This window comes from Tinamus guttatus, unplaced genomic scaffold, assembly GCF_059628265.1.
Source record: "Tinamus guttatus ecotype Peru unplaced genomic scaffold, ASM5962826v1 Tinamus_guttatus_pri_ptg000241l, whole genome shotgun sequence".
NCBI classification, from domain to species: domain Eukaryota; kingdom Metazoa; phylum Chordata; class Aves; order Tinamiformes; family Tinamidae; genus Tinamus; species Tinamus guttatus.
This window is the reverse complement of record NW_028288775.1, coordinates 566,457-708,365: the sequence shown is the minus strand read 5'-3', so window position 1 is coordinate 708,365 and position 141,909 is coordinate 566,457. Positions and strand designations below refer to the sequence as shown.

Below are 141,909 nucleotides of genomic sequence, written 5' to 3'. Positions count from 1 at the left end.
ACACCCAAAAATGAATCTTGGATTGTTCAGATCTGACTTCTGGTACGGTTTGAAGAGAAAGGACTCTGTACAAAAGTTTGGGTTCAGCGTCAGGCATTTAATGGGAATTGATGCTAATGCTGAAGACTCTGATATTAAAGAGCAGGCAGTGCCGAGTGCACAAAATATTCTCAAGGGAACAAGAATGGAAAACAAAAGGTGTCTCTATGGCCAGACACACAGAATGAGAAACTGAGACTCCTGGATGGACACAGTCATAGGCCCCCTTGACAAGCAGACAGCTTCAGTATTTCCTATGGTCCTTCCTTATGTGTTGTTGAGACTCAGGCTTAAAATTCTGGTACAAGCAGTAAGACAATCAAGTTTCAGCTTCTCTTTTAATATCAGAGAGAGTAAGATTAGCAAAAGCTTCCTCAAATAATGAGCTGTGGTATTTTCTCCATGAATCTCTGAGCATTTTGGTGACACATTCACAACAATGACACCAGAAACACATAACCTCTGTGTGGTGTACATAAGGATGTCTAATCCAAACACATTTGCTGGTCTAAGCTATCTCTTTTTCAAAGGAACCCCAGCTTCAATATATCTCTCAGCGTTAAATAACTGGTATTTGCTTGGTGTTTATAGAGTTTTCAGATCCAACAATCGCTTGACTTAGTATTGGCCTCTGACACTGACCTCAAGTAATTTAACCACTTCTTACACAAGAGCCATTATCTGAGCCATACAGAGCAGCACAGTAACATATTTCCCAGGGATGCTGTTCATGCTCAGAAAACGATGTTGCACTGTGCACCCTCTGACCCATGCAGGCTTTTACCACACACACAGGAGCAGCCACCCCAGCAAAGGGCAGGAGCGCTTGATCAAGCCAAGATGTCCTATGCACATAGAGTCTTTTTCCCTGGTAAATTGTTGTAGCCCATATAACAGAATAGTAATACTATTACTCAACAGATAGAGTTAGGCAGTGTCCACTGCAGAGAAAAAAAAATGTAGCTAAAGAAAATGCTGTTATCTAGTACAATATCCTGGTACTGGTCAGCACTTCAATCTATTTTTTTCAGGAAGAGCATCCCATGATGGAGAACCTCTCACCTTATCAGCAGAGGACAGCAGCCTCTACACTTGAAGGTCTCCAAGTAACCAGCCAGGCTGGGAATAATTTAAAGAGATGAGAGCTAATTAGTTCAAGGTAAACCAAGAAGGGATCCATTTAGCTTGAGTACTAAAAGCCAATTAATCCTAGAGCACAGCTAAATGGCTTTATGAAAGCTAAGAAAAGATGGCACCTGAGAGCACTTCCAACACACAAGCCTTAATCATTAAACCAAAGACTTCAGCCTACCCTTGCCCAGAAAACATAGTTCTAGGGGTGGCGCAGGAGTTTGGGAGGGCTTCAGGGGATTTTTTTTTTTTTTTTTTTTTTTTGAGAAATAATTTCTGCAAAGGCTTGCTACACGCGGGCTTTACTGTGGGGTAAAGTGCATCACCATGAAGCAGGATTTTGAGAGAACTGTTGTCAGTAGCAGGCTGATCTTCCCTGCAGAGTCAAGTTGTCCTCTCTGCAGATGAGGGTTGCTCCTAGGCCATCCAGACACCTTGGGATCAGCATCAGCCCAGCCCTCTTGACAGCTGCCACCTTCTTCCCTGACAGCAAGAACCTGTCACGCCCGGAGTTAAGAAACTGTCGCTTTTTCTTCCCATGGGTTGCACATGGAAAACATCTGAGAACTCTGCTTGTGGTCTCAGAACATATCTGAAGCATTAAGAAAAGTGTTTCTGGATGTTCAAAGTGATTACATCTGATAGTTTACATAACATTCATGTGAAAATGGAAGGCCCCTGAGGGCAGGCAAAGCCAAGGCTGCGAGCAAGAAATGCTCATCTGTGGGCTGGTGCATCGCTCCATCGCTGCTAGTGCTTGAGCCCAGCTGAACTTGTCCGTGCCTTGCTGCTGAGCAGGCTGTCCATGGAAATTGACAGGAATCCTCACAGTTCAAGAATACATATGAATTCCCTTCTACAACGCAAACACTGTGGAATAGGACAGATAGAGCAGGAGACGATGTTTGACTAAATGTGTAGCAAATTATGTCCAATCCAAAAAACAGCCGCAGAAGAGGCGGTATGTAATTTCAGAAGGGGTGAAATGGCATCATGTGAACACATCAGCTCAGCCACTTAGAGCCTCACCGTAAATACTTGGGGGAAGTTACCAGGCCAGAAGCTGATGCTCTGCCTGAATGTGAATTGCATCCCCGGTGCGTTGGGAATTGGATGTTGTATAATTCATGAGAATAGCCACACAGGGTCACACCAAAGGCTTGCATAGCTCAGCATCCTATCTCCGAGTGTGAACAGTGAAAGATGTGTAGGGAAAGCAGTAGGACACAGGGCAAGCGTAGCATGCTCCTTCCTCTGCTGCATCCTCCATATACCGATATCCACAATCTTAGGGATTGCTGGAGGGGCTTAATGGCCCACGAGAGACCTTTCTTCCACCATTCAGCCTAATTGCTTCTTCAGCCCAGGTTTACTTGAGATATCCAAAATATCCTGTGGCAAGGAGTTGCATGGTTTAATTATGCATGCTTGCAGATGTTCTGCCTTTCATTTGCTGTGATTAATAATATTCAGCGATGTCCACTAATTGCTGTGCTATAAGAAGGAGTGAATAATCCTTCCTTGCTCCCCTTTGCAATTTTCACTTGCTCTTGTGCATTGCTCTATATTATTTGGAGAAAATTAAGTCACAAATTGACTTGTCTCAAATATTAAGGTGAAAGGAGATCGCATGCATTTGTTAACTCCCAGCCATATCTTTACAGCAGGCTTGTTCTGAATTCCAGGTGCAAGCAATGATCTCTGTTCAGTGTTCAGACTTTGAATACAAATTACAGCGTGAACCCGCCTCCGCCATTATTATCCATTGTGCTCCTGGAATTTAGAAACTCTTTGTATCTTTTCTGGTTACTATGGCCATTCCCAAAGTCTGCTATTTCTATATTTTGTAAGAGATCTGAAAATATAAGGCTGTTCTTTGGGTTCACTTCAAAGGTATATGGCAATTCAGTGAAAATCTGTCAACATTCAGATACAGGTGAGGGAAGTGTTAGCAGACTCACAATGTGAACACAACAACAACAACAAAAAGAAAAAAATAAATGCAACAGAAAAAAAATATATAATCTCATCCTCATTTTCGCCTTGTCTCCACAAGGAATCTTTTGGAAAATGTCCCCCTGCAACTGCTCCAAACCTTCTCTGGTTTCTCCATTTCTTGCTTGACCAAAATCTCTTCCATATTTTAGTCTCATTTAACCCCTCTCCTGTTAATGCCCCGGATACATCCTTCTGCCTGCTTGCCCTGAGCAACAGTCATCCTTCTTTCTTGAGAGAAAGCCTGGTTTATACATCAACTCTCCACACTCGTGCCAGATACAAGCCCTTGCTCCTTGCTTTCCAAGGTCCCAGCTTCCCACTGCAGTGGCACGACTGGTGCCGCTGGCGAGGACAGTGACCCGGGACCGCAAACAACTCCATGTGCCTTGACAGCACGTCTAGAGCATCCCTGGACTCAGCAGGGGAAAAGGAGCTGGTGCTGCTCCCTGGGGCTAGGCATTTGTAAGCTCTCATTTTAAATGCCATTTTTGCAGACAGAACATGGCAAACAGAGCTTTGAGTTGAGTCATTCTGCGCAAACTGAATGAAATTTTCCTGATGCGGCTCTGTGCAATCAATAAGGGCTGCAGCATCCCAGGAGGGAGGAGTGTGAGCCCTTTTCTCCCGGGCAGCAGCGTTTCCAGCCCCACTGTGAGCGTAGCCTTCCCTTTTCCTTCCCAAACACAACCCCAAGCTCAGAGTGCCTGCTCATATCCAAAGCTGCTAATGAAATGCTCGTGCACTTGGCTCCATCCCGGGTTTTTTTTTAAGCCTCTCCAAGCATGTGACTGCCAACACCACAGCAAGCATCTAACAAGCTGCACCGGCTCTGTCCTCATTAGCCCAAACAAGAGCGGAGAAGCAGCAGATGCCTGTGGAGCAGGCCCTTCACAGCGACTCCAGCTTAATTTGAGCTTGGATGAGGAAGCCTTGGCCTGGCGGCCAGCCCTGTGTACTGATGGGCACTGTAGGGGAGCAGCGCATGAGCCCTCAGGCACCTTACGTTGTGTATTACTGCAGCGTCCTTAGATATACAGTTTTGGAACACGCCAAAAAGCCCAGGGAAGTTGGACCAGAAGTTCTAGGTCAAGCCTATACTGAACAACGTAGTCATTTAAAATCCCGGTCCAGCTTGTGTTGGGAAGCACGTTTACTGAAGGTATGTTTACAGTTCCTGTGACCATCGTGTTCCTCCAGTGCACATTCTCCTTGCAGCCTTGCAGTACTGTTGCCACCTCTTGTAGACAAGGAGCAGAGCTGCAAGGAGAGATGCAGAGACTCAGTCAGGGTCAGAGTAGGCTGCTGTGATGGAGGTGGCTAAGCAGGAGCAGTATGAGAAAGGCAGGTCCTAACTAAACTGGAGAGACTCCTATGACAGTGGAGTTGCAACTATTCATCCCATGTCTAAAACTAATCACCATATCAAGATTATTTGCCTGATCCCTTCTTTTTTTCTTAATACTGGCAATGATGCAGCTTGAAAACAGAATTGCTCTGTCCTTAAGCATTCTGCAGTCCTTTCAGATATGCTACACTACTGCTATTTTCCTTGGGGATTCTCGACTTCAGATTATTATTCCTTATACTTTCTTCTCTCTTTCCCCTTCTCAATTTGACAGCCATTTTTGTCCCACTCTACCCACCTCTGAGCAGCCAACGGGTCTCCCGTGAATTACACTGCCAGAGTCAATCAATTGGGGTTTAGGAACACGTTTCTGCCTAAATCTAGCCACAACTGCCTCTCTTTATTACAAGAAAATCCAAATAGTGCCCAGATACAAGCCACAAGACTGAAACAGCTTCTACTTTTTTTGGAAGTAGCCAAAGATGGTATGGCAAAAAATTCACATGCAAAAGGAAGAAAGGATCTGAAAATGAAGTGGTCCAGAGGGGAGAAGAATGAGAAAGCGCCTCAGTAGAGTTGCGGGGAAGATTGCTGTCCCTCTGTAAAATGGCTGATTAAAACCTTATGATTTAAATTAGTTAATTGGTGAAGGTATAGCTTTGGTTCAGTCCTTCTGCACAGGACACAAAGCATCCATCCGGACTCTGTAGTTCCTTGACACGCTCTGTAAAACAGCTATTTGGCAAATGTCCCTAAACACACATTTAGCAAATAGAGAGGGAAGCGTCAGAGTTGAGGGCCACAGTATCTCTCTGTTTCAGCCTGCAGGATGACCTGAGCACAAGGTCTTAGCACTATTTCAGTTTGGGGCTGCTCAGGCCTCTGAAGAACTTCTATCAGGGTGATTCATTTGTAGGGAGTTTATCAATTTACTAAGAGACTTGCATAACTTCCAAGGCTTTGATAAGAGTATGTTACCTAGAAATAATTCCTTATACTGTAGCAGTAAAAGTAGTCATTATTATAGTCTGTGGTCTTAGTCAACCATGCAATGTCTCTATGTATCTTAACTAAGATAATACATGGAGGTGAAATGAGAAAAACGTGAAGTAGCCTTGCCTGGATAAAGCCAGTCTTACTGAAATATCTTTTTTTCTTTGGCCTGTGTTACCTTGGACATCATGTATATCTCTAGTATGTCTGTATAAGGCCTAAAGTTTTCATACTTGGTCTAGGCAATAAACATAGTAATTTAATACTGATCGTAAATGACCAGCTTCCTTCCTGTAAGAGGTCTTTGCTCTCCTCGTCTCTTACACTTGCCATGTTCACATTAATCATAAACAAGTTCCTTCTGGGGAGTTGCTGAAACCTATTTCCTTTGACTAGAGACTCGAGTCCATAATTCACCTCTGTTACTGCTGGCCTTGAATTCAGAACATACTTTTCCAGAATATCTCATGTCAGTTGCCAGTTAGATCATCGGTCTCACTTATCTTAGACAGATGTAGATTTTACTACATTTACTACGAATGTTTACTATATTTAGGGGAAAAAAAAAGAACAACAAACACCATAAACAGCTGCCGAGAGAGGGAATCTCTTACACTGCAAATGGTAAAATATGGCTAGCTGGGCAAGAAGTTGCATTCTTATAGAGTGAAAATATCCCTGCTGAGAAGACACAAATCCTTAAGAGTTTGATGGTCACTACACTTCTCCTTCATGACTAGTATGTGTGTGGAGCCCCTTTTGCTTGGAAAAAAAACATCTGCTCACCTTGACACCTTGCAACCTTATGCAAGGGCTCTCATGGGTTGCTCCTCTTCTTCCCCAGGAAGACGAGCTTCTGTGTCACACACCTCCCTTTAATCTCTCCACCCATAAACTGACAAAAAAAATAGAGCATGAAATCTCCTGCACGCCTAATAGTCCCGGATTCCTCCCCTAAGCATCACTCCACAGTACTTACTGCACTTTCATTTCCTCCTTTTTTCCTGCTATCCTGATTTAAAATATACGACCCGAGCATGTTTGCTTTGAAGCTTTAGCTAATGGCTTCAACAAGAGCAGGACCCGGCCCATTGCTATTCTCTCCTTTAGAGAGCCCTGCTTTTAGGAACCACCACCACGTACCATGACACTAAAAACAGTGTGACACTGTGGGCGTGCGGGAGATGCTTGTAACGCTCCGTGCCCTCTTCCTCTTCCTCACCCTGGGTGCCTGTGAGGAGCAAGGGCAGAGGAATTCACAAACATCGCCAAAGGGCTGGGAGGATCCCTGGAGAGAATATTCAACCAGACAACTCCAAGATAAAAATTCATGCCCAGCTGGTAGCATGCTATGGCCACAGGGAATCTTTTACTGTCCCAGGAATATTCCCGTTGTTTTCAAAAATTCTCCCAATCTTCCTTTATTCTAAATCAAAATCAAAAGTCAAAATCATGAATTTTTTTTTTTGCTTGAAAAATACATTCTAATCACATCAATGTAATTTTTTAATTACTTTTCCTATAAATTAAAATTCTATGGAAAAAAAATCAAAACATAGAAATTCCCATCCTTCTTCAGCTCTGCTTGGACTGAAAATGTAGCAGAACTGATTTGTTTCAAGACAGAAGGCATTTTCTGGGTGAAAAAAAAAAAAACTAAGAAACATTTCTCAGCTGCTGAGGAGTAAGGCTGAGAGCTTTCTAAGATCCTCTTTTGCTCTCCCTGCTCCTTGCCCAGGCATCCAGCCCTCTTTTCTGGAGCTTGGCACTGCTGTCCTTATTGTGAGCACATCACCTAACGGGGCTGCGCTGTCACCCACAAGCCAGCACTGTGCTTATAGAGCCGGGTGAGGGAGCTGCTTTGGAGCATACCTGCATACGGGAGGGCTGATTTACCAAGCCCTGGGCTCACGTTTGGACTGCAGCCCTTCATGCCTGGAGATTAGTAGCTGAGGTGGCTGTAACAACCTAAAGGGGAGCTCTGCACCTGCAGAGTTGCATCCTGCAGAAAAGTTGTCTGCTTTTCCCTACCCAGGGAATCTTGCTTGGGCTTTCAGGAGGTGATGGAGGTATAAATGGGTTTGCAAATTCCCCCTTCTTTCCCGATGCTAGGGAGCATCTACTGGTCTACAAGCACACGTGGCATTATCCATAAATTGCCCTGGCAAAAATAATCAAAAAGTGAGGAGTTGACCAGAGCTGGTTATCAGGATGCGATATGATTAAATTAGAATTACTTATTTAGTGAAATTGTAATGATCAGTGTTACATTATCTCTCCAGATGACAGCGCTATTAGTTTCAGGCTGCCTGAGGCCATGAAGTAGGGAAGAGGAGCTGTTAAATAGAAGGCATGTAGATGCCACATGTAACATTAATTGCCTCTCCCTGTTCGTTCTCCCCTGTGCCCCTGGCCCCCCTCAGTCTTTTGCTTGTTTGACCTCTAGCATGTATTAAAAAACTTGTGGCAATAAAAGGCCACTGCACTCACTTATTCCTCACTGTGACCAATATTAATCGGAATTTAATTTCAGCTGCTGCAACGCAGTGTGAAATACAAGCACTTTTCTCCAAACACCTCTCATTTTTCTCTCTCCCAGCCTCCCAGATTTCATTAACATTGTCAAACTGAACTTTATCTTGTGCTGTTCAGGTCAGTTATACTCAATGTTTGTCAACTAAGCAAAAAATCCCCAAATAAAAATGGAATAAGAAATGAAAAGTATAAAGACATGAGAAGTTGGCCTTGGGGTGCTGCAATGGCAGAGGGAGGGATTCAAATCAGCAGTATACACAAGAACAAATGTATACACATCTCAATTATATTCAAATTCAATTATCAGAAGCTTTACACTGTTACCAGAAAAAGTACCTACCAATTTTAGTATGTCTCATTGCCATTCTTTTTTCTTTTTATTGTTTCATAACATTCTTTAAAAGTCAAAAAAACAGCTCTAATTTGAAGTTCAGTGTCAATTGTATGAATATCTAGTAATTTTGCAATCCATCCAGAGCTGTTTAGGAATAACAAAATATTGTTTATACTGTCACATTTAAGATAGAAACAGACATAATAAATTCCACATGTATGAAATAACTAGAGATAATCAGAACTTACTCAGCCCAAACAGGAACTTTCAGCAAGGATGGCTCAGGCTGAGTCCCAGGAGGCTGGGTGTTTGCAGCACCTCACAGCCACTCATGGCTCTTCAGCTCATCCTAGCCACGTCTCTCCAACAGGCACCTCAGCACAGGACCTTTATGAGGTGGAAGGGACCTTTCCACGCAGGTCTCTCACCTTGGTTCTCCCCTGGCACTTTCAGCTTGCTCCAAACTCTAGATCAACCCATGTTTACCATTCCTCCAGGCAGCCCTGGCTCCATGTTCAATAGCCATGCTTTTCACAAGTCCTCGATCTCTGCAATTACGCAGTTGCACTCTTACCCCAAATTCCCTTTGAAAATAAGCAATCTCTACTCCTCCACACAAGTGTGATGTGGTGCTTTCTCCAGGCAATGAGTCACAGTCATTCAACCCATGCCCAGCACTTGCTTTCAGAGATAGCTGTGAGCCTGACCACAGATGAGCATGATCTGAGGATTAAAGCACCCTTCAAGTCTGACCTGGGGAAAAAAAAGAAAAGAAAATAGCAGTTTTATTAGCTGATCTGACCTTTGCATGTATATGAGTCAGACTTGTAACTTCAGTGTTAATTTATTTTTTTACTGCTTTTAATTCCTGTTACTCCTATAAACTCTGAAAGGAGCAGCTTCAATTTTATTTCCCCTCTATATGGCCAGGGAAATAATCTACTGTGTTCCCAAATACTTATGCCTGTGCAAGTTCACTTGAGGCAAAGATGCCATGCAGAGTCCAAGCCGAAAAATACTGGTGCCTATTTTTTTCCAGAGGTATATGTATTTGTGGGGATGGCCTGGGATATCTGCCCAGTTTGAGGGGTATCACTGAGAAAGAAAACATCGCACTGTGCTAGTACAGGGTTGGAGACTGAGCGGCCATCCCTGTGCCCAAAAAAAGCGTATATGGGGAACAGAGACTCAAAGAGAGATAAAGTGACTTTCTCAAAACCATCAGAATAAATCATGAAGTAACCAAGAGCTGAGTCCAATCCTCCCAAGCCCCAGTCTAACGACAACCTCATGGCCACCCTCTGTGTTAGCCGCCTTCCCCGACGTGTGCTGCTAGGAAGTGCTGGGGTAGTAAAGCCACTACAATCACAGGCTGGAAAGCACCACAGGCAGCAAATGTCACCGACCTCGCTGCTCCTTCATAGGAGCTCTAATGAGGCTGTGCTCAAAGGCAGTCTTTGGGTTTCACTGTTCATGCAGTGCTCATGGAGGCAGCACCTGCTCCATGTCAGACCCAGTTTGAAAGCAGCTCTGTCTCCCAGATCCCAGTCGCTGCAACAGATGATACAGAGAAAAGCTGAGGCTGAAGCCATGTGTTGCTGTGATTGTGTAAAAAGGACAAAATGAAAAGGAGGCATCGGATCTGGCGTAAGCATCAGCATAAATAAGCATGTTTGCAACCAAAATATTTATTCCTTTGGGTACCCAGATGCTTCCCCTTTTGGGCCTGAGCTCTCTCCGGGCTGTTGCTTACAGTTCTAGAGGACTTTTATTCAATCCCACAAGTCATTTTCTTGAGCTGCTTGTGTATCTCTCTCTAGAAAGAGATGCATTAGAGGTGGTGAAAGAAATCAGTCACAAATATATAATTTGCCAGTCAAACACTTATTTAGGATGCAGGAGAAGCAGCAAATGAAGGAAGAGCAGAAGCAAAGTCTCTCCTACAGGGCACAGTTCATCCTCTGTGGCAGGTCAGCTTCTCCCTGCTCACCCGGACAGCCTCAGACCACTCTCTCTCAGAGGGTCCAAGCCCAAGTATTTCAGAGGAACTACATGGTTGTAGGGATATTCCAAACCTTGCAGCAGGTTTCCTCTCAATCTCTAATAGTAAAGATCAGCTCAGAGCCTGAAATCATGAGGTTTGGTAATTTCCTAAAAGATGTATTAGCCATAACTATTAAAACACTGAATATACTTTGTAACCACACAGACTTCCAATCCTGTTTCTCATCTTGCCAAATGCTAAAGACTAATAATAAATGACAATAAGATCTGGAGTTAAGTTACATGTTCTGCAAAATTCATTTCTTTTGACCAGTTCATATTTATTACTTTGTTATTATACTGAACATTCTCTTCTCCTGGAATAAGGAGGGTGTATGTAAGAGAGGACCTGGTAAACCCATTAACTGAAAAAACAGGTCTTACAAAATTTGAAAATAAAGAAGAAGAAGGCTTACAAAATCTGCTAACACTTTTAGAAGATTTTGTTTTGTCTTCAGTAAAATATGGGAAAGGGCAAGAAGAATCCGGACTTCTCAGCAGTAGTGGAAACCCAGAAGCACCACTGTGGTATGAAAACTGCTGGTTTGCAATTACTCTTGTATTCTCCTGTCATTCACCAACCTCTACTGCACCATATGCCAGTTGCAGAGCTCCTGGGGGTACAGGGTGGCTCGTTTCTGTCAGCATGGGGTGGAAATGACTAGACTGGGGGCACACTGTGCTCCCTGCATGCCATCTATTGATAAGGCCCTCTTCCTAAATTAGACCACATAGCTTAGCTCCTGGGTACTCTAGGACCAATAAAGCTGTAGATTTGCACTAGAAATGGCTTCCTCTGGCTGTTGTTTACAGAAGCTCTTAACAAAACCCTTATATAAAGCAGTAAGTGTCTCTGCACTCGTCCCATTGATTTCAATGACACTACTAAAGTAGCAACTCAGTGTGAACAAGAGTATTCATCTGGTCCTCAGAGATGTAGCTGGGTTAGCTGAAGGATCTGTCAGGCATTCCCCAAGCAGTCTGTGCTCGTAGAGGTAGAGGCCAGCGCAAAATTAGGCCGAGGTGGATGCTGATAGAGCACCAACCTGAGCAATAGATAAAGACTCTGCTACAGTTCAGGAGTGGTTCCCCAGTGTAATTAGGAAGTGCACTGTTATGCAATTAAGAAAATTAATTAAAAGTAAATGTTTAGCAAATCCAGGTTGAAGGTGTGCTGCAGTAGAGTCTTGTCTAACTCTGCGATGCTTTTAAGATCTGCTGGTGGTATAATTGGTTTTATAATGTCTGGATGATCTGTATTCCCACATGTCTGTATTGACCACTCCAGTGGCACGTGTCATAATTTACTCCATCTGTCAGAATACTCCATCCTACCAAAACGGACATCAACCAAACGTGCTGTTCAGCCCTTGCTTCATGCAGTGAACCCCTGTGGCCTGATCAGGTTCATTCCCATTCCAGCTAAACACATCCTCAAACAGGTTTCTGTTCTGCTTCATTCTCCTCCATCCATCCATGCGATCATGAGCTCAGGGACGGAAACATTTCCTAACCAAGTATCCTCAAGCTTATTATCACTGTATTGGCAACTACCTGGAGACTTCAATGTACTTCAAACACAAGCGGTGCCACCACGGTGCTTGGAAGGGAGCTGGACACTCTTGGTAAGCTTTAGGTGTGCCCTAAGGTACCTCTAGGACTGGGTACCTCAGAGGCCTTCTGGCTGGAGAAACACCAGTACCTGGAGCCTGGGCAGGCTTGAGACCAAGTAAAGCGCCCAATTTTGTCAAAAGTTCCAAAACCTCCAGCTCACGGGCAAGAGGCAGCGAACATGGACACATCTGAGCACTGCAGCTTGGGGCCAGGGCTTAAATCGCAGCAGAAGCAGTTCAAGGGACTTCCCTAGTGATGCCCAGGGAGCCATTGGCCAAGGGAGAACCAAGCTCGGGTTCCTAATGAAGAAGGTCTAAATTGCAAGCATTACCAGTCTACATAAAAACATACAAAAAAAAATCTTACCCTAAAACAAAGATATGTTCAAATTAAACTATCATGAAGAAAGTTGGCACTCCACTGGAAGTAACTTCATCTTTCTTATTATTAAGCTGACAACTGCTGCGTCAGATAGCTCCTTCTCACAGGATTTTGGCTGAGGTATTTTACAAATTAGAGGTCAGACTGGTACTTTATCATTTTCTCATTTTCTTTTAATCTCCTTTCTTCTGTTTAATTAATTCCATGCTGATTCTTTCCACAAAGGAACACATTTTCCGAGCCTCCTGTTACAGTTATCATTTCCTCCACAAGGTTTTCCCAGCGGGAAGAGGATACGTAATGCCCAGTGCAGCATCCCCTGTGCACAAGGAGCCCTGGAGTACAGTCTGGACAGCAAATAACGCCCTGGGGATAAATCCCCAGTGAAGGAAGAGTTCCTGCTGCCCTCTAGTGAGCTAGGTCAAGCTAGTACATTTAAACTACAAACTCAAATTGTCAGGTGGCTTGAGGACCATGCTGAGATGCATGCCAACTAGCTTGAACTTCAGGCATCACTGAGTTTTTTGTTTTGTTTTGTTTTTGTTTTTGTCTTTTTAATGTACAAATAGGGAACTGAGTTAGAAAAAATACCTGAATCAGCCCTTAGCTAACAACATAGTTCTTATTCATTTAGAAGTGAGTGGACAGACAAACAAAAAACAGCTTTTTTACAGAGTTTTCCAAATAAGAGAGAACTGTGGGAAAGCCTTTCTTTTTTTTGAGTCAGCCCAGTGCATTATAAAGGAACTGTGGGTACCTTCTTCCCAGATAGCACCAAGAAGAAAGAGTTTTCTCCAGTTCCTTACACCGTTCAGCTCCCCACTGCTGAAAGCGGATTCACTCAGCTTCCTCCTGGCTGCTATCCCGGCCTTTGCTCAGGTGTTTCTTCAGTCCATCACCCAGAGCTGTTCCCACAGATTATTTTCGTCTTCACAATCTGTCTTTTGCAGATACATCATCCCCTATCCCCAGGGCCAGCAGAGCCTTTCCGCCCACGCAGGCAGGTGACTTGGCACTGATGGGGCCAACATTTTGGGTGAGAAGTGTCAAAAAAATCCAAAAGCTGAGGAAGGAGCTAATGAGTGGCCAATAGCAACAACTGAAGTAATTTGCCATATTAAAGAAAGAGAGGATTTTATGGCATATGTGCCAGTTACGCAGGGAGAGAGACAGACACCATGGCAACAAGCTTGTCAGGCAGCAGCAGGGCACTACTTTAAGATTAAATATCACCAGGGACATCATTAGTGGAGGAGAAACATCAAAATCTTTGGAATTTGGGTTTGTTTCCCGCCCGAATCTCACTTTGGTAAATTTAGACTGGGATAAAAACAGCAGACTGGGAATCTGGATGCATCCCAAATAGGACAGAAAGGAAAATGTGCTCACAGTATCTCAGCAGCTCTAGGCAGGTCAGGTTGTCGAATCCATATGGAAATGAAGACTCAAGATCTCGAGTTGAATCAGGTTCAGCAGGACCGTGTGGATTAAAAGGATGAAATGACGTTTGAGAATGACTGCACCTTCTATGCTTACCCGAAAGCCATGAATGTGCTCATTAGCCTGCGGGGATGAAAAAGGCGAGATCCCCATGTAAATCTCCTATTCTGGGAGGATGAACAGCTGACACATAATTGCACGTACTAGGTTTGACTCTTTTTATACTCTGAGCTCTTAGGCAGAATCCCAAATCATAGCGATTGTCTTGTACTTCATGCAGACGTTCCCTCTGGTGCGAAGCTGTGGCAGATGCTGATGTGGTAGGATTTATACCCCCGGGAAGTTCCTGTATAAGCAGCTGCAAGGCAATTAGGCCACCAGAAGGCTGAAAGTCTGAATCTGGACTAATACAAATCACATTTTATAAGTGCAACATGCAGAGTTGAGGTTTTCTGTGTACCCAGCTGCAGCGCAAACACAAGCATTTCTCCAGTGAGCAAAAGGAGAGAAGGGGAAGACTTGAAGAGCCCCCACAGAGCTTCCAAGGAGGCCTCTTTGACCCCAGCTTACTTGCAAAGTGCTGAAAGGGTCACATGGCTGGGATTTTTTAGTAGTGATGAACACATCAGAAATTCATGAGCCCTTGTGCTTCGCCTGCATTAAAGTTCCCCATGACTAAGCTACTCCAAGGAGAGCAGGCAGCACTTGGCAGCTCTGAAAATGAAGTGTGGTGAAGCAGTATGAGAGCATGGAGAGCCCAGACGCCAAGCGCTCGCTCGGCTCACCGTGCCACGCTGCTGCTGTCCGAGTTGCATCTAAGTCCCACTGGGCTAACCGGGGAAACTGATGGGCATAGACATTTGTTTGAGATTGTAACACAAGGAAGGAGAATAAGGAGACCTTAATCGTCTTTTTGCAGATGCATTGAGCGAAAAGAAGGCATGCATTCAGGCCTATGAAAAGGCTCATTCTTCAGCAGTTACTGGAGACCTGACAGCCAAGTGCTGTACTCAGAGAACAAGCACGAGAGGAAGCAGCTCCTTCGGAGCTGCCTGCTTCCCAAAGATAAAGCAAGGAGGAGTGCAGCTCTCTGCCCAGCCTGTACAGCATGCTGAGAGTCATTGAGATAACTATGAAGCACATTGTAATGGAGGTATCCCACTTAATGCAAGGGGACAAGAACTTGGGGCATGCAATGGATTCCTGTGTATATTTGTTTCTTCCCAATCCTGTTAAGAGAAGCCTCTCTGTGACCATGATTGGAATAAACTGATGAGTAGCTGCATGTGAGCAGAAAGCTAATCCAAACCTACAGGCACTTGGCTCACCTCACTGCATGGTTAGTGAGGAGATGTGGTGCATACTCAAGATCCAGAGCAGAGACATGTTCCTCTTACTGAGCAGACAGAGTATTTGCTAGAAAAGCACAACAGTTCTTGAGACCTAAACTTGCCCCAAGTAACTCTCTCTTCCACGCAGGTGGAGGTGTGCAGATCTGTGATGTTGGTTAGCAGGCTATCTACTGTGAGAAACTGGTGATAACATAAGACACTGTATACATGATGCACACACAGAGATAGTGGGGAAGAGTTTGCAGTTGCTCTCACCAGTTGCTTTTACCCTGCAACCTGAACGAAAAGGTGTTTATTTCTCTCTTACTAGAAGAGGATTTCTAAATGGTGTAGTGAATACCATCCATTAGAAAGATAATGTAAAGCACTGAAACAGGACATAGATCCCTTTTAGTCAGACAGCTATATCCAACATCAGTAAAATGCTAGGAGGTGCCAAACTAAAACCTGGAGGCTGTCATGAGGCATTCTGTGTTCAGAGATGAGGAGCAACCAACATTTTCTTGCCTCCTTAAGAAAAAAGCTCTGGAGAAAGTCAGCAAGGAAGAAAGCTTCTCTTAAACAGAGCTCTGAGGACACAGGGAGGTAGAGCCATGGCCCCACTCTTCAAAGGTGCAGCACTTTGTCTGCACTCCTTTAGCTCCCACGTAGAAATGCCAGAGATGTCACCTCACCACGTCATTACAGTACTATAAGATACAGAAAGGTTTTCTAAGCACTAAAGAGGCTGCTAGATTACGTAGCCTGAGACAAATATAGTTATTCTTTATAATACTATGCAAAAGAGATGTTTTTAAAGGACAAAGGTTTCACAAGATATTAGGGAAAGACAGTGCTTTTAGCCAATGACTATTGGCTTCCGTTTCTTTTTTAGATCATGGTCCACCTTAGCACATCCATCACACACAAATTCCAAGACTTCTACAACTGCACTTTATATTCCTGCCCTTTGTGATCTTCTGGAACTTCAATCCTTTGTCTCCCAAAAGTCCAGACCCGACCCCATCCTCAGGCACTCAAATATGCACAACAGGTATTCAAAGGAGAACATCTCAGCTGAAGGAAGAGCAGCACCATGGCTATAGTCTCCCATCCCTGTTCCTCTGCTTGGAAGAGAGAGCCAAGCCTGACAGGCAGGTGCCTTCATGTTTGCCTGCTTCCCTGTCCAGCCTTGGGGCCATGTCCGTGCCTGATTCCTGCATGTTCTCAGGAGCTTGGCTTGTCCCTCAGAGCTCCTTCACCCCAGCTTCTGTCTACACTTGGCAGAGCCAAAGCAGGCACCTGACAAGGAAGGGAAGTAGCCAGAACAGCAAAACAGAAGATAGATTTGGGTTTGCTTGATTTATTTCTGACTTTTTTATTTCATTTGAGGATCTATGTATCTTCTAATTGACAGGAGATCATTTCATTTTCTAAAATAACTTGCCACTAATTAAAAAAGATCTTTTTTCTCTTCGTGCTGTGTCAGGTAGAAGCCAAAGAAGCCATGGTTGTAAGAGCTGCAGATGTCTCTGCTGAATTCATCCACAATGGTTCAAACCAGTGTGCAGCACAGCCACTATGGGAGAAAGAGAACAAGGCTTCAGATAATCTGGAAGGTCCAGGGCATGGAGACACTATCATGGCTTTCTATAATGGGCTCTGAGAGGAAACGCTGTGAAAGACTGGAAATGTATTTTTGTGCTTTATGTCCATACACTTTTTTTTTTTTCTCTAATCTATCCACACTGAAATTTGGGGGAAATTCATTGCTGGGAGGGGTTAAGACATCATGTATGGGATTTCTCTCAAGGAAGGACAAAGTTCTCCAGGGCAAGTTGCAAGTTCTTTTAAAATTCTAGGGACAGATGATGCAAAGTACGCAGATGTAATTGGATCTAAATAACTCTGACTGAAGGGCATAGGCCTTCCTGGCCATCCTCTCCTCTTTAGAACCAGTCTTTAGCTGAGAGGGCTAATTACATGGACCTCTTGGGGTCCCTTCCAGCTCTGTTTCCTGTGATGTATTCGTATTCTGCAAAGAAGATTGAAGTTGATTGCATTTATTACAGCTTCAGCAGGAGAAATTTGCATTAACAACAATTAAAAAAAGAGCTGACATCTTAAAAGATATCTGCAGACAGGAACAGTTTTCTACTGTCTGGTTTCAAATGCAATGACAACTGCCCCCTGAAAGTAGGCGGCGAAATACATCATGAAACCATTTCCTCCAACAACTTCAGGTGTTTTGAACATATCTTTACATTTTTTGCTCATATAAAGGAAGTGTTTGGTCTACTAATTTGGACAGGTCTTCTGAGCTGACGGGCTTTTTGCATAAGTAAACTTTCCCTTTGAATCAGTATTTAATTTAGTGCTTACAATAGTTATTTAAAAGAAATGGATTTTAGTGGTGCCCGTTGTTACAGCTTAGCCACATGGTACCTTAATTAGACTAGTCTCACCTCAGGCAAAGAAAGCTGGATGACTCCACTCTTGTCTTTGTCCAGGAGCTGGAACACTTCTGAAAAATCAAAGAGGGAAAAATGGATGTAAATCACAGGATTTGTCATGTAAAGAATCACTGTCTGACAAAAGGTAGAAGTCTGGCCTTTTGCCATGACCTACTGCAAACCCACTGAGAACATTAGAGCTGTTCTTTCCTCTCACATGTGCTTTCAAAGCCACTCCACGGGGCCGAATAGTTAGATCTACAGCAGCAAACTGGGAGGTTGGCAGGAGAACAACTATAAAATCTAACACGCTCATATCTGACATGATCTGGGGGGCACATGAAAATCAGCTCCGAGTCAACACTGTAGATGATAAATGGTACCATTTAGAGGAGATGGGACAACCAGGGGTCAGTACGCTGAACATAAACTGGTAGATTATTAAAACACACCACCACGGCCGTCCGGACAGGATGGCACTTGCCATTTTTTTGCTGCTTTTAGAAAAAGGTACATTTTTGCTGGCTCCCTCACATTGACATGCCTTTGCTACAAGCAGAGTTAAAAGACACTGAACACTTAATAAAAACTCAAAGTTATCAAGAAACCTCCTTGGCGGGTGAAGGCAGGCACTTACTGAACAGGGTCTCCAGGCGGATCATGCAGGCCACAAAGCCATCAAAATCGATGGTCAGCTTGCTGCAGGCATAGCGGAGGGCGATGCTCTGCTGCACTTGATTGCTGAGAGTGAAACCTGAAGGCATGGGAAGCACATAAATCACTGCCACAGCAGGGTAATATGCCACCTTTGAAGCGACGTGTCTGTGGACTCCTGCAGCTGCAGGCAGACCTGGATGAAGGACGGCGTCCATTCATCCCAGAAGGTCTGCAGGGCCCCTTCAAAGCCCACGCACTATGGAGAAGGCAGGCGGAAAGCTCTCCCACGGCGTTTTGCCAAGCTGCAGATTGAACGTTGTTTCAGAGAATCACCAGTCCTCTGTTCCCCAAATAGACCCCAAATTAAGGACTCTATGGGACCCAGCTGGATAGCAGTGATGACAGCAGAGCAGCTTGCGCACACACAGCATGTTGGGCTTTATTCAGGCCCGTGTTAGTGCTATTTCTGCCCCTGGATCGTTCATGTAGGACTCCACTGGGCACAAAACACATAAAAGTGCAGTGCTTTTCTACATACTCCTGAGCTGGCAAACACTGCTGCAGAAGTGAGCAGCTCAGACGAGAGACAACATGGCCAGGCACCTTGCTTAGCACCATCCTGAGTGCAAAGGAAGGGGGTGGAAGGAAAGGAGGGGAGAGGAGGCTTTGAGCATAGCATCGAGGATTAGGAAATCATGAGGCTCAAACCCCAGCAAGCTTTAACCAGATGGACAAGCATTGGCCACAGTGTAGATAAAAAAAAATCTTAGTAGCTGAGACTGCAGAGGCAAGGATGGGGTTCAATGTATCTAACAGCCAAAGGATGTGGCAGCACACCAGGAAGCCAGAGTGACACTGGCAACGCTGTGACCCAGGAGAAAGACACAGAGCAGTTAACAAGCTCCTCTGGCCTCTCAGGGCCTGTTTTCACTGAGGGCTCACCACAGCCAGAAAGTGTCCCCAAGCTGCATACCCACCTGCCTCGACAAGGGCTTTCCGCATCTCGTGAGAGTCCATGGTCCCAGAGTAGTCACTGTCCACCTTCTTGTAGATGGCCTGCGGCAGAGGGGCGAGAGAGAGTGGGGGGCTGCTTTCAAAAGTGAGCCTGGGTTGTGCGAGCCCAGGCGGGCTGCCTTGGGCAACCACAGCCCTGAAGACATGCTAACAGGGGCCAGCAACCACAAGGAGGTATGAGGGCCCTCACAGGGTCTACCCTTGGTCTGTTGGTCCACCCTGGCGCCCATGCCCTGCCATACCCGTACCCAATCTAGACAGATCATGCCTGCCCCCACATCACCACTTTTTGTGGACACAGGCCCTGCTTTCAGACCGGCTTGGGATAGTCTCTGCCCCTCTCAGCTGAAGCTTCTACCCTTTGAAATGTTAATGAGGAGGGAAACATTTCAAGTAGCTGCTGGCAAGCAAGGCAGGCAGGGAAGCGCCTTCCCAGGGCTGGCAACCTGCGGCCTCCACGGTGCGTGGTGGCAGACAGAGCGCTGAGGAAAATACCCTGTCATTTGGCAAACGATGCCACAGACAAAGTCCATTTTTCAATATCTCAGACATGATGACAGATGTTTTCTACTGCCAGCAGGTTCATTAACCAGTGCTGAAAAATACATAGGCCTAGTGCTCAGGCTGGAGTTGGCACTCGGGCTTGCTCTGCTGACATAAGACTCCCTTTAGACTGCTCGATTATGGGTGGACTTCTTGGGATATTAAATCCTTCGACAGAGAAATAATTGTAGCATTTCTACAAGATTTTACAAATACAAAGCCAGTCCTTTGGTAGATCCTAAAAATATATGGTTCTTGTGTTTCCTTCGGCAGCCAACTAGCCAACTTTAGTGCCAGAGCATGTCCCAGGGATCCTAGTGCTTCGAAGCTTTTGCAAATTATGGAGCATGGTGGTGAAATGGTAGAGTATGGAAGTGAAAGAGGCTCTGCTTCTGCCCTTTCAAACGCAAGGTGTTGCTGAGCTCAACCTCCAGCTGAGAGAAGGGAGGCTCTTGTGTGAGATTCAGAGCTGGGAGGGAAGAGGAGACAGTCAGAAATACCATATTACCAAATACTTCTGAATCTTCATCCAAAGCGTCTTGAATTCCACAAGTCCCAAGGAGCCCGTCCCATTTGTCTGGCATTGTTAAGGCAGGGCTTGAAAATCAGGATCCCGCTCTCGTTATCCAAACCAGAGGGCAGATAGTTCCGACAACAACAAATTGCTCATCACAGTGTAATCTTTATGTTATATTAGCTCTCCTTGGCAATGTATCTCCATCTCCTGCAGACAGGCCCATATTTTTATATTTGCTCAGGGAAAGGCCTGCCAAAAATCTCGGGGCTATCTGCACTCTCAAGGAATGATTTACGGGGTGGCTAAATACCCAAGCCTGATTAGATCCTCTCACTCTTTGTACAGCTAATATGGCACTGAAGCCCTTCAGGGAACATGCCCCTCTCTTCCCCTTTGAACGCGGCACTGTGCGAGGAGAAACCAGTTTGAGAGGTGGGAGCTGAAGCTGTGCTTAAAACCAGGCTCTGCCAAGGATGCTGATGGATCCCGGAGCTGATGGAGCTCGCCCGGCTCGATTTTACACCTTCAGGCAATAGAGACATGTGTCGAGGCCACGAAAATGTCAACCCAGCCTTATCTTGTCAGAAAGGCATCCAATCCAGAAACAGCAACAGTGACAAGCTGACATTTAAAGGATACATCTAAAAGGCTGATCATCTCCCTGCAAGTGTTAATGTTGAATCCATCGCTTCTAACGTCCCTTCCTGCACACAAAGGAAGCAAAAAATCCAAGTCAGAAGTGCTTCTAGACCAGTGTTTCTCTGCATGCTGCCCCAGAGGTGCCGCCACGTTCGCATCTCACTAGCTGGGTAAATGGTCTGGAGCTTCCTGCACTGCTTCCTCCTGGCTGTCTCTCTCAGTGTATTAACAGACACTAAAATGGCTATTTTAGTGCAGGGGCCAGGGGTTGCTCTCATTTTAGGGGGTGGCAAGCCTCTACTTGCTCACAGAAATCTTGCAGCAATAATAACCCTCCTTTCCCCGGAGACGGGGCTGGATTTGGCAGGGAAAGTGCCTGGTGGCATTTCTTCCCCCTATATGAGGGGTTCGGCCTGGCCCAGCCAGTGGCACATGGGGCAACTCACGCTTTGCCAAGACCCGGTTCAGGATGGTTTGAAGCTCATTTGCAGTCACCTCGCAGTCCTGGGCAGAAAACACAGCACGTTAATGGGACAAGTGGTTGAAGCAAACTGTGTCCATTCTGTCAGACCTCTGGAGACTATTTCACCTCCAACCCCCTTCTAAATCCTTAATTTTTTTCTAACACTTCTCATTTTCCAAAAGACAACCCATGGAGGAAATCCTCAGAAATCTGGAGTACTTCCTAGTCTGTCGAAAGGGAAATAAACTGTTTGTTAGCTGCCCTGGTGAAATGACCCAGCAAGCATTAACTTTATTACCAGGATTGCCTGGATCGATTCAGCTTCTCATTTTTTTTCCACAGCTAAAGGATCACATTAAAGATCTTCCAGGCTTATGGAAACTACAGACAAACAGTACAGAAACTCCCCTCTCCTGAGACAGAGAAGTCTTTCTAACTATAAAGATGTTTTCTTTCCTCAGTGCCTGCGGCCACCTATTTGTCAGAAACAAATGTGATAACAGAGCTGCAGGCTTTGGGAGATACAGACCTCTGTCAAACACAATAAATAGAGAAATTTCACCCAACAGTTTTCTAACTCCATGAAGGAAGGAATTGCCCAAATAGCCAATTGTCAGAATTACGCACTAACTCCACAGATAATTTATTTCACCATGGAATAATATTTTCACAGTCATGACTCCTATCATCCGTATTTTCAGAGTTATTCTGAGCTTTGCATTACCGAGTGGACAAATAACATTCTGCACCAATAAGAAGAGCACTGTGGTAGAGATGTGCTGCTGTACTAGAAATCGCACTGAAGCTGTGAGCTCATGGAAGGGGAGACCTGCCTGGGTTTTGAAGACCACACAGTAAAAGGGATTGGTAGGGCAAATACTTGCATCCTCATAACAGCTCTTTCATATAATATTATATATTTATGTAACATTTATATATTTATATAATATTTGTATCATCATAAAGCTCTTTACTTTCAGAGCTTTTCCTTTCATTTCAATTCACTCACCTCTCCTGAAAGCTTGTGAAACAGAGTCTTGAACTCATCGTCTATATCTTTGTCATCGACATGAGGCTGGAGGAAAGAGGTAATCAAGGACGTGATTTATGACATGCTACTAGCAGTGAGATATGGGTGCCATAAAGCAACTTTAAGGGGGACTATTTATAGCAGTGGAGAATATCCACTTGCACTGCAGCAGTGGCAAAACAAGCGCTCCTTAAATCAAGACTTGTCAAGAGGTGTCTTCATTTGGGACTAACTAGTTTCCAGGATTAAAAAAGTTTTGAAAAAGTTTTCTGACATTATCAAAATTGCTGTAGCTGGCTCGTGGGAATGCAGGGGAGCCTTAGCTTTCTGGTTCCTGGGAATGAATCACCTTTTGTGATTTCTCTCCGGCTTCAGGAAGACTATTTGTATCTGTAAGACCGATCTGTCCCCTCACCCCCTTCCTTACCTATTTTACACAAAAGTACAATTCAATGTGTTCCTATCTAGTCTAGCAGGGTGCAGCTTTTGCACCTCCTGGGTAGTTACATGAAAATACATTAAAACTAAGCCAGGGAGATGTGCAAAGAACCTCCTCAACCAAAAGAGGGTTTTTTGTTTCTTTTTTTCCTGAACCCAAGCATATGGTGGAAGGAAGTAGCACAGTACTCAAGAGAACAGTGAAAATCTTACATCATTTTCACCATATTTTGAAAGAAAGGTATATTAGAAAAAAAAAGAGTCTGCACAGTTGTTTACCTCGTATGGGTTTGCAGCCACCACATCACCAATCACCCTAAGAAAGAAAAACAAATAAAGCACAATGGCAAATAGTGACTACCATCAGATTATAAAATAATTTACAACACAACAATACAAAACCTTGCCAAATGCACAAAAGAATGCTCTAGTTTCCTTGCATTCTATGCTCCCATTTCACCCTCCTGTGCCACCTCATTTTAAGATATTTTATTTGGGAAATCCAGCTTTATTGTTCTTGTCTACATACAGCTTTTTCATTCACTGGCTACTGCTGATGAAACACCCCTTTTTAAAGCTCTCTCTTTATCAGTGTGAAGTAGTGCCAAGTCCTTCCCCATGCCCTTTAACTGGGGCAAGTTCTACTTCATAGCCCTAAGAGGCTCAGATTAGGACATTGCTGCTGCCAGAGGCCATCTGATGAGCCGAGACTGGTTATTATGGAGGTGTGTGCCATGTAGGGTAGACTGTGTAATAAAATAGGTTATAGAATTGGGTCTGTTTGGCTGATTAATTGCTGGTTAAGGACTGTGTAGAGCCCAGGACATGAGTCTCTGGCACAGAGGGCAACATCTTCCTTCGTGTCTCACCAGCAGAAGAAGAAGTTTTAGAGAAGACACTTACTGAGTTTTAGCTTGTTTCTCAGAAAAGACTCGAAGGCAGAACTCCCCATTTTTGTAAGGCTCAAAAGTGGAGGGCACAATGAGGTACTCGCCCCGGGGCAGCTTCATGCGGCTGGACACTTCACGCAGGTTGATGTAGGTGCCAGACCGGGCTACCGGTTGGTTTCTTGCAAAGAAATCGCGGTTCAGATGAATATCCGTGTTATTTTCCAGCTGTGGATAATATATTTTTGTTAGAAATCATTTGACAAGTAAGCAGGTAAGTCAGACAGTCTACTTCAATTTCATTGTTCCTTTTCAAGGAATTTTTCTTAGCATTAAAAAATGAGCCTGTGAGTGATGGCATAAAAGATAACCACCAGGATTCTGTCATGGGAAACACTCACATGAATAATTAGAAGGAGAAAGTGTCTTGTTCTATAAAGATTATCTTTTCACAGGCCTCCTCACAGACTGTGGTATAAAAATAATTTAAAACATCATAATGTGCATTCAAATTTGGTCAAATTAATATTTGCTATGCAAGTTGTCCCATTTGTGAGCATTTTTCCCTTTTATAGCCTGTTCATGAAAAAAAAAAGATTTTACAAATACATTTCTTTAAAGCAATTTGTGGTCTGTGATAGAACTCCTAATTGCAGAGGAATCAGGCTCTCTGATTTCTTTAAACAGACGGAGAAGAATAGCAAATAGGACAAAATACTAGCACGAGGGTAGGATTTTCCAGGCCAGACTAGAGGACATAGCCAACTTTTATTCATAATATTAAACATACGTATATAGCCCTTTGGATTAAAGAGTAAATAATACTCAACTTTCCCCTAATATCCATATATCATTAAACAAGTGTATATATATCATTAAACAAGTGTATATCATTAAACTGTGTAGCTTGTAAAGCCCTGGTGTAACAAGGAACAGTGCTGTAAGAACAACACTCTGCTTTTGAACCTCACATTCCTGACTTTTGTTCCACAGGGATGTCTTTCAAAAAGTGTAATTCAATGATCCACAAAAAGAGTTGTCTGCTTGACACTCCAACTTCAACTATTCTGTGATTCTGTGATTCTGTGACACGGACTGGGGAACATGACGTGTCGATAAAATTTCTGCCTGTCTAAGATCAGAGCATATAAAGGTGTTATCAAACAGCTTATGCTAATTCAGTGTTTTTCTCATAAACTGAAAAACAACATGAGTTTTTATCTTTTTTTTCTTGTTTTGAAGACAAGATTGGATTTGGGATTTTTTCAACACCCCCGCCATTTCTTTCCACTTAAGTTTCAGCTAAGTGGGACTGCAAAGATTAAGAAGTCAGATTGTACATCTTTTTCAATGCATAAAGCTCATTTTCCCTTTGCATCTGCAAGGCTGTTAAAGGAGCAAAATTAATTGGCTCGTGACCACACATTCATTTACTGAGGGAGAAGGAGCTCAGGAAAAAATTGGCAGCACAGAATGCTGGGCTTAAGTAAACGAGTAGAGGCGATTTCTACTGCCAGACAGCCCTGGGGTCTCTTTCTTCAGGAGTGAAAAGTCTCTTTACCTTGATATCAACATCTCTGAGGATTAGGGAAGGTTAAGCTGGGTTTGTTCATTAACTGCAGCCCCAGTTCAGAACAATAAAAGGAATGGATCCCCAGAGTCCGGTATTTCTTCTTAAAAAAATAGCTAGATTTTTTTTTCTTTTTGGAGTGCATAGATTCTGTTCTGCCTTTGTCTTTAATAAATAGACAATTTCTGACATCCACTATACAAAATCAAATTTCAACAAGTATAAATGAGATCAAGATGGGGACTCAGATCTCTGTAATAAAAGCCAGTGCCCGCATCCCTTGGAACTGGTTATTGAAAAATTGAGACTTTTGTGTGGTAATAAAGAACAAAGCTCCCCAGAAGAACTGTCCCTAGCAAGGAAGAAGTCCTGCTGGTAGTTTAAATCTTCAGTGTGACAGGAGGTGTCCACTGGACACTCGAAGTTCTCGGCAGAGATTACGTACCTCCAAAGGAATCTGAAAGGAAAAGAAAGAGCTGATGTTAAAGGGCTGCCACACACATTCTGCAGCCATTGGAGAAAAAACATCAAGTGAAGCCTCATCCAGACACTTATTTTTAATTCCCCTTTACAACCCCATCTTGTAGTGTGCAGCTTCATATGCAGTTCTAACTTGTGCTAGAACTGTTTCAAAGGAAAGCCAGGATCTTCAGCCAGAGGAACCTATATGACCCTTAATCTGCATTCTCCAGATATGTGAATTATATTGTTGTCTGGAAATATTTGGATGAGTGTGAAACTCAACGATCATTTAGCCCCACGTTGCAAAATTGACCTCAGAATTTTTCAGGGCAGACCTAAAATCTGCATGTCTACTGTTACGGAAACGCTGATAAAAATATAAAGATACTGTCACTGGCCATTAGCCTGAGGATGAGTAGACTGTTGTAAGGTGAATATAATGAGTAATAAATTTCAAGATTTAGTACTAGCTAAATCTGCTAGACAGCTGTGTTATTTGGTACCTCCAAATACAGGGCTTTTTGAAATGCAGTTGTCTTGGAAGCAGAAACACCACCAAGAGCAGGAGGGATGATGATCATCATGCTTCTGGAAATGTCACTTGTACAACACCTCAGGACTACGTGAAATGGCCCCGGGGACCTCAGGCCTTTCTCCTTATATCCAGCAGTCCGGAAGTCAGGAGCTCAGGGGTAGGCCCTCCAGAAGGATTTACACTAGGATATTCTGGCTACTTGACTTTTAAAAGCTGCACAAAACAGGTGGGCTTGAGCACACAACTTTTTGCTCTCTCTTACATAGAGATCTCCTTTAGATCACCACCTGTGTTGTCCTAACTGGGCTTTCTCAGTCACAGCATGAGGAGCAATAATGTAAATCTTCAGCATTGAGTGACCCTAGGAACTTGGACCATGGCTGGATGTCCATGCTGGGTGGTTTTGCATCCACTGCTTTCATTTACATTTCTGAGATTCACTAAATCTCCCTAATAAGGAAGAGATCACAGAGGAGGCAGAGCTGAATTATACCTGAAGCAGAAAGGGTCTGCTAACTTCTCTGCAGTGCTACTTGAGTGATGGGAGCAGTGGGCCGTCTTTCATGTGCAAATTCCTGGATGCAAACAGGTCAGAGTGCTTGGTACCATGCAGGCAGCAAAGCAGAAATGCATGTGGAAAACCTCTCTGCGCATGCAGACACTTTGGCACTAGGGAAAATGATGGTTCTGGACCATCCCACACAAGATATATTAACAAAATTCAGCCATTGCCATCTGCTCCCATCTGTGCCAGTTAATGATCTCCATCCACAGGCATCTACACATCATTTAATTGCTTTTTTTCCAGGTATGATGCAGTGATCAAAAAAAATGTTTGGCAATTCTCATATTTGATTCTCTCCCATCACAAAAGTTAGAGATGTCTCTGTACAATTTTTCCTTACATTATATTTACAAAGACAGAAGCAACACTGGGAAAAAAAATAAAAACCAACCCTCCTGGGTCCTAGACCAGAACAATAGCATGGCAGACAATGAATCAAAACAATTTTCAAATGCAAAGAAAAATAAAATGCAAGCCACTAGTGAGTACTATTGATAGGCTGTAATCAGAGCCATTTATCTGGGACTATCAGGCATCCTGAGCATGTCTTCATTCACACACTGAAAGAAGAGGCTCTCAGTAAGGCTGTTACAGACTAACTGCTCATGGTTTTATACCTAGCACCTGCTAACGTGGGACAAAAACTGAACTTAAATTTGTCTCAAACTTCCTGTACTATGCAGGTCAGGAAAAAAAAAAAAAAAAAAAAAGAAATAGAGGAAGATTTGAATCATCCTGTAAAATCCTGTTGTTCTTGAAGAGTAGTGGTGAGGGTCAAGGCATTACACAGTACTAATTTCTGCCCCAGGGGAACAGACAGTGAATAAAACCTTTGAGGAAGGAACAAGCTATACCTGATAGAGTGAATAGCCAATACTAAGCAGAGCTTCCCCCATTTTCTTCTGCCTCCTGCGGTTCTTCTGCATCAAGCCCACCAGCACAGTACAGCACGGTTCATTCAAGCTCCCTTCGTGGTCATCATCTGGTTCATCCAAACGGATTTTAAACTGCGGGTTGGTCCAGTATGTTGCTAGAAATCCCCGAGGCAAAAGAAAAAAGGAGGAGATTTTGCTCGCATTGTAGCCAAGATGGTTGCCACTCAAATCACAGAGAATATATCTTTGAAAGAACCTGAAGTCTGCCCATATGCTTCCATTTTTTATTACATTACATGTCTCTCTGTTTTCACAGCTATGTCGCATATCAAGTGGAGCCACAGCAAATCAAAACACCCAGATATTTTCCAGGCAGTGACAATAGACAGGGAGGAGCTGATGCCATTAATTCATTCCATTAATTATGCTCTTGGCTGAGGCTGCTGATGGTACAGGAGGAGTTAATTTGTTCATTTTCTTTGTTATTTCCCCCAGTGGCCACTTAGCTGAGTCTCTACCTGGGTAGTTTTGGCAGCCCCCAGCAGTGGAGCCCCGTCTCCACTGTCCATTAAAGAGGGTCAGGTCCCACTTATGAACTGTGTTTCTGGTCAGGGTGTCAGGAGTCAGGTTGCAGATCTCAAGCCGGGTGAACTGCCTTTGGAAATCTGAAAACGACATCCTGGCACACAAAAACACCAGGTGAGTTCATGAGCCCACCACAGTCACAGCAAATGGATCCTTTTCCCAGCAGGGCAGCGGATCTCAGCATCACACCCCTGCCCGAAGGCCCACTTAAAGGAACATGGAAATTCAGAACTGGCTTTTGGAAAATCCCATTTCCCACAGCCCAGAAGACCTCTGGAAAGAAATAATTTTAAATCCTCATTTTGGTCTTTTTTTTTCCTCTAAATGCTCTAATAAATAGTTGGTTATTTTTCCCACCCCCAGTGCATCTGCACGAGGACAGGCAGACGGTGCTGTGAGCATGAGGCGCCTTCTCAGCTTTGCACTGCCTTACATGCCCTGCAGTTACTTGCACTGAAGGATCCCAGGTGTTTATCCTTTAATCCAGTCTAGGATGGAGTTTGATGTGGGCTCAGTATTGATCTGTGTGATCAGCTAATGGGGATGGGCTTTCCATTAGCTCTGGGTAAACAGACTCTTCCCAAGCAGATAATCTAGACTTTTTCATCAGCACATAGCATTTAGGAGGAAAAAAAAAAGCCTCAAAATATGGACCATCTGAGGTTCATTCTTGCCACCTCATTAATTTTATTGCCATCTGGTCTCTATATTTTGGATAAGCACTAAGTTATGCAAGCTCTAATGAAGGGTAATATTTGCATGGGGAGGGAGATAAACAAGAGGCTAACAACTCAAACATGTCACGGGCACATTGTAACCCCTTTGTTACTGGGCGATTGTCCCCACCGAAATGAAAGGGCTGCTGAAAAAGCATATGTGCACACGAAACATCCAAAAGATTAAGCTAACTGAATTATTCTTACCAAAACTCCCCATCATCTACTTTCTTATCCAAAGCCTGTTTTTGCTGGCGATCAATGTAATTCCATTCAGGAGCACTGCAGACAAAAGGCAAAAGCAACCTGTTCAGTTGTAGCATTTAATTTCACAACAAGAGTAAAGAGTTAGGGTCTTTCTCGGGTTATGGCTGACAAAGGCATATGTATTTCTGCAAAAAATTGCTACTCTGTCCCACAGTGGCAGTGCACCCAGCAACCGGAGTGTGCACAGCTGGGATCGCCCTTCACTTGGGCATTTACAATGAATAAGCCTTAAACTGGATCATTCCTTTAAGGTACCAGAATGCAAAAATATCACAGAACTGTCTGGCTTCGGCCGTACGCAGGCAGCGGGTCCTGCAGAGCGTCTCAATGGCAAGACCTGCTGGAAGGCCTGGTGTTCTCCTTGGGGAACTCACACAGGCTCCACTGCTTGCATCACCCAAGAGCAAGGGAAAATGTGGAATTAGGAAATATGCTGCCAAAAATGGTATTGCTTCTCTGCTGTTCTGGTGTTACTGCGTGACAAGCTGGACTCTGATTTGATCTGCTCCCATGTAGCTGGAAAAGTCTGTATCTGCTCCCACAGGGCTGTCCCCTGCTCAAACAGGTGCAGCGAGATCAGGATGTGGTGTGTACATGTGCCTGAGCATGTTATTTCTTGGGATGAGCAAAGCAGCTCTGGTAAAGATAGTAATAATCCTTTTTTTTTTTCTGTATTTTCTATCCTTGAATACTATACAATATCAGCATCAGCAATGCAGTCAATTGGAACAGGAAACAGATATTAAAACACTGTCTGAAAATAAAATATATGTCCATGCCACTCTAAACATAAAAATAAGAGATGTTTTCACCGGCATTCTCATGAGACTCCAGTCCAGTTTAAGATGAAACAGTTCCAGAACAGATCCCCAAGTTTTGGGATCTTTACCTGATTTGACCTTTAGCAGAACTGACCTTTTCAAGATTCTCCTGCAGAAATCAAAAGCACATCTGATGTAGAGCTGCAGAAAAGGCAAAATGGGTTCACTCTGCTCTGTTAGCTCCTAGGAATGGAGCTGGTCTGCACATTCTACTGAAGTCTTGGCAACATCACCTTGCAAAATGGCCTGAGTGCCATGGTGTTGAATGGTGTTGTTGCAATTAAAATGTAGACTGTTTTCTCTTAGAAGAAAGCTCCATCTGCAGCAGGCAAGAACGTCCACTGAGCAAAACAGATCAATATCTAGCCTTACTAATGAAGTAATAGTGTTTTATTCCAGGTGATTTAGTATCTCTCCTGAATGCGCTCTGTGATGTGATTAACCGCATACTCTGAATTTAATTTTTAGAAGATATCAAAATAGAGTGAAGAAAGAGAGAGAGAGAGGTATATAACAACCTACTTATCACTCCAAGCTCCAGTCCATTCCACTTTACCCCAGGGGTTTCTAATCCTGACTAGTTTCTCTGGCCGTCCTCGGTAATTTACCTAAAGGAGCCACAACAAACAGAGCCTGAGCACCTCCATTTTCCAATCATCACGTAGCAATTGCTTTTCAAACAGTTTAAATATGATTTGTACTTGAGTGATGTGGTCCGTTATAATTTGCAAGAGTTAAAAGACACCTAGAGGTCTTCCAGCCTTATTTTACATTCTCCTGTGCCATGGAGCGAGCTGTTAGCTGCATCACTCATGATTTCATATAATGATAGCAACCTGCAAGGAAAAACAGCAGCTACAAAATAGCAGAGCGTCTATATCTTCAAAAGCAGGAGGCACCTCACAGCACAGAAAGGTTGGAAAGAGGTTTTTTTTGGCATGAGCATCTGAAACCATTCCAGTTTTGGGGAAGCAGGAATATTGTAGAAGGGAGTTCAGTAACGAGGCTTGGGCGCCTTTCCCGTTGATACCAGCTGGCAAAGGTCATGCTCTCATCTCCCCAGCTCCACAATTTTGTGGTGGAGGAGCTGCCCCCTCTCCTGCTCCTCCTTCCCTTCCCTTCCCTTCCCTTCCCTTCCCTTCCCTTCCCTTCCCTTCCCTTCCCTTCCCTTCCCTTCCCTTCCCTTCCCTTCCCTTCCCTTCCCTTCCCCTGAGGCAATAACAGTGAGGGCCACAGTCCCTTGGTACAACACAGGCTACAGGCTGCACACTGTCCTCCACAGCACTACCAGAAGTATCCCGAGCCTTCAGCCTGGCCAAGTCTTAGGGTCTCTTTTCTTTTTTTGCTTGCATACTTTAACAATATTTTCATTTGCTCAGCCCCACACAGACCCTGGGAAGGTAAAGACACTGCAGTGCTGCAGTCCCAAGATGTTGACTAGTGTAAAGCTTCAATCCAGGCTGGATGAGCCGGATAATGAGCAGGTACCTGGGAGAGGCTGGCTTACCTCTTCTGCTCCAGTGACAGAGTAAGCATGTCCCTTTACCAGCTTCAGGCTCGTAATCGCTTCTGTTTCAGCTGCACTAGTTATCTGGAGTAATAAAAGTAGGCACATTTATTGCTATGCAATGTACACAAGCACACAGCTTGCATGTATCAATTAGCACAGGTGAAGATACCCAAAGTGGTAATCCACAATGAGTGTCAGTATTCCTGATGCCAAGTATATCAAAGAGAAGTGAAAAGTTCACACCTACAGAGTTTCATATCCCCATACATGCAACCCCAAGCACAGCCAAGATTCAAGAAAGTACTATGAAATCTAGATCTAAATACAGACTCGCATTGCAGGTAACAGATCCAGTCACCTCCTGTAAAGACACATCCATGTAAACTCAGCTCCAGAGTGCCTTGTTTTGCATTCAGTGTGTCCAAATGAGAACTGTGGTAACCCTCCATGCCATGAACCAGGACTTGAAACAAGATTATGAAACAGGATGTGGAAGGTGTGGAGTTTTCAAAGCATGTGCAAACATCTTCTGTAACCCCAGAGACTTTGCATTACAGGTGTATTTAAATTTTAGGATTAAAAAGCAAAGCTAGAATCAGTCTACAGGCTACTAGGAAGTATCTCAGAACATTTGTCCCAGGCAGTGTCTGGAGCTGAAGTTATACAGATTTTGAAAGAGTAAAGATACTCAGGGAATGAGACCGAAAAGCAGAGCTGAGGAAGCCAGTCCCCACTTCATGGCTTTAAGTGCTATCATGGACTCTCTTGAGGTACAACAAGAAGTTATGAACCTAGTCCAAATGTTTTATCACAAAATCAATAACAGTCTCTCACTGATTGCAGTTCACTTTTACTTCAGACCTTACAAGCAATGACTAACACAAATCTGAGTTTTCATTACAATATGGACCAGGGCTCTGAGAAGAGGGGATGGGAATAAAACAGCGGCAGCTCTTACATCAATGGAGCAGCCCAGCAGCGACCCAGCTCGCAGAGCCTTCTGGATGATTTTGTACAGGTTTGGAGGAGCCTTCCTCAGCTCATAGGACTCAGCAATGCCTCCAGTAAAATCCTCAAATGCTTCTATAGTGGAGCCTCCCGTGAGAGCTTCATAAGAGCCATTCAACCTATGAAGAGACAGCAGAGCAGTATAAAGGGTAATCTCCACTCACAAGCATTGGCACTGAAGAAAGAAGGGTTTGCAATTCAGCATCCTTTGGGCCTTCTGATCATCTGCATGACTTGGGGCACCAGAAGTAAAGAAACTTGGAACAGAAGGTTGGTAGTGCCTGTTACAGACATAGGGTAAACTAAAGATGGGCGGAAGAGAGACTGGTTTGGGTGAAGTACACCATGCTTCACATCGTGCTTGATCAGTCAGGTGTCCCCCAACCAGGAACGCTGCCTCTCAGGAGGCTGCTTACTTGGCGTAGGCCTTCTCCAGAAGGGCGCTCCAGAACTCGCTGCCCTCCGCCGAGTGCACGAAGAGCAGCTCGCCATTCTTGGTGGGCAGCCGGTCGTCAACCACAACGTCCACCCACTCCCCGTACTGCCAGAACTGAAGGAAAGAAGAGAGAAGTCCCTGATCCGGGCTGGTATGTCTATAATGGCTCCATAGCACCACCTTCCTGCCCCTGTTTAACACGGATTCATGTGCTGCTCTTTCTGTCTTGAGGCTTCTCACTGTCATCCACAAGCGCCTGTCATCTCTTAGACAAGGCACTATGCACTGTCCATGTTGGGCAACTACTTCCTTGTAATAAAATGAAGATCTCCCCCTTTCTATCCTTGTGAGACACCAAGGGACTAAAGACCAAAAAGCTGCTTTCAGCTAAACATGGGCATATTCTCTTTTATTCACAATCTGCTAATCACACAGGTACCTGGAAATGAAAGATCCCAGCGTAGTCCTCCTGGAAGCTCTGCGCCTTGGGAACAACACGGTACAGAACATCTGGGTTCAGCGTGAGAGACGCAATAGCAGCAAGCAGCCAGCAGTCACCTGAAACACACAAGGTCCAAAACACAATGGTTCATTAATGGGGTTTTGTCAAGCTGATCGTTATATCACACCCCTAGAATAAAATGCCAATATTACGCGCTTTTGCCACATGTAGCATTGGTTCGGCACTTCATTTTTGCTGTGTTTTTTTTGTCTCTTCAGCTCATTTTCTAACCACTCAGAGCTCAGATACCCCAAAGTCTCTGAAGATGATAATAGTGATAAATTTTATAGTTTAATTTGGTACTCTTTCCAAAGCTTTACTGTTTTGTTTGCTTTTCTCAATGAAGCTGTGAAAGCAGGATCCTCCTCTAAATGCTGTGCAAACAGGATTTTTGCATTCTTTGTAATGCCTTCAGGAAAAAAAGGGCGTAGCCAGAGAGAAGGGATTTGAGGTACATTGTGTTACAAACCCTGGCTGAACAGTACTAAGCTAATGACTTGTGGTTCCTTCACCAGCCCTGAGCTGCCACAACCAGGAGAGGCTGGGGTTTAGGGGATGTCCAGCAAAGGCCAGGAGACCTGAGTTTTCAGCAATGGGATTTTTATTTCTAGAGAAATAAAAATTTTTTGGAGAATGTTTGCATGACAGCAGGAAGATTTGGGTGGCTAGTGCCTTCTTTGAAGGTCTGAGCTTGGACCAAAGCTTGCAGCTAATATTACCTATTTCCCTCAGAGTCTGGTCCACTGGGAAGTCTGAAAGCAGGCGAGTGTTCTCTGGCCTGCAGGGTATCCTGGAAAGCACGGGCATGCATGGCTCTAGCTGGCGGCTGAGCTCCCTGTCTGGTGTGGACTGGAGGTTTGTGGGGCTTTTGTACCCTAAGTTGATACCCAGTGAAACTCGGTAATTCCTGGATTTTTACAGTATCTCAATATTTACATGCTGCAAGCACAAAGATGGAGCTGCTTCTGCACTTCTGTGGTTCTGTGATGCTTTCTTAGGTGTGCAGAAAGTTTGGGAAAATGGAGCCACTCTGAAGGTACTAACACTTTCTTGGTTCCATGTCTAGATTTAGTTTCTCTGTGCAGCTGCACGTTCTGCAGAATGCCTCAGCAAATCAACTCTTCCTTGGGTGGAAATAAGCTAGTGGAGAAACCAGTGAAAGAGTTCAAACTGTAGGATGGCTCAATACCTCAGAGCAGGAGTTATCGCTTTATATTAACTTAGGCCTTATGTTGCAATGCCCCAGTGCATATAGTTTGTGGTGCTAGGGAATAATTTGTATTACCAGGGATCTTACCCAGTGCTATGTGCTTTCTGTTCTGGGTATCTCTCCTGTTGGGAGATACCCAGATGCCTTATAAGAGCTGGACCAGGAACAACTGTTCCCAGTTAGAAGAGATTTGAGGAAGACCCGGAAAGTAGAGCCCTGAGCTTGATGGACTGTAACTCTTGTGTGTTGGGAACTGTTTGCTTTGGAATAGTATCCAAGGAATCAGTCCTGTGTGAGCCAGTCACTTGAGGTGGCTGTTGGGACATGGCTGTAAAAGCGTGACCTGATGTGGGAATGAGACCAGCTCATCCAGGCGATACCAGTGTGAAGGGAAGGCAGGGTGCTGCCATGGGAAGTGCTGCCAAGGCTCCCACGGGATTGCTCTGCACCTCTGGGGTAGCTGCGTTTGGGAACTCAGACTAAAAGGGGTTGGAAAATGGCTAGATTATCTGTTTCCCCCACCATTTGTGTTTCTTCTGAAATGAGATTAGAAACGCTCATCTCGTCCTATACACGTGAAGCTTGAAGAGGAAGTGTGAGGCGGGTCAAATGCGACTTGGGAGAGAAGCTGTTTGAGCCAAGAGCTCTTATGTGAAAGCTAAGATCAACTTGCTGAGGAGGAAATGAATTAAAATAAATGGCTCATTAAAAGTTTCAACTGCAAATAGCGAAAGTTGCTGCTTTGCAACTATCTGTGGAAGAGGGACTAGAGGCCTAGGCCTCTGGAGCAAATAGGAGCAAAACCTTCTCAAGCTCACCTTGAACTTAATTAAAGTGCTCACACTTGCAGGGAGACAGCTGTGTAAAATAAGCAAAATTGGGAGAGTACGTGGGGGTCAAAAGGTTTTAAGCACCTCTTCCCTTATCAAAATGTACCTGCAGGAAAACACAATACTGAAAGCCCTGAGACCTACTTTGCAGGCATTTCTCTGTGGCTTTCCTCAGTGTGTGCACATGCCTTGTGTTATTAGCACTGCTGTTCCCCCGTGGAGAGGCAGAACAGCGGGGCCAGGTCTGGGGAAGAGCTCTCTGGAGGAGGCAGGTGAAGAGTCTTATAAAGGTGGAATTGAAACCCCTATTTCTGCAGCTATCCCCAGATTCTTGGCTGTGCTGGCTTTTCCTGGCCTGCCAGGAGATTCAGAAGGCTGTTTCAGAGTCCTTGCTGTGTCCCTCTGTGCCCTGGGGGGGGTGGTGTCCATAGGAGTGACAAAGTGCTGCACAAGATGACGCATCTGGAAGGGCTTCCCCCTCCTCAGCTCAGGCATGTACAGCCAGCGAAAGGAAAGGAGTGTTTGTTGCACAGCTGCACCAAGGATTCAGTGAAATGGGAGGGTTTCCTTAAATATACTGTTTATTTCCTTGACTCGGAACAAAGCCATTTCGGACTCTCATCCCCATAGGATGCCAAATGCGGTGTGAAATCCTTTGCAACTGCCTACAGCATCAATGATCTTTTTAACATTTGGGTGAATGAGTGACATTGGTACAGACGCTTCTGCCTCCCACAAACATCCAATGCAATTTAACCTTCTGTGGAAGCATCTGGGGCAAGTCTGCCTGGAGTATTCATGGAAAGAACTCTATTGAAAGAATTGCAGTGCTGAATTTTGTCTTAAAAATTGCTTTTCTTGAGCAATGCAAAGTCTCATCTCTTAAACCTTACATGGGAGCCTAGTATCTTTGTATAAGCTATTGGCTGAACAAGTATTAACCAAGTCTTCAGAAATGAATGAGTTGGGAATTGGCTGTTGCACATTAACAAGGATGCAGGAATTTATCCGTACCAAGGAGCTTTCAGGATAAGATCTAAATTATGCTGCCTGCCTCTTACCTTGTACCCTGAAATGGGATGTTAGGCTAAAAGGAGGGCCTTTCTTCAACCTACCAGAGTAACAAATAGCTTGTTAGGAAAAAAAAAAAAAAAAGTGCAAGCTGACAGTGCACATCCATTTTCTTAAAAGTTCAACACCATGTTGCCAGTAGCAGCTTTCAGAGTTTTATATATTTGTGCCTGCCTATGGTGCAAAGGCATATGCTTCCTACCCCCGGTAAGGCAGCCTATGTGGGACCACTAAAACTTGTTGCGTTTCAGCTGCACGTTGCAAGTCACTTTTCCTTATGTGAGGAAACTGTTAGATTGCCTTCCTAAAAAGTGCATCTGGAATTTTTGGAGGAAGGGAAAATGAATTAAATATTTATTTAGAATGTATTTCCAACACAGTTATAGACAAACAAAATGGCAGCAACAAAAAGCACTTCTGTGTGCTTAAGTTCTTTAATTTTAAAAAATAAAGAAGTCTTCTCAGCATTAGCCCTACAAGGCTATGTCACATAAGCTGCTTTCTATTGAGTCTCACATTTCACCAACAGAATTTTGAGACAACTGCCAATTGCAACATTTGCTGCTGAATGTGCTAAAAAGGAGCCAGCTTGATTCTTGGACTGAAAGTCATTTGTAATGCTCATAAGATTCCTTTTTTATTATTATTATTTTTTAATTTGAATGAAAAATTCTGACCTTGAGTTTGTGACAGCAACATGAACCTCACTGTGCATATATAAGTTTTAAGAATTACTTTGACTATTCGTACGCTGCAAATCAACTCGCCACCCGCTCACGGGGAGCTGCCCTGCTCTTTCCTGCACCGAGACGTTTACCCCAGCACTCTGCACACACAGAGGCCCTCAAGTCTGTCTCAGAACTGCTAAAAATTTAGGGTTGCTTCCCAACCTCCGCGATGTTCTTGCGGCTGTCCCCCAAGTGAGACCTTCATCCTGTACGAGGATCCCCTGCTCCAGCCCAACGGGACCCTCCTGGCTTCCTGCTGGCCACCTGGCCCTGGGGGGACCTTCTGCCCTGTCAAAAAGAAAGTGCTTCGCAGCTGGGGTGGACCTGGAAAGCTGCATTACACTGGGAAGGTTTGGGTGTGTTTTCTTTTCCTTCAATTTCAAAGTGTGCCACTTGCTGCTTAAGACCTACAAGCAACTCTGGGGTTAACTTACTCCACTAGCTGTGAGGAAACTTCATAAGTCACCTTTAATAACTAAGAAAGACTATGCGGCTGTGTTTCAAGCTGTTACTAGGCTATCAAAAAGGTATAGTTCAAAGAGCGTTTAAAATATTTCAGGTCTTTCAAGTTCCCATCAAACTTCCCAAGCTGATACTCATCTGGCTTATGCTGTTGTCAAAGAAATAAGTTTAATGGAGTGAGACTAACTCTGGGTTTTCTTGTTCCTTTTGTTCATGTAAACCCAGACCTGCAGTGTTATTCTTAAAAGAAAAGAAACATGTCAGAAAAGATTATTAAAAATGGATTTTTATTTCCCTAAAGGACTTGTTAATAGGTCACATGCATGGTTTGTGCAAATATGTAACCAGAGTCTGTTCAATAGAAATGTTTTACATGAGGGCTTTAATAACAAGTACTTTGATGCTCAAGGTATTGGATCAAATACCAAAAAAGCATAGTGCACCTCAGTGATGTTAAGCAAATACCTAAGTAAAAGGCTAGTCCTGTGCCCATATCCTGAGGTTTGTTTTTGTAAAGGGCCAATGTGCGTAGAAGTGGTTGTAAACAGCCCTTCAGAAACAAAACTGGATTGTCTTTGCTCTCTTATTCTTTGCCCTCCTAGGAACCTGATTTTTTCCCCCCTGCGGTTATAGAGAATAGCAAGCTCTTCACAAAAGCAGAATCAGAAATTGGGGGCCTTTCTTGTGAGTTTGGGGGTAGCTTTCTGGAGCAGCATGTGGGGCTTCATCCCACACAGGATGCTGAGCTGGGAAGCCCCCGGAGCCGGCACCGAGCTGCCTGGAGCCAGTCCTGCTCCTACCACTCTTTGATAGATTTGGGCACTGCTCAATACTGAAAGCCTGTTGAGCTCCACAAAGGACAGGAGTCCTTAGAGACATTCAAGAGGTGACAGAAATAATAAGGAGCTCGAGGTGTGTGCAGTCATTTTCTAGGCTTCTAGGTGAAGCACTGACCTCTTCTAATCCAAGATATATATTCCTCAGTGCTTTAGCTTGCAAGCTCTTAAGGAAAATGAGGCTTTACTGCAGGATTTTTATTTTTTAATGCTATTATAATACATCTTAAATCGGAGGTGACAAGAAATGTCGCTTTTATTACTTGTCAGAACAATTCTCCTAAAATACAGTAAGTGATTCCCCATACTCCACCCTGGCAACCACTGGATAAATATCCTTGAGCCAAGTGTATGTTTGGGCATCTTATATTTTTAGCACTAGGAACATAAGCATATACACTGGGTTTTAGGGGTTTTTTTGATTGCTTTAGTGGTGCCATGTTTACAGGAGCAGCACTGATGGCTCAGACACGGGGACACTGAGGTGAGGAGCACCACAGGCAGCAGCACACGAACAGGAAGGGCTGTTCTCTGCGTTTCATCCATCAAACTCTCATGACCCGCATCTCCACGCTTCCGCCTCAGAATGGCAGCAGGAGCGACTGCTGCTGCCGCTATCTCCTGCAGCTGGGTTTTATCAGCAGGGCAGCTGGGAGAGGCTGCGATCCCAGCCTCAAAGTCCTTAGCCTGCCCATAGGGGAGCTGAGAGGATGTGGTGCATGAGGGATTTTTAAATTTAGCTTTGGAATTTTCTTCTTCCCAATAAAGTTCAGAATTTGCCTACTCACCCAGGGCTCCTTGGCAGATGTCTGTGCGAGTAGCTCCTCCAACAATAAACTGAGGGTTGGCGCATAGCTCCTGAAAAGGCACGTTTGGAAAGTACAGGTCATTCTTTCCGGTAAGAAAAAATCTTGTTCGTTGTTTCAGTGTGAAGTTCAAAAAATAGTAAACATTTCCAATATTTCTTAAAAATGTGTACTTCCTCCTTTCTCTGACTACAACAATGTGGCAGCGCTAAAGGGAAAACAGTACATCCTGAGGGGCAGTGAGCCAAATCCTGGAGCGCTTTCTACCTGGGACAAAGAAGACTGGAGGAGGGTGCCAAGGGAAGCCAGGGGAGCATGGAGGGTCACAGGCAACCCGTATCCCAGGGAGGGGCAAAACAAGGAAGGAGGAATGAAGCACGGCCAGAGCCAAGTGTCTGGGAGATGAAAGATCAGAGAAACAACGAGGCCTCTACCTTTTACAAAAGAACCTCAGCATCTAATCTTTTCTGATGGACACGGCTATTTCAAGGGGATATTATGTATAGGATATATGCAACTGAGTCCAGATGGATGCCCTTTAATTGCTAGAGGCAGCTTTAAGCAATATAAGGGGTTTTCTCTAAGCACTAGCTGGGTTTCCAGGGATGCACTCACCCGGCAGGGACACGGTGTGAGGACAAGGCTGTGTCTGACCATCGGCAGCTGCCGGGGGAGCCCCATTCAGACACCCTTGGGGTTTTGCACATAACCGTTCCAGAAGCAGATGCTCTTGAGCTCCATGGAGCTGGGCTGGGAAACTTAGGACAGAGAGGAGGGAAGTGGCTTCTCATGGAGCAATAGAGAGGCCTAAAAAGAGGCAAGGAAGAGCATGAAGGAATAGCAGGGAAGAGCATGAAGGAATAGCAGACGCTCAGGATCGGAAATTGGCATGCAAACAGGGCAAAGGCAGAGGGCTCTTACCGTGGGTCTCCTCCAGGTGATGCCCTGCGTGCTGGGGGAGTAGGGCCCCAGGTCGGCATAGCCCAGCGCTGAGGGGCAGGCAGGGAACTCGTCGTCCTTGAAGAGCGCGCCGGCCCGCAGGCACTGCTGCCGCAGGGCCTCATAGTCCTGGCGCAGGTAGCGGGCGGCGTTGGCGCGGGAGCCCAGCCCGCCCGCTGCCGCCCGCTCCTTGCACAGCCGTGCCGCGGCACCGGACATGTTGCCGTCCTCGCTGGCACCTTGTGACGGGGCCAATACGGGCAGGCTGGGGTAACCTGCAGGGAGGAGGCACCTAGCGGCTCCCCCGCTATTTGCTTAAAGACCTGTGAGCTCCCTGCCCCTTCTCAAAACACCATCTCCACAGGGAGCACAAGGAAAGGCCGTGCTGCTGCCACTCCTGTTTGTGCAGTGACAGCCCATCCCGTCTCCAGTGAGCCCGGCCTGCAGAGTGGCCCTGCAGAGCCCCATGACACGCAATGCCTCCCGCCACAGGCCCAGCACAACCTGCCAGCTGAGCACGGAGTGGGGCAAAGGCCGGGAAGTGCAGGAACGAGCTGCTAGTTTAAATGGTCTTTAAACTACGTATGTCTTTGGAACACCTCAGGTTGCCCTGTCTCCTCACCTGGGAGGAATCTCCTCACCATGTTTCTGCCCACGGCAAAAACCACATCGCTTCCCCCGTCCATAAGAACAGGATCTTATCTCAGGCAGTGGAAATTTACCCATAGTATCTGGGGGCTTTTGGTGGCGCTTCCTACAAATAAAATGTGTACAGAGGGGAAAAAAAGAGACCTTGGGTGTAGCAATCTTTCTGGATCCCAAAACATGTGGTTCCCGCTCTTGTGATTCACTTTGTCCACACATGTAGGTAGAGGTTCCGGGGAAGGCGGCAGTGGGTATGTCCAGAGCCACAGCTTCCCATGGAGGCGGAGGGTTTCCCCGGCAAAGCCCCCATACCTCCGCACTCGGGGCTTCGGGAGCGAGTGGCACCGCTGCTCCTTCGAGCTCAGCACACTCAGACAGGAGCTGTGGGGAGGAGGGAGAGCAAGCACGGGGTGGGAAACTCCTTGAGATAACAAGGCCAAACAGAGGCTCGCCAGCTTGCCTGCCTGCAAATATTTGGAGAGCACAAATAGAAAAGTGGTATCCGCTCCGGCACAGGGAGGGGTTGCCGTTGTGTGGCCTGTCCCACATCTCCTCGTGTTTGGGAAGTGTATGCGGGCCGCGGTGGTCTCTGATGGAGAGGTTGACATGGTGACCACCCAACCAGCGTGCCAGCCTCCAGCTCCAGCTCCTGCTGCTGGTGTCAGGCCCGGCCCGAGGCAGCAGGAGCAGCTTTTCGTGTAGAAAATGATACACAAGCCCCATCTAGAGGTTGTAGAGCAGAGGGAGAGATGGCAGTTGTGGGGCTGACGGCAATAAGCGCTCGGGTGATGGTGGTGGGAAGCAGGGCTGGGGTTTTCCCGACTGCCTCGCCCTCGCACAAAACTACTGCTGAAAGTGGCCCGAGCACGCAGGGAAAAGCCACCGGGAAAGCTCCCGAAATGGCTCGGGTTTCCTCTGCTTCAGAGAACAGCGTGTTTTTGTCCATCTCTTCCCGCTTTCCTTTTCCCAGCTCCCGTGTCTGAAGATGATGAGGGAGGGAAAAGAGAGGAAGGGGGAAGTGCGGAACCTGGATGTCGTGTGTGTGGTTATTCTTTCACTGGACCACGTTTTCCACCCGGATGCAGGGAAGGGGAGGGTAGGTGCCGCATGCTGGTGGAGTCCCTCTGGAGGAGCCCCCCCGAGACGGGTGCTGGTCACACCTTAGGCTGATTCCCGCCCCACGCACCCCCCTGCTCTGACTCTCCTCTAGGAGCTACTGGGCTACCAGGGCAGCAGCCATGGTCCCGTGTAGTCTCAGCTGTTTCCCCGTATTTTGGAAATCCTACTTGGAAATCTGTCTACCATTCAGGGAGTATAATGCAATAAGCGAGACAATGGGTTGCTGTCCTCTGCTCCAGGCAGCGCAGCAGTCCAGGTGGGGACTCGGGTGCTTGGGGCCCCTGTGATTATTATTATTATTGTTACTGTTATTAGTGGGGTAGGGGCCCCTGTGATTATTATTATTATTGTTACTGTTATTAGTGGGGTAGGGGACTCTCAGCGCAGAGATCGACACCGCGTGAGGCCGGTGCAGCTGAGCACGCACAGCACTCGTGACACCTCGGGGGGGGGGGGGGGGGCGGAGAGCGGCGAACGGGGCGTGTCCACTAATGGAGAGAGGGGGCGCGGCCTAGGCGGAGAGGGGCGGGGCCACGGTGATATAGGCGGGGCCGCGTAGAGATGGGTGTGGTCATGTCTATTGGGGCGGGGCCGAAGCCGGCGGGGCGGGGCCGAAGTCGGCGGGGCGGGGCCGAAGCCATCGGGGCGGGGCGGGGTGGGGCGGGGATGGCGGCGGGCGGCGGCCATGGCGGGGATGGCGGCGGCCGTGGCGAAGCAGCGGGCGGTGGCGGCGGGCGCGGGGTCGCACGGCCGCGCCGCTCCCTTCTTGGGCCAGGACTTCGCGGCGCTGCGGCGGGAGTGCGTGCGCTCCGGGCGCCTCTTCGAGGATTCCTGCTTCCCGGCCACCGCCGCCGCGCTCGGCTTCAGGGAGCTGGCACCGGGCTCTGCCAAGGCGCGCGGCGTCGTGTGGCGCCGGCCCACGGTGGGGACCCCCCGGCCTGCGGCTCTGCTGGGGACGCGGTGTCGGTTGCGGATGATGCCTGGCTGTGCCTAGCAGGCAGCTTGCGTCGTGTCGCGTCGTTTAATGGCAGCTCGCGTTGTGTTGCAGTGTTCAATGGGCATCTTGCATCACGTTGTGTTGCTCATGCTGCGCCGTGTTGTGTCCTTTCACAGGCAGCTTGTGTCGTGTCGCGCTGCGCTGCGTCATGTCACTCAATGGGTGCCATCACATCGCACCGTTCAATGAGTGGCGTCGCGTTGCATCGTGCTGCTCAACGGGTGATGTCGCATCATGCTGATTAATGGCTGTCGTGCTGCCTCCTGTCGTACCGTTTACCGGGCAGCTCGCATTGCCTTGTGTCGTGACGTCTAACACATGGCTCGTGTCGCCGCAGGGTGTCACACGGTTTAATGGGTGGCACGTGTCGCTGCGCGGTGTCACACCGTTTAACGGGTAGCTTGAGTTGCGACGCGGTGTCACACTAACAGGTAGCTCGTGGCACCACGCAGTGTCACGCGGTCTAATGGGCAACTTGTGTCGTGTCACTTGCAGGAGCTGTGTGCCCGGCCCCAGTTCATAGCCGGCGGAGCCACCCGCACCGACATCTGCCAAGGAGCCCTAGGTAAGCGGCATTCCCGGGACGGCGCGGTGCCTTGTGTGTGTTGCGTGGCTGCTTCTTTCTTTTTCTGGCCATCGGAGCAGCCAGGATCTCCAGGAGGGGTGAGCGCTGGTCACTCCTAGGAGCCAGGAGGCGGCTGCTCCCGGTGAGGGCGGCGAGAAGGGACTCGCTGCTCTGGTTCTGGGTGCGTTTTGCTCCCCAGGCATTTCCTTGCCTAGCCGGAGCTCAAGGCTGGTGCCTGGGTGCTCGTCTTGGCCCGCGTCGGCTGGCAAAGAGGAGCTGTGGGAATGCGCGAGAGGAGAGAAGCTGAGGCGGAAGCAGCGAGTCTGGTAGCTGTTACGTGACCATGTGCAGAGAGAGCTTTCAGGATTGTAGTTTAGACTGACTGTGCAACCGAGGAAAGTATCTCAGTCTCTGGGCAGGGAAACATGACTAATATAGGCTGGGTTTTTTCCACTGTTATGCTTTCTCAGTGGAATTGGCAAAAAATCTGTGGATCTCTGTTTTCTGTCAGTGCAATAGTAGTGATATTGCTGCTTATTAGTTTCTAGTGTTGTTTCTGCTATTTGCATTTTGTTGTACAAAAATAAAGCAGTCAGGAAAGCTCATTTCAGAAGTTTTGTACTTACAACAGTTCTCTCAATAGTCTTCCTGGCTGGTACTTCAATAATAAGATGCAATCAGTGTAAAAAGAGCCCTGAAAATCAAAATACCTTAGACAATAAATTTACCTTTCCTTGTGCCCCAGTATCATCTGTGATGTGGAGAGGGCCCCATCATGTATGTTGTGAAGTCCTCAGCGCATTGTCTGCATTCTCCCTTCAGAAGAAGGAGCTATGAGTTTGCTGCTAGCTGGGTCAGCCTCCTTCCATGCTCTCTCTCTGCCCAATATCTTGTCCCCAGGGACAAATGCTTTGGCATAATGCATGTTCCAGCACTTAATGCTGGCTACCTTTCCTCTCATTCTTGTTGTGAAACTTTGCAGCTAAAAGAGTTGTTCAATTTGAAACTGCAGTCTGTTGTAATTTCAGTCATTTTAACAGCTAGCACCCACAGAGATGTGGGTTTCTGCAGGCAGTTAGTTGCCTTTTGCCTTCACTAGGCTTCCAGTTTTTCTATCCTCACTGTGATTAAAGATTTGCAGCTTAACTTTCAAGCTGTGGAGTTGATGTTGCTGATGTCAAACTTAGTCTTGAATTGAGGAAATCATTTCTTTTCTGAGAGATGTTTGGACCAGAGTGTGGATACTTTCGTGAGGCTGTATGCCTCGTGGTGAAATTATTCCACCAAAGGATATGAATGAGCTCGCTGCTTGTTTTCTTTTTACCTCCTGAAACAATGTTTGAATAGGAAGCTGTCAGTGTTTTCCTCTGCTTCACTGTTTTAGATAGAATGAGCTATGACTGTGACTGGCCACACTATCTTCCTGTGAACCTGGGCAGGGTTGTGGTGTTCTGTCAGTTGCCAGTTCAACCGTTGATTAAAATTCGATGCTGTTGATCTTTTACCCAGTGCATTTGGATTGCTAAGTGCCCATATCGAATCTGTCCCTTTTTCACCAAGTGACCCCTGCTGTACAGATGCAGTTTGTTGCCGCTGCTTAGTTTGACACCAGCATTGGAACTGAGACATTTGTTTAAGCTTTATTTACTTGAATTTTGTGTGCAGACACCAATGCCCTGTAACACTCTTGGAGGGTCGCACTGCGAGATGCCAGGTGCTCTTGGAAGGCTCTACTTCTTTTTATGTTACTTTTGTCCATAGGAAGCTTTTAGAGCCTCCTTACAGCTTCAATCAACAGGCTGGTGTCCCTGTGGAGTTTAGTGGCTATTGCTAGGCCAGTAAGAACATCCACAGGGATCAGCATCCCGACGCATGTGTTCCTGTTGCTGCAGAGGACGAAGGTCTCAGCGTGGCACGTGCCGTTGGACAGCTTCACCCGTCAATGAGCTGTAGTCCCAATCTTTTTAGCATCAGATCTTTGGCTTTTGGGCCAGAGGCAGCCCAAGTGTGAAGCCCAAGAGGCCCTTTGGTTATCGGCATGGGATAGCGGTTCGTTAGGTTCTCCAAGCTCCGAAGTTCTTCCCTTTGGGCTCTGGATAACCTGTGATTCTGTTTTTGTTTGCTTTATAGAAGAGACTTAAAAACCAATATTTGACATTGGGTTTGCAGTATCAGATCTGGAGCTAATTATGGTTCTTGGCTAAGACTGGCTGCAGATAGGATGTAGTGACTCACTGCAGCAGCAGAGAGGAGCCATCGCCGCTGCAGAAAGGAAACATATTCACCCTTAACCACATTCTTTGGAGGGGAGGTCACCATGGTATCACAACACTGGGGCGTACACAGTGCCCTATCTCTCATCTGCTGTTCAGACATAGGTGTCTCCTTACATCAAGATATATGGAACAAAATAATAGATTTCAGCAGCATGAATTTAGAAAATTAGATACGTGCTTTTCCCATGCTGGGGACTGCGGGGCTACAGGTGGGTTGCCACAGCCTCCTGTTTCTAATCAGGTAATTTCCCAGAGTTCTCAGTTATGATATAAATACATTCAGTTATTCAGTTAGTTATTAAGCTATAGCAGTGTTTTAAAATACTGATGTGTCCTCTGATTGGTTGAAGGTTTTATTTTTTTTTCTTTGAACTTACACTCTTATGGGGGCTGTGTAGTGACTGGAGGAGCAGCCTGGCAGTTCCGCACGTCCAGGTGCTTCATGGAGAAGCTCTGTCTCTCTTAGCTCTCCAAGGATGGTCGATTTTAAGCCAAACTCTTTATGGCTATTTAGGCATGCCTTGCAATTACTTTTTTTTGATATTCTTATTCCCAGCTGAAGACTAAGTAAACGGTGAATAAAATAAGAAGATAACGGCACCCAGGAAGCATGATAGAAAAGAGAAAGAAAGAAAAAAAAAACCCTACTTCCTATTAATATAAATAAACTCGCAGCCTGCTGTTACCCACTTTCCTAATAACTTTGTTCTGCTTGTTTTATTGTACATCTGCAAAAACTCCTCATGATTAACCTCGCCTTGCTAACAGTCCTGCCAGCCTTTGGGGAAACTCTAGTTACTTCCTTCTCTATTAAAGATTATTTGGATTATATTAAAGATTATTAAAGATTATTGGCCTGACTCTGCTCAGGCCTTCCTAGTGCAGCCTACACTGCAGGTAGCATCACAAGACCTGTTCTCATCCAGGCTTTGAATTATTATGTCTACTGCTAGTGATGATTCTTTTAAAGAGAGGGTCGATACCCTGACTGTTGCTACGCCTTTGAACATGGCAAGCAGCGGGTGGTCGGTCCCTGATGCATCTGCCTTTCAGCCTCAACAACTCCTGCCCCAGAGTTGTCCGAGTTAAGGTCTGAGTCTGACACCAGTTTCTCCTTAGAAACCAGCAGAATGTTCAGCAGACAGTTTTTACAGCCAAGCAAGCTGTTCCTTTCTCTTCATCCTGCCTTAGCGGGGTAGCCAGAAAGTAAAGAAAATCCTGGATTCCCCATGAGGACTTTGAGGTCCTTGGAGGGGAGTTTCACCTCCCTGAGCTTCCAGAGACACAGTGTAGCAATGAGGGGTCTGTGCCCTGCACCTGGATGTCTGGCCAGCCTCATGACTGGTGCTTCCTGAGCTCCTGTACTCGTGTTGTAATGGTCATTTATCCTGTCTGTGCTGCTGCTCCTTTACAGAATAGAAATGCCAATATTTCTTCAAAAGAGGAGCAGGAGAACTGCTCTCTGAGCCACCTGGACCTTTCCTTTGCTGTTAATGGTATATTAGCCCATAATCTTTGTCATGTTTCCAGAATCTTCTGGCCCTTTCTCAGCAAGCACAATTCCCGTGCTGGGCAGTGTCCCTGAATGCATCTGAGGCTACACACCTTCCAGAGGGGGGTCTCAATGCTATGAAGGAAACTCCAGTAGGAGTTGATGTTTTACAGAGTGAGATGACCCTACTATGTTGCAGAGGAGGCAGGGGAAACAGTCTCATTGTATTGTAATCTGTTGGAGCAGAATGACATGGTGACTTCGTTGTTGGGGGGAAAAAAATAATAAATGAGGAAAAAAAAAAGTTTTCCTATTGGAATACCTTCTCTGATGCAACGATTTCTCCATCACAATGCAAACAGTCAGATGTAGGGATGAAGGGAGGGCTTGTTTCTTCCCCCCTAGGTTATGGAATAGTAAAAGCATCTTAGGTATGAAAGAATATTGTGAAATTCCCCATCTTCTGCCTTTCTTGAGGTGTGCAAAGGACCACAGTACAAATGTCATCCCATGAGCTGTGAAAAGGATGGAGAACCTGGAGGGAGCTTCAAGTTGCTTACGTTCTTCCCAATGTTGACTGTGACGAGCACCCCAAGCTTAAACCCAGTACCACGAGAGCAGCACCAGAGTTCATGCTCCCTGAGACTTTCTTACCGCCACCCCCTTGAAACCAAACTTTTCCTTTGCGAGGTTTCAACCCTTCTTCTAAGGGAGGCAGTGACTATACAGGGCCCATGGTTTTGCTGGCCTCTGGCTGCTTCCTGTTTCTTGAAACACACACTGCAGGATTATTCTGGAGGATCAGCCCTATGCAAGACAGGAAAAAGCTGACATATAAATTCCTGCCTTTACAGGGCAAGGCAGAGGTAATGGTAATGAGATTCGAAGCACAGTGTCTTGCTATGGGTTGGGGGAGTCTGGGGATCAGCTCTAATCTCTAATTACCTTGCTTATGTGCTACAGGAGGTACGTGCCTGAGCAGAAAGCTAATTGTGCTGTTAAAATAACAGTAGTTTCTTTAAATAATTGCGAAAAATGGAGGTAATGTTTATGTAGTTGCAGTCTCATTTCCCTCTGCTTTATAAGAGATGGTGTGGAAAAATACTACCCTAACAGCTCATACTGTGGTGGTGTGAGACACACAGACTTGGTGGATGTTGGCTCAGCCCCACCAAGGGTGGAGAGGTGTGTGGGACAGGGGAACAGTGCCTGCCTTGAGACCTGTCCTTGCTCTGGTGGCTACTGCCAGATCCTGGATGTTTGACTGAATTAGGAGGCCTCCAGCTAGTGCCTTCCAAAAAATAATATAAACGGAGCTCTTATTTGGTAGGAGTTTTGCGAGAAAACTTTGAGAGCTAGTCCCTAGGTCAAATCTCTGCACTGCAAGTCAATAAGCATTTATGAAACATGAAGGAAGGAAACGAAAACATGCTCTGCGTGTCAAAATATTGGTTTTGTGAGAGGAAACTGCACATGAGTTCCTGCATGTGTCCATAGGTCCTGCTCTTTGCCTTTTTCCCCCATGCTGTTTCCTAACCTGTAGATACTGAATTGAATTTTAAATTTTATTTCAGATAGCCCAAGCATGGGTGATAACTGTACTGACAGGTCATAGAAAGCCCATTTCTCCCTCCCTTTTTGGCCAAATAGTTGTGTACATGCACTTGATCTGTCTTAGAGGGGAAACTAATGGGAGGGATCATCTTCTGAAATAGCTGTTATTGCTCACTTCTCAGAAATGAATCATCACCTTGGAAGTTCTGATGATCAATATGCAAGTAATAATGCATAATCCCCATGCTCTCCAAAACCAATAGTGTTTTCTGGTGTGCATCTTTTCTACAGGAGACTGTTGGCTCTTGGCAGCGATTGCATCTCTCACTCTCAATGAAGAAATTCTTGCCCGCGTCGTTCCCAAAGATCAGAGCTTCCAGGATAATTATGCGGGCATCTTCCACTTCCAGGTATGTGGAAGACTGGCTCTTGCCGTTACCCTGAATGTTGTTAGCCAGGAATCTGTGTCTGGTAGGTTGGACCTACATGGGTGGCATGTTTTGCGGGAAATCAAAGAGCTAGCTGGCATAAAATGGAGTACAAGGAGGTGGATGGTGGTGAAAGGAAGAATGCCTGCTAACAAAAGTACCAGGAGCAGGGACTTTCTTTGTGATCCTTCCTCCATTGGCAGATCCAACTGGGATCCTAACACGGATTCCTGTATAGTGCAGGCTAGGCTGCTTGCCAGTAGGCTTGTTTTTCTTGTAAGAAATCAGTATTAGCAGATGATATCCCTGTGACCTGAGTACATGGCATGGGGTGATCATGAGGTGTTCGTGTTCTCCTTGCAGTTCTGGCAGTACGGGGAGTGGGTGGACGTTGTGGTTGACGACCGGCTGCCCACCAAGAATGGCGAGCTGCTCTTCGTGCACTCGGCGGAGGGCAGCGAGTTCTGGAGCGCCCTTCTGGAGAAGGCCTATGCCAAGTAGGTAGAAGAGAGGGCTGGCTTCTTCCCTATTCCATCTCCTCATGCTTGTGCTTCCCACAGTGTCTGCAGCTAGAGGACAGGACATCAGGGAAACTGATGGTTGTGTGTGTGTGTGTGTGTGTGTGTGTGTCCTTTCGTGCAGGCTGAATGGCTCCTATGAGGCCCTTTCTGGGGGCACCACAACTGAAGGCTTTGAGGACTTCACTGGTGGGATTGCAGAATGGTATGAGCTGCAGAAGGCACCACCCAACCTCTTCAAAATCATTCAGAAGGCTCTTCAAAAAGGCTCTCTCCTCGGCTGCTCTATTGACGTGAGTTAGTCTGGCCTGTTGCTAGACGCTGTGACCTTGCGGTCAGGTACACCTGGGCAGGGAGAGGGACATGCTGCTTTGCTCAGGTGCTTTATAGTACACAGGATTTTCCCCATCTAACTCTGGTGAAGATCAGGCCTCTGCTCTGCCTCTTGCCTGGAAAATTTGACCTAGGAGAGTAACAGAGGCACGTGCTCCTTTGGGGGTTATGTCCAAGAACAGGCTGAATCCCCCCCAGCTTCATCAGTCGACCTATAAACACCTTTTTTACACCTGAAGTTTTTGCTATTTCGTAAGTTTGTGGTAAAAAATTGTGCAAGGAATTCACTAGGGATCCTGATCTACATCTTTGCTCTAAGTGAAGCCTGTAGCTTGGCAGTATGGTGTTACAGGCTACCCGTTTTTGGCAAGCAAGCTGCTGCTAATGGCTTTTGTTGTGATACTCTCCGCACTCCCAAAAGAGATTAGATCTTAGTTACGCTTAAAGGGAAGGTAAACATTTTACGAGAATTCCATCCACAATACACACCCAAATATTTCCTCCCATTTTTAAAGTCAAATCCGTGTTGCAAGAGAAGGAAGCTTCACATCAGGAAAAGTATTTTGAGGAGGGCGGAATTCGTCTCAGCTCCTGATTGTGTGTGGCGTGTGGCGTTTTCTAGGCCTGCTTCTCTATTTGGAATCACTTAGGTGCCCTCCACAGCTGCGTGGGGAGCCAGCGCGTGCGTCGCCCTGCGAAGCGCCTGGGCTTGTGGGTGGCCACACGCACTGAGGTCTCTCTTGGCACTTCCAGATTTCCAGTGCGGCCGAGACGGAGGCCGTCACTTCCCAGAAGCTGGTGAAGGGACATGCGTACTCGGTGACAGGAGCAGAAGAGGTGAGTGCTGCATTGAGAGGGGAAAACGCAGCAGGCCCAGTGGTGGGGGACGGCCATGGCGTCTCCCTCAGAGCCGCCCTCTGCTCTCCAGCCTTGTCTGTCTTAAAGAATCAGAATTTCTGTTCCCTCCTGCCTGAAGCAGTAGTGTATGGTTCTCAGTGCCCACTTTGGGTGAACATGAATGTCACTTGTGCCCTCTGCTGGCATTGTACCCCTAGACATGCTTGCGGGTTCTGCCTTTTTAGTGGTTGATTTTGCATGGGCTGTTTGAGGGTTTGGGCACCTTGGTGGGGTTTTGCGTGGGGGGTATGTGGTGCCAGTGGGGTCGGCCTTTCTGTGCTGGGGCCTTCACGGTGACCTCTGTGTCTGGTCTTGAGGTGCAGGCGCTGCTTGTGCCCCAGGGACGCCTTCGATATTGGCGTGGCTGCTATTTCCGAGGGGTTGTTTTTTGGGTGGTGTTTTTGCTGGGGGGGCATCCTTGTATTTGCTATTTTGGATGGATTTTTTGCATGGGTGTTTTTTTTTTTTTTTTTTTTAAACAAGACATGGACAGGCATGGAAGCCTAGCCTGTGTCTAGGTTTTCTTTCCTCGTTTTGGTCCAGATGAGCAAGTGAGGATTTGTATTTGTGTATGGCCTCATGTGTAGCCCTCAAAGGTTGACTCTGCTGTGTGCTCCACCTCCTGTGAGAAAGGTGGAAGGAAGCCCAGCACTGAGCCCCTGGGTAACTCTGCACCCACTTCTCACCCATCAGGTGAACTTCAGAGGCAGCCTGCAAAAGCTCATCAGAATCCGAAATCCTTGGGGTGAAGTGGAATGGACTGGAAAATGGAATGACAAGTGAGTGGATGGCTTGTGTGTGGCCAGCAGGTACACACCGCGAGGTGCAGTTGTGTTCCTGCCGTGCTCCATCTGCTCCTGGCCTCAAATTTCCCTTCACGTCACATCTGGGTATGCTCTGTCTGCGCTGCTCGTGCGGTGCTGCTCAGAGCTGTTCAAGAGGGCCAGGCACACCAGTGCCATCTCCCATGTAGGCTTCCCGGTACCCTGTGTCCCTCATGCAGAAACCTGCCCCTGTGTCAGATGCGATGATTTGGCTGCTGGTTGCTACAAGCCTCTGTGTAGTCTCTGCCTCTTTAACACCTGGGTTTAGTGGTGAACACTTGTTTTCTGAAAGGACATTCAAGCTCTATTTCTGTTTTTACACAGAAAACTAGAGTTTTTTCACTTCTGAGCTAGGCAGTATTTTCACCAGGCCGTCCTTTTTCCAAAGTAAAGCCTCATCACATGCAAGTCATCAGCATTCCCCTTCTGATCCTGATCTTGGGTATTTAAAACACAGGGCATCAAATATTCCCTATACCTTAGTGATGCTTTGATTTGAAAACTGTGGAGCTGCTATCAGCTAGATATCGTGGAACACTGCAGTCACGTACAGCAGCAAAAAAACAAAATCCTGGTGCCAAAACAGCTCCGTTAGGATTCGCCTTCTGCTGCTGCCTGGTTAATGTGGGTTTGTCTTTCAGCTGCCCAAACTGGAACAGTGTTGACCCGGTGGTGCGGGAGCAGCTGACTAGGAGACACGAAGATGGCGAATTTTGGTAGGTAGCACTGGGTTTCCACCTGATCTTGAAGGAACTGGCCTTTCCTCAGCTTTTTTTTTTTTTTTTCACATGAAGTACCTTCTCCCACCAGACTCTTAAAGATAAAAGAGCTAATTTGCCAAAAATCCCTAAACCCACACAGTGAAAGAGAGGAAGAGAGAAAAGGTGGTTTTATGAAAGGACTGTGGCATTGCTTCCCACAGGATGGCTTTCAATGACTTTCTGAGACATTACTCCCGCCTTGAGATCTGCAATTTGACTCCAGACACCCTGACAAGTGACAAGTACAAGAAGTGGAGTCTGCTGAAGCTGGATGGGAACTGGAGGCGAGGAGCCACTGCAGGGGGTTGCAGGAATTACCCAAGTAAGAACACACTGCTGCTGCAGTCCTTGTGGAAGCCTTTATTCCAGTTGGACTACCTTAGAAATGTGGGGTTACACATTTGCACCCAGAATCTCTTTGGTCAGGGTTGCCTGACCTGGGGAGCCCTGTCCCTTCCACAGTATCAGCACAAACTTCCTATCCTTGGCACTCACTTATTTGGAGTGCCCTATCCAGGAGGATATTCACCTGGGATATCTGGGGCTGATGTCCAGAAATACAAGTGTTTTGTAAATGTTGCTCCCTGATAGAGGATTTAGCTGTAGCTGGCAAGACGGAGGCTGGACACGGTGTTAGTTTTTCCTTCCCGTGTGCCAGTTTGGAAGTCAGAGCTGCATCTGTCCTAGCGGATGGATTTACATGTCGGGGGGACGTTTGCTCTCAAAGAAGGCTCTGGTCAATTTGTGCAAATCCACTTCTTTCCCCAGACACTTTCTGGATGAATCCGCAGTACTTAATCAAGCTGGAAGAAGAAGATGGGGATCCTGATGATCCTGAGAAGGGCTGCACTTTCCTTATCGGCCTGATTCAGAAACACCGCAGGAAGCAGAGGAAGATGGGAGAGGACATGCACACTATTGGCTTTGCGATTTATGAGGCAAGTAAGGCAGTACCCAAGGGGGAAAGGAAAGGAAAGCCCACCCTGAAAACGGGGCAGTGCAGTTCGTAGCTGCTTCCTTGCTTGGCAGCCTAGCAGGAGAAGAAGCCTGGAGGCCTTGAGAGAGGTGTCCTTGTGGTGCTCTGCACAGTCCTCTGCAAGAGCAGACTTTCCACTAAAATTCGGCAGGGTTGAGCTGGCCACACACTGCAGGAAGAGTTTGGAAATGTTTGGAAAAATGTCCTCCACCAAGAGAGTAGTCAAGCACAAGAACGGGTGCCCGGGGAGCTTAGGAAATGCTGTTCTTGCAGTTGCTCAGTGCTAGACTGGTGAAGGTCTTGAGCAATCTGATCTGATACTGGCTTTGCTCTGAGTTGGTGGTTGGGACAGGTGACCTGTAGTGGTGCCTTCATATTGCTCAGTGCTTCTACATGCAGGAGCAGGAGAAGTGTTTACAAAAACTAAGTGCAGAAACTCAGTCTGAGCTTAACTTACAGTGCTGTATTAAAAAGAGGCAAAACAAGAGCAGCTGCGGTCAGGATCTGACCCAGGACACGATGCTGTCTGGGATAGTTGTGCTAGCGTGGAAAGCAACCCAGCAGCAGGACCAGCCAAAGCATCTGTAACACTCATTCTGCTGCACTGAGGGTCAGAGATGTGTCTGTGGTAACTCTTCAGTCAAAACATTTAGAGGTTTGTTGTTCAGAGCTGCCAAGCAGAGACGCTGGACTCAGCTGCTATTGGAAACAGGAATATTTTGTCCCCTCTATGCCCTCAGCTGCCATTCAGAACAGCAATGTTTTGTCCCCTTTATGCCCTCAAAGCATGCGGGTGGGCCCTGTAAAGAGCAATGAAAAGAAATAGCCCTAGAACAACTAACAAATAATTTATCCCTTTCTCCTTGCAGGTGCCTCCAGAGGTATGTGGTGTGAATTGGTGTTCAAGGTGCAGAGCTGGGGATAAGTGGCTTGAGGGAAGAATCTATTGAGAGGATGCTCCTTCACTGACTGCACAGAGTCTAAAGTTAGAGTCTGCTTCTATCTGGAAGTGGGTCTGGGCTCCTGTTTGATTTTCAGAGCATCTGGGTAAGATGTAAGGGTAGGAGCTGTCTGTACTGCAGGAATTTGCCAAAGCTGCTGTGTCGCTGGTGCTCTACCAGCCCAGAACTGCACCTGCTTCCACAGAGCATGGCTGCTTTTTTTTCAGGTTTGCATAAAGTTCATGTTTGACACACAACTATATTCCACATAAGGGTTTAGTTTCCTTTCCTTCCTTATGTGTCTTTTTTTTTTCTCCCTGTTTCTACCTGCAGCCAGTTACTAGCAGGCACTAGGGATCAGAGAGGTGTGTAGGGCACGGTGAGATGTGCAAGCAGCACAAGGCAGCTGCAGCACCTTGGAGCTGTTGCTTCTCAGAGGAACAAAAGAGGTTGAGCAAAATGCCAGGTAACATCCTGATGTGGCTGCCCGTACCTGAGAGGATGCCCCCAGAAGGACCAGGCCCCCTTGCAGCAACTGTGCTGCAGTTCCACAGCAACACACAGCTCCAGGATGCTCAAAGCATCACACAGCATAAGTTGCTGTAATGTAAAACCCGTTTTTTTTTTTTTTTTTTTAACCAGATAGAAATTCGTATAATCTCTGTTAATTAAGTTTCTTAGGCACTTTTTGAATGGTTTAGCAGTATTCTGACCGCTGGTCAACTCTTACCCTAGTGATCCAAAAAGCTGGTTTATATAAAAAAGAAACTCAAAAACAGTCCCTTGACTGTTTTCCACTGAAAGTGGAATTCTTTATCACACTGTCGCAATAGGTCTGACAAGTTTTGCATTCTTAAAAGCTTGGGAAGGCTACAAGGGGTAATTTCTGGACAGAGCATGTTGCTTCTAGAGCTAAGATATCTGACCTTGATAAACCCTGTGCAAAAGATGTTATACTCCAAATATGCTTTTATGAAGTGTAATACTTGTTTTACTCTTAAAGGACTCCAGAACTGAACTCGCTCAAGGCAGTCTGCTTTCATTGGCAGAGCTGAGCTGAACGCCCTGGTGCTACCAGCTATTGAGAGTAGAGAAATACAATAAATATTGGAAAACTTTAGCTTTAAACCTAAGAGTTTTTAAAGAAACATGGTTGGTGATAAGTTTGCCTTCACAAACTGATGATCTGTAAAGCTGTAAAGCTACTGTGACATGACAGCCTTTGCCCTCTTTTTCCTTTCCAAACTAATGTCTTTCTTTCCAGACTTAAGTAGTGATAATTCCTATTACATTCACAGTTCCTCAATGCAAATACATGCTAATTGTGGGGCTTTTCTGTTTCTCTGCTTTCCATAAGTTTTCCGGGCAGACAAACGTTCATCTGAGCAAAAACTTCTTCCTGACCAACAAAGCGAGGGAGAGGTCCAACACCTTCATCAACCTCCGGGAAGTGCTGAACCGCTTCAAGCTTCCCGCGGGAGAGTACATCATTGTGCCCTCCACCTTTGAACCCGACAAGAACGGGGATTTCTGCCTCCGAGTCTTCTCTGAAAAAAATGCAGATTCCAAGTAGGTGGCTGTTGGGTAACTGCAGCGTTGTATGTGTGTGCAGTCTGTATGCAGCCTATACAGTGTGTTTTGGTTGACAGCCAGCAGAGAAAAGGGGCTGATCGGTGTGTTCACAGACACCCTTTGATCCGGAATCTGGGCTCTGCTGCCCTGGGATGGCTGGAGAGGGTCGTCTTCTCCTAGCAGAGGGATGAAACCTGGACTCTGCACAAGGCACCGGGTGCCAGAAGGGACCTCTCCCTGTGAGCAACAGTCTGAACCTGTTGGCACCTCAAGGGAAGGGGTTGTGTTAGTTCTGGTTTGTCCCTGGACAGCCTGGCCTTACTATGTCCTGTCCCAGTGTTAAGCACCCTTTGAATTGACTGTAGCCTGAGAGAAGCCCACAGGACCTGCCCAAAGGGGAGAAATGTCCTTGGCTCTAGTGACTGTGCCTTGGATGAACAGAAGGATTGAGAGCTTGTGAGGATATTTTGTGTTTAATTCCACTTTTTTGCCTCAGTGCCTGTCTGGAAGCAGAAGCAATAGAGAAACTGTTTCCCTGTGTGCAACAGAAGAAAGTTTGAGTGAACACAGCAAGAAGGAATGTTTTATTTTATTCTCATCCCTGGCTGGGCAGGCAGCCCAGTAGCTGCGCTGTAACCACAGCACAGCAAGCCCCACAGGATGGCAGTAGAGGAGATGCTAAATGTATGTGTTTTCTGATGTCTGTGAACACATTAATCAGTTCATATGATCTCACCCTTTTGAAATCATGCTGAAAAAGTTAAAGGTACTTGTTCAGCTAAATAATACCTTTGATAAAATCAGGAAGGGTTTTAATGGAACTGGATAAAAACATGCTGTTACCCATGAAGCCATGAGGAAAGTTCAGATGCGTCGTAGCTTAAAGATCAGTCAGGCTGGGCTCTTAGGAAGGGGTCTTCCCCTTGGATCTGCCAAATCCATACCCTAATTCTAAGCAAACACAAGCCTTTCTGCTCAGCAGTAATCCTCCCTAACACATTTTCTTTGGTGGTGAGAAGAGCGGGTCCATGGCTGAGCAAAGGCGCGCTGCGTTTTTGCTGAGCCTGTAGCCATCCCTATGCTCCCCCTGCAGCAGGTGACAAGCAGCAGCGTGACACGCTCCTCCCTGGGGTCTGTGCACAGGCCTGAGGACGTGGGCGCCAGGCTGGGCGTCCTGTTTGAGTCGCCTGCACAGAGTGTGGGTGCCTGGGAACGCCACGGCTGCAGCCAGCGCGGGGTGCCCGGCAGGACCTGCGCTTGAATCCTCCAGCAGCCTCGAGGCTCTGAATGCTCATCACTGTTACCAGAATTTAAAGTGTTCCTCCTTAACTGTAACTTTAAGCAAGGGCATCAGAAAAGTGACTTTTTCTGTGGTTTTAACATCAGTCTATTTTTTTTTTCCTAGGGTTATAGATGATGAAATTGAAGCCACTTTTGAAGAGGTATATCTTAAGTTAAATATTGTAAAATGAGATAATTTTGTTGTAGATACATGGGGTTGGATTAGCCTGTGCCCAGTACAGTACAGCGGAGTGGTATTTTTCTATAAACATTATCAAGAACCTTGGAAACAGCTCTTTGGATATCCCCACTTGAATGTGCAGCAAAGACCATGGCAACATGACAAGCAATATTGCTGCAGGTGAGCTTAGGCTTTTCAGGTACGAGGTTGGTCACTGGCTGCAGAGTAACTGAAGCCAAAGGAAATTCCCTTTGCTCCCCAGCCAGAGATTCCAGCATCCTGTGGGCTTAGGAATCTCTGTAGCCGTGTATGTTTGCATGCAGTGTTGCCTGCATGAGTAAGTGGTAGCTCGCCGTGTGTTTAGTCTTGTCAAAGTTGAGAATCTCACCTCCTAGTGCACTGTGTTATAATGTCTATCACTTTGTGTGGTATTTGCAAGGTGAGAACTTACATTTTGCTTGTTTTTCCGAGTGCAGGCAGCTGGTTCAGCAGTAGTAGCAGGAGTGAAGTTCGAGGCTTGGTTGTTTGTATTTTTTGGGAGGCATAAAATAAAGACTTAATTTGATAATTGATTTTTCTTTTTTTTTTCTTTAAAGTAAAAGCCATTAGAAAAAAAGAACTGATTTCTGCAGTGTTTGTAGCACCAGCATTTTGAGGAGTCCTGAAAATAAAGCTGATTATAATCAAAGCAAAATTCCTGTGTACCTTCAAGTTTGCAGTTTAAATTGCATTGTTTTAGTAGAGGCAAGGATATGCATTAGATACATCTCTGACTGGAAAATTCCAGCTTTCAGTATCTTGCATTTCTCTTTTGTAGACGGAAATCAGTGAAGATGACATTGAGCCCAGTTTTAAGAAACTCTTTGGGCAGCTAGCAGGAAGCGTGAGTATTCTCTGTTCTATCTTGCTCCCTTTCGCAGGGCACAGTTTGATTCCTGGGTGAATCAAACATATGTATGTGACAGCGCGCACGGCAGCTGTGCAGTTACCCACCTACTCCTAGTACAGACTTCTTGGCGCCCCTGGCAAGCAATCTCCAGCCCCTCTGAGCTGCAGAGCTGGCTCTGGTCCCTGCAGGGGGGTCTTGCAGGCAGCACGGTCAGTGTGTGCACACGGAGGCACGCGGTGCCTCTCGGAGCCAGCATGCGGCGGGGTCCCTCTCCCCCCGGGCTTGGCCACATCCAGACTATGCAGTGACTCCCCCGGGAGACCTGGCAGGGAGGCAGGACTGGCAGAGTGCAGCGCCTGCACCATGTGGCATGTGACACTGCATGGCAGCAACTCCCAGGGGATGCTCAGACGTGGCAAACTCACTTGGAGGTATCTAGAGGCTGCTCAGGAAATGGTGTCTGCATCCCCACTTACCAAACTTTGCTTTTATTTTCCCCTTTTCCCCAGGATGCGGAGATCTCCGCCTTCGAACTGCGCAGTATCTTGAATAAAATCATGGCCAAACGTAAGTACCTTCCCAGCTGTGCTTCACTGGCTGCTGGCGAGTTACAGGGTGGACACCAGAGCACCGAGAGCACGGAGCTGTGCGGGGCCGCATCACTGGCCTCTGCTGCAGACCTGCCGCTCGTCCTCTCTGCACTGCCAGGGCCTCTGCCCCGCTCCTCGGAGGCTGCAGAAATGCAGAACCCTGAGTTGAAGGGAGGTTTTGCAGGATGTCCCTCTCATGTGAAACAAGAACCACCTGCGGGTTTTGCTCTTGTGTCCTCCCACCTGAAGCTCTCTGTTGCTTCCAACTCCTGACCGCAGCACTGGGGGGTAAACACCACCGCCCTTCCCAGGCAGATGAGAAGGACCAGAGGTGGTATCTTGCCTCAGCAGGGGCCACTGCGCAACGTAGACTTGTTTCCTCTTCTGGCATTTGAGGGAAACTGTAGGATTTTCTACGAGCAGTTGTACGTGTGCCCATCCCCACCGTGCGCAGGTCTCTTGTATCAGGTACTTGCTGCTTGCAAAGGCTCTAGATGACACAAGCAGCTCCCATCCCCTGCTGCTTACTCCACTGTGACAGAGGTAGAGCAGAAGGCCTGTTCTCCATTGTCATTGAGTGAATAGCAGGGGTATTGCAAACAAGATTTTACCTTATGTAATAGCAAAAAACACCCCAAAATGAAATTATTTTGCTAGCTGTAAAGTCACTGAAGATGCAGAAACAAATGAGGGCTGTGCGTGCGCGCTGCAGTTGCAGAGTTCCCAGGCTCCTTGAGCAGGTGCTGTGCTCCAGCACCCAGCAGCAACCGTGCCTGTGCTCTCCCTTCACAGGCCAGGATATTAAATCGGACGGCTTCAGTATTGAGACGTGCAAAATCATGGTTGATCTGCTGGACGTATCCTTCATGGCTGCCCCGAGGCAGCGCTCTCCTCCCGCGCTGCAGCGGCCGAGCTGCTGCCTTTCTAGCGGCAGCCCTGACATGGGCTGCGAGGGGACTCTGAAGGAGAAGAGGCCGGATTCTCCGTGCGCGGAAACAGCAGCTCTCGCTATTGCTGCTGCCTGGGACCGTCTCAGAAGTCCCTCCTCAGAGGGGATCAGCTGCTTTGAAGTCCTGCGCGCTGCTCCACTTTGGTTTAGCTGGTGACAGTGAGGGTGGTGCTGGGGAAAGGCAGCAGACAGCCCTGGCGGAGGGACTTTGAACACGCACATCTGGGTGCTCCTGCCCGCTTTGCTCTTTTCTTTTTTCTCCTGTTCTGCAATGGTTAGTTTTGGAAAGGACCTTTTAAAGCCATAGGGACTTTGAAAATACGGCAGACAAGCAGCAGGAAGTGAGGCCTCGTGCTGGGCTTTTTGGAGCTGCTGCTCTGAAGAATAAGGGCAAAAGCGTAGGATGAGCCATTCCAGTCTGAGAATAGTTGTGCTCAGTTTGTCCAAGAAGTGGGAGTAAAATTGCATAGTCAGAAAAAGGAGAAACTACCACAACAAGATGAATTTCTGCTATAATTTGCTGTAAAATGGGGCAGCGGCTAGGAACCTACCAGCAGTTATGGGGAGAGAGGCAATGACAGGGTTCTTCTGTTGCTTCAAAAACTTAAAATTGGGTAATTAAATAGCAGGCCTGCTTACGGCTGGGGCCTGTTTAGCCCATGGCTCCTGTAACTGCCTTGAGCCACTATGCAGAACAAAATGGCATCATCTCTGCTCTTCTGTGCATGCAGGAAAAGGGCAAAGAAAAGCCACAGAGAAGCAGAAAATTTGGAGAAATCATTGGTGCTTAAATGAATCAGTCAGCTACATCTTCTAGTACAGTCGTGTGCTCAACAGGATGGGGTGGTGAGAAACAGGCTTCACTGACAACTTGCATCCTTTTCTTTAATTGCAATTTTTTAAGTCAATGTTGCCCCTCTATGCAAACCTGGCAGTGGAGGTGGGTGGGGGAGAACACCCTCCCTTCCTTCCAAAGAGATTACCTTGACTTCCCCAAGAACGACGGGAGCGGGAAGCTGGGGCTGAAGGAATTCCACACCCTCTGGACAAAGATTCAGAAATACCAGGTGAGGCACAACCTTTTTGAGAGAAAATAAGACTGTAAAAGTGGTTGTGGACTGATTTGCTTCATACAATATACAGATGCTAGAGAGTATAGGTCTCAGTGTCTGTATGCAGCACCTTCCTAAATGGTCACTGCAAACGTATCTTTTATTCTGAGGGAGAAAAGGGCCTGTATCCAATCTGGTTGCTTCATTAAAAGAATTGAGTGTTTCTAAACCTGCTTTTAGATATTGGGGATCTAAATTTTAAATTTAGATCTCAGGGACGTATATGTGCGGGCCTCCTGCCAAGTGTTTTGAGCACTAGTAAGCAAAACTCAGGCTGTGATTTAAAATATTGGATTTCTGACTGAAGCCAAAACTCAGCTGAAACTGGTTGAGGCTCTGCATTATTGACTGCTTCGATTTGTTTTTTGTGTTCTGCAGAAAATTTACAGAGAAATTGATGTGGATCGATCCGGTACCATGAACTCATATGAGATGAGGAGAGCACTGGAAACAGCAGGTTTTCATCTTATTCTCTTTTTATGATTTCATCTGTTTCAGGCTAGCTGACAGATTTAGGCTTTTTTGTGTGTGTGTGGATTTGGTGTTTTTTGTATATTTGTTTGAATCCTTGGTATTTTATTCTAGGGTTCAAACTGAGCTGCCAGTTGCATCAAGTGATCGTGGCTCGCTTTGCTGACGAAGAGCTCATCATTGACTTTGATAACTTTGTCCGGTGTCTGATTCGGCTCGAAACGTTGTTCAGTGAGTACCCACTTCATCCCGAAACACACACTGTTTTCAAATCCAGGCTCATTTCTGTAGGAAACTTCATACTGCTACCAAAGTCAGCTCAAAACCGAGGTATAAATCCCGCAGCCTGCTTGCACCCTGCTTCTAAAATCAGCTCTGACTGCTGGAGTGAAGCCAGAGGCTTTCATGCCAACAACTGTTGAGCTAAAAAAGAACTTTTTTTCTTTTCCAAAGGGTTTAAGAAATACTTTCAATATTGTAGATGGGCCCATTAAAGAACACGAATTCCCTTTGTAAAGTAGTTCTTGTACATTAGCACAGTTAAAACGTTTCTCCTAGATGTGGATCTATATACTTTTTCCCAGTGTTTCCAGTTGTCCCATTCAGGCTTTGGTTGTAGACCATTTTCATAAACTTAGAATCTGGGAGTAAATTCTCTTTTGATCTGAAGCACAAGAGCCTATCTTTCTAATTGGGTCCTGCACTCATCCTCATCTGTGTTTTGTCTCATACTACAGAAATGTTCAGAAAACTGGATACGGAGAAAACTGGAGAAATAGAATTGAACCTTGTTACTGTAAGTGGATTTAGAGCTAAATGCCTGTCTCTGAGTGGGGTGGGAGCAACAGCAGGGACTGTCCTACCACAGGCTGATTCCTTAGGGCTGGCTGTCCATGAGCTCACACAGGGTGGGGCCTTTAATTACCCTGGGTATTACATGCAGCTTGAAGAAAGGTCACCCCTTTCTTAAAAAACAAAACACAAAACCAAACCTACATCAAATCTCACTCTCTAACAAGCTAGGTAAATTACTTTAACCAAAAGCCTCTCATCAGTTGCTTGTAGTGCTCTGGCTTAAAACCTGTGCAGGCCTCTTGTCCACTTCTTCAGTCAGAAGAGAGAAATTTCAGGGAGAAATGTCTATTTGGTATCCACTCAAAAGGTCACCAAGTGTGCCCCCTGGCAACAACTATGCTAAAAGGGAACCAATAAAGTGAAAAAAAACACATGTAGGTTATCTGTTGCATAAATGTAAGTTATTTCCTTCAGGACATAATAGCTCATTCCAAAGTTCACAAAGTGCATTTGTGGCCTTAATTTAAATGAGGTATAAGTTTAAATAGTTCAGGAAATATCATCCAAAATTACTTTTTCTAATAATACTTAAGACTTTCCTCCTCATGCTAGAAATAGGAATGTACATAGTTGCAACAGGTATTTTTGCTAAACTTAACCTTGACTCATGTTTTCTTTTTTTGGTGTCTTTCTATCACATACAGTGGCTATGCTTTACTGTCATTTGAAGCACTGACAGCAGCTGAGGACATCTCAAAGATCACAGTCCCATGAGGAAAATCATGCAACATATCAGGGAAAAATAGTGGATATGCCTTAAATTATGAACAGGAACTTCTCACAGTTAAGGAAGCAGAGTTCCAGTTCAGCAATTGAAGAAACTGCAGCCTCATTTTAGAGCTGGGACAGTCTTTATCTACTATTATAGGTCATCTGTCCCAAAACTTTAACTTAGTAACTTTTGAAACGTAACTCAATGTAACTTTCGAAAATACTGCTTTGCTAATATCTTTGTATTTATTACATGGTATTTGACTTCCGGAAAAAAAAAAAAAAAAGAATACTTATAAAGTGAGAGTGCAGGTCATTAAGTGCTTTGTGAATAAGAGCGCTGGCGCCTGTTCTCCTTGGTTGTCTGTATCTGCCGCTGGAAGAAGAAGGAGGCTGCATACCTTGTACTACAGGTGCTTAGGGTAGACATGCATCTCCGGTGGTTGCAGTCAAGTCCTACTTCAGGTCAAATATTCCTCAAAATATTTGAGTAGAAAATACTGGTGTGACTAAAATGAAGTCTTTTTCTCCTGCCCCTTGAGGTCTTCACAGCAGGAGCCTCTCTTGGCATCCTGTGCTCTCCAACACCTTCTTAAATTCCTGCACCCTGTTTATGTTCATTTGAAATATAAGTAATTACTTCCACTGTTGTTTTCTCATATGGTACAAACTTTCCTAAGTTGGTAAAGTTATAACTCCTACCTTCTTTGAGGTAGATCCTTGCAGTATATACACAGAAGTTCAGTTTCCAGGAAAAGTTTTTTTTAAGGAGAAAACAGCACCTGGATCCAAAATCATGAGGCAGTAGCAGATGCTCCGGCTGGATGTTGGTTACTGAAGCAGCCTGATACTTCCAAAGGCTAGAGACAATGAATTTTTCCAAGACTGCTGATTGATAGTGTATACCCTGTATTGTATGTATTAAAATTACAAGGCTGTTAACAGAGATTCCTCACTACAGCTCAGTCCTGACCACTTGAGGAATTGCATCCTCTTTCCTACTAGCATTTTTCTGTATTTATGGGTGCATTTTCAGAAAACAGGAACTAGCAGCCTGAAGGTGAGGTGAACAGCTTTACAAAAATTCCCCTCAATGAAAGATTTGATCATGTAAAGTAACACTCCTGGGCCAATGATTACTCCTGAGCAGATGGATACAAAGGATAGGTCTGTAAGAAAGGTTTTATTTCAAAAATACTTGTACCAAGTCTTTCTTCTTACATGTGTTCCCCAGCTTCTAAGGTTAACAAAAGATACATGCAGCTAACAGATAAGGGCTAAGTTTTAAATGCAAAGAGTCAAGCCTGAGCTGGAACCACTCCTCCACCCTCAATACAGCAAGTAACAGACTGTTACTCTAGCAGAACTGTACCTGTGTTGATGACACTGTCAGGTGCTCTAGCATTAAAAAGCTTGGCAGCACCCAGGAGTTAAGGCTCATGAGGAGAAAAAGAGTTTAATGGTATCACAGTCAAATAGAAACAAGGTGTCAGGACTACAGAGAGTTTCTACACTTAGTTTTCGAAGTACAAAAGACAATAAATACAGAAGGCTCTTTGTAAAAAGAGGAGTCTAAAACTACATTGTCTGGAATATAGCACATAATATTTTGAATACATGAAATTCCTAAGATGCTACAGCATTTTAAAAGTTATTGCTCAATACACTGGTCACATGGTTCTTACTGCTTGGATGCACTTCAACGTGGCTACTTCAACTAGTGTTCTGTTCACAGCACAAGCATTTGGGTGCTGCACACGTACTTTAGATGACTTTAGTTTCTCCCATCTGGAAAAAGCCTCAGAAAAAATGTGGACAAAGCCAGTCGTCTGTTTCATGCTGCCTCCTTCACTGGGAACTTGAAAGCGTCCTTGTATTTATTGTGGAAAGATGTCATTTTTCCCCAGCATGTCAGAAAAATCAGAGTGGGTAGTTGAACATTAGTCTTGCTTAGACCAAACGTAGCAGTTTCATTTGCTTGTAGCCACTATTTCATCTTGGAAAATGCCCTTTTCCATTTGCTAATGCATCAATCCTTCATTTGTTTTCAAAGCACATTCTTCATAGCTTTCAAATTACATTGTCATTGAAATAAGTCTCATGATACTGGAACCAACACAATTTTTTTTTTTTAAAGTCATTCATGATTAGTACTTCAAGAGTCTGGCTTCTGTACTAATTTAGGCCAAGCTTCTTTGTCTAGGTTTAATCCTTGGATACAGCTGAGGGTAAAACAGAAGAGAAATTAAAATTTTAGTGCCTCAGAGCACTAACAGAAGTAGGTGGAGCATTCTTTGGGCAAGCTTAGAAGGTACTGACTGTGCAAGTACAAAAGCACAATTCTGGCAAAAGGAAGGCACTGAAAAGCAAGTAACAGAGAAACTTCAACACGGTCCATGTGGGTGGGCTAGGGAAGGTCGGTGGTTTCATAAGTCAAGAGACTTGACATTCAACGAACTTTTCCCCCCCATTTACAAAAGGAAATAGGGAGGAGCTAAACTTTATTTTGCTTTCTGTAATGCTTAACAGCCATTACATAGCTACAGCTTTGGGCAAACTGGGAAGGTTGAGCTGCCTAAGGACCACGATGCTACAGGAGCTGTGTATAGTGAGTGGAGGGCTTGTAAATTCACGTAGGTAACTCAGTGGCCTTAAAGACACCCTTAAAGACATTCTTTATTCCAACAGGCACTAGAGACTTCCCCCTCCTACTCAGTTATTGATTAGGAGAAGATGAGAGGACTTCACCCCCAAGACCTGGCCTGGCCTGCGGCACCACCAGCAGGGATGCCAACCCAGTAGCGCTTCGGTATTTGGGCAATATCATTGCATTGTAAGAAGTCAGTGGTTGGGCAATATTATTGCTTTTGCTTCCAGAGCTCCTGCACAGGTCAGGAAGTGGGTGACCAGTGAGACTGGCAGAGAGAGAGATCATCTTATTCCCTTAGTTTTACTCATTGCACCTAACTGCAAAAGAATAGAGAAGCTGTGACAGAAATACAGCTCTATATAAGATCATATGAAGCTACCAAACATTCTTCTCTGGGCTGAACATCTTGGCCTGGATTTCAGCTGCCACATTACAAGTCTAGTAGGTACCTTCAAGAATAAGCAGAGGGCTTAGGCAGCAGCCAGCAGGTCACGCTGGGCATGGGAAACTCTCCCTGGGGACCTGCGGGAAGCGCGTGGGCTGGGCAGGATGAGCCGCCAGCCCCATGCAGACAACAAGGCCCTGGCTGGGCCCAGGTGGGCAGCGCTGCCACATGGGCTCCACTGAGGAACGATGCATTTGGAGAGCACATCTGAAAACTTATTTTGCACTAGAGGTAGTTGCTCTGGAAGTCTAACCAGTTAGGAATAAGGTTCATTGGTATGAGGAAGAAGATTTATCTGCTTTCAAGCTTCACACCTCAATCAGCTGGAATTCGAGGGAGTTAGGAGGTTCTGCCTATGCTAAGGATTATCTCCTGCAGAAGGATATGTACTTCCTATATCCATATCCCATATCCATATATTTTGCTACTGGATATGTAGCAAAAAGCTTAATGGAGCTCTTACACATGTATCCACCTGCTGCGGTTTTCTAGCAACTCGGTCATAAGGAGAAATATGGGGAGGTAATTGAAAATACCTCCCAATATCCAGACACATGTGTGTGGGGTTTTTTTTTTTTTTTTTTGAAAAAAATAAAGGTATTACAAAGAGGGGAAGGAAGGGAGAGGCCACTAACTTCAAAGCTTTTGACATATAGAAAAATATATTACTATTTAAAGAGCACAAGACTAAGCATTGTCAAATTTCTGTGAGATTTGGCAATCTGAGCTCTTTTTCCATACTAGAAAAAGAGAACTGTGGAATTTTTGCAGTGTACTTGGCTTAAATTTCTATGTGAAACCAGCTCAGCACATAAGGTACACTACATTCCCCCCAAACAGGCAGAGAGGGACTATTAATACAGTCTGCACCAAGTATCCAAATGGAAGTAGTCAGCCACTCTGCTCAAGGCACGCAGCTCCCTGCCTGAATAAATGCAGGGCTTTAACTGCAACTACTGGACTTTGGAAACAGCCCCTAGCCTAGATGCATGAATCGAATCCTGCCAACTCTCCAGGCAGTGTCTTTGTGACCGTGGAGGAAGCACTCACCCCCAGCAGGTTGCGGGGCACGTAGCCCTCCTTGTCGTTCAGCCGTGCCCACCACCACTCAATTTCGTCTCCGTCCTCCCGGCGCAGGATCGTCATACAGTCCCCCTCCTTCATGGAGAGCTCATCGTCATTCTGGGCCTCATAATCCCACAGACAATAAATCACTCCTTTGTTCATTATGCCCATTTTCTCCTGGACTCCTGCAACATTAGAAAAAAAAAATCACAAAGCAGCTCAGTACAAAAACTGGATTCTGATCTCAGGCCACTGGAAAGAGGGGTACACTCTTACCAGACAGCAGCCAGGAAAAATACCTCAATTTCTATCACACCTTGCTATCAGTCTACTGAAAGTCATTCCTGGGAAAGTCATGAGGTACTTAGTCCTTGCACACCCAGAGTTCTTCCTTACCCTATATTCTTGAAACACGGTGTAAGCAGCAATCAATAAAAGGGGTCAGATTTTTAGGCCAGTGTTCAGGCTCCCTGCACATAAGTGCTGAGCAAGACATACTGGTTTGTGTTCTGAGCTCCCCAGGAATCTCTGTCTGCCAAAAGGAGATGGCAGCGCCTGCCTGTGTTGATCACCACCCTGCTGCTTGGTGAGAAAAGTCACTGATCCGCTCGGGCTCATCCTCTCCCCCCAGCACCTCCAGACTCCTTACAGGCATCATTTAAAACCTGCTCGTTGTTAGAATCTGAATAAACATCTGTAGCTAAAGAGGAAATATTCCCTCAGTACATACTTCTCAGCACATCAAAAAGGGCATTTTAATCAACTGCTATACAAACTTTCTTAGTTAATTACTCCATTTTAGATTAGTGAACCTTACTGTTTTTTGTTTGCTTTTTTTTCCTGTCTTCAGGAGGAAAGGGTATGTTGCACATCATATTACAAAACCTGTCATTTCCCTCCCCATCTTCTATTACAGCTAAGAATCCTATACAAGAGTTCATGTCTGCCAGGGGACATAGTTGTTCAAAGAAAGTTCTTCATTTCTGCATTGTAGCTCCTCAAAAATTGAGTTGCTTCCATGGCGTGCTTCAGTTCTTGAAGAAGCTTTCCTCATCCCCCTGCCAATTTGGTATAATTAAAAGTTTAGCAGAGGCTGGGGCTCTGCACACATGTAAAGGAAACTGGCACTGGCTATCAATACTGAGAGAAAGAGATCTACAGAGCAGATGAATAAAAAGAGAAATAATTAAAAAAAAAAAGGTTTTGAACCAGGGTAATGTCTTTAAGAGCCTGGTTATACTATTAAGTTCATTAAATCTTGAAAAGTGTAAGATGACATGGTTGCAACATAAGAGTGCTATTTCAATGTTAGGCGACTAATGGAGTACTTTAAACACACTTGCATTTCTTAGTGCTTTTCAGTATTGTTCATTCTTCACAACAAAGACAAATTAGGCAAATCAGTAATACTTCAAATGCTTCCCAGGCTGCACACCCAGGTTTTTCATCTCACAGGCAACAGGCCAGGTTTTAATGCAACATCTGCTCTAAATAGAGATACCCACACCCCAAACTTCCCTTACAGCAGGAAGGGCTCCACAGTGGGTGGATTTCTCACCATAACTGCAGAGAGCCAGAAACAGCCCCAGCAGTAAGATTCAGCTAATGGAACAATATGAGAATTCAGTAGCCAAGCAGCCCAAATATCAAGAGTTTTCAACACAGAAAGGATGGCAAGCCAGAGCCTTACAATCCTTTTGAGACCTACTGAAGAGACCTACTAAAAAGTGTGTCATAACAATTTTTGACATAATAGTCACATACATATCTATATAAGCATATAATGTATTTCTATATTTAAATGGAAATGAAGATTTGACTATTCAGTGAGATAAAAAAAATACCCCACAGACAAAAAGAATGTGTTTCTTCAGACTGTGCCCAGTTAAGTCATGGGTCTCCTTCCCATAGCAGGCTGCTTATATGAATTTAAGAATTCGACAAATTTCTGGAAAAAAAATTCTCAAGACCCATTAAACAGGTTTTCTTCAGCTCTGACTCATAACATGCTTAAAACCAAACAAGAAGATAACCGATTAAACAGTACTATTTTTAACTTAGTCCTATATCTTCCTTGGACATTTGCTGTTGATGACCACCATACCATGAGAGCCTGGATACAAAATTGACTGGAACTTCACTTACCCCCAGGCTCAGGTGCTAGTCAGAGAGCCTCCCTCCTTTCCTAAGGAAACCTGTGTGTTGGCACCAAGGGGTACACAGCCTGTCCAGCTGTCTGCAGGAAGGCTGCATTGAAACATACTGGCTGAGCAGCTTACCAGAACTCATGCTCCCACCAAACCAAAAAAGCTGCATTTTTCACTCTTACTACTCCAGCCTCTTACAGATAAATGAAAGCCCAACTGACAGGTGCCTATGCAGCAAGGCCTACATAAAAACCATAGAAAAATATTCTAATATCCTCCCTGATTTAATTGTCATCATACCCTGGAGGGAGTTCAGTCTATTAAAATAAGGAGATTCCTTGTAGCCTTACTATATGAATAAATTAAATGGGGGATTTCTTAATAAATGTCAGAAAATAAAAATGACAAAGTCCAATTCAATGCTTACAAACCCCTGGCAAGGCAGAAACTTGGAAATACCTTTCCTCGTTCTAAAAATTCATCTTAGGAAGTATTCCTCCATCTGAAGACATGAAGTAGTGTGTGTGTGAACTGCCTACTGAGCAATCCATGCCACCTTGGTGCATCAAGTAACACTCACCTGGGAAGATCTGCCTAATCATCGTCTCACACCAATGCACTCCCTGACGCAAGTGCTCAGTTCATTCGAGGGTTTTAATGCAGAGGAAAATTGCATTACTCAAATCACCTCTACAGGCTCAGCAGTTCCAGATGGACCTCACTCTCACAGTAAGCCGCCTTAAAACCCTCTCTCTCCAAAGAGGAGCTTGAGACACGGGCAAAAGTCCGTGCAAACAACCACTCCCCATGCAACACCACCCTGAAAAGTCCCAGGTAAGGGACTGTTCACCCACCGTAGAGGAACTGGGAGCACTGTGTGTAGCCCTCCTCCATTTCTTCGCACTTGTCTGCGGCCGTCTGCATGTCGCTGTAGGTCATGGCGAACACGGCTGCGCCCGACTCCACCAGGAACTTGCACACCTGCACGTTATTGCAGGACGCTGCGCAGTGCAAGGGCGTCCTACAGGACGAGGAGAAAGGCAAGACCAAAGGCTGATGGCTGGCAGCCCAGCTCGTGGGCTCCTCGAGGCCTCCAGCAGGCAGCGGGGCAGCGCTGGCAGCCTCCTGCCCGCAGCAGGTAACCCAGCCTGCCAAGAACAACTGGCTTTCACAGTCAGCCAGAGGCTCCTGGAGCTGCCAGAGCCCTGCAGCTGGGTTTCCATATGGACTTCTAGTCATGCTACCCTTTTCTGATCCATGGAAAATTTAAGAACATTCACCATTGAGCTTTGAGATGTGATCTGGGAACGAGCACAGGCACCTACAGCTGTGGGACGACAAGCATCTTTACTCACAGCCTTGGGCACTTTTGTGGCAGGCAGAAAGACACAGCTCTCCCATAGCCCCTCAGTCAGTAAGCAATCCTTACAGACCCAAGAATTTGTAACCCAGCACCACTTCTGGCTTGGGAGTGTGGGTCAGGGAAGTGCTACTTAATTATCTGAGTACTAGACCCAAAAACAAGAAGAATTTGCAGAGCTGGAAACTGCTCAGAGTATGTGCAAGGCTGCACGCTAGCAGCATGCGGGGAATTCCAGAAAGCAATTCATCATGTATAGATTGCCTTATACTTGCCTAATATCTCAAAGAAACAGATTTACCAACAGCCGTCTCCAGCCCATCAGGCTGGAAATGAACAGTTAGTTTTGCCCTGTTTCATCCAAATACAAAACACTAGTATAGATCTGCCTATTTTCTCCTCTAGGCATTCTCATGTCACCCCACTGAGACCTGCTGCTGCGCTACTGTGGAAAAGTCATCAGCAGCCCTGCTGGTGCAAGCACAACTCTAAAGGCCTTTCTTTTTCTCCCCTCCCTACAAAGGAGTCTCCTCATGCTGCAGAAGTCAAATCCACCTCCCCAGGAGCCAAGAGCTTCACAGAGCCTTCTGTTTTTGTCTTCTGACAGGCAAGAAGCTGGAGAGGGCAGCCCAGCACCACTGCTGCTGAGGTGGCTGCAGCCCCCAGGCTGCAGCTCTCTCAGGGGGGACACTCACAGGTTCCTAAAGGAAGCCTTACCATCCATCACTATCTGCAGCATTCACGTTCACACCAAACTGCACCAGGAACTTGACAATCTCCGTGTGCCCAGCACACACGGCGTTGTGCAGCGCCGTGATCCCTTCGTCATTGGGCATGCTAGGGTCTTCAACCTGTGCAACCGAGAAAGGAAACATTCACATTCTCACGAAGCTCTCTACAACTAACATCTCTACAAGTAGGAAAATTAGTTGTCTTGTTCTGAAATATAACTCTGAGCCTTATTTCTATATCGAACACAAGCAACAGGGAGAAAAATGACAGTAGTAACAAGTATCTCAAGAAGATTCACACGAGACCCTGAAGACTCCTTTTAACAGCAAGACGACAAACGTTAAGAGAAATATTTATATCGTCTTGGTAATTTAGTACAAGCATTTATAATAAGTCCCAAATATATGTATTTTGCTTACAGTTACGTAAGTGAATTTTGCTTGTCAAACACTTTGCTAACATGCTAGATAAGAAATGGAAAAAGCAGCCTGCAAATTTCCAGTCTCTACGCTAAATAACCAACGCAGATGCAACAGCTAAAATGAGCTGCTAGGTGGCCACTTTTGTTAGCATTTCTTCCCTCCTCACAAACAGATCTAGGCTGTGTGCCCTTAGTCTCTCATTCGAGTCCCAAGCAGCTTAGCTTTGACTTCCCCCTTTGAAGAGGGATGGCTACTCCTCCTCTTCCAAGGTAGAATTTGTACCTCATAAATTATTCTCTGCACGAGGTCAAACTCGCCCTCCAAAGATGAATCCAGAAGCAGGGCAAGGGGGTTGAATTTCACCCTCATCCCATGTGCAATTCTCTCGGAGCCAGTTTTACGCAAGTTTGTCCTCTTCCCCTGCAAAAAGGTAACACAAGTTACAGGTATTTTTGCTAGGAAAACAAGAATATAGAGTTGTTGATACAAGATTAACAACAGAAATGACCAGTTAAGGCAGTTTTACATGAAATTTAAAATATTCATACATTTGCTATTGTTCCTGGTCCCCTTCCCAGGATGAATACAGCAAATCTGGAATACTATGAAAGATCTTTGCCTCCATCTTAAGCAAAGGTCTCTGTTCAGGTCATAGGCAGAAATCATCTTGATCAAACACATCAAAATAATGAAATTACCAAATTTCTGAAGAGAAGAAGCATAACCGCAAAAGTCTGTATCCAGATTGTTTTAGCACTAATTCTCACAGCTATGACAGAAACCATGAACCTGAAGACTCCACTCCATCTCTTTAAGCGCAGATGTTAAGTTGCTAATGTTTTGCTAGGTATAGCAGAGTTATTAATAGGAATAAAAACTGTTATGGAAAATGGTCAAGTATAGAATGACTGAAGATGCCCCCAGTGATCCTGGAAGGAAAGTGTTTCTCCAGCTCCACTTTCGCTCGGCCCCTTCCGCAGGGAACACGTGCCCATCAAGCCAGCACTCTACCCAGCTGCCTGTGCTGCAGTAATAAACACTATTCACAGGGCTATGCAAATTTCTGACAGATGTCCGAGCAAAGATGAATGGAAATGACTCATGTTCTGCAAGAGCAAACATGTGAAGATAAGCTAGCAAAGACGAGATTCCCAGAATATGCTCTTTCACCTGTTGATTTATACATAATGCCACAAGCACAGGCTTTTTAGGCAAGCAGCCTGTTAAGCACAACCCGAATATTTAAATGTGAAAGAAGTTGGGCCAGTTTGTTTCTTCTCATCCCCAAATTATTACAAAACCATGCAGACCGGAGTTCTTACAGCTTAGGAAGCTCTAGCTCTCAAGTCTGCTTGTAAAATGGAGCAAGGACAAAGTCTTAAGAGCAAAAAGAAAAACACGCAGTGACTATTTCATGCAGAAATTACAAGGGTAAAAAGCAGGCTAAAGTATTTATGTCCTCTGCCCTGAGGTGGAGAGGGGAGGGGGGGGACAAAAAAAAAAAAAAAATCACACTTTTGTACATCAGCTTATTAAAATTCTACTCGTGATCGGTTTTAACAGAACTCTTCAAGGAGCTGAAAACATTAAGTATTCCTGTTCTGCAAGTGTGAAATATCACCACAGCACATGAACGGATGCCGACTCGCAAAATAAGCATCACGACAGTAAAGTGGTGCCTACCGTTAGCCCAAAGGGACTTTACTTCGATGCAGCTTGAGAACTGACTCATGTCAAATTAAAGTTCCAGAGAAAAATTTGGAGAAAGCTTCAGTAAAGGAAGTGTAAGCAGTTGGCACCTACAAATGAGTTGTTAGAGTGGGACCAGGACAGGCTCTGTTCATCTTTCAAACAGTGCACTTCCAAATAAACAAATATGACCAGGGATTCAGATAATTGATTTCCAGCTCACATCAACAATAGAGACGAATACTCCTGAAATTTGCAACTGTGCCTCAAAACTAGTTTCATTTACTCTTATGAGGTAATTAAATTTGAACGAGACTTCTATAAAAAATGCATTTTACAGACCTGAAGAGCTTTACTATTTGTGTACCAATCTCAATTTGAAACTTTTCATTACTACCATTCATTCTAGAAACAACAGTATTTACTGTCAGTTCAATTTGGGGATAATAATACCAAACAAATAGGAGAGAAGTTTCTCTACAGTATCTGTTCTGTCTGTGCAACTAACTCTCCACATCCACTACAAGACGATGCAGGGAATCCCTTGCAGAACTTGAACTGACTTATTTGTAGGTTAATACTTACTGGAGGCAAGGAAAACTGCCCAGTAACTTCAGGAGGCCGCATGTTGAACACGTCCTCCCCCAGACTCTCCGGTTCCCCTGACGGATATGGAGGTGGTGGGTATGGAGGATATTCCTCCATGTACACTTCCAATGGCAGTGAGGCTTCTAGGCTTGGCTCTTCCATCTTGGGTTGCATGAGCTCGTCACTGTCCGACGCTCCTTCAGGGACAGTGTCCAAAGCTGCTGAGGGCAGAACCACCTCACTCTGATCCGCTGGTTCCGGTTCTGCTTCCTCGGCTATGGCTGGTTCTGGTGCGGAAGCAGCAGTTTCTTTTTCCGATTCTGCACTTAAGTAAGGATTGGGGATTTCTGTGGGGCTTTCGGGGCTGGTAGCTGATGTGGCCTGCTTGGACACATGGGACGGAGCTGAGATAGTCTCCATGGCAGCCAGAGTGGTCCTCTGATACAGCAACTTCTGAATGTTAGGCCCATTGGGTCCTTCTGGCTCCGTAATGGAGCTCCGCTTCTTCAGCGGCGGGGGCGTTGGACAGCTTCTTCCGCAGCGCCTCCAGATCAGCATCGCTCTGATTGCGGTACGGGTTGGACAAGAAAGGCAGCAGCTTGGTTGGGCTGAGGGGACGGGGAATTCGCTCTGTTTCGTGATTCTCATGAGCGCTGGCTGTTGCCTCCACCTCGGGCTCCGGGCTGCCTGGCTTGCCTTGGAGGCTGGAATAGATGTTCTCCGCGGGCGGCAGCGGCATCGGCGCCCCGGCGCCCGCCATCACCGGCTTGCCATACACTGAAGAGCAGTGGGAAAAGCAGGCGTGAATATTTGATCAACAAACCTTACAAGAACATGCAGCCTGATTCACTTATCTAGGGTGAAGAGGCAGAATCCTAGAATTAACTGAACAGAACCAAACTGCTAGCCAGGTTTACCACTATCACTTAGATATCCTGCACTTTGTTAGAAAAGCAATATGCAATTTTCACAAACAACCCGAGATGCTCACACTGCCTCTAACACACTCGGTTAACCAAGAGCAACGTTGCATGTGCAGATTGGGGGGATGCACACCCACCCCGAGACCTTATCCAGAGGACACCAAGGGACACCCGCTTACCGCTCGGGAAGTGCGGCCCTCTGCCCTGCGCCCGCGTCAGGGCACTCTGCACGGCCTGCTGGAAGTTCTTCCCGGGAGTCTGCTGCTGCGTGTACATGCTGTAAATGGAACTGGCAGCCACCGTCTGAGGCTTTCGGAAGGGCGGCAGCGAGGCCTCCTTGGATGGCTGAGGGGTGAAAGGCCTCACGGCTGCTGCTGGAGGGCTCTCCTGTTTGGACGAGGGCAGAATCTGGTCCTGGCTCGAGGAAGGACCTGCTGGAGGCACAGAGATCCTCTGCTGTATCTGCTGGGAAGCGTGGGAGGGCTGCTGGGCTACTGCTTTTGGCTTGTTCCCCATAGCTACGACAGCTAACGGCAGCTTCTGTGGGTTTCCATCCAGCTTAGCATCAGAGGGTGGCAGATGGTTAGCTTGACCAAAGTAAGGCAAGTTTATCTGTTTTGGCTTAGTAGGGACTGGTGGTGGTACTTTTGTTATATTTTTATTGGCTGTCTGAAAGACAAAGAGTTAAATCATGGTTAAACTGCAAAATAAGTTTTAGCAACCTGCTGGGAGAACCAGAGGCCACCGGGGATAACACAGTATCAAACAATTGCACCATCTCTGCAGTGCTGTTTACAATCTCATTCAGTAAACATGAAAAGACTTCTTGAAACATTTTATTTATAGTACCAAACTTTCAGTCTGTTCCCCTTAATTCCTTCTGCAACAGCTATGTTTAAAACAAATGATGGGTGTGCACAGCAATTCTCTAATGGTAGCTGAGAGGAATCTGCACTTGACTTTCAGTAGAGCACTTGATATCTTTCCAGTGTTCCTGTTACTTTGCCCCTCCGCCCAAGCAAATAATGCACTTTTGCCAAGATTCAGGTGGGAAGTCTTGCTGCAAGCAAGCATCTGAAAGACACCGCTGAATTAAACAGTACAACAGGTGTCTACATGATTTTAAAAGCCACCCCATAAATGCTTCTGTATATGTAAATTTTGGAAAAAACATACACATGCTAGCACCAAGTAACCCAGCCGTTTGTATGCAATCAGTCAATATGCAGGTTTTCCCCACAGCGAGTAGAGGGAAGGATTCTTAATGACAGGCTGACATTAAAAAGCATGGTGTTTTTTTCCCTTAGAAATATTCTATTGAAGGAAAACTGAGATATTTTTCAAAGAGCTTCTCCGGGGCAGTAAGCTGCACAGTGATGCCTGCCAGATGGGAAGCAGGAGGCACAGCTGCAGCCCGGAGCCGAGCAGCAGTGCCCATCTCCTGCCTACCTGGGCTTCTCGCAGGAGGTCCTCGCTGCTCTGGTTCTTCCTCAGCGTGCCCAGCCCAGCAGACTGGTCCACGGAATCAAACATAGAAAACGGACGAACTTTCTTCTCTTTGTCTCGCAGAAAACTTTCTCCTTCAGCTGGTGTTACAGAAAGGAATATATATATATATATTTTTAATGACAACACAATTGCAGGAATAAGGATCACTCTCTGTGCAGTAATGAGGACAACTTGTATGGGAGGTGCTTTTTGTGCATATCCTCCCCTTGCACTGACAGCCCAAGAGCATGTTGAGGGACTTTGCAAATTAAACAGCATATTTGCAGGCATTGGTTTCCACCACTTGAAATAAGGCATTTTTAAAAATCCTGCCACGATCCCACCAAACCTGTATTGCATTTTTTTTTGGTCTACTCAAATATGTTCTGTGCATTAACACAAAGATTTTGGGAAATAGTTGTTATTAACTTGATTTTTCCACTCTTTAAATTTACCTTTAAATTTAAGCAGGAACTTACCTTGTCCTTCACTGATCACAATTCCTTTTGCTGAAGTCAAGGCTTGTCCTTGGCTAATGACATTGTCTGCATTTGAACTACTCCAGTCCAGGGCAGATGGGGAAGGTTTTGAGCTGGGGACCACCGAGCCTAGGAGACAGTAAGTGGTTCAGGTTAACTTAAAATCGTATTTTGTTGACTCATTCATCCGTTGGCGGGGAAAGGTTTGTTTGTTTTTCCAAACACCAGGTCTGGACAGTAGAGACAGTAGACAAGTATCACATGTAGGTTAGCTGCTGTAAGCCCTGTCACTTTAATTTTGTTTTTAAATAATGAGAATGCAAAAAATAAGCACAGAAATAACCATGAAAGCAGCACCCACTGCACGTGTCTGCATTTTTAGGCATGCAGACAAAAAGCTTTTTTCTAGTCAGTGTGGAACTTCCCTGGGCTATTTGGATGAGTAAAAGTGATGGGATGTTAAGAGGGGATCAGAAACAGGTAACATGTACTAAAACATATACAACACATACATATATACACACATATACACACACACGTATACACATATATATAATTCCACTCTAGTAGTTTTAGTATCTACTAAAATGAAATAATTCCCCCCTTCTTCAGTGGCTGAACGATACTTGCACTGTGTAAAGGCTACTTCATATACACCTGTCACTACTGTAGTGGAGGAAGGAAAACATAAAATAAACAGAATTACTCTGCAGTCTCTGACTACGTTTTTCCTTCAGGAAGATCTAAGTTTCTCTTATCTCCCAGTGGGAAGGGGAGCCTTTTGCTCCCAAGAAAGTAAGGAAGCGATTGTTACCTCTCTCCAGCTTCTCCAGACTTTTATTCCCACTGAATCAAACCATATCTGTGCCAAAGAAAGGCACAGAAGGAAGCAGCCAAATCTCCGTTAATACCCTAAGCAGGACACGTCAAGCCTCCTGTCAGGTGTTGCATTAGGTCTCTCCACAGCCATTCACCACTCATACATCACTTTTGACATATGCCATTTCCAAAATCCACAACCAAAAAGCTTTTTAAGTCCTGCCACCAGGCTGTTACTAGATGTGTGCTCGACCAGCTAGCTTCTAGAAACTTGAACAAAGCTGCATAGTGGTTAGGAGTATAAAGAAGGATTGGTAATTTACAGAAGAATCCTCCTATATTCTATTCCTTCCACTTCAAATCACTCATTAATAAGATTATTTAAAACACACTGAATCGCATAACCTCACTGCTTAGAGCATATAGTCTTCGGATCTGACACCTCTTGCAGTGAGTAACATATCTAATAGTATTTTGTTAAAAAGAAAATTCACTGGTGGTAAGTTGGAAGAGAACGGGTCTGGGGAAGGATTATCAACTGCAAGTTACCTGCAGGAACTTTTGCTTGTGAACTGCTTCCAGCTCTCATGTTGGGCAGAGTTTGTGTTTTCAGGGGACCATCGGGTATCTGCAAAGCTTGCGTCCCATCCGAAAACGCTGGTTTCACCAAAAGTTCAGGTCTGGAAGTGATACGTGGCATAGTAGAGGATTGGATATAAGGACCTACTGCTGCCACTCGACTTGGAGCTGAAGCCACTGGCTGGGGCAAATTCCCATCTGAAGAAACCTGAAAAAAAGTAAGCAACGAAACAAAAAATAAAGTTATGCTGCAGCATCCATCTATACGAAGAGTTTGAACCAGAAGTCAAGAAGGATAAAACAACAGCAGAAAAGTTATATTCCAGTACTAAAAATGAAGCTTTTTAGGTTTTAATGTATATTAACATGTTATTAAAATAATAATGTAAAATAAAAAAACCCAAAACAGCATTAAGAGCCCTTGGCCAGAAGTTTGCCGATAAAGTAGATTAACATCGACATGCCGTGAAAAGTGCAAGACTCCCACCACATACAGATAAAGATAAGCACAGCATCTTGAACAGCATTCCCCACATGCAAATCTTGACTTCAGACCCCAGGGGCCACAAGGGAAGTGAGAGTTTTGTTGGGTTTTGTTATTAGAAAGTGCCCAGCACTTACTGGTACGTTCTCCTTCTGCTGCAGGGCTGCCTTCTTCTTCCAGAGGCGCTCTCGCAGCTCATTAACACGCTTGTCCATGACGGCCACCTCTGAGTTGCGCTTGTTCAGGCACTCCCGCTGCTGCTGCAGCTTGGCATTCTGCTCCTGGTTCAGCTTGTTCCGCAGCTGAATCCATTCACAGCGAGCAGGGGCGGGAGGGGGGGGGGAAGGAGACCGGAGGAAAACAACAACAACAAAAATCAACACACATCAACTTTCAGGATGGGACACAGGAAATGGTAGCAGAGAGAAAGCTCTTAAAAGGTCCTGTCACTCTTGCAAACTCGGATTGTTTCCCCCCCCTCCTTCCCCCCTTTTCTCCAGAGAAAAGGGCAATTAATCTCCACATTTTGCTAAGGGCGAAAGTATACACGGGATGCTCCTCCTGCCTCACCCCTTGAGGGCAGCATGGCTGACGCTCCAGGGGCACTGGGACGAGCATGCAGCTCCGCCTGGGAGAGAGCAGCAGGGTTTCCTCGCAGTGAGGCGAGCAGCCAGACTCTTGGCTCTTCCCCAGCTCTCCCGTTACCTGCAGCTCCTTGTACAGGCGGTCGAGCTCGGCTACAGCCGACTGGTTGTCGTGGTAGCCGTCAATCCGGCCATTCTTCAGCATCTCGAGCTGCCTGGTGAGCTCTTCCACCTTGGACACGGCCAGCACCAGCTCGCGTTGCTTCTGCTGGAACAAGCTGTTCATCTGCTCGATCTCCTCCACTGGAGAGGGCGAGAGCCAGCACGCGGTGCTAAGCAGCAGCCCAGCCGCCCGCTCCCACCCCAGCCGCGCGCAGAACATGAGCCCAGGACCTAGTGAGGCCGTGCAAAGCCTGCCCGCGTGGAGGGAGGGCACAGGGAGCCAAGAAAGAAAGAAATAATGAAAGAAGAAAAAAGAACCACTCTTGGCTGAATTCCACCTGCAAGGCACACCGATGGCGTGGCAGCCTCCAAGATTGGTGCTCAGCATGCTGAGCCCCCAGGTCTAAGGCAGCAGGACGAGCTCAAGCAAGTGCCACAGCAAATACACACGGCTCCAAAACCTCACCACTTTCACGTGCCCTTACCTTCTTTAAAACTGACACTTTTGTGCAGTACAACCCAAACAGATCACTCATTTTCCCCCAAAGAAAAATGTTTTTGCTTTTATCATAAAGCACCATGTATATTTTCATTTGAGCCCTACTGATATATAGAGGGGGGATAAAAAAAAAAAAAAAAAAAAAAAAAAAAAAACAGAAAAACAAACCCAAAAAGAAAAAACAAAAAAACAAAAAACAACAAAAAAAAACCACAAACCTATTTTGACATTATGTCTGAAACAAGTATTTAATATAGAATAGTCAGTTGGCTGAATGACAGAACCCAAACACTAGTGTAGCCAGCTGGACACTAGTCTGGTTTCTGTAATTAAAAGGAAAATACACAGCCACTTTGGTCGTTAAGGTAGCTCTTGCATAAGAGGCAGTATGGACACCATGTGTCACTCCGCACACCCAACTTTGTTACAGGCCAAGAAAAGAATAACACTCTAAACATATGCAGGGTATTAGCACTGAGGATGGAAAGAGGTGCTGTGGTAAACAAAGGTATTTAAGGAAAGAACATTTAAGTAAGGAAGCAACCTACACTGAAGTACAAGAGCGGATACAGTAGGCTCAACACTGTGGAAATACACTGGACTCTCCCCAAAATGTAAAATAAGAAAATAAGAAAACGTATTTTCCTCCTTTAAGTCATTCAGGACTTCTTTTGACAAATAAAAGGTGCAAGAATTAACACTTCTTGGTATTCTGTAAATAGCCCCACTGAAACATTTAAATCAAACAACAAAAAAGTCAAAATCCAATGCTTTATGAAAAAAAAACAAACAAAAAGACACCTACACAGAGGCTGGTTTCCTCACCTAGTTTGCCATTGCTCAGCCTTTTCTGCTCCACGTGGCCTTTCAGCGCTCTGACTTTCTTAAGTTTGGCTTCCTGATTCTCAGCAATCTCTTTCAGTCGCTTCAGTTTTTCCTGCTCAGCAGCTTGCTGCTGCTGCCGCTGATCTTGCTGCTTCAGGAATTTCAGGCGCTGCTCCTGCAGTTAAGATTTTTTTTTTTAAAATGGGTCTTACAGCAAGGTACTGGCGGATGAAGTCTCAACATTTAAGTGCAGTCATAGCAGTACCTCAGCCCGGTACCTGATCTCCCAAAGTGCCAACAGAAGCCTCTGAGAACAGGCAAGCAGGTACCAACACTGTTCCAATTCAACCCCAGGCACCACCGCTCTGTAGCGTGAGGACCTTCTGGGACAGACATGGTGCCCGTGTCTAACAGCCCTTAATAAGTTTTCCTTCCATTAAATTGTTCAAAAGCTTTTTAAGCCTTAAAAAATAGCATTTATGTTCAATGATCCTCAAAGCAATTTCCAGTTCCATTTAACCACTACTTAGTTCTTGAGTTACAAGAGCTAATACTTTTTTCTTCTCTTCCTTCTCTGTGCTGCTGAGTACTGTACAGATCTCTATCTTATGTCCCTCTTTTTTTCTCCCAGAACAATTTAACTATCTATACAGAAAGTATTCCCTACACCCCTTGCCATTCTTGTCATCACTTTTTCAAGCTTTGTTGTACATTCCTGAGATGGGGGAATCACTGCACATCACAGTTCTGAGATGTGATCATGTTGGGGCAATGCTCACTGCCACCGCAACACAGAGGAGCGCAAGAAATGGGAAAACCTTCCTACCCAGGGCCAAAAGCCTACAGCTCATGACCGACTGGACTGCATTTATGTAGTAGACAGACCCATACACCATCTCCAAGGATGGTGCAGCCTATCAGCCTCTACCCAGATCTCTGCAGCTTAGAGAGAAAAGGAGTTACGAGATCATCTGCAGCAACTACCTTTAAGTCACTGGCCATTGCAAATGGCTTCCAGTTCTGGAGAAAAGAGCTGCTTCTGCTGGAACTCCTAAGGCCTCCCCCAAGCATTCAACCAAAGATGAGCAGCCAAGACTACCACAGGTTGCTAATACTAGAACTGAACATTTCTTCCCAAAATCACCAGCCACATTTGGAAACACAGGCTCTTGTCAACTTGACTGAAAAAGGAAGGGCAAAAAGCAAGCCTGGTTTTTGGAGAAAATAAAGCAGCACCTGCAACGGATGCATGAGTTTGGAGTCAATCATATAGTGCAGAATGTCAGAAATAGACATTACAGCCCATGCCTAGAAAGCAACTGTATTATTTTCCCCTCAGAATCTATTTTTAATATTGCATCTGGTTTCAAAAAGGGAATGGAAGGTCTGTCTTTGGATCAAACTGTCCTTCCCAGATGCCTTTGCAGGGAGACATCTTCAAGGAAACACATTCTCCTGTAGGACACACAAAGAACATCTGCCTGCCAGGTGAACATCCAGACTCAAATATATCAACTTCCCTCCATCTCTTCTCAAATCTTGCACAGCTCCCTTTACAGAAAGTATATAAAAAAACATTCCTATTTCTGGTTTTATAGACAATGACCATGGTGATGTTACTAATAATTAAGACTTGTAGGTCTATCACCATCACTTGTGACTGAGTGAACAGCCAAGAGGTTTTTTTTTGTTTGTTTGCTTAAAAAAAAAAAAGTTAGAAAAGGACTTTTGATATGCAACACCGACATCAGAGCTGAAACCGAGGACAAAATAATGCCTGGGCAGAATAGGCATGAACTTGGCTATTAAACTTGAAGTGAATACCCTTATCTTGCCAAGCTGATTAATTTCTCACAGTTATACTTCCATGTTTTTCATATCAGTTTTTACCACAGAACAGAAATAAAGATTTCTTGCCATTTTTAATGGGCCCCAGAGGGCCACTGCACCACTGTGCAGTTGCCACACAACCACTACAAAGCCAAGGTTTGAACTGCTTTGCTGAGATGTGTTCATTGAAAGCTAAGGCACCAAAACAGGTGCTAAATAATAAGGAAAAATACGCTTTCTGCAAATGGAGTCATACAAGATTGGGAAGGGAAACAAACGTGTACATTTGATTTTGAACGGAGCACAAGACAGGTGGCCTGGCAGAGGGAGAGCAGCAGGACAGGATCTGCAGAGCAACCTGCTTCCCAGGCAAGGGCTCTCCGAAAGGCACGCGGCCGTGCAGATGGTGGCACGTGCATCCCGACAGGTTGGTGGTTGAAGGTTCTCTCCCCATAGCCATGTTTTCAGTGGTATTTTTAAGAGCAGAATGTAGTGGCAAGGCCTAAGTTAAAAATGAAATCCAAGCTACAAATTCCACAGATGTGTTCAGACTATTTTTTTCCCTCTCATCAATTTAGGAACACCCCAAGTGCTTTCATTACCCTTTTTGTTGTTGTTCTACAGGCATTTTATAAATCACTCTCCTAGTGATTCTATCACACACATACACACCACCTTTTCCAGATGGCTATCCCAGACAACCAGACACACTGAACTGTATCAGGAAAAAACAAGGTATCATTACAGGGCAGTGTTACATGCAGGGACAAAAGCCCTGTTCTGTGAGGAAGCTGGTGAATGGCAGGTCACCACACAGAACACAAACAGGGGTGGCACAGCCACCGGGATGAATTGCCATATTAATGTCAGGAGCTCTAATCTTTTACTAAGCTGCATGGCCACTTATCACTGGCAATATTTTAAGGCCCTGCTACTGGATATTTATATAGGGAGCCAAAGCAAGGGAGGATTGTATTTATAAGGAAATGCAGTCCCCAGCCCTCCCTCTTCCTCACGCGACTCTTCCAACCTCTGTCCCGAGCTGGGAACAGCCTCATTCCAAGCCCACCTTGTTCGCCAGCATCTGCTGTTGAGCCTCGATTTGTTGCTGCTGGCGTGACGCCATCTCCTGAAGCTCAGCCAGTGTCATATCCATTCTTGGAGCACTGACCTGCCAACAAAAATCCAAAGCATGCTAATTCCAGAATTACTGACTTGGCAAGTGTGCAATTCAACACAGCTACTGTAGGAAAGTACAATTAAAGAATTAAGTACATATACACACACAAAACACTAACCATGCATATATGCACACCCTAAGTACCTAATAAAATAATTGCAAAGATATAGAATATCTACAAGCTAAAAGAATAAAACACTGTAAGGTTGCACAAATGCTTGCCCCATCCAGGCATACACATAAGTACGCACCTCCAAACACATTAACATATCAAGTGAAATCCCAGCAGTGCTTTTTAAAGGGGCTTTTCAGAACCCATTATAACTAAGCTCAGCATGAATCAGCTTTGCCTGATTAAGCTCAGCACACTGCAGGATGGATCTGTTTGTAGGGATGTCATTGCAATTCAAAGCACTTCAAAATAAGTTGAAGAAAGTAGAGAGTTTAAATATAGAGGAAAAAACATCAAAAAGCAGCACTGTCATTATATTAGCTATCTGTTCACATCTTTCTTGAATCTAGTTTCAATCTTACATCCATAATTTATTCTTGGGCCAGAAGATACAATGACAACAGATTTGATGCTGAGACACTGAACTGGTCTCTACTCAAAACCTGGATGAATGGCAAGTCACTTCCCTGACAAGATAAAGACAGAAATTACCAGTAAACTGCAGGAAAAGGGGAGACAATTCTTGGATGTGAGTAGAGGGGAAAAACATGCCGAATTTACTGCTTGGAGATCACCCATGAAAACTCGGCACAGCCTTGTTCAAACTGCTTCCATCCAAACAGTTATCATATATACATGATTGTGACAGCTACTCTCTGGATAGCTTAGAGAGACCTTAAGAACTGAAAGCAAGGGCGAAAACTGTTAAAGTAGCTTTGTACAAGCCTAGAGCACTCGTTAGGAATCTCTCAATAGCATCTCCTGCTTTCGAGGCTGGGGTTTGCACCAGGATCTCCAAGGAAGTCAAGTGTTTCAGCTGCACTGGCGGCTTTAACCAAGCACTTACCCCGTTCTCTATTCTTCGATCACCAGGCACCTTCACCCCATTCCTTTTCAAGGCTGGATCTTGAGTCCTTTGCACAGTCCCTGGACATAAATACAGGACAGTCAAAGAAGGCAATATATGCTAGGATTTTTCTTATCCCCTTAGATAGAACATGCGGTAGGAAGGAGAGAGAACACAATCATTTTTTGTTTAGACTCTGAACATCTGTCCTTCCCATGCCGTTACCACCAAGCTAAGCTTCATGGAAAACACAAGATATTTTTATGAAGAGGCTGCTGTTCAATAGACTGGGTAATCTTGTCTACTGTAGAAAGGATTACAGGATATCCCTTTGCTTCTAATCAAGAAAGAAAAAGTAATCGATATTTCTGTAGGAGTCGCATTTACTAAAACAACAAGACAGCCTTGCCAGCATTTCATCCTCATGCAGTGAATTACAAAGCTTCCCTTTTAGTTCATGATTTTAGGCAGCAATGGTATAGGAAAAGTTAGTTGTTATCACTTCATGCAAAAAAGTTCAATGACTTACAAACAAGTTTGGATATATAAGTAACTTTGTCTCTACTTCCCATAAGAAATTTTACCTGAGTGTGGTCAATATTTATTTTAGAACATAGGACTGCTAAAAAAGATTCAAACAGCAAAAACTTCAACTAACAGTAGGTTGTTTCAATATTTTCCCTTGGTCAACAGGCTCTTGGTAAGTCTACATTACAGATGCACAATTATAAAACTACATTGCCCTCTGTACATGACAAAAAATACCTAGGTAATTCACAGAGGGGGCACTTGGAGAAACGAGTGTCCCCTAAAACCAGCACCTAGAAGTTCTGATAGGCCTTTTCAACTGTTACCCTGAGAATACGAACAACAGTAGTTCATGGTTAGCCTTTTGTCATGAAAGATGCATCTTTTAATCTGATAGCTGATTCTTATAGAGCTTGTTCCCTTTACCATGATAGTCATTTCAAAAGTACGCTCCTGGAAGACTCATAGGTAGTGCAGAGCTCCTACCTTTTCGTTTGCTCCTCCTAAAAAACAAACTGCTTAGTTAAATTACGGCCAATAAGGTGTCAATAAACCTTCTATTATGGACATGGAGCATCCTAGACTTGAAAAACTACGATAAGATCCTTGGTAGGTAAACGCGGTATAGCTTTAACTTTTCATAAACTCATTCCATCACCATTACACAATTCAAATGTGAAGATATGCTTAGCCATTTTGTGACATGCTGGACACAACACTGCTTAACACAAACGCAGTATTTCTAAGACAGAGGACGATTACTGAAGACCAAAGTGAAAAAAGAGAGAGAGAAGAACCCAATAGATTGATTTAAATGTTAATAAGAGTCTTGAAGATTCTGCTCAAGAGATTAACAGAAATGCATGGGAAATCCTTGCAAAGCAAAAACAAAGAAAAAGTTCTTTACAGAGCATACAGAATCATGTTCTTTAGAATAACAAGACATTCACAGAGCAAAAGACTTTTTTTTTGAATTCTACTACTAAAACTAACACAAATGCTTAGACTAGGAGAGAAACAGGAAAGACCTCTATCATTTGCCAAGTGCACTATGTTTCTCACCCTAGCTAAATATTACCCAGGAGAAACATACTGAGTGCACATAGTAAATCACATTACTAGACAACAGTTTAGTCACTAGAGTTTTTAAAAGAAGAGATTATATATTTCTTATTAGGAGGCCCTCAGAGCTAATACAGCTCTACTAAACTATTTAACATGTGATGGCCTTGGCTGCTGTAGTGACTACAAACTCTAGAAAAGCTGCAAAAGTTTCAACTCTGATTTAATGCTCCCAGGAGTGCCAAGTGCAGACAATCTCTCTGTAAAAATTAACCATGGTTCAAAGAGTATTAGCAGTTCTGCTTTTCTGTTAATAGCATTCTCTACTCATAAGAAAATGAATAATCAGACCAAAAAAGGGGCTGCAACATCGTACTGCCTATCACTATTAACGTCTTATATATGCAGTCTGGTTCATTAACCTTTGCTTAATGAAACTTAACTTACAAGGACAAACTGATCAATCAGCTGAGATGGACACCCACCTGCTTCCCGACAGGGAGAGCGTTCATGTCGAAGAAAGAATCGAACCTCATTTCTCTGCATCCCAAAGCGTTGCAGAATCTCCAACATCCGCTCATTATCAGCTACAGGACGCTCTGGAAAGGTGGAGAAACAGGCACGAGGTGACTCTCCAGCAAGGCCAAGTTGGCTATTACATCTGTGGGAAGCCAGGTCACATACAAAGACGAGCCAGTATCTGTTTGCTTTCACTTGAACTCCTGCCAGCACTCGGACATGGTACGCTTGCCCAACCCTTGTCCCCAGACCAGGCATTTTTACCTTTCCCTTAGAAGCAAAGGGTGGTACACAGCATTTCTCAGAACATGAACGCACACCTTTGAAAAGCAGATACAACCCTCGCAAAAGTTTTGCCCCAAAGACAGAATCTGTGGTACCATCGCAGCTGGAGAGGCAGCAAACAGGCCATGTAGGGCTTTTGCCACTGGTGCCTTAGTACCATGTCTGCAAATCATCTGAGCCACTCACCACTGCAGGAATCAAACTGGTGCTGGCTTTGCTCCGCTTCCACGGTCCCTCCCTCAGACAAACCTACCTCCTAGCGGCTCCGTCCTCCTCTGTCCCGATTCCTATGAGGAAGTCTTTATTTCCTATCCCAGTGAGAATTAGGATGAGAGATGCCAAAAGAAGCTATCAGAGAAGAATTTGTCTCTCCGTGCCTGCTGAAGGACGTGCTTGTCTGCAGACCTTGCAGCCAGACTCGGGTAGAAGCACAAAATACTTGGAAAAGGCCCCAAGGCAACACTGAGTGCACCCCATCCTCAGCTGCTCTGAGCCATGACAGCGCTTTTCACTCCAAGCGCCCTAGAGCTGATATTAGCTAGAGATCTGGCCCATTACCATGGACAGCATTTGATGCATTTTGAGACACATATTTGAAAGAGCCTCATAAAGATGAACTGTCAGGACACACAGCTCAGAAGAAAGAAAGAAAATGCACTACTAAGTTACTTCAACACGAGCTGCTATTCTTCTCAGACAGTTAAGATAAACTTGCTTAGAGTTATATGAATTCCACTGAATTTGTTTTCTGGTTCTTGTTCTGAAATTCAGGATTCAGTGCCACATCTCTAATTTCTAGGCCTTACTCATTTCCTTTTGATATTTCAAAAACCCAGTAGGAGTTTTCTACACACACCACCTTCATTTACCAGGACTCCTCCTCTTCTGTGTGACTGTTCCTCCAGTTTTTCCACACTTCACAGCTGGGCATTCACAGACAGGATATAATTAGAATTATCTATGGGCCTTTAAATCTTTACATAAAGATGATTTCTTTTGTTATTCCAAATATTTTACCACACATTTTTATGCCTATGTTGAAAGTAATGGCAATTACACAGTCAAAATATTGTAGTAAGTCAAATCATTATGCAGTCAAGACACTGCCATAATATCTTATGACAGTATCTCAAACACGTGATCAGGTTAGGGTCCATTTGCACTGGATACCATAGAAACAAAACTTACTCCTGGCCTAGGAAATAAGATCAGTGGACAAAGAGTGAAGTTAAGCGCTACCACTTCTGCATTAGTTCCATTTGTCCCCAAATCAGTTTTGTTGGTTATTCCATAATTTAGACAAGAAGAAAATAAAGAAATAAGAGTACTTCATATTCAAGAGACTCTTTCAAAGCAACTATCTTAATAAGAAATAACCATTTCAGGGCAAAAACGGTTGGTGTTAAGTATAAATGTTCTCTGTTTCATAGGGCGAGGAGCCACTAACATACAGTTTCAGCATACGAAAAGCTTTTTCAACATAAAAGGATTTCTTCAGAAGATGGTGCAGCTGTGCTGAAGCAATCTAGGAAGGAAAATTTCTGGAGTCACTGTCAAAAGAGATTAGCTCTACAGAATAAGCAAGTAGGTCACTGTTACAGAAAAAGCAGTCTCTCGGCAGTTTCTTGTCTAGACAGCTAAAAAAGCTCTTCATCTGCTAAAGCCTAACTCAAAAAAAAAAAGAACAAAAAAACCACAAACAGTATCGCTGTCAAATTTCTATCTTTAAGAAGATACAGAAGGTTTGTGAGAGAGATATCTAGCAGCTAGGCAATGCCTCAGCTGAAATTTCCTCATCAAGGGAGATGCCCTTTGCACACAGATCCTCTCAATACCATTCAATGACTTCAAAGGAAGGTCAAAAACATTTTCACACGCCAAACAAAACTACACTTGAAAAGCTTCAGAAGAAAGAGCTACTTACCAGACTTCACCTTTAGCCCCCTAACCTTGTTGTATACACAAACACATCTCAACTGCTTTCTCTGGTCAAAGCAGGCACCTAACAGCAAGATTTCCGGTAAAGATAAGATGACCAAGAAAGTTTGTCCTGAGATGCCTCAGATTTCAAGCAAACCTGAGAAGACAAGGGGAGCCATCAAACTGCCCCTTCAGGAACACGCTGCTTCCAGTTTCCCTCAGGCACCTCTGCAAAGTGCAGCCAATAAGGGCTGACAGCAGAAGTTCCAATTCCTGAGCAAGACTCAGGAAAGGAAAGGAAAGATGAGATATCTAAAAGAATCTCAATGACTTAAGTCTGAGAGCTAATATTCAAACATCCATCCTACAGCCTTTGTTTCCACTCCAAAGAAAGGCTGGCACACCCCATGTTTGCTTTAAAATAAATTAAACTTGCTCAGTGTGAAAAAATAACCACAAAAAGCCCATGAGAGAGATCCTGGCAAAACAAGATAGCGTATTCTGCTGACATCCAAAACGAAGTTACATAGAGCTAAACGTTTTTTTTTTTTTTTTTTTCCCCAAAAAAGAATAAGCCCAATATACACATGAAAACTTATTTTGCAAATGGTTGCTACTGGACATCGCACAGGCTGCTTAGAAAGGGATTTACTTTATCTAAGACAATATGGACATATTTCACCCAGTACCAAGTCTTTTAACCTCACCTGATTTGGGTCTACTGCTTTCTATGTTACTGAGTACAATTTGAAGCTACAGACAGTTTTGCGCACACACCCGTGCATGTATTTAAAGTATATTTTTGGTAAATATGAGAGATCAGTGAAGAAGAATAATTTGGTTTCTAAAACAAATGTCAGTGCTTTTGCTGTGCAAACTGGCTACAAATACAGACTATTTTGTTGTACAATGACAGCACTGCAAGCAGCAGCTAGGTACCTACTCTCACGACATCTCAAGAAGCTTTTGCTAAGACTAATTCAGAAGAGAGAGCCACTGCTTCGCTTCATGTTTCTGTATTCAGCTTATTTTCTCACATCTCTTCCTAGACCCAAGCAGAGACTGACAATTTGATTTTAGAAACAAAACTCACTACATTAGATGGTGCCACCTACCCACAAGGGCCCTTTCTGCCTCAGTAGGACCACTTGCACACTGGAGTGCTGGCAAGCTCTGCTTGCCTCTGGGGCCAGTGCTTTTCCCTTGATTTAGGGCAAGCAGCCTGCCTTTTTCCAGCATACTCGGCAAACACCTTAAAAGCCGACCAAGAATCTGGATACAGTGAAAACAGAGAGGTTTAGGAGGCCCCAGGCTTTAGCAAGGACCCAAGTGGTAATTACAGGTGGGACCCCATAGCATCACAATCTGTTCTATGTAATAGGGAGCGGGGCTAAGGCTAATTTAGTAATTAAAACTGCAAAATACACCAAGGTCCTTTTTTTAATTTGTCTTTCACTTTAGACTTTGTTATTCTAGTGCTTTAGATAGAGCTGGACAGAGGTATGCAGTAAAAACTCTGCCCTTGAAAGATTTTTTTTTTTTTTTTTGCACTGGATCAGTGATTCTATTACCATTTATAAATAAAACATGATTTCTTTTTCTAAGGAAGAAAAAAAAAGTCTTTCTACTGTATTTTAAGAATAGAAATAGCAAAAATATTACTTTATGTCAGAAGGGACTAAAATCAGGAGAACAGATTCAAGTACCTCATGCTTTAATAACATCCAACTCACCAAGGACTTCTTTAAATGGGTGTAAGTAGAAACAGTAGAACAGGTTCTTACTATCCTTTTCTTAATATATATTTTATTGAAGCTTCCCAAGGTAGCTGGATCATCTCCCCCACACACACACTCTTTCTTCATAGCTTAAAATTCTCTCAAGTGATTAATCTCTGTCACACCCCTGGATGGCTACCAGTATCTAATGAATACTATCAGAAAAAGTCAGGGGCCCCTTCTCATTTAAGTGAGGAAAAGTTGGTCGTAATTTAGCTTTCGACGCCCCTATGGGCACGCTGCGCAGCTCCCGCCGAGCGCAGCAAGCTGGGCAGATCTGCAAGGATTCGCAAGGCCAAGGTGAGCAAGGACATTGTGGAGGAGAACACACCCATCACGTAAATCAGACGTAAAACTCTCTTCTACGAGCTCGAGACAGACGCTGCTCTTGCTCCACCTTGACTCATTCCTCCCCAACCTCCTTTAAATCACTTCCTCTTGGACAGCTTCTGCTAATCACTGTAACACTCCTCCCCTCAAACTCAAATTTGGCTGAATTAACACTTTCCCCAAGAGAGAGGTGTCCTCAGGAGTTTCCCATTGCTACTGCAGTTGAAAATGGTGCTGGGATTTAAGAGAAGATTCTGCCTGCTTGTCACAGGGTTACCTATACACAACCAGTTAAGAAAAAACCACCACTGGGGATCCTCTCCACTGCAAGGAGAGGGGGGAGACAGAAGAACCACCTCTCGCCTCCAGAGAGCCATGTAAGCAAGTTGCAAAGGGGCTGCATGTGCACAGGAACATGCGGGCACCTCGCTTTGCTGCTTGTGCTTTCAGCCAGCGCGAGCTTGCGCGTGTCCCTCTGCACAGGCAAGTTTACAGAGCGATTCTGAAGAAGAGATGCACAAAATGGGACAGGCCCGCGGCCGGGGGTGTCGCGGAGGGCACCAGGCGGTGGAGCCGCGCGCACCTACCTGTGCCGCACCACACTTCGGCCAGGTGGCACTCGCTCTCGCCGGGCTCCTTGCACAGCTCCACCACATCCCTACAGGTCGTTTCGGGGGTGACGGGCACTTCGGTGAAATGCTGCTCGTTGTTGCTCAGATACACGGTGAGAAACATCTGCAAGACAACAGCGCTTGGTTACTCTCTTTGAGGGGGCTGCCCTCCCCTCTTGCGAGCAGACGCGTTCCTGGCAGCACAGCAGCACCCCTCGTTACCAACCATGGCACATGCAGAGCCGTGGGACAAAACCAGGCCTCCCTTTAAGGTAAAGGCAAACGAAACAGAAGCAATTTTCTGCTCACTAAATTATGCTGCTGAGGGAGGTGGAGGGGTGTTTTTAACTGGGAACTACTGCTGTCAAACAAGGCAAGAGACTTACAAACACCCCTGTAGTCCGAGGGCAGTGCCACGGAGGCGAGCGTTATTTCTGTAGTGCTGGGATGAATATGCGGGGCTGAATCACCCTTGGTGCAACTGCCAATCAATCTCACCCACCACTGCACCCCACTAGCACCCCCTGTACTGCCCTGTGGCACAAATGCCCCTGTGCTCCTGCTTGCCGTGGTCTTCCAGGCTTTTCTATGCATCTTCCAAACGCCACAGTTCCCGCCGCTCTCACAAAAGTGGCCACCTTAATTTTCTTAAGGGCTCTTTTCCCAAAGCACTCTCCACTCACAACACCCTGTTACACAGGGCATATGTATTTGCCCTGCTTTGGGTGGTATAACCAGCATCTTAGGCCCAGGGATGGCACTAGATTTTCCGCCATGGCCATTCGGAGCTTCCGGCCCCTACTTTTGCACCTCTCTCCGAGGCATCATCTTCTGATCAACTCTTAAATTCCTTCTGGAAATATTTCAAGACTGACAAAAAGTCTGCAGAAGGAGAACTCAAAACCCCCACAAGCCTCCCAGCAAAACGGTTGCTGCTGCCAAGGCCGGAGCGGGGCAGCGGGACGCCCAGCGCGGCAGCCTCCCGGCTGCAAGGGGAGCCTCCGCGCACCGCCGCTCCCCAGCGCTCCCGCTGGCGCTGCTGCCCTCCGGGAGGCTGCTCGGAGCCGGGAGCTTGGTGTCAAATGCACCCGCACGAGAGGGAGCGCGGAGCCGGGCTGCGCGGAGCATCCCCAGCCCCACCGCGCCGCTCGCACTCGTGTGGCGCTGGCTGCTGCCTCAGACAGCCGGCGTTGCCCTGCAAAGCTGATGGGGGCGGGGATGCCGCGTGCAGACAGGTAAAAATACCATTTATTAGCAAAAACTGGGACAGAAGAATGTAAAAACATGCTCCTGCACAGCTTTAGAGCAGGGTTCTATAGGGACAGAAAATACACCCCTTTTAAGATTAATTCTTCATATTGAATATTGCAAAACCTTGTACATAAGACCACAACAAATCATGCAAGACTCGTATCTGAAGCAAGAGTTGATCACTGAAAACGTAAGCTCATAGATGGAAATGAGAAGAAAATTAGAGAAACATGGGCCCTACACCCAGAGCAGGCCCAGCCTGACCCTAGCCAGGCTGCTCACCCTTCCACACGCCTGTCTCTCCAGCTGTTAATCCGGAGGATTTACCCACACAGCAGCCATGCAGGAAGGATCACCAGCTCCCCTCCCAGCCAGGGCACTCAGGATAATTACTAATACATTAAGCCAGGAGCACTCAGACCTGTTGGGTAGGGGCCGGACCTGAGGCGCAGCAGTATCTGCGTCGCATCTATCCCTTACTTCCCGGGGCTGAAAACACGAACTCCATGCAAATTCTCCCAAAAGCATGCCCCTAAGTGTGAACCTGACAGGCCTGCCATGACTGCAGGGGTGATGTGACCGCCACAGTTACCTCCTGTAGCTCCAGGGCAATTCTGCTCCTGTCTGCTTATCTGCAAGGGCTCCGAGGGCAGCCTGCTCCTGCCTGGCTACATCCAAACCCAGGAGAAGCTCCTGGGAGCAAATGGGCATCACGGAGACATCCGGATCTCCAGAGAAGGCTGGGAGAGGTAAAAACAGCTGGGATGAACCCCTCCAGCCTGCTATATGGCACAGGCCACACAACAGATGGCTGCTGTGACTTGCACCACCTTGTGATGGGATCCCCAAGTCACCTCTCCCCAAAAACAGTTTAAATGCAAGAGCTGCCAACAACCCTATCGACTCCTTCGCATTCCTGCCCGACCTCCGCGCAGCAGCCACGGAGCAGGGCACTGGGGACGCTTTCGTGGCACGTGAATCCTATAGATTACACCAAGCTAGAGGGGTGTTTTCCTCCTCCCTGAAATCTTAGATGTTGAGACAGTTACATGCAAGCATTCATGAAGTAATAAGGCAAGAAAGGACAACATGCACAAGGTAAATAAAACTCACTTTCAAGCAAGGCACAAACCAAAGAGATAAAATAAAACAAACAACAACACACACACACCACAACCCATCCTGAATCTCAATCAGACCTCCCTCTCTCAAGACAGCCTCCAGGCAGACAGGGAAATATCTGACAATTCCCTACAGCCTCGGACTGGGGGGTTTCCCCTCCTTCACACTGTTAAGGACTGAGTTTTAGGAACACCCAGCATATAGGCTGAGCAATATCAAAAAAGTGGGGTTCCTTAACCCGCTTCTGCTTGCCTCTCCGCATGAGACATTACTTGCTGATGTGGGTCTCGGTTCTTCTTGCCTCATCTATTTGGACACATAGATGCTGTTACCATATTGATTCGGCTTTTGAGAAATACAATTTAATCTGTGTTCACTACAAAGTTTTAAAAAGGACGTAAATTAGAGACCTTTTATTTGTCCCTATCAGTTTCCAGATGTTGCAATGTGCTCTATTCCCTGCTCCTCCCATACTGGCTCCCTGTACTAAACAAAAAACTGCTGCACGGTCCTGCTTTTATAAAAAAGCAATGAGAAATCACCCAGCTCACTTTTCCCCCAAGCTGTACTCACTATTTCTAAGTGTCGAAAAGCTTTCAAATGCAAAAGCACCCCAGGACTGTGGCATCCTTGCCAGGAACGAGAGGCGTGCGGTGCCCCTGGTGAAGCCCTCCCCTGAGCAGCATCGCAACTGTGCTCCAGAGCGCAGGAAATAAAAGTTTGCATTTATGCAGCCACCAAATGAGGCAGTTGGATCGAAGGCACCAAGGGCAAAGGGATGGTCAAGGACACACCAGCTAAAGCGAGACATCGTTTTTGCAAGACAACTGTGATGCATGATTTACACACAACTGAATGGACCAAAAATGCAGGAGGACTTTAAAAGCCTTATTAAAGCCTGCCACTTAAGACAGAAACCTCAGAAAACCCAAACTGGTATGAAGGACGACACGTAGTCCTCTGAACATGAAATAGATCATTTAATTTCAAGCCATATTACTTATGCAGCACCTCCCAGCAGAGCCACTCAGTCTGGGCTGCAACACACCCAAGAGCAGGAAGGGAACAGGGCAAGAAAAGCAACCAAAAAGGAGGACAGATGAAGGCATCAATTAAAGCAAGTTACACCCCAGCTTATTACCCTCCAACTATCTCCTCGGCAGGTCAGTTCCAACTATCCTTCTATTTGCCAGCAACCGTGGCCCATTTCTTGTTAAGCTCAATAACATGACCACTTTGTACAGTTTCAGCAATATTAAAGAGCATACTAGGTCTCAACATCTGCAAATAAGTTTTCAACTTATACTGAAAAATTTAAGAACAGAGAGCTCCATGTAACTGACAGCCTCTCTCACCATTCTGCTTTTTGTATTCTGCTGTATTGTATTAAGAAACAAAAACTTCCTTTCAAAACTGCTGTTTGAAGCACAAGCTTGAAAAGTGTGAGGAAGCATGCTCCTTACAGCTTACATCCATCCAAGGAGGTAACCATTTCACGTCAGACTAATCACCTCTTCCTTGGATCATAACACTTTGCTTATTTTTAAAAAGTTGAAAAAAAAATAGAAATGCAACTTAGTCTTCATTTCAGCTTTGACAGTATTCCCATAAGAATCAGAACTGCTCCTTATAAGATATTACATACAAACAGAGAATTCACTGGCAATGTTGACTTAACCCTGTTGTTCACTCCTCGAGCAATTCTTGGCCTCACAGTCTTGTCCTGTTTACCCCACAACATGCAAGTCAAACTGCGGCATTTTTTCAACTTCAAAGCAGGCTACAACCAGCAGGTCTTGACGCAAGGAAGCCACTTCCCACTTTGCAGAGAGCGAAATGGAGGCACGTGAGGCTGCGGCGACAGAGGCGACAGGTTATTTGGCAGCCAAACAAGCAAGTGCCTCTGGAAATCAGGATGCTTTTCATTGCCTGGCATTAGAAATGAAGACATAATTCTGCACCGCAGTTCCATGTTCTCTGAGGTTTAGGGTGAGCCCCAATATACTTGAATCAGAGAATACCAGTGTCTTTTATATATGTATAATTATTTCCATAACATAGGTAAGTAATAGCCTTTGCTGCCATAACAGATTTTCTCTGATATTCTCAGGGAAGCATTAAAAGTCACTCTTAAGGTTCATGATGCAATGTTTTTCAGAAGTATTTGATGCCTATTGTCATACATGTTGTTAATAAAGCTATGGAGCTATGCCTAGTCAATGAGGCTGCAAGTGCCTCAAACAGGCTCACACCCTGCATGGGTGAGCCCACGCAGAGGGGCCCGCACTCAGCCTTCCCCACGCACAGCAAAACTGAAATAGAGCATCTCGGATGCCAAATAGCTTTTTTAAACAGTGCGTGGTACGGGAAAGGACTGCCGTAACATAGTATTACATCCTGAACTAAAATGTATTTTTAGAAGTTAATTTTAGTTAGCTAAAGACTGGCAACATGTAATTTTCAGAAGGAAGAGATTAACCATCAAACTTCAAGTACAGATGACAGAAATGAGAAATAATTGCTTCCACCCATAGACCCAATACCCAGAGCTCCTACTACAAGCACACCTTTTCTGATAAATACAAAGCCCCTTTAAGCAAAGGCTTGTAAATGGAAGAACGATATCTTACCTAGCGGGAGCCCCACTGCTGAGCCCTCCTAGACAACCTCGAAGAAAACAGCTGCTGAAAGAGACTTTTTTTTGCTGACTTGAGGCAACTTCCTTGAGAACAGGAGAGAGCCGGTACCACAGCAGCTTTTCATGCTGGGGTCAGCTGCACCCTGAGCTGGGTCACAGTTACCGCTCTCAAATTAACACAATAAAAAAAGTACACGGACACCATGAGTCCTCGCACTGAGCTCCCCAGAGCCTCAAAGCAGCCCTTCCGGAGGCAACCCGCTCCCTTGCTGTGCCTGAAGATTAAGGTATGCAAAAGATTAAGGTAAGGGAAGGGTTATATAACAGACTTACAGGAAGACAGGGACACGGGAGGAGCGTTACGGCAGACTCTTGTGCTGCGGGGCTCCGGAGGAGAGCGCGGAGGCAGCCCCAGCGCTCACGTGGGCCCCGCTCTGCGCTGGCTGCTCGCCCGGCCCCGCGAGGAAGCGCTCGCGCAAGGGAGGAGCGCGCAATCGTTCGGGCTGTCCCCGGTCTATACAAAGAGCAGCCCTTTTCCCTGCAGATTGTCTCACAGGGTGACACACAAGCCCACGCCTCTGCTCTCAAAGGCGCCGTAGAAGTTACACAAACAACTTATACGCAAGTTATTTAAAGATAAGAATAGCATGCATTTGCACTTGATCTTTCGTAGAAACATCTGCTTGCTCAGGATTTAAAAATAATGTGCATCCACGTGGATTTGGGGGCGCAAAGTAGGAAGCAGCAAAGAGGCAGCTCTCCCCCTTCCAGCCCCCTGCCCTGCTCAGCAGGGAGAACAGGCTGAGCGCCTGCTTTGGGCGCGTGGTGCTTACACTGGGCAAAAGCTCCAGCAGGAACTTCGGTGGCTGCCGTGCTCCAGCCCACCAGCACCTGAGCCCCCCACTCCCAGAAATCGCCACATCTCCCTGAACAGCCCTCAAGTTCTTGCCAAACACAGTTACCACCCGAAATAACGGATCTCACTTTGCGACCCTCCTCTTTAGCAGCTGTAACTTGGAAGCATGCAGTTTTGACTGCCTTCGATCCAGAACTGCAAACAGAGGTAAATGCAATTACAAATTCCACAGAAAACCATCACCTTTGCGTCTCTTAGTTCAGCCGTGTCAGCTCCGAGGCCTGTCTGGCATCATGTTGGGCTGGTAAACCTTGGAGTCCTGATCTAAAATCCCACCAAAGAGGTGGGGATGGAGGCACAAGGCTATCAAGAAAAGGTCTTCCCAAACTCAGGCTTTTACTTTGAGTACAAGTAGCATTTTTATCACTTAACTTTTTTCTCCAGTTAGACTCATGCAACCAAGCAAAAGTTCACGCCTGCCCTAAGGTGGACATGAGAAAGATCGGGGCAAAAGCAGCTTGCTATTTTGGAGGAGCACTAAAAACAGGAGCGCCCGCTCCCACGCTCTCCTCGCACCTCCGGTCAGCTGGCACTGGGGACACGGACCGCAGACCAACACCGGCGTTTAAAGCAAATTATACTTTGCACCACTGGTATTTATAGCGGTATTGGCATCCATCTGAAAGACATGGGCCAGCTTTTCAAAGAAATATAAACTGTTTCAAACAACATGTGTAGTAAACTATAGTCCTTTAGTGAGCATTCCGTTTTGCCAGTCCTTCGAGTATAGCTTGTTTTGTTCACGTACAAAACCCCACTTGGATTCACCCCACTTCTGTTAAATAATGGCAGGAATTCAATGCGGGCAAGTCCTGAAGACACGGTCCTCGCGGTGCCGCACACGCTCACACCTCCATTCCCGCTGCCGAGGAGCCGCTCTCCTCTGCGGAGGCTGCTCGAGGGCTCTCCCCTCTGCTCCGCTCAGGAGCTTCCCCCCAAATGCTCGTGGCTCCTCGGATGCACCACTTCTGCACCCCGAGCCCTCCACGGAGACCCACTGCCCACTGAGCAGCAGGGAAACAAGCTCACGCGCAGCGCTGGGACCTGTGCTGCCGCTCTCCTCGCTGGGGCTTGCTCCTCTCCTCCTCCTGGATCCTCCAAAGGAGGATCAGGGGCTTGGGCACTCGTCCCTCTTCCTCTCTGACTCTTCTTCTCCAGTCAGCGCCAGGTTGAGAGCACTTGGTGTACATGGAGAAAGCAGCGAGCACAACTGGCATGTGCGCACACGAGACCACGTAACTCTTGCAATAGCTGCTATACCCTGGGAAGCAACAGCGGTTGTAACGCACACAGCGCAACCAAAGGGTCTTGCAGTTCTCCTCCCAACCTGCAGTGCAGCGACTCAGAGCACATCCAGGAGAAGGCCCTAAAGCCAAGGCAATGTCACAAGCTGGGTTACAAACCCAAACTTAAGCCTGAATCATCTCAATTTGCCCTACTTATGTCAAGCCCAGACACAGTATTTGTACAAAAACAAGTAAATAAATAAAATAAAGACACTAAGCTGCTCCAGCTGAGCAAGAGCATTAGGTCTCCTCACTGGGAATACGTGCTACAGTTCTTCTGGGTTCAGGATGGCTGGAGGCCATGGAGAGTGCAGCCCTCGGGGACACTGTGCTTCTCCGGGCGTCCTTTAAGACGCTCCTTACAATGAGTAATATCCTTACAATGACAGAACAGAAAAGCCTAACGCTCTTTTGTGTGGCTGAAGGAGATTTTCTCCACGCTGGGAGGAAAAGGGAAGTTACACCCACTGCTCTGGGGTCGGAAGCTAATTTAGCACCACCTACAGCTAAGGGGAACAGCCGGGCACCGGGACGTCACCCACACGGGCCCACCTGCCCCCTTAGCTGGGAGCGGTGGCTCTTCCCTGGGCCCATCTTCTGCTTTTCCAGCTCCCACACAACAATCCTGCTGATAAAAGGACAAGCAGTGTTGGTCCCAGGAAGCAACAAATGCCCCACACATAGGGTGTCAACAGATTTATTACCTTTTATAATAGGTCAAAGGGATTTATTACCTTTTATTTACGGACAGCCAGGGGCTTTAGGGAAGTGCCTGGGGGAGGCAGGAGGAGGGCCAAGGATGCAGTTATTGCCTGGGCTGCTCTGCAATGCGGGCTGAGTGGTCTGGAACCCCTGGGTGTCCACAGGGCACCATCCAGCAGCTACAGTTGAGCTGGCGCAAACTGATGGAGGTGACACACGGGCTCATCCCCTGTCCCTCCCCATTACGCCAGGTCATGCAGCCAGGTGCTAAATTACTAGCATAACATGAGCTTTTTTTTTGCTCCTTTTTGCCTTTAGCGTAAGAGGCTTTCGTGCCAGCAGTCAAGTGACCCAGCTCCTTGCTGGGCTTGAGGGGAAGCTCCGAAGCCACGTGCCTTTGGGAGGGGAGGAAAATAAAGCAAAGCAACAAAGCGGCACCCTACCATTACATTAACTAGGTGGAACGCACCTAGTGCGGCCTTTCCCACGGCCCCGGTGGGTCCAGCTGGCTCCAAAGCTCCTTGCAGGCGACACAAGGCTCCATATGGAGCCACCAGCTGAGGAGCGCGGGAAGGAGCACAGCTCCACGGAGCTACTTTTGTTCACCGCCACTTTTATTGGACAACAGAGAATAAGTGACTTTATCAAACAAATTTGTCATTTATTACAAGGCTCCTCAGTTTTCTGGGACATCCAGAAAATGTTTCTTCAGCCTATTACTATTTGTCCTTTCTTTCAGTCTCCCTAGAGGCAGAAAACATTTTTTCTAACCCATCCTCCCTAATTGCCACTTCCAACCCAAGCACCCAGCAATGTTTCCCTGCAGTATTTGGAGGTCACGCAGCAGAAATGCCACTAAATCTGGGTCTTGCCTACAGGGCCTAGGAGCAACGAGGCAAAGGCAAGAAGCGCATGGAGCTGCTGCCACAGCTTCCCCACACAAATCCTTCCTTTGAAAGGCAAGGAAGAATCACAGACTGGTTGAGGTTGGAAGGGACCTCTAGAGATCATCTAGTCCAACCCCCCTGCTCCAGCAGGGACACCTAGAGCACGTGGCACAGGGTGGCATCCAGGCGAGTTTGAAAGATCTCCAGAGAAGGAGACTCCACAACCTCTCTGGGCAGCCTGTTCCAGGGCTCTGTCACCCTCACAGTCAAGAAGTTCTTCCTTACGTGGTGATTAAACTTCCTGTGTTTCAACTTACACCCATTACCCCTCGTCCTGTCACTGGCCACTACCGAGAAGAGTTTGACCCCATCCTCCCTACAATCACCCCTCAAGTACTTTTACATGTTGATCAGATCTCCTCTCAATCTTCTGCAGACTAAACAAGTCCAACTTGCTTAGCATTTCCTCATAAGATAGACACTCCAGACCCTTAATCATCTTTGTGACTCTCCTCTGGACCCTATCTAGAAGCTCAATGTCCTTCTTGCACTGGGGAGCCCAGACCTGCACCTAATACTCCAGGTGTGGCCTCACCAGAGCTGAGCAGAGGGGCAGGATCCCCTCCCCTGACCTACTGGCAACACTCCTCCTGATGCAGCCAGGATCCCATTGACCTTCTTGGCCATGAGGGCACATTGCTAACTCATGGTTAACTTGTTGTCCACCAGGACTCCCAAATCCCTCTCCGTGGAGCTGCTTTCCAGCAGGTCAACTCCTAACCTGTACTGGTGCCTGGGGTTATTTCTTCCCAGGTGCAGGGTCCTGCACTTGTCTTTGTTGAATTCATGAGGTTCCTCTCTGCCCGACTCTCCATCCTGTCCAGGTCCTTCTGAATGGCAGCACAGGCCTCAGGAGTATTGGCCACTCCTTCCAGTTTGGTTTTGTCTGCAAACTCGCTCAGGGTGCGCTCTGTGCCCTAGTGCATCAATGACTTGGGCAAGTTGAACAGCATTGGGCCCTGTAAAACCTTAGCTTATTTCACAGAAAATGGGAACGTTTCTTACATCCAAGCTATGCCTCACGTAGCACGAGGGCAACATCCGCTTTGCACCTATAGAAGAAAGGATTTATGAGCATCTCCCTCCAGGGCTGTTCAACGCGGAGCGGCACAAACGACTGTCCCGGTTCTCCCACCCCGCAGGACACACGAGGCTCCGGCGCTGGGGAGACACAAACGGCTCCCGAAGGCCGCACTCACCGCACGCGACGCACTCCTGCTGCAGCTCGTTGTTCGGCTCCGCGGGAGCTCGTCTCTCCCGAATCCCGGGCTGCACGCGTTGCGTGACCTGCACCAGCCGCTTAACCTCTCCGCAGCTCAAGTCACTCTTATTAAAGGCTCTGACCCGCCCCAAGAAGTATCCCAGAGACCAGACGTTCCATATTAAACAGTGACTCAAAATAATAACACGGCAGAAGCTTTTAAGTTAGCCACGTTAAAGTGTCTGCGTTTTGCTTCAGCTTAGGTACTGTAACTATGAGCCAGGTGTCTTGCATGAAAAGGGGTTTTCCTGCACCAGTTCCCTCACCAGAGGGCTGAATGATGGATAACTGCAGTACACATTTGATTTTAAAATTTATGTGCTTTAATTTATGAAGGGATGACATGCTGTAAGCGTGGGATTAACCAAAAAAAAAAAAAAGCCACACACACACAAAAGCTCAAGACAAAGACAAGAAACGTTCTCCTAATCCTCTTTTCTTAAAATGCATGCAAGGAAGAGCTGGAGCAGCGCACGCAGCCTTCTGCCAAAGGATCTTTCCATCTTAAGGCCTGGAAGTACCACCTAAGTATAGAGGAGTTTGGTACAGATCTGATGTGAATGATTTGCAGTGATTTACCATCTCAGAAATAAACTTCTCGGTATTAACACCCCAGCAACCAGAAACAAAGGCTCTCATTTACACACACCAGGGTTGTGCTAAACATTCGCGAACGCCCTGAGCGCGGCGGAAGGGCCGCCGAGGACGCGGGCATGACTAATTCTAAACACTAGCAGCCAGACTCAGAAAATTAATGATTAACAAAGAAACAAATAAGAAAAGCAAGTGGGAAACTTGGGTTTCTGCCTTTTTACACTTTCAGCATCATGTCAGTGTCATGGTTACTGCTCTGTCCCCAGCTCATTTCTGGCTCCCCCTCCAGCAACACTCGCCCCACACTGCAGAAGTAGCTACGTGACACTGCTTTAAATAACTTGGGGGTCCTATAGGTTGCACAGAAAAGCCTGAAACTTCTATAGGAGCTGAGCAGCAGTGAGGGGGAGGATGACTGAGGAACGCTGCCCGCAGCGTCCGGGGTTCCTGGCGACCTTTATCATCATCTGACTGGTGAGAACTTGAGATCAGAAAGATCCTGCCTGAGTCAGAAGTGACTAAGCCAGGAGAAACCAGGCCTAAAGATAACAAAACTGGGAGCAAAAGGCGAGCTTTACCTCCACAGCGTGTCCGCCCACCAGGGCTGCCCACGCTCGGGAGCAGGGAGAACAGAGAGACCCCCCGGGCCAGGCACTTCCGAGGCGCCTTCTCGGTCGATGGCATGAAGGGAGCGCTGGGCACGCTGCCATGCCAGAGCGGCAAAACAGAAATAACCTCCATACCTGCCTCTTTAAAGCCCAAACGACTTGCATGTAAATTAATCTCCATGCAGACCTGCTGGCCAACGGAGATCCCATCTGGCAATACCAGCAGGAAGTTTTAAAAAAAAACAACAATAATCCCGCAAATTACACTCCCATCCTGAATTTCACAACTATCCCTTTCAACAGTATGACAGGAGCCTGACAAAGTGCTCGCAGACCAGTTAGCTCTTCCCAGGGCCCCTGCCACTTGGCCTGCGTGGATGTGCAGTGTTCTCTTTGCCCCTCCTTTGGTAAAAATCATGTGAAAAAAAACAAGGATATTTAGCATCCAGCACCATAACATAACACAGATCTCAGTTTGCGGGCAAAGATGTTGAGAGAGTCAAGGCAGAGGTAAAATACATTTAAAACAATGCCTGGAACAATATCCACTGAATAAAAAGAAATAGGGGAGGCACCATAAGAGCGCGGGCCAACCACCACCACCATCCGCGCATTACTCAGCATCTAAACAAAATACTTCAAACGCTGAACACCCCATCAAAATGCTTGAACACAGGCACGGTGATAAAACTTCAGGGTGACTAACAGTAAGCAGAAATTCAGCAGTGGAAGGACACCCAACAGATACCCAATACTGCGACCAAATCAAGAGATGAAGCACATGCTTAGGATGGCTCACAAAAAAAAAAAAAAAAAAAAAAAAAAAAAAAAGGAAAAGAAAAAGAAAAAGGGAAAAAAAAAGAGCACTGAGTGACTGATAAATCTGACTTCAGCTGAAATAATTAACAGGTGAGGGGGAACTGGGAACATGCTGATCACTCACTGGCACTGCACTGAGTTACTAAGGTCTGCCACGGGGGTCAGGTTATTTATGAGCTTACAGATCTGCATCTTACAAAATAGCAGAGATTCCTTTACATTAAAGTTTCATACCATAAGCAGCAAGGAAAGAATCTGCCAAGATGAGCTACTGTGACACTCTTACAGTAATTCAGACTTTATATGGTAGCTCCAATGCAACTGGCTAACAGAACATGCAAAAAAAACCTTCAGTTGTATTTATAAAAGCTTAAAGATACATAAAAAAAAAAAACCACCACAAACTCGCACATACCCACAAACTAATGAGGACTCTGCAAGGAACATCTGTGCTTGAAGTCCAGCACTTACTAAACATAATTCAGAGGAGATAGTTGAGAACAAGGGGACAAAACAGCAGTTTACAGTACATAGGTTTCAATTAATTAGAAGAAAACAAATGACTACCCAGAGAAAAACAGTTTTAAAAACTTAACATTCTTTTTAGATACTAGAAGGCATTATTAATTTAGGAATTAAGCACTGACAAACCGCAGTTTGCCAAGTTAGTTCCTAATTCCGACCATTTATCCACATGCCCGATGCCTCCCCCTTTGCACAAGGCCCCCTCCGGCTGCCGCACGCAGGGTGAACCATAAAGCGAGATCTTGCACAGTCCACCAAGGGCCCCATTTCAGCCTCAGCACTTCCACGGGCATTAAAGTGGAACTCAACAACTGCTGCCAGCGCCTTCTACCTGAAAAAGGCTGAGTACTTGGCACACACAATGACAAAATGTTTCGCTCAATATGTTCTCGTCTTTAAGGTAGCAGTGTAAAATGAGGCAGAGAGCACAATTACGCTGCAGGAGGGGAAAAAAAGAAAAAAAAAACACAGTTTTTGAAAGCGTTTCCAGTTGCTTCGCACAGAGGGGCCCCGGCCGCTCTCCCACAAGCCTTCAGCAGATGCAAGGGGAGCCAACTCCTGGCTGCTCAGCGCTGTTAACCCCAACGGTACTTCCCGCAGAGCGGCCGCGCAGGTTACTCCCCTCGCAGCCTTCAACAGCGCACAGCTACAGCGGCTGTTTAGCTCCTGCCCGTCACAACCTGTGGGAAGACACCCCTCCCCTGCTCCAGGTAGGGCCCAAGGAACAGGAGCAGCTCTTGCGGGGGTTTCTAGGCTTTTCACGCATGCCCCACTGTGCTGTTTAACCCCAGCTCCACGTTACCTTCCAAATCAGAGGAGAGATGGAACTGGAGCGGAGACTAGAGTTTAAAAAAAAATAAAAATAACGACGACACAAGAACAAAGCATGCAAATGAACACAAGCAAACAGAATACTCTGCAGGCGGCTCAGGGACGGGCTACTGCTGGCTCCTGTGGCCACCAGGGATGAAGATGCTCATGCCCATGAGCGCCTCATGGCTGCAAGAGGAAAGGACTCGGCTACGCTGCTCCCTGCTCATCTCCCTCAAACCTCCTCTGCTCACCCCAAACTCTCTCAGCTGCCTCAAAAACAGACAGGAAAATCAGTTCAGCTAAAGAAAATAGTCTGTTTAAAAAAAAATCAAAAAGTCAACAGAAAATAAAAGGATGAGTAAGTCTGTAGAAATACTTGCAAGAAAGATGAATACTAAGAAATGCTTTTAGAAGCACAACTTCTGTGCTTACATTCACGTGAGCACACTTGCTGGAAGCGGATGTTTGCAGAGTGACAAGTAGCTTTTGAACCAGGTACCAGGGAACGGGGCCTTTCTGTAGCACTGCTCTGCACCGTTTCACATAACTCCTGGCCACCTCCTGCCGAAGACTACACCAAAACTTGACTCTAGCTTATTTCCCAAAATCAGCTCAAGCTCTAAAACTCAAAGTACTTGTGCTTTAGCTATCGGCCCCTTCGCCTGGGCTCCTCTGCCACCAACTACGCCGAGAAAGTCACCCAGGAAGAAAGGCTGCCCCCACGGTGGGCAAGGGGCGGTAAATAACAACAATGACGATAAAACGGAGAGGAAAGCGCAGCCCAGGACAAGGCCCGGGGCCTCCCGCTCCCCATCCACCTCCTGGCCGGGCGGCTGCCGCAGGAACCGACGTGGGAAGAGGGAACGTTTCGAAGGGCAGCGCCGCGGGCGGCCCCGCTCCCCCCGCCGGGCTGGGCCGGCACCAGCGCCAGGCCGGGCCGGGCGCGCAGTTTCGGCCGCCCCGGGGCTCCCCATCCCCCCGGCCCGTAGGGCTCGTCCAACAAGTTGATCCCGGTGCGGAAGAGGAGGAGAAGGGAGAGCTGGAGGGGGGCGGGAAAAAAAAAAAGCAAAGAAAGAAAGAAAGAGGAGCGAGGAAGTACAAGAGCCGCCGCCGGGCGGGGGTCGCCGCCTCTCCGGACCCACGTTCCCTCCGGCGCCGCAACTTTCCCCGTCCGGAGCCGGATCCGCCGCCGGGCCGAGCCCCTTCCGCCCGCCCGGCCGGGACTCACCGGCATCATCTTGGAGCCGAACCGCATGGGGGCGGCCGGGGCCGGGTCCCGCCGCGCGGGCCGAGGGCAGCGGCCTGCGGAGGGCAGCGGAGCGGGGCGGCCGCACTGCCGCCGCGACCACGACCTGTTGCGGGGCGGAAGGAGGGATGGAGGCGCCCGCACTCCCCCGGCCGCCGCCGCTCTGTGGCCGCCGGGCGCCGCTCGCTGCTGCCGCCCCCGACTCCGCTCCGAAACTGCCCCCGGGGCGGCGAGGAGGAGCCGCCGCGCCCGCCCCGCCCCGCGCCGCCCTCCCGCGGGAGGAGCCGAGCCGAGCCGAGCCGCGCCGAGCCGAGCCGAGCCGAGCCGAGCCGCGCTGCCCCGGCCGTAGGGGGCGGCTCGCCCGTGAGGCGGCGCCGCAGGGCCACAGCTCGCGACCGGCGGCGGGAGCCGCGGGGAGGAGGGGTTCGTGCTGAGTGCCCGTGCGGGGTTCCGCGGGGCACAGGGCGCCGCGGCCGTTCCCTGCTCGCACGAGCGCTCTCCCGGTGGCTAAGCGGGCTAAGGGGGAGCGGGCGCTGGGCTGCAGGTGGAGGGCGAACAAAGCGGGCTGTGACAACTGCCCCTTCCCCACAGCAGAGACAACGCGCCCGGGGCGGACACGGGGCGGCGGCATCGCGGCGGGGGGCAGCGCTGGGCGCCTCCCCCGCGGGCTCCCGCTGCGCGTGCCCGCCCCCCGCCGCCCGCCCGCCAATGGGGCGCCGCCCCAGCGCCATGACATCACCTCCCCGCGCCGCCATTGGCGCGCGGCGCCGTCTCCCGGCAACGGCGCGGCCTCACGCGTCCCGGCGCGCCCCCGCGGGGCCCAGGGCTGGCGCGCGGCGCCGCGCAGCGTTTCCCAGCCTGGAGAGGGGGTTTCCCAGCTGAGGGGGTTCCCGCGTTCCCCACGCTGCTTCCGGCTCCGAAATTTCAGTCAACTCCTCCAAGACTGTTAATATGCAATTTTAACAGTAACGGCCTATTCTCTTCTCTAGACCTGCCTAAAACTGCCTCCAGACTATCAAGTCCTCTCCTACACCTAACTTGAACCATCAGGCCGCCCACAGCTCATCGCTTTTGCAGAATGTGTAAATGTTTGGTTTGTTTTTAAATGCAGTCCTAGCCAGTTGCTTATCCTGCAATAACCTCTTCAATTTTCCGGCACCAAGAGGTTAAGTCTGGCTCTGGGGCTGTTTCCAAGGGTCAGTTTGTCAGAAATGAACAAAACACACGCATAACAGCCGGAACAGGCCATTTTTTTCCAGACTTGCTATCCACTGCCACCTACTGTTAAAGCTACTCCAAATCAAATGTATGAGCTCCCATTTCTAAGGGACGAGGCTCAAAAGGGCACAAAAGGCTTCTGAATTGAGAGAGCGGGAGGAAAGAAGAAGGGAAGACGCCAGGAGAACTGCTCACCTAAACTCAGGGTGTTGGGGTGCAGTACACCAGGCTTGAGGAGACTTACACAAGTTTCTGTTCCTTTGGGCAACACTCACAAGCTGCCTTTAAGCACCTAATTTAGATGACTGGTCACCAGAGTGTTTCCAACCAAAGGCTTCCACCTAGACAACTCTGTTGCTTTTCTTCACACGCACAAATCAGGCCATAAACCTGCCAGTAAGAACAATTTGGAGGAGAACATACTGCGGCCACAGTCACCTCCCAGGTGGAAGACCGACACTTACTCGTACAAAGGTCTGTAGCCAACAACCCCTAAATCCTTATGAGTCTGCCGGCCACACCAGCTCTGACAGCCCCTGCTTCCCCTTTGGTTTCTTGGGGAGCAAAAGCCTTTGCTCTGCTCCACATCCCAAACCCTGCCCCAAGCCACATATGGCAGGTGTAGAAGTTTTGAATTAAGACATCATGGCTTGTCCAAACTTGTGTCCAGTCCAGCTCTAAGGATGAAGGAATGATAATAAAAGGTTCCTTCTGGCAAAAATGAGGATTGTACTTCTCTCTAAAACATCTGTCTCTTGCCACTAAAGCCCTCCTCTCCAGCTGCAGTGCACTTCAGGGGTCTATCCCATCAGTAGATGCTTCACGAGGGACATCACTGTCACCACGCCCTGCCCAAGCAGTCCCAGTTTCTGTTGGAGGGTATGTTTTGTAGTCAGATGAACTCCCTCCTACTTGTGCCATATGGACGCTTACACCCAGGTAATAGAGAATTGAAATCTAAACAACAACAACAACAAAATGGTGACATTCCAATGCCACAGGTCAAATACAAACACAAGGCCTAGCTGAGTCGCACTTAAAAGCAGGAGGGGCACCCTGCTGCCCTGCATGAGCTCCTACTTCTGTGCAAAGCAAACACACATATAAGCAGCTACAGGAGGCAGAAGACAGCAGGGATTCAGGCCCAGACTCTGCAACTTAAAAAAAAAAAAAAAGAAAAAGTTAATTAAAAAGTATTTCTTCTTAATTTGCATCCTCTCTGTAAACTAATTCCCTGATCTAAAGCTGTGCGACCCACATAAGGCTAAGTACATATGCAATCATCTTAATTAGTAAGCTAATAATTATAAGAGCCAGCAGCGCCCAGAAACCAGCAGCACCCAGAAACTACTTTATAAATTTGCATGAATTTTGCTGTAGCCCATTCAGCTCTTAAGCCAATAATTCTGAACAGCTATTCTGCAAAAGCAGAAAGTGCTACTAGTGCCGGTGTATGGAAGCATCGCCCGCAGCAAATAAGTCTTCCACTTCTTCCAGCTCAAGCTGGAAAAATTTGACTTCAGTGAACTCAAGTTTCAGCTTCTCAAGTTACTTGCTAGAAAGCAATTCTAATCTCCTCACTGTAAGTTCTTCCCCATGTAATTTAAGTTCAGGATTTTTTCCACGGTAATTCAACACAAAGACAGCCAGCCTGCTAAAGCAGGTCCGCACTGCAGGAGCAAACTTCCACCAGCCCCAGCCTCGCTGGAAACCCCCAGGCCGGCCCCGCTAGTGCTCTGTGTGCATCACACGCAGCCGCCGTCCTTCTCTGTAGCTAAACTGTATTCCCTGGGCAAACTCTGGCTCTCTGTCACTGTATTGCGTCACGGATCCGGACAGAGACCCTCTGTAACAACATGTCTGTTTAGGGCAGTTAGAGCAGTGCAAGAGAGCCTTGTCTGCCCCCAGCCACTCGCCCACCCCACGGAGAACTGGCCAGCCAGGAAGAACAGGGAAGGAGCTACAAAGTTCACTTTCAGATTTGCCAGCAGCGCTCTGAGACCAAAATCCTGCTCCTTAGCAAGAACCCGAAGATACTAACTGGCCATACACTGCCATTGATACTGCATCCCAGCTGGATGCTTAGAGACCATGAGAGAAATTTAACACTGCCATTTTATTGTTGCCTCTTTCCTATTTCGCAGCTGCCAGGAAGCCAGGCTTAGCTCATGCTAGCAGTCCCTCTGGGGTCGGCAGAGAATGAAGTCACAGGGATTTCATAAGCCATACCAATATTTCAAGATCAAGTAATTCTTCCTTTTTTGTACGAACAGCAGAGCTGAGCTCACGTTAACCTCTTCTTCTGGGCGATTTCCAATTCCCTTCGCACGTCCTCACACAGCCTGCAGCCCAGCCCCACACCTCCGCTCTCGCCAGCCCTCACGGACACGGGGCTCAGCCTCCAAGGGGCAAGGCACGTTTTGGAGCCATCCCTTTCCCACGCAGCAACACGGCCACGCAGCCTGTCCTGCCCCAAAGCCCCTTGGTGTCTCACGGAGCGGCACGGAGCAGCACAAGAGCCTTTGCTGAGCTCTTCACCATGGCATGCATGTAACGCTATATGCTGAGGTCCAAGGAATTCCTTGGAGCTCACGCCAAGGTAGCTGACAGGGAAACTGAGCCCCTAACGCTGAAACGGATACTCTGTTCCAGGACCTGCCACTGTCCGACAGGGGAAAAAAAAGGGGTGCGGGGGGAAGGATTGCCAAAGTCCAGTAATGAATTAAAACCTCCTGTTTGTTTAAAGGGGCTTTTTACCAAGCCTCCTTTCTAAGTATAGTTTGAGCAGACACATAACCTGATGAAAGCAGCCTGCGACCCAGTGCTTGATCCAGCAGTTCTTTCTCAAAGGCGGCATTCTGACCCCAGACAAGCGGTTATTTGTCTGAAACTTTTCTCTCTAAATACATCAATGTACATAATAAATAAATTACAGCTCTGCAAAGCCTGACTTTTTTTGGGGATTTGAACATATTTTAGCTATATATATATATATATTAATTTTATAAGAGAAAACCCCATTAAACAAAGGCCTAGCTGAGCAACATGCCTAGTCTACAGCAACTAGTCCAGATCAATCTGGTCACCACTCCTCAAGCTGAGGAGAGTTACAGAAAATGTATCTTCATTCACTGTCTTCTACTTGCCCCTTTTTACCATTAGCTCTCATTGGAAGTGAGATTCACACTCTTGTCCCTCTTGATCTTATTTTTCCATTTTATTTTTATTGTGTTGATAGTAAGGTCTATCTTCACAATAAGATTTTGATTATATTGTTACTATCAAATACCATAAAGTATTACAAAATAAATTTTGAGTTAGATGTGTATTTCAGAGAAGGAATCTCAATCAGCTTTATAATGCAACAACTGCACTACTGGGTACTGGGGCCCCAAACTAGTTAAACTACAACAGATCCATTTAAATATTTATACTGATTTAATTAAGCTGGACTTACTTTCATATCTGATGCTATAACTTCACATGACAATAAGTACTGCTTTAAGGCGCTTGCTACAGGTCAAAAGCACCATCCATCTTAGTTGCAAAACACGAAGCTGCGCATTTTCACTCCTGTTTATGTTTGTCAAGCACATTTGGAAAGCTCTTTTTCGCAGCTCTTGCATTATGCCTACATAAGCCAGACCCGTGAGACCCATACACAAGCTGTGGGCGATGGAGCAGGCCGCAGTGCAGACCCTTGTCCGTTTGATCCTCCGCAAGCTGCTCAGGGATCTCCTCAGCAGGCTCAGACCCGCTGTCCCTGCGTCTCCCCAGGCGCCGCTGCTCTCTGCCGTGTGTGAAATCAGCTGCTGTGTTTTGTCTGGGTCTGGCCTGGCACCAAACCTCTGCACTGGATTTTTACCACAGACTTCACTCAGCCTCAGCGTCCACCAGCGCGAGTAACAATATGGCTGGGCCAATATAGAGGGCCCCTTTAAATTTAGCATCTGCTAAAACCCAAAAAAACTCAGATTCATGAAGTGAGCAAACTGTTGCCACCCCAGAGAAGAAAACTCACCATACGGGTTCTTTCCTGTTTTGCTATTGCTTAAGCCAACTTAATAAAACAAATCTGCTTTCCTCCCACCCAACTGCTGCTTCCTCAGTTTCTGGGCACATGACTCCTCTTCACTCCTCTATTCTTCATCAACATCACAGCTCTTGACACAGCCGCACACCTTCCTTCGCTTAGACCTATCTTTATTCCTCACTTTCCAAACCTTCACTTCTTAGCACCTGCTTCTCACTCTCTCCTCCCTCCTCGCCCCGTTTCTTCTCCTCCCTCACACATGACTTTATGACACTTCTTCGTGCCCCCCCGGCACTGGCTGGCACAAAAACACGCACGCAGGAGATGCCCGTCTCGCTCTCGGTGCGTTTCACACGGGCGCCGCTCTCCTGCACGGCGTCCGATCGGTCCGTCCGGGAGCACCGCGACAGCCGCTCTCAGGAACACGCAGCAGCCGCCACTGCCTCCACCTGCGCTGTACACATACACGGAAGGATTTCTGACACTCACAAATGTAAAGCTTGAGATTTCACAAAGCTCTCTGGCCCTGTAAAATTTTTGCGCGTTACAAAGAAAGCAAAACACACATCCTTGGCACAAGGGGCCTTCCTTCTAAATCCAATCCAGAGGACAGAGGCATTGGAATCTGAAGGGGCAAAATAATGCATTGCCCATAACATCTTTCTTGGAAGTCACTGAAGTTTCTCAAATATTCAGTCCAAACCATTATGACATGCTATAATTAGAACTATTTCATTATTTTTCAAAATCTTAGGAGCACTGCAGAAATTTAAATGAGTAGTAACCCAAAGAAGGCAAACCAAGCTATGCATCTTGCAGTAGCTGTAATTATTACTATAGAGTTCATATGTTACTTGACACACACTAGAATCAAAATAACTTTATATTCTTCCTTTCAGGAGCTGTTATTAGGTTATCTGGCTGCTCACTACCCCTAATAGCAACTGAGAAGCCACCAGCAGATCTGATGGAGATTCTGTGCATGTGAGCATGATGGGTGTTTCTGTAAATTAATACAAACCAGATTAACATAAGTGCCCCCAAAACTAAACAATGATGTGAATCAAAACTGGGAAGTTCGTATAATTAACCTACTTACTGAAACAGGTTTATTAACTGAGAAGCTATAGCTTATATGTTGGAAATGGAAAAAAAAAATAGATGTGTCTTATTAGTATATTTAAGTATTAATAACATATTTTTATATTAACTATGAAGCTGTAACTTAACAACTCAAATGATTTATATGTTCAAACAAAATGGCATTCTCCAAGCTATTTTAAATTATACATGCTTAAAAAAGCAGAAAAGAAAGACTTGCTTTTAAAGCATTAATGGACTGTCAGCACAAACTTGGTGTGAGCCAAGCCATACATTTATGAGGAATTCTCCCAAGTGTGTTTTAAACTGCTGAGCATGTGAAAGGTGACCAGATCCTGAAATCAAACAGGAAAAAAAGCCCTTGCTCTAAGACAGCCAGATCATTTTACAGCAGCATTAACAGGGATGGGGGAGAGGCAAAACTCTTCCAAATCCATACAAGGCACACAGTGTTCTGCTCCCAAAAAGGAAATAATAACTTCAGTCCACATTTCTGGAGTGCCATTAGGATGACACACATAAAGGCTCGTCCTTGCTTTTTCGCTACTCCCAAGGAGATTCTTTCCCACTTGCAAACATGTTGGGAGAGAGGTTCCAGGAGGGCTGTCGAGGAGAGGGGGCAGTTGCCCGATGTCGAGATAAACCTTCAAAAAGCAGCCCCTAGCTGAGAATAAATAAATAAATAAATAAAATCTGCAGGGGATGTAGCGGCAGCAGATGCTACAGCCCTGCAAGCAGGCAGAGCAGCCGGGTGCCGGCTGAGCCCCCTCCCCAGCCACATCCCTGCTGCCCCCACACCTTCTGTCCGGTCACTTCCAGCAGCCGTGTGGCCCTTTCCTTTGGGAGCGGCGCCAAACCTGCACACTCAGCGCCACCGGCACAAACATGGGCGCAGGGCAGCCGGCCCTACTTTGCCAGCCAGTTTTGATCCCCAAGGGCTGATCCCAGGGCTCAGCAAGCTCATCAGAGCCGATCCTCTCCCACAGGATGCCCCATGCAGTAGGATTCAGGCTGGAACCACAAGGGGAGCACACAGCCCCGCTGAGCTTCTCCACACGGCAGGGACCTTCGCTCAGTTTTTAAGGACGATGCAGCCGCGCTTCCCTTGCGGGTTGCAGGCGCTTCCCCCCGCGCTCGCTCACGGTGGGCACGGTGCTCGCTCCTGCTGAGCCTCCCGTGCCCGGCTGCAGGTGTTTCTGCACCGCCACTGCCGCCGGGGAGTTAAGAGCACTTTTGAGCTTCAACCAAACTCCTAGGCCCCTCGGCAGCATTTTCCAGAGGTGCCTGGTGTCCTCTGACAGCCCTGCTCCTGCACAGGGGAGCCCCAGCCCGCCCGTGGCTACCGAGGGCCAACACGCGTTTCCGCCGGGAGCGGGAGCCAGGTTGGCGTTTACGGGGCGCAGCGCCCCCGGTGCCCGGCGCGGCCCGCGGCCCAGGGGTCCCGCGCAGCTGCTGCACTGAGACCTCGCCCCGCCCAGGGCGCCGCCTCGGGGTCAGCAGGCAACTTGAGCCTCCCGCGGCGCCCGCCCGCCGCTGCGGGGGGCACGGGAACCCCCATCCCGCCGCCCCGCCCCGCCCCGCGCCGCGCCGGGACCGCCCCGCCCCGCGCCGGGACCGCCCCGCCCCGCCCCGCGCGGCCCCCGGGCGCTCGGCGGAGCCCGGCCCAGCCCCGCGCGCAGACCCCGCCCCCGCCGGGCGGAAATGCCGTCAGCGGAAGTCTGGCTCCCCGCGCCGAGCGCAGGGAGGACGGAGGCCAAGATGGCGGCGGTGGAGGAGCGGCTCCCGGCGGAGGCGGAGGGCGGCGCCGCGGGCTCGGCGCGGCTCTCCCCGCCCCCGCAGCCCCCGGAGGCCCCGGCGCCCCTGGAGCAGCCGCCCCAGAGCAACACGCTCGTGGGGCTGCCCATTGTGGCCATCGAGAGCATCCTCGGCTTCCTTTCCTACGACGAGACGAGCCAGCTCCGCCTGGTAGGGGCCGGGCCGCGCCGCGAGGCGGGCGGCGGGACCGGGGGCTCCGGGCGCGGCGGCTGGTGCCGCCCCGTGTCCGCGCAGGAGCCCGGGGGCCGCTCGCCCGGGGCCCCGTGAGTGTTTTTGCTCCTGGCGCAGGAGACTCGCCCAGGGCCGCCCCCTACCCAGACATGAGTGCGGGGCGCGCACAGGAGCAGGCCGGGGTGCCCTGTGTGCCGGAGGGGGCCCGCGCCGTCCCGGCCAGAGCCGCCTCAGGATCCCGCCCCGAGCCGCGCCCCCGCACTCGGGGGCCGGAGGTGCCGCTCGGGAGAGCGGCGAGTGTCGGTCTGTGCCCGCTGGCGCGAGGAGCCTCCTGCAAACCGTGGCGTAATGAGCGGTGCAGCAAGACGACAGTCTGGTCTGCGAGGTCGTAAATGCAGTGGTAGTGAGAGAATTAATACAAGGATTATGTAACTGCCCATTAATTTGTGTGCTGTGCTGTTTCTATTTTAAGAACATTGATTAGTCTAAACGGGCTAATATTACAAGCATATTTCCATGTCCTGGGTCAGCAACCTGAAGTTGTTTTAGCATCCTGACTCTGGCATCCTAAATAGAAGCTCTCTGATCAGAAACCCTGCTGTATTGGGACGGCATCAAGGACACTAATATCCAAATTCTAGCATGCTGCCAGTCGACTAATCACCAAAGACAGTGTTTCCTCTGTGAGAGCGGGTCGCAGATTTGCTGGGAGGGGGAAATAAATAGGACTGTCTTTTTGGACTGCAGCCTCCGCTTCCAGGATTTACAGCCTGAATGAGCGGAAAGAAAAGTACACGCGCTGCTTGGATACACAGTGTGTAGTGCGCTCCAAATGGCAACACTAAACAATACTTTTCTTAGCTGCAACTTTCCTGTTGCATTTTATAACTGATGATAGCTGTGGAAGGTACTGTTAGACCAGCGTGGGGTTTCTTGCTTGTATCTTTTGTTTTCTTTTTGGAAAGCTAAGTCTGTGTTTGGAAGCAACACTTTGACAGCAGTGAAACTCATAATAGGAAAGACAATCATTTAAAGACTAAAAGACCTGTTTAACTCTGCATGCTCCTTAAAAAGAGAAACACCTTTCTTCTGTAGCACATCTGAGTTATTTTTCTGGCGGAAAAGAGGGGGGGGAAAAAAAACCACACACACACAAATACCCCTGCTGCTTTCAGAAGTTTCAGAAATGAGCAAAACCAGATTGGACAAATATAGACCTAGGCACCCATGCAGCAATACTGGATGCAAAATGAATAAAACCGTACACTTGATCTTCTCACACTTCTAATTTCTGATTCAGTGACAACCAAGACACTTAATTGCCATCAAATTCCATACTTATTTTCACATATCAGAAGCAATTATGAAACTTTTTCTGAAAGTTGCAAACTTTTGCTGAGCAGCACTGGTGTAAAGAACCTCAGCCGTTCTGATTTGCCTTAGTCAGAAGGGTAACTCCTGACTGCGCTTGATCAGCTGCATCTTTCAAGTGGCTATTCAAAAGTAAAAATATTCTTCTGGCATTTCACTGGAGGCTATATATAGCAATCAGTAGACTAGATATTTAAATCTCTATCACCAGTGTCTGGAATTAAGGTAGCATTTAAAAAAATAATGCTTAGGTATAAGTTTATCACTTTCAGATTTTTCTTTTTTTATAGAAAGTTTACCATTAGACTCAGGAGACACTTGTGTACTTGCACAGTCAGTAGATGCCTCTTCTCTTTGAAAATTGACTTGAGCTACTTAAGGTGAATAAATATATCTGATATTGAGTAGAATTCTGCTAAACATACCCTGCAGGAGCAAATTAACAGAATGATGGGAGTTAAACTGTTTATATCCCCTGCACTTACTAAAAATGTTCCGAAGCAGCCTCCTCATCACATGGATTGCCTCATTTTGTGGGGTTAAAAGTGTCTTGGGGAAGGATCCATTTTGTGATGGCACAAAATTTGGCTTGCCTGAACAGATTGCTTTCAGTGCACTCTCTGAATCTTAATGTTGCAGGAAATGGGTGCCCTAATCTTTTTCTGGGTCTCCTTGGTTGACTGATCCATACAAAGTGTTTGAGCTGAGCTAGTATCGAAGCTAGACTGCCTGCAAGAAGACAGACAATGGAGAGAGAACCCGAAAGACTAGCAAGTTTTTCAGATTAAAATAGAGATAGGAACCTCTATTGTTTATACAGAGCATAAGGCTTAAGATCCATAAGTATCCTTTCTGTCGCTAAAGGAGGAAGCAAAGAACGTTTCCTGCTTATGATGATTGCTGCTAGGCAAGACAACACCGTGGCCCCCTCCCTGCACAAAGAAGCTCTTGCTATATGTCCCTGAATATAAAGTTTCTACTATTCCTGATGTTGCTGCATTTAAAAGCATAAATGAAGCAGCTGGCGGGTTAAGCAGAGAAGTAGATCTAAACTAATGGAGACTAAGCAAGTAGGTATTCAGAATGCAATCGTGCCTGAAGTTTGGCCTTAATGCTCATCTTGCATTCTGCAACTTTTGTTCTGATAAAGTGAATGGGAGGAAAGCAATAGCATTTGACTCTCTGCCCTTTCAGATATTTGCTTCGTCCACTTCTTCCCTAATGTTACCATTAAGAGAAACACAGGAAAAAATAAAGAAAACTCCAAAGATCTTGTCCTTATGCCTGAATCTGTAATGTTCTGGCCATGCTACAGAGTAGCCTGCTTGCTGATAAGGAAGCTAGCACACCGACCAGCTTTCAAAGGCTTTTTTTGCTCTGCTTTTTCTAATGATTATGATTTTTTTGTTATGTTTTTGTAGCTATACAGCCCTCTGAGTTAACTAATTTATTGGAAGGCAGAAGGACAAGTAATTTGAGAAAAGCACATAATAAAAGATTTTTTTTCTCCTCAGATTTATAATATTTTAAATATCCTAATGTTTAGGAAACATTATATTGTGGATAAGAGAATGGCTGTACATTTTCGTCTTGCTTTGCCATTGTCCTGGAACAAGTCATTTCACTCAATTATGGCTTATTCGTGTTACACTGTGGTCACTTAATTACGCCTCTAGCTTTCTGGCTGTAAAATGGAACTGAAACTGCTTTCTCTAAAGCACTTCAAAATACTAGGATGTAACTTTTTCTATGAAATATGCTGACATCCATGTTTGGAAGAAACACTCTTAATTCTGAGACACAACATTGGAAAATGCTGAGTTACACTGACTCTAGTGAAGGCTTCTGGTTTAAAGATCGATTTGGAGCTTGGATTGCAGTACTGCTGATGTAGCTGTAAACCTGTGCCAGTTGTTTTAGAACAGTTGTCTTAAAAACTGTCTGGAGATGTGTGTGCAGCAAACTTGCACTTTTTTTCTTTTTCTCTCCTGCAGACCATGAAAAAAGACTGATATCTTTTGGACAGGACAGTCCTAATCTTCCTGCAGTTTCAGTAAATCTGTATTTACAGACACTTTTATTATAAGGTTTCTTATATATCTTGCCTTCTGCCTTAACACTGGCCATATGTTTGTGAAGTTTGGAAGAAATAACACCTGCTTGAGGAAAGGGAAGCTGTCAATCCTCTAGGAGACTTTTGGTTGAGTCTGTTTGCAAATGAAATGAAAAAAAATGTTCTTTGTTATACTGTATAGTCAGCATCATAATCAACTTTAGTTCTGTTCTATGTGTTGTCTTGGAATAACTTTCTAATAGAGGAATTTGAACACACTGTTCTGGCTGGAGTTGACATTTGAGAAAACTTGGGCTGTGTCGGCTTTATGGAAACAATAAGAAAAGATTTGCAAAAACTGGCAGATATAACCATGACTATTTTTTTTTGGCTTGCTCAGGGTCCATTAAGATAGCTAGAATCAGAAATTGTATTGGACTAATAACGAGCATTTTTAAGTGTGCTAGTGCTGACTTGTGTGTGAGTGCTGACTATGCAACCTCATGCAAATATGTTTTTCTTACGGCTTGAGGTGCCATTTCATTTTAAATGATGTCATCAGGAACCAGATGAGAATTAAAATATGTTGCAGACAGGTACTTCTGGGTTTTCGTGCTACTTGTGGTTTGTTTAGGATTGGTTCTAGATTGATTGTTGGCACGAATATGGGTAGTGTCCAGAAATTGCGGTAAAGAATTCTTAACTTCTTTCAAACACTTGATGAGAAGCTTAAGCAAAGGAGCCAGATTTGAAAATGTAGTGTTTAAAAACTGGTTGCAGTTCATTGAAAGCTGCTTGTGGGAGGGACTTTCTGCCACCAGGTGTCAGTATAAGCTTAATTATAGTCATTTTTATTTTTACTGAATTTGCTCCCAAAATGCATCTAGGTTTATTTTTCTTTTGTGCCAAGCAAGGGCCACAGCCTTCATGCAGGTACCAGTACTAGTTCAGAGGTTCTTTATTATTAGAACTGAAATAGACTGTTAAGTTTTAGGCTGTTAAGGCTTTTGCTGAATAACCAGCTTTATTTTTTTCCTGCACTTGAAATAATTTAGTGAATTTTTAAGGAATGAGGGGAGGGAGATGTGCTGTGGCTCTTCGCTAGCCCAATGGATCGTTTTTCTTAATGAAGAGGATGTACTGCAGAGGAGCAGCCAGATTGATAGCAGCCACTTACTGGTCTGATGGGACGGGTCTGTTCGATGAGGGCTGTTGCTGGCTCACGGAAGTTATGCTGTGACTGCAGAAGGACTCACAGTCTGCAGAAAGCAGATCATCTTCAAGCAGTGACTTCTCCATAAAGAGACAATAATTGCAGGCTTTTCAAGGACAGGTCAGCTTCTTCCGCAACCTATAGAGCTACTTAGTCTTGGAAGTTATGACATGAGTAGTGAATGGAGGGGGAGAAGTGTCTGTTCAAAAAAAAAAAAAAAAAAAGTAAAGAATCCATTAGAAGGTGTGATCACATTGGGAGTAGTCTGTATTCTAGAACAAAAATAAATAATAATTAAAAAGAACAGAGTTGGTTTGCTAAGTTCTTGCCTCTTCAGAACTGCTAATTGCATGTGCTTTAACCTTTCCTACACATTGACTTTGTCTTATCACTAGTTACTTTGCGAAGGTCTAAATTTATCAGCTTATTATTCCTTCTGTCGCTATTAACAGCCTGTCTCCCTAAAGCTGTGCAAAAAAATGAGGTTATCAGTATCCAGCATAGCAACTAAAGGAACCCTTTAAAAGAGAAGTTTTATAAGAAAAGCTTTCTCGTTTCCCTTGCACTTTACAGTTTATGTTTTTAATTCTAATTCTTGCTGTCTTTAAAAACATAAACCTTAAATATTGAACTAAAATCACTGTGACTTCTTGTTTGTAGGATTTATTTTGGGGACAACAAAATACTAACTTTACTGGAATTATTCTGGAGGCCCAGGCACCCAGGTGGCTGCAACTTCCATTAAAATCAGAGAGGCATTTTACCAGCTTCCATATGGGTGGAATTCACCCTCCTCTCTTAAGCAGCATCAGGAGATGAGTTTTGAGCTTTACAGAACATGGCTGTTTCATTCTGGAATTTCTTGACCACTAATGTGTTATGCTGAAATATAATTTCTGTTCCTCAAAAAGGAGCAAAAAGTGCTGGTTAAATCTTGTACTGCTCAGCAAGTATGGTTTAGATAACAGTAAAGTGACTTTTATCCTTATTTGAGACTTCATTTATTCTTTTTATTTACATGCAGGTTTGTAAGCGCATGGACTTGGTTTGTCAGCGAATGTTAAATCAAGGATTTCTGAAAGTGGAAAGATACCACAACTTGTGTCAAAAGCAAGTTAAAGCTCAGCTTCCAAGGTATGTAGAAATTAAAATTGCAGTTAAACTTAAATCAGTTATTTTAAGCATAATACTAAAATGGAATCTCTTGCTGACTAACCCAGCTCTACCTCCTGAAAATTTGAATCCTATTTGTTTTGTTTTCCAAAAGCACCTAAGATCTAATTCTAAAATAATGGTATAGATGAGTGTAATTTTAGTACATCAGGAGCTGGAATTTTGGAAAGTGTCTCCAGTATTTTAAATAGGGAACAAAGAGGTCTTGTATTACTCAACTCTTCTGGAATGGATAAATGCCATTCCTTTTCAAGACAGGCTGCCTTCGCTGATGACTTACCTATAATTCTGCTTAAAATAGCAACAGGGGTAACGATTAAACTGGGGAAGAGGAGGGGCGTTGACAAATAAGCATTATAGGGAGTGAGAGGGTCATCCTAAAACAATATATTTTCTCTCCTGGTCAGTGAATAAGTGCATCTCTTGCTGTTCCATCAGATTTCTTTGGGTCAAGGAATTAAATGCTACTGATGTTGAGATCTTTTGTCAAAAAAGTTCATATTTCAACTTAAAGTTAATAGTAAACAGTAATGTATTTATTTGTGTCAATTGTGTTGGAGTACTGATTTTAGGAATATGGGACCATAAAATATTTATATTGCTAGTGAAAGCTTGTTTATGTATAGTGTCCTAAATTACATACAGAGTATACAAATCACATAAAACTTGTCACTATTTAGGGAGCAAATTATGTCTAAGAAAATACACTGCACTGTTACAGGCTGGGTATTATCTTTCTCAGCTTTTCCATAATGCCAGAGCTAATTGAAGTGGTTACATTTTCAAACCTCAAAAGGCTTTTGAGAATGAAATTGAGTCGTTGCATTTAGATTTTGTTGCCTGACTGTTAAATTGCTGTCACTTAATGGTCTGTCTCCTAGGCGGGAGTCGGAAAGAAGAAATCATTCGTTAGCTCGTCATGCAGACATCCTTGCTGCTGTAGAAACAAGACTCTCTCTATTAAATATGACTTTCATGAAGTATGTGGATTCTAATCTCTGTTGCTTCATACCTGGAAAGGTAACATGTAAACTGTATTATGCAAACTTATATCTCTGTGCTTAAAAAAAAAAAAAATAGGCAGGACTTCAGTAAATTTGTCTTGCCTAAAAATGTAGAAATAATCTGGAACAGTATTTTGGATACTTGGAAACACAAAAGCCAAAACTCTGCTATAAAAGGCAATATGAAATGAGTGGACTATATGTGAATATCAGTTCCTTAACTTGATTTCCATTTCCCCTTAGAATTTTGATATTTGACTTGCAGAATGCGCATCTTTTTACAAGAAGCATAGAGGGATATGTAGGTCCTAAGCCCAAATTGTAATTGTACAAAACAGCCAGAGGCTAGGTCATCAGAAGATGTAGTAATTCAGGCTATGCACGAAACTAAGGACTGCATCCATCAGGAAGACTTTAATTTGAATTAAGACTTTTTTTGAATTCAGATATTTAGTATGTGGAAACACTGCTTAGTGTTAAAATAAATGGTGTATTTTTGTGCTACATGAAAGTAGTTTTGCTAATGTTATTACTACTGAACAACTTGAGATATTTCAGAATACTATGCCAACCTAAAATATAAATTATCCAAGTGAGATGTATGTCAGAGTTATCAGTGTTTTATATCTGTGAGATAGAGTTGTAGAGGGGGATTGACACAAACCTGACCTGAGAAAGCATGGGACAGCTCAGGTACAAGCCTGTGAACATTAGTTTATTGATTTCTTTTCCTATGAGATTTGAAGATGTGGATATTACCTTTTCCTGGACATAAACCTGAATCATCACTGAGATGAACTGAGAAGATTTCTCTTGGATTCAGATGAATGGTAGATGGTTCTCCCTTCAGTATAGTAGGGATAGGTTGTCAGCATGAAATACAAGATTTAAGATAAACTTCATTTTTGCATTTTCTTTCAATTTGATATTTACACCATTCCAGAAGTTTTGATATTAGCTTTCTGATAGAGTACTTAAAAAAAAATGCTGCCTTAATTGTTTTTGTTTTGTTTTGTTTTGTTTTCAGATTGGAGAGAAGGCAGTAGTCAAGCTTGGGTGTGCAGGAATTGGGCAAGTGAGCTTGCCAGCCATTTTCCTTTTGGGAACTGGAGCATAAGGAGCTTATTTGTACTCAGATCTAACAGCTAGAAAGATTTTATTTTCCTCTTCACTTAGTATACTAGTTTGGTAGCACTGCTGTTCTCAGCACAGTCATCAGCTCCCAATTTTTTGGTCAAGCAAATTCCAGACTCTGTACTTATGTGCAGTGTATGGTTTCCCTTGCCTGCCCTGCTCCCCTCAGTAAACCTTCATTTCAATGAAGGTGCTACAGAAATTTCAGGGCCTGAATTCATGTTACAATATATGAATCCTGATTTGAGTTTCAGCATACTGTGTAAGGTTTCCTGGTCAATAACAGAATGCTGCTGTAATATTTTATGTTGACGATAGCAGGAAAATACTGTAAGGGTATAATTTTTACAAGGTTGAAACATGGAAAAGGTTATCAAAGGCTCTTGTATGCTTTCTGGGTGATGAAACACTTTGGTCATAAGTCTAGCTCTTGCAACCTTCTATCTAGACTTCCTTTACTAAAACACAAGGTGCAGTGTGTGATTCTTAGTTCTTCAGGTCTTTATTTTTCAGTAGGTTCTTCAGCCATTACTAATTTGGTACAAAAAAAAAATCTTGTCAGTAGTTTCTGTGTTAGGAGACCAGCACTCCTGTTTTGACCTGTTCAGACTATAGTTCGTAATTAGCAACGGTCTGTGTTTCTCCTGAACAAAGGGCTTGTTTCTAAGTCTGTTAGGTAGTCTGCCAGTTGTGGACTCATATTTCATAATTAATGTATTTTGGATCTAATCTGGGTTTGCAGCATTTCAGGTGCATGCAAGTGAACTTGAATGTTATATTTTCAGCTCTTCAGACTGGCATGCTAATTCTTGCTGTTCTATTCATGTGTTATATATGTCTCATGATGGGCCGGGGAATGACCGCGCTGCAGACATGGTTAGTGTGGCTTTCAGCATTGCTTCAGGTTCTCCAGAAAGAAATGTGCATGTTTTACTGCATAATTCAGAATTCAAGTATGGATGTAGTAAAACAAATATTCCTAATGAGTATCTCGCACACTGAGCAGTAGTTTGAATTTGAAGAGAATTGCTGTGATACATCAAGTGAATGTTTTCTCTAGTGTATGAAAAACTGCATTTCTACTTCTACAAAATACATCATTTGAAATAGCTGATGGAAAACTAAAATACAGAGTGATATGCAAGAGTAATGCTCGTGTAGTAGAAGCCCCTAAGTACACCAACACTATAGCTTCTGGAGTGATCTGAAATAATTTTGTCTTCCCTTTATCAGAAAATCCTAATGTTTATTAAATATTTTAGGTAATCGATGAAATTTATCGTGTGCTAAGGTATGTAAACTCTACAAGAGCTCCTCAGAGAGCCCATGAAGTTCTTCAAGAACTAAGGGACATTTCTTCCATGGCTATGGAATATTTTGATGAGAAGATTGTTCCAATACTGAAAAGAAAGCTGCCTGGGTCAGATGTATCAGGACGTCTCATAGGAGCTGCCCCAGGTATTAATTCCAACATATAGTTAATTTTTTTTCTTTAAAAACTCATAGCACATCTTTTTAAAGCTCCTTCCTTTAAATATGAGCTTCATCACATACATATTGATGATACTTATTTCTTAAGAATGTTAAATGAAATTTGTTTGCCTTGAAACTTAAGGAGGCTTTGTATTACCCAAAGAATGGTCACTTGAATGTATGTTATAATTATGCATAGTGTGTATTCATTAAACAAACGCTTTTGTGCCACCAATGAATGAGACTTTATCATTGCACTTGGTTGAGATTTGGCACATGAGATGACAGCTCAAGATGACTTTTATTTTTAGTACAGTCAGCAAATGAATTAGCCTAAGCTGCTGTAGTGCACAGAGAGCTGGAACATACTTGGATGTGCTTTTTTACTTTCCTGGGGCCCTCATGTAGTCATTAACAAACCAAATACTTGTGGGCAATATGGAAAAGGCAGTTAAAGTAACAGTTGACAAGTAAACAATTAAGTTGGTTCTTTGTCTAACCTGTTGGAATCTGTAATTTACATTAACCAAACTCTGGGTGGTTGCCTCACACACATATATATATATATATATATATGTATATGTATATATACATATAAAATGGCTAACCTTTTCACACACTGTTGGAGAATCTTAGATTGCGAAATAAACTCTCGCAAGGATAACTTCACAAACAAACAAAAGTTGCAACTTAAGCAAAAATGGTGAGTCTAACAATAGGAGCTGCCCGATGTTGCTGATATGCCCTGGCCATCCTTTTAGTTCTTAGTGTAGATATTCTTCTTAATTATAGCTTCTTCATTATACCTCAGTTGCACTGAGTCTTTCAGGTGAGGAAGCGTTGCCCAAAACGATAGTTGATCAACTTATGAAGCCCAAGGCTTTATATGGCATAAAAATATCTGTCTTGTGCTGAGGGAAGAATATATCTATCTAACAGCAACTCTTTAGTGTCAGATAGCTGTAACTATGCGCGTATCTTAAAGGAAAAAAGGGAGAAGGGTGGTTGTTCAAGACTGCTCTAGACTATTCTTTCTTCATGGTGCTTAAAAGCTGCATCTTACTTGCACTACATCTTATGATAGAAAAAGTGAGTGAAATTACGCAGTAGACATTAGTGTCATTGATTCACAGCAGCTTTACTGCATTTCTAAGCTCAAACTGCAGGACTCCAAACATGGTTTTAGGACCCAAGAAAAATAAGAACAGATTGTGTTTAAAAGAGCATGGAAATCAAATTCTAGAAACCTTTTCTAAACAAATCTTTTCTAGACCCTATGTTAAACTGAACTATCTTTTCAAGCCCCAAAACACAAACTGTGTACAACTATGACAGCAGAGTTGTACTCTTACACTGAAATGTATTACATTATATTTATATATTCTGTAATATATCTTATTTATAGCCATGTTGGAGTTTCTTGACTTAACATCTGTAGAGACATTAACTTTAGCTGACAACATAATCTTTCCCCATAAATTTTGATAGTGCATTTTGATAGTGCATTTTCTGCTTTACATGCAGAAAATGAATGAGCTGTTTTTCAACCTACTGAAAATCCAAGTAATTTCAGTTAAATTAGTTGCCCTGAAATACCATATGCTCTTGTTATACCCTTATATAGCCATAACTGTTTACATGTTCACATAACTTGCAGCTGGTGTTCCGATGATGTTTAAGGAGTAGGGTGAGCAAGGCGTGAAAACTGGGACATAACTGCTTAGTTTTGTCTTAAAGATACAGGGAATAAATCACTGTTTTCTCTGAAGTTCCAGGGCCTTCTGCAGCACTAACAACAATGCAGCTCTTCTCCAAGCAAAACCCTTCGAGACAGGAGGTGACCAAACTCCAGCAGCAAGTGAAGACAAACGGTGCGGGGGTGACAATGCTGAGGCGGGAAATCTCGGAGCTTCGCACCAAAGTGCAGGAACAACAGAAACAGCTCCAAGACCAAGATCAGAAACTGCTAGAGCAAACCCAAATCATAGGCGAACAGAATGCCCGCTTGGCTGAGCTCGAGCGCAAACTGCGAGAGGTGATGGAGAGCGCAGTAGGAAATTCCTCGGGTTCTGGCTCAAACGAAGAATCTCCTAGAAAACGGAGGAAGGCAGCCGAATCTGTAGACTGTCCTAGGAAATCTAAACGGCTTCGAAACAGAAAATAACTTAGGCTGCTGGTTCTTCAAAATACCACTTAGACTTGAACAGTTATTTTCTTTCATCAAGACTTTTCCCCTGCTTTCTGTCTGGGTGGGCCTAATTCACAAGATCTTTAAGATTTGCAATAAATACATACTAACCTGACCTGCTCTATCATGTTTTGAAGGGTTAATCTTTTTTTTTTTTTCCTGTGCAGATGTGTTTAAAGTAAACCTATTTGTGTTTATGCATATATTCACATAAAATCTTAAATCCAGTCTTAACTGACGAGAAAGTTAAGCTTACAAACAGATGTCCTGTTCACTTGAAGAACTGACCCACTTTTTAAATCTTGTTTGAGAGAACTTGACTTTTTTGTTACAAGTGACCTTGTCTGGAATGTCTGAAAAGTAGTTGATGCTTTTTCGGGATCTATGTAATGAGTAAAACTGACTTCTTAAGCTATGGTATTGGCTATATATTTTTGTAAACAAGGAAGGGCCTTCTGTCCAGACTTTACATGCACACACCATCATTGTAGGTCTTGGGAGCCATATTCTATGCTTGCATGAATAGGTGCACATACTGCTTAGCCTGCTAAAAGCACTTGCCTGAAGTTGCTCTCTACTCTGGCAGAGAGTAGAGACCTATAGTGCAAATCGTTGTTCCTAGCCATAACTTAGCATCTGCTTCCAGCACAACTGCTTTCCTGCGGTGAGGTGCTCTTGCAGGGGCTAGGTGCAGGAGGGTTTGATGCCAGGCTCTCTGCCCTTGTCACTGCCTGTAAATTGCAGGTGCTGTTAGCCAAAGCTTGGGAATGGAGCGGCCGCCTGTGCGTCGCTTGGATTTATAGGCCAACATCAATAAGTATTAAACTGTCCCCACAGTAACTGCACTAGGTGGGACGACATTTGAATAAGACGCTGTATCATGGAAAAACTTAAACTATTTTGTGTGTATGTGTTGGGGGGGATGTGTAGAGATTTCTCTGTAATACTGATGACAATATTCTAGCTTTCCTTATCCTAAAAAGTAAATCACATCAGACAAAGCTTTAATTTTTTTGCACTTCTGTTTCGAGCTTGTAACTGGAAAAGCATGTCTTGCACTGTTCAGTCTCTCTGGTCACTTTAACAACCTCAGAGTTGTGTACAGTGATTTTTTTCCCCCCATCTGTATATTTTTGGAACCTTATACAAATACCATTGTCCTTGTTTTGTTTGAATGTACTAAACAATGTAGCTTTATTGTTTGACTTATGTTTCTTTTTTTAATCAGCTGTTGCTATGGGTTTAGGTGGTACTGAATTCAACTTGGTGTGGCACTAAACATGCAAATGCTACAGGTGTAGCTGTTTAAAATATTGATAATATTCCCGTGGGTTAAAGTGCAAATTTCTCATGTTTTGTATAGCTCTCAGTGTAACATAGTGGTTGTATTTGTCACCAAACAAATCAGGACCTATCTGGTCAGATGTTCTAGACCCTTAGGAGAACTGACATTTTTCCTGAAACTTAAGCTTCAGGTTTTAATTCTAAAATGTCCTAGTTCATATCAGAAGCAACACCGCAAAATATCATTGCTAATGTCTAATTTTTGGCAGACATTTAATTGAAAATTAACTTGTTTGTTAGTTTAAGGCTTTCTAAAAAACATGTTTCTTTTTAAGCAAAGCATCAAGCAAATGATTAAAGGTTATCTAGGAGAAAGTTAAAACTCCTAAAGGACCATATGCTGTTACTGGTCTTGCATAGGGTTTTTTTTTTTTCTTCACTATTACAGACATCTTGCATATAGATGTCAGCTGTTCAGTTAAATGCTTGCATGTGCCTTCATTATTTAAAAATATTTTTGATTGAGTCTAAGCGTCAGCATGATAGCTGTAATTCACTTGCACCAAGTGATACACAACATGTTCATTTAACAGGTCTATTATTTTACCAGGTAGTTGCGGTTAAATACTTGTATGAGTAAAAACCTGTGAAGTGCATTTGCTTAAAATGGTTTATTCATACATCTCTCAAATCTTTCACTTCAGTTTCTCAATTTCTGGCAGATGCAAACAGATTTCCCCCTCTCCAGTATACAAATAGTTGTTCGTAGGTTATTTGGGAGTAGCACTGCTCTGTGTTGGTGAATGCCTGGCTCTATGTACGCTGGGGTGGAGAGCAGAATAGCCTGTTGTGATGTGACATGTTCCTGGGGGGCAGTGCCAAAGTTGGAACTTTCCTCTTAAGGAAGTTGTGTGCGCTGCAAGTTACCAGGTGTGCCCTGACCCTCTGCATGTTGCCAAGTTCAGTAAAACTGCACGAGGCCCACAAAGCTCAGGGGGGAGTGGGAGGACTCAAGCTTCGAGAGAAGCCAAGTACCCAGCCGAGCTACGCAACGTCCTGGGGAGCCCCAGTCGTCAGCTGTCCCTGGAGGACCTTGAGGCAAGAGGGTCTGTGGTACTGGGCCTACAAATGGAACAAACTAGGGAGTTTCCAGAAAATAGCTGCAAAGTTAACTTTTGACATTATATCATGCCTAAACTGAAAAGGCTGCATTTTGCAATTTGATAGGCAGAAGTAAAGCTAAATCGCTTCTGAATTTATACACTTCTATGCAAGTTTACACTGCTTAGTATACCAACACTGGAAAGCACAGTGGTAATTAGGCTGTTTAAGGAAGTACCTCAAACTAGTGAGACTAAAATGTAGCTTTTAAAGTTATGCCAAAAAAAGGTACGTGCAAACAGCTATCACGGTGTTCAATTTTTGTACATGTATCAAGGGCTAAAACTAAACAGCTCAGATTTGAAAGACAGTGATAGTACAGACACTATCTACCTTCTGTAGTTACTATCTTATGTAGCTTAAAACTGTTTCTAATACTGAAACTAATGTTCCTTCTGTAGGTTCTTTTTCTAAGAATGGCTTTCTTCACAAAATGCGTTTGCTTAGTAGTAGGCTCTGCTTTTCTGCTTTTTTTTTTTCATTTTTTCAGAAGTCTGTAAAACTCGTTAAGTTTCTAGGGTATGTAATGACTGTGGTGAAAGAAACTAATCAAGACACTAAATGCTGCACGGTGGTACCTCTTAGAAGGCAAGGCTGTTTACCATCACCTCTCTGCGAATTCAGCAACTTGTGATTTTTGTATGAGTGCATGCAAAGGCAGCATGCAGCACTTTGTGAGCCAGGCTAACGGTACAGTGGGTGGAGGCCCTGAAGGGAGAAAGGCACCCTGCTCAACAAGGGAAGTCTCAGACTAAAGAACAGATAGAAACTAATGGTGGTAGATCCTTAAATATCTGCTACTCGCAGCACAGCACGTGAACCTCACTGTGAAAGCTCATGTCTTCACATCATTTTTTAAAAGGTAAGACTGTACTGAATAGAGTTTTAGTTGCCCCTGCTGAGATTTTTTAGCAGCTGAGTGTAGGTAAGCATTAAGACTTCGTATTTTCAGCACCAAGGGCCTCCTCAAAATAGGATGGCCTAGGATGCAGTCATACCTGCAGCCAGTACCCGTCAGTCAGGGAGAGAATGACAGAGTTTCTTGGTGCTCCTGCTGGTTTTAAGAAAGTAATGTACAATTTACAGTGACAGAGTATTGTCAGATTTCAGCAGCAAGTTGCCTGGAGTGCTTTATGGTGGTGTGTGTGCAAGCCGTGTGCTGTTGGGGTACTCTGCAGCTCCCCTCCTGCACTGCTTTGCACCCTACCTGGGGCGGCTCATCTGCAGCGTGTGCTCCGGGCTCCTCCAGAGCTGCGCTCTGCTCCCCTGCCCACACAGCCAGACCCGGCACGCTGAGGTCACGCCGAGCTCCTGCATCTACTTGTCCTCTGAGGGGAAAATGTCAGATACAGCAACTGTGAGTTTACTGAAGACGTGAAAAATCTGCACTTGTTATATGAACTGCTTAAACCGTGAAGACTCAGTGATTAAATAGGAACAACAAACTTACTTGCACCTCAAGGAATTCTCTTACCCTTGGACAATTGCATTTTCCCAAACCTTCCCAGTTATTTTTTTTCTCGGATGTTTAAGCCTTGTTTGGCTGATATGGGCTATTTAGTTTATAAATCCGGAATCTTTTGTTGAATTGCGATACTGAAACTTGTGATTGTTTACAGACATGCAGCTGCAGTGCAGGAAATCTGCCTCTGGACTGAAGGTCGGAGGCCCTTCCTCCAGTGCTCCTCGGGAGCAGCCACCACCTCTTTTAGCAGTAGATGCACTCGCCCTTTTAGCAGGATGACACCAATGGATGAGAGGTCTTTGGTGTGCTGATGGGGAGCAGGACTAATATTTGAACTACAGTAGAGGGAAACATTTTCAGAAACGTAACGTACAGTGTTCAGAGTGAAGCTGAGCGAAACACTTGTGGTCCTGGCAACTTTTCAGACAGCTCCTGCACTGCTACAAAAAATAAAAGAAACCCCGATACACTTCCTAGTTTATTGTGAAACAGTCACTGTGCAACAAGTTATTGAAGCTCTCTTGCAAGGAGAAAATGCCTTGATGAAATCTGAACATTTATTTTACCTCCAGGTGAGGTAAAATCCTATGCTTCACCTGTCCTCAAAAAGTACAAAATTCAGAGTGTGACTAAGCAGGGAAAAGCTGTGAATAGTCTTATTTTCCATGTATTCTCTACCTGCTCATTTTTTACTACTAATCCCCTCCTAATGTGCATAAATAAAAATGCATGTAAACAAAAATATTACCAAACTGTTATGTTTTATCATTCCTGTGCTTTGTCCATTACTTCAGATTGTAACATTCTCAAGGTGGGGATTGTATTTCCTTTGTGTTTGCACAATTGCACATGGGGCTTTTGGCAACTAGTACATATAAACCTTTTATTATTGGTGGTCGTTATTAATAAATTTTAAATGATTCATCATGACCCTTGAGATATTTGTCTTATGTAAATATAATAGATGAGGCATAGCTCTGGAATAATTTTTTCTATTGTTTTTGACACTATAATGGATATATTTTCATTTGAGTAGCTTTATGGAAAATTAACATCCCAAGCATTCAACTTCTACAGAAAATAATCTTTGTAATTGAAATGCTCACAGGAAATATTATATGAAAATAGATGTAGGAAAAAAAAAAGAGTTTAGTACTTACAGAGGAGATTGCCAAGTTTTAAAATATATCATCACAAGAAATGAAGCAAAAAGACCTTGGTGTAGGAGCTTTGATTAATGGTTAAATATCTTTAGGCAGTCTATAAAAAATAGTATTTTGGCTGAATGATAGCTTGTCCTTGCACCTACATCATTTACTTTTGGGGAGGGAAAAGTATTTTTAAAAGAGCCACTATATTCAATTGCTGCAACACACTGTTTCTATTTTCAGTATTTTTTCCTAAGAAAATGAGCCATGTGAGGCTGCACTGTCTGCCCATGTATGGCTAGTGACCTTTGAACACTCTCTCCTGGCAATGGGTAAGGAGTGGAAATCTCAGAGCCAGTTAAATGCCTACAAGCTTCCTTGCAGGCAGCAGCCGGCCGGCAGCGCGGGATCCAGTCAGTCAGTATTTTCACTGCGGAAAGGCAGGCAGGATCAAGCATGGAAGATCCCAGTCTGCCGTGATCCCTCGGATGCGCAGCTCCAGGCCTGCTGTGACATGCAGCTCTTCCTGTCGGAAGGTTGTCAGTGCTGAGTGGAGGAGGGCAGGAAATACGGCTGGGGAAGTAGCTTAGGAGAAATGCAAATTTGTAAGGCTTTATCAGGCCAGTTTCTTGCAGGACTGTTGCATCTTGCGTCACTGGATTGGCAGAGAAGGAGACTTTCCGTTACGTGCGGGCACTGGAGGACTCCCCACAGCAGAGCTAGAACTGCAAGCTAAGAATCTTCTCCAGTTGGTTAAAATTTAATTCGGCGTTGCTGGAAACTAAGAACGCGGATGGCCGCGCTGCCAGCCCGGGGCGGCAGGTCCTCCCGCGCTGTGCCCTGCCGCCTCCGCGCTCCCCCGCGGCTCGCGCCCGACGCGTCAGCCGCCGGCCCGGCCCGCGCGCCCGTGGGCCCGGCTCCCGCCCTCCTCCCTTCCCCGCGGCGGAGGCGGGGGACGAGGACTGGGCCAGACCACCCTGCCGTCACCTTTCGGTCACCTTGGGGCCGCGCGGCGCCCGCGCTAGCGGTTTGACGGCCGCCGCTGACGGTTAAACGGCCGCGCGCAACGGCCGCAGAAGTTAAACGAATTCAAAAAAAAAAAAAAAAAAAAAAAAAAAAAAAAAAAAGGGGGGGGGGCGGGGCGAGCAGTGACAGCCTGAGCGACCAATGGGAAACGGGGAGGGCGCGGGGGCGGTGCCGGGCGGCGTGTGGCCCCGCCCCTCGGTCGCTATAAGCGGCGCCTGGGCGGTGCGTGGGGGCTGCAGGCGGTGGGGCCGCTCGGGCTGAGCGGAGGGGCCGGGGCGCGCGCGCGCGCGGATCGGCGCGGCTGGGCAGCGCGGTGTCGCCGCTATGGGTAACACCGTGGCTCGAGAGGACTTCGAGTGGGTCTACACGGACCAGCCGCACGCCGACCGCCGCAAGGAGATCCTGGGTGAGGCGCGGGTGGCAGGAAGGAGGGAGGCAGCGAAGGAAGCGGGGGGATCTCCGCAAAATGGCGGCGGCGCCGCGAAGGAGCGGAGGCCGAGGCGGTGTCGGGCGTGGAGGCGGGAGGCGGCGCCCTGGCCGAGGAGGGGAGGCCGCCTCATGCGGGGCGGCAGCGGCGTTTTTGGAGCGAACGGCGGAAACGGGCGTGAGCCTCCGTGGGGCCCGGGCCGGCGGGGCCTGCGGAGGAGCGCCCGGCCGCTGCGCGCCGAGCCGCCCCAGTCGCCTTTCGTGGGCCCTGGGCAGCGCAGTGCGGCATTTCGCGGGCAGGGACGCCTCCTCGCCCCGGTCCCCGCGGGGCGGTGGAGAGGCCCCTTCAGCGGCCAGTGGGACACGTGGCTGCTGAGGAGAGCTTGCACCAAGCTAACGCCCTCTTCCATTTAATCATCCCCTCAGCTAAGCATCCAGAGATAAAAGCCCTGATGAAGCCAGACACCAACTTGATCTGGGTGGTTCTGCTGATGGTTCTTGCGCAGCTGGTTGCGTTTTATCTAGTTAAGGACTTGGACTGGAAGTGGGTGCTCTTCTGGGCATATGTTTTTGGAAGCTGCGTTAGCCACTCCATGACTCTGGCTATTCACGAGATCTCTCACAACAGTGCCTTTGGCAACAGGAAAGCCATGTGGAATCGATGGTTTGGAATATTTGCCAACCTGCCCCTTGGTGTGCCATACTCCATCTCCTTCAAGAGATACCACATGGATCACCATCGCTATTTAGGGGGTGATGGGATAGATGTGGACATTCCCACCAACTTTGAAGGCTGGTTTTTCTGCACACCCTTTAGAAAGTTCATGTGGATTGTTCTTCAGCCTCTCTTCTACGCGATCAGACCCCTCTGCATCAATCCCAAGCCAATCACTCGCCTGGAGATCATCAACCTGCTGGCCCAGCTTTCCTTTGATGTTGCCATATACTACCTGTGGGGAGCCAAGTCAGTTTGTTACATGCTTGCAGGCTCAGTCCTTGGACTTGGTTTGCACCCCATTTCAGGACACTTCATAGCTGAACATTACATGTTTTTAAAGGGACATGAAACTTATTCCTACTATGGGCCCCTCAACTTGCTCACTTTTAATGTTGGCTATCACAATGAACACCATGACTTTCCAAATATTCCTGGCAAGAGCCTTCCACTGGTAAGTTTACTTCTCTTAAGCTAAACCTTACTCTAACTTGAAAAACTGGTAGAATATGGTCAGCAAATCCTCAAAAGTTAGAAGTTGGAAATTTTCATGCATTTTTAGTAATAAGTTGAGTAATGAAGGGGAAATTACTTACTGTTTTAGTAGTATCCTGAATAAATTTACTAAAGTGCTTCCTGGTCTAGCCTTTCCCGTAAAGGGAGTTGGGTGGAAACACATGTGATTATACCCTCTTTTTTGTGCCAACTTCTAATTCTCTGTAATTACAACCAGCCTTCAGTATTTCTTTCTGTTTGGACATATATATGAAACTAGTTAACTTGCAGATAGTCTACAGCAAATTGCCAGCCCTGTCTGTTCTTGAAATTTTAAGTAAAATGTGGTAACACATGCTTATCCTTCAGTTTGACCATTGAGTCATGGTCACTTATTCAGAATTGAATTCTCTGGTGGAGAAAAGGGAAGCCTTGAGGTATTGTGGAACTTTGTTGTACTGTTGGCAAATATGTAATAGCTTTCTATGCTGGAGCAGCTTAGTTTTCTCTCCTGAAGGACTTTGGACCCTAAGCAAGTATCAGCTGTACTACACTGACATGATGAAAGCTTCCACAGTAAGGTTGAGATGGGCTATGTCTGTATGAGTAGCAGATACGGATTTTCAAGCTGCTTTCTTCCCCCTGTTCCCTAGTTTTATTTTAATGAGGAATTTAGCTCCTGTATTTGTGTTTCCCTGTTGGGAGTATGAAAGCACAGGTTTCCAGAGTGTACCCACTCTGGAATTTATCTTGGGTCAGTTTTCCATCACACACCAAACTTGGCTTGACAGCAGTTGGTGTTGATCTCATAGCTTTGTTACTGCACTCAGTAGTGGTGGGACCTGGTGAGCTCCTCCTGATGTTCTCCAAACTTAAATCTTCTCCCTTGTACAGCTAGGGTTGGAGGGAGGGATTTTTCCAGCATTTTCTTGGCAGGGCAGGTGAATTTAATTCATTCCTAGAGTTGGGCTAGGAGGGAATGTCTGTTGTTCATGGACTTAAGTTTAAATTTGGAGTTACCTTTGATACTAGATCTGTGCTGGGAAACATGGCACATCATGTGTCCCTACTTAAGTTCTCAATAGAGTGTTTTTGTTTGTTTTAAGTATTTAATTGTGGAGAGTAAAAAGCTTTACAGGGCTGTTAATCCACAGCTTTGATAAGAAAACAAAGCTGCCTTTTAGAGTAGTTAATTTGATTGGACTGGACTCTGCTATGCTGCATGCTAAAGATGACTGAAGTACTGAGCACTTAATTCCTGCAGAGACAAAAGTACTGTCAAAAGAAATCACACATCTAGCCAATGTGCTGCCTTAGGTGTAATGGCAGCTGGAGTCAAAATTACCCTCAGCTCCTAATCAAGAATGTAAACACCAGAAGTATTGCTGGTACAGATTAATGGAACAGATTTGTTCAGACTTTTCCAAAGCTTTGAATGTCTGATGTTAAATATCCTCAGTAATGGAATCTGAAGAAAATTGCATGACTCTTGGCTTAAAAAATGGTAAGGCTGTGCATCTAAGTGAGGTCTCAGCAAGCTGTTTACTTGCTTTTATTCTTTAGTGCTTGTCCTCAGAAATTAATAGTTTTTTTTTTCCCTGAGTGCTGAGGCTTAAAACTGTATGTAAAATTAGCTGTTAAGTGTCTCTTAATTTTAATTTGTTATGGCACCTGTTGCTAGCAATTTAAAATCACCTGCTTGCTTTGAGTCAGTGCATCATTCTACAAGCAACAGTGTATGGACTTCACTGTTCCCATTGACCTGTTGTAGCAGCTTCTACAACTTCCAAGCCTCACATGAATTTTACTGAACAACCAGCAAGTTGTTTTTCTCCAATAAATCTTCACTTTCACCAGTAGAATTTTAAGTGTAATGTCTTTTTTTTTAAAAAAAAAAAAACTTCTAGTGCTCCATGTTGTGATATGACAAATTCTACAAGCCTCAAACTATAATACGAACTAAAATAGTAACTGACCCTCCTGTCTCCCTGCAGGTGAAGAAGATAGCAGCTGAATACTATGACAACCTGCCCCAGTACAACTCGTGGATAAGAGTGCTTTATGACTTCGTGATGGATGATACGATCAGCCCGTACTCACGCATGAAAAGGCATTTAAAGGGGGAAGTGAAACAAGATTAAACTTCTGGCAACCAAAAAGACTCTGCAATGTCTGCTTGCTTTAAAGTGGCTGGTACAAAGTCTCTTGTTAAAGATGTCCACCCATGCCCTGAAATAAGATCTACAGCAACTTAGCAATGCATCCTTAAGGACTTGGCAACAAAGTAGTCTATTGCCAGCTATAACATTCCTAGCAGTCTTCAGATTTATTGTATTAATGTACATGTTTGCCTAAGGATCAGTGTTATATGCATAATATTAAATTACTTTGTTACAGAATTTACTTTGGAAGTAAATGTTTGACTCCTAAAAATAGCAAGTTCTACATGTAGTATGCTGCCCACAAATGACTCTGTAGTGTTAAGTACTGTTAATTCTAAACTAACATGATCTGTTAACTTAAATTTTCTGTTGAACTTGCTTCCTGATTCAAGGGTGGGAGAACAAGATTTGCACAAATACTTAAATGCCTTTTTAAAAATATGTAACATGTCCCTTAAAGCATTACTTGAATATGTTTCACTTTTTGTTTAAAGGTGCAATTCCATCATTTAGCATGAAACTGGCTTATTCTGAATGGTTTGTGTGACTTCCTTGTGAAAAGTAAGGGAATTCAGAGGTGGCTTTAGCTTTGTGGGTCCCCACTTATTTCTCAGCTATATGAGTTGGGGCTCAGCTCTGCAGCTGCTACTACTCTCTCTGCTCTGAGAGCCCCCTGGGCAGCTCCCTGTAACTCAGGAGGGTTTTGTGTATTGGCAAGTCCTGTTGCTGAGGTTTCTTGTGATCTGCCCAGAAATGAGTCGGCTTGTCCTTGTTGGTATTACAGTTAACTTGGCTTCAAGTAGCTCTTGAATTTCTTATTGTTTGGGAATTTGGTTTGTGTGGAGGGAACTTAATCAGCTGAAACACACTGTTCTGGTAGACAATGTTAGTGGCAACTGGAGCTTTCAGGCATGTCATTTGTGTACACAGAACAGTATTGCTAAAGGATCTAGTTCTTTTTTTTTTTTTTTAAAAAAACTACAGCACCCTACAAAAACACTGGTCTTGTATGTTTAAAATGTGATGAAAACAGCTGTGATACCACTAAATTTTCTATTAGAGAAGCTATTTTATATTGGAGCAGAGAATGAATCAACTTACTGAGCAGTGAAGAATCTCTAGACATGTCAGCACAGTGTTTCTGCCCTCTGTTAACCAATATACCAGCTTTAAGCTGAGAGACTTAAAAAAAAAAAAAAAAAAAAAAACTTAATGTCAAATAGCGATGGGAAATTCACTTACCTAAAATATAGAGTCTGAAGGTTGTCAAGTGTTTGTGCTGTAAGGATCTTGACTTTTAGATACTGTGCTTCCTGCAAGCTTTGGAAGAAGCAGCTGGATGCCAGAGAAGGTGTTATGATGTCCTATCCTTGCTTGACTGCAATTCTGTCTTCAGTGCTTTGCTGGGGACTTCTGTGTTTGTTTGTTTAAAGCCTGGGCCCTCACCTCCAGCTAAGCAGTAGAACTGGTATCAATAAAGTCTCATTATGAAAGTGTGCTAGCCACTTCAAGTAACTTCATTATCATGCCAAGGATGTGGTAGCTAGCCAGCATATATTGAACAGGGGAGATGTACTGTCAATATACTTCATCCAGTATTTTAAAATTCACTTAAAGACTTAACATATTTTGGGGGGGGATTTGACTGGCCCTCCGATGTTAGAGGGCTTAAGAGTTTAACAATTTAGTATTATGGAAGATGCAGGTAGACCTTTTGAATGGTGTTGCCCAAAAGCTATCCTTTGGGACTTAGTTGCTTACAAAGTTGCAGATCAGTTTAAGTCTCTTCTATAAGTGAATGGAAGTAACACTGTTCAATACAGAAGGTTTATGCTTTTAATACTTAAGCTGAAATGTGGAGGCAGCTGAAATGTGGAGGAAGCTTTGACTAACTAGTAATGAACGAACTGAACCTAATACCCTTAAGGGCTCTGACTCAATTACCATGTTATTTTAAACTTGAGTCTGATGGAGTTGGCCAACTTTGTACATGCTTGTTTATTCCTTTCTGTTTAACTAATGTGTCTTATTAGTTGCTTAGTGGGACCCATCCTCTCATTTCTTTATGTGAAATCAGCCTGCAGTTTAACTGTCAAATCAGTGGGTCAACTCTGGGGTCCATCACTGAGTGTTTCTGCTGCAATTCCAATGCTCTCCTTCAGAGCTCTGAAAGTAATGCGCAGTTTTTAGTCTAAAGTGACTTTTATACCTGAAGCCAGGAGAGAACAGGCACTGCAGCTTGCAGTCTGATCATATTAGGCATGAGTTTCCCTGAAGCCAGGTGTGGATATGTTCCTCTTTCAAAACAAGTTCTGTCTCTGGCATCCCTGTCTTGCTTGGGAACCAGTCTGCTCCAGGAAAATGTCTGGTTATCATGACCTCCCTGCTTGTACAGCTCTGGGTCTTGGGTCCAGGCAAGTCTTGCTGCCTGGAACCACAGCTCTGTTGAAAAGTAGCCATTTCTATTGCCTAAATAACTACTGAAGAAAAACATAAAAATGCTGAGACATCAGTCTCTTCTAGCTAAAGTGCCTCTAGGTTAAAGAACACCTAGGGCTACTCCTGCTCAGCACTGCACCTCTGCTTTCTTGGTGTGCAGTCTCACATCAGGTGGAAGGGGTAAAGAGCTGAAGAGCTTTAGCATTCAACATGAACAGAAGAGGCATTTTAATCTCCATGTGAGGAAGAACTTCTTTCCTGTGAGGGTGACAGAGCCGTGGAACAGGCTGCCCAGAGAGGTTGTGGAGTCTCCTTCTCTGGAGATCTTCCACACACGCCTGGATGCCACCCTGTGCCACGTGCTCTAGGTGTCCCTGCTGGAGCAGGGGGGTTGTACCAGATGACCTCTAGAGGTCCCTTCCAACCTCAACCATTCTGTGATCCTGTGATCCAGGAGCTCAGTGTTGTGCTGCTTGCTAATCTGGTCACTGGCAACTCCTTGTATTAAAATGTCAGTGCTATGGTTGTAGTTTCATGCTGCCCTACTAATCCTGTTGGACAATGGGGAAAAAAGCTGCTTTCTGGTAAGGATCCTGCTTGGTAAGTGGTATGAGATAAACACAGTGCTCCTTCCTAATTTGAAAGGGTCTCAGAAGACTTGCAGCGAAGCGAATTTTGTTGTTTTAGCTTACATGTTGCAAAGTATAGCCTCTTCTGGATGTGCCAGGATTGTTTCTACATGCACCAGAGAAACAATGTGATGAACAGGTCTGTCTCTATAATGTAGATATGCATCGTCCACCACCCTGCTACTCTGCATATGCAACTACCACTCTTCTCTGTAAAACCCTCCATTTCATAATCATGTCTGCAGTAGTACACAAGTCTGCAGCAAGGACAAGCATGCTGAAAATGCTACATATTCAGCAAGGGATGAAGACAGTATTTTTGGGGGGAGGCATGTATGTTTTTCTGCTCTGCTGATAGCTCCCTGCACCTGCTTCTGCCCCTTATCTTAGTCTTAAGATGGCATCGAGCATGCTCTGAATTATTAGCGTGGTTGAGGTACATGGTAGCCTCAGGAATGGGGAGAAATCTTTCTTGATCTCATCCCACAGAAACTAGATGTCCAGAGGGAAAACCTTCTCTAGGGCAGGTCTGCTAGGAAAGAGGTAGTTCATCTGTGGAACACAGTTGTGGTCTACATAAGTGATGCTCACTTTGTGCAAGCACAAGTTATTTTGTATCTTACCTTTTACAAAGGTTTTTTGACTTGCTTTTTAATCATGACTAGTGTAGTCTAAGCACCATTTGCCCAAAGAAAAAGGAGCAGCAGAGCAACACTTAGGCAAACAGCTGAAGTTCTGTCATGTAGGAAGATACCCTAGTCCATCTTGACACATAATTCATAAAATACTCTAGGGTAGAAGGGACTGCTAGGGGTCATCTCAAGTCTCCCTCTCAAAGCGCTGGCAATTTTGAAGTTAGATCAGGTTGTTCTGAGTCACAACCAGTCAAACTTTGACTTCAGGGCAATTTGTTATATCAGTTATGCTTTATGTTGATAGTTTTGAGTAGGAGACTAATAATCTACTTCAGAGCCTTGAAGTAAGGGGAATGTTTGCTTTTTGTAAGCAAGCTTACAAAAACTATTTTACTGTTTTTACATTGAAATGTTGTCAGTCTAAAAGTATTTTAAAATGAGCACTAGCCAACTTTAAAACTATGTAACTTGCTGGCAAAAAAACAACAACAAAAAAACAAACCAAAAAAGCCCTCTTTCATTTTCTGATGCTTGTACAGATTTTGGAAAGAATAATGTTGATCAGAGATTGTAACAGATTTAAGCAACTCTTTAAGCTTTAGGCAACTCTAAGTAAAGAACTCTTTCTTTATAATGACAGCAGTAAAAACGCATGAAGGGTTCTGGGTTCAAAAGTTGCTTGCCCAATTATCTGTAGCAGTATCTCATTTTAATTGAGTTCCAGCATCAGCATACTGGAAAGCTGACCCTCTTTCCAAGATGGAATTCCACATACTACATAAATGCAGAAATGCAACTTTTATAAAAAGAAATGCATCTTACTCTATTATGAATTTACTGCAAGAACAAATAAATGAAGAACACTGAAAAATGCTATCACGCTAATTGCTGGCAGCATTTTTAAAAACATCAGGAACCAAGTAAATCTGAGAATCTGTTAAGTATTGTAATAAATGTAAAAAGAATGAGGTGAGGTGTGTGGATTTATTCAGTTTGGGTTGAAGTTTATTTTTTACAAATGATTTTTTTCTTCCTTGTTTGCGAGCTAATAGACTCACTATTAACAGCTTTTTTTTTTGGAGGAAAAAAAAAATCTCAGCATGAGACTCTCACTTGCCCTGCTTCTTAGAGAAGTATTCCTCCTTCTGCAG

The 141,909-nt window shown here is 45.5% G+C and overlaps 5 protein-coding genes across 5 annotated transcripts; 3 read left to right on the top strand and 2 right to left on the bottom strand.

Moving 5' to 3' along the window:
- Positions 1–16,737: 16,737 nt before the first annotated feature.
- LOC104570283 (calpain-8) lies at positions 16,738–40,778 on the bottom strand. The gene is made up of 21 exons (XM_010217278.2): positions 40,542–40,778; positions 39,603–39,672; positions 33,615–33,733; positions 33,156–33,289; positions 32,690–32,858; positions 31,729–31,812; positions 30,744–30,829; positions 29,341–29,415; positions 28,351–28,511; positions 27,812–27,987; positions 25,841–25,852; positions 23,842–24,053; positions 23,218–23,254; positions 22,480–22,545; positions 21,454–21,511; positions 21,008–21,072; positions 20,360–20,428; positions 19,272–19,350; positions 18,275–18,391; positions 17,650–17,708; positions 16,738–16,763 (listed from the first exon to the last, which is right to left on the bottom strand). Exons 1-21 carry the CDS (start codon positions 40,776–40,778, stop codon positions 16,740–16,742), a joined length of 2,109 nt encoding a protein of 702 aa, XP_010215580.2. The 3' UTR covers positions 16,738–16,739.
- A 2,230-nt stretch (positions 40,779–43,008) lies between these two features.
- On the top strand, positions 43,009–63,693 carry LOC104570282 (calpain-2 catalytic subunit). The gene is made up of 20 exons (XM_088525989.1): positions 43,009–43,245; positions 43,816–43,885; positions 49,499–49,617; positions 49,999–50,132; positions 50,278–50,446; positions 51,240–51,323; positions 52,077–52,162; positions 52,849–52,923; positions 53,130–53,290; positions 53,737–53,918; positions 56,243–56,454; positions 57,863–57,899; positions 58,737–58,802; positions 59,318–59,375; positions 60,191–60,255; positions 61,346–61,414; positions 61,838–61,916; positions 62,045–62,161; positions 62,668–62,726; positions 63,430–63,693. The coding sequence occupies exons 1-20, from the start codon at positions 43,009–43,011 to the stop codon at positions 63,451–63,453; spliced, it is 2,103 nt and encodes a 700-aa protein (XP_088382115.1). The 3' UTR covers positions 63,454–63,693.
- Positions 63,694–64,660: 967 nt separating this feature from the next.
- On the bottom strand, positions 64,661–107,284 carry TP53BP2 (tumor protein p53 binding protein 2). The gene is given in 19 exon segments (XM_088525979.1): positions 64,661–65,718; positions 67,642–67,841; positions 70,658–70,824; positions 71,881–72,014; positions 72,600–72,737; positions 74,592–75,108; positions 75,110–75,371; positions 75,697–76,186; positions 76,967–77,103; positions 77,485–77,613; positions 78,853–79,090; positions 79,504–79,668; positions 80,072–80,253; positions 81,437–81,611; positions 84,336–84,437; positions 85,466–85,545; positions 87,541–87,654; positions 92,475–92,622; positions 107,209–107,284. Coding segments are annotated over 19 exon segments (3,447 nt in total). The 5' UTR covers positions 107,236–107,284; the 3' UTR covers positions 64,661–65,676.
- Positions 107,285–115,324: 8,040 nt separating this feature from the next.
- Positions 115,325–128,370, top strand: FBXO28 (F-box protein 28). Its single transcript, XM_088525978.1, has 5 exons — positions 115,325–115,543; positions 121,226–121,335; positions 122,256–122,394; positions 124,775–124,970; positions 126,755–128,370. The coding sequence occupies exons 1-5, from the start codon at positions 115,337–115,339 to the stop codon at positions 127,147–127,149; spliced, it is 1,047 nt and encodes a 348-aa protein (XP_088382104.1). The 5' UTR covers positions 115,325–115,336; the 3' UTR covers positions 127,150–128,370.
- A 5,187-nt stretch (positions 128,371–133,557) lies between these two features.
- Positions 133,558–137,296, top strand: DEGS1 (delta 4-desaturase, sphingolipid 1). Its single transcript, XM_088525976.1, has 3 exons — positions 133,558–133,663; positions 134,110–134,852; positions 136,888–137,296. The coding sequence occupies exons 1-3, from the start codon at positions 133,582–133,584 to the stop codon at positions 137,032–137,034; spliced, it is 972 nt and encodes a 323-aa protein (XP_088382102.1). The 5' UTR covers positions 133,558–133,581; the 3' UTR covers positions 137,035–137,296.
- The last annotated feature ends 4,613 nt before the right edge of the window (positions 137,297–141,909 follow it).

Bases quoted from the DNA above. Each gene is read 5' to 3' on its own strand.
- DEGS1 (XM_088525976.1), top strand. From the start codon at position 133,582: ATGGGTAACACCGTGGCTCGAGAGGACTTCGAGTGGGTCTACACGGAC. The intron at 133,664-134,109 runs GTGAGGCGCGGG...TCATCCCCTCAG, and splicing joins CCGCCGCAAGGAGATCCTGG to CTAAGCATCCAGAGATAAAA. The intron at 134,853-136,887 runs GTAAGTTTACTT...GTCTCCCTGCAG, and splicing joins CTGGCAAGAGCCTTCCACTG to GTGAAGAAGATAGCAGCTGA.
- LOC104570283 (XM_010217278.2), bottom strand. From the start codon at position 40,778: ATGTCCGGTGCCGCGGCACGGCTGTGCAAGGAGCGGGCGGCAGCGGGC. The intron at 21,073-21,453 runs GTGAGTTGCCCC...CTTTGTGTGCAG, and splicing joins GAACCGGGTCTTGGCAAAGC to GAAGGGACGTTAGAAGCGAT. The intron at 19,351-20,359 runs GTAATATGGTAT...CCTCTGCCGCAG, and splicing joins TGAAGATTCAGAAGTATTTG to GCCATCTACAAGAAGGTGGA.
- LOC104570282 (XM_088525989.1), top strand. From the start codon at position 43,009: ATGGCGGGGATGGCGGCGGCCGTGGCGAAGCAGCGGGCGGTGGCGGCG. The intron at 52,924-53,129 runs GTAGGTAGCACT...TGCTTCCCACAG, and splicing joins CACGAAGATGGCGAATTTTG to GATGGCTTTCAATGACTTTC. The intron at 53,291-53,736 runs GTAAGAACACAC...TTCTTTCCCCAG, and splicing joins GGGTTGCAGGAATTACCCAA to ACACTTTCTGGATGAATCCG.
- FBXO28 (XM_088525978.1), top strand. From the start codon at position 115,337: ATGGCGGCGGTGGAGGAGCGGCTCCCGGCGGAGGCGGAGGGCGGCGCC. The intron at 121,336-122,255 runs GTATGTAGAAAT...TCTGTCTCCTAG, and splicing joins GTTAAAGCTCAGCTTCCAAG to GCGGGAGTCGGAAAGAAGAA. The intron at 124,971-126,754 runs GTATTAATTCCA...TTTTCTCTGAAG, and splicing joins TCTCATAGGAGCTGCCCCAG to TTCCAGGGCCTTCTGCAGCA.